General features: G+C 43.4%; 2 protein-coding genes across 5 annotated transcripts; one reads left to right on the forward strand and one right to left on the reverse strand.

The window, feature by feature from the left end:
* Nucleotides 1-61,053: 61,053 nt before the first annotated feature.
* Nucleotides 61,054-91,207, reverse strand: BTBD3 (BTB domain containing 3). 4 transcript variants are annotated; one of them, XM_024110313.3, is made up of 5 exons: nucleotides 90,993-91,204; nucleotides 70,976-71,240; nucleotides 70,347-70,437; nucleotides 69,749-69,867; nucleotides 61,054-65,448 (listed from the first exon to the last, which is right to left on the reverse strand). In XM_024110313.3, the coding sequence occupies exons 2-5, from the start codon at nucleotides 71,116-71,118 to the stop codon at nucleotides 64,416-64,418; spliced, it is 1,386 nt and encodes a 461-aa protein (XP_023966081.1). In that variant the 5' UTR covers nucleotides 71,119-71,240; nucleotides 90,993-91,204; the 3' UTR covers nucleotides 61,054-64,415. The 4 variants fall into 4 exon arrangements, with proteins under 4 accessions (XP_023966081.1, XP_065445828.1, XP_065445829.1 ...); XM_065589756.1 differs by lacking the exon at nucleotides 90,993-91,204 and adding an exon at nucleotides 90,916-90,938; XM_065589757.1 differs by lacking the exon at nucleotides 70,347-70,437 and having other exon boundaries at nucleotides 90,993-91,207.
* Nucleotides 78,580-80,766, forward strand: LOC135982564 (uncharacterized). The gene is made up of 2 exons (XM_065589759.1): nucleotides 78,580-79,515; nucleotides 80,111-80,766. Exons 1-2 carry the CDS (start codon nucleotides 78,972-78,974, stop codon nucleotides 80,611-80,613), a joined length of 1,047 nt encoding a protein of 348 aa, XP_065445831.1. The 5' UTR covers nucleotides 78,580-78,971; the 3' UTR covers nucleotides 80,614-80,766.
* Nucleotides 91,208-144,179: the final 52,972 nt, after the last annotated feature.

Consider the following 144,179-nt stretch of genomic DNA (forward strand, 5'->3'; position numbering starts at 1 on the left):
CCTCAATGAAATATGCAAATTTGGTGACAGTGAAACCTTTCACGGATTTGTGTCAACGTCACTGAGTTGTTTGGACTGAAAAAAAACCACCCCTTTTTTCAAATCTAAATGTTTCAATTTTTTTATTTGAAATGACTTTGTTTCTGTCTCCTTTGAATTTTTTGAAAATGCATGTTAAATATGTTAAAAAATGCTGAGACTCAGAACAGAATGTTTCATTTTGTGTCTAAGGAAACCTTTAGTTTGACCAAAAATTATTATTTTTTTTAAACTTTTTGATTCACCAAAATGTTCAGTAAATGTTGTTTTCTGCTTCAGCTAAACTCACCCTTTTTAAGGTGAATGTGATATTGTATATTCGGAGAGTTATGATGTAGTAAAACAGCCAACGTTAAGGCTGATCCTAAAGCACTTCCTTGTGTAACATGTATGTATAGGACGAGTGTATCTGTGCACCATCACTTGCTGCAGTTGAAGAGGCCCGGTTGTTTAAAGCAATTTTTGGTTAGGTTTTTGCTTCCAGGTTCACATTTGGATTTGGCTTCCGGCAGAAACGAGTTTTGGTCAGCTCGGTTTACTCTTGCAATGGCATTGTCCCTAATAATAATAATAATAATAATAATCACATGAATTAGCACATTCCCATCACTTCCAGAAATTAGAGGGCTGATTGGAGTGGGTGGGAAAAGATGGCTGGGAGAAAGAGGGGGAAAAAGGAAAGTTGATAAAGCAAACAGAGCACCAGCTTCACTCTAACCTTACTTCATGCCACCTTCTATGCTTGGAACGGGCCTCCCACTTTGTCAGCTAAATACACTTCCTGCCCCCCATAAGCCTTCCCAAACACCCCATTTTCCATGGCGCTGTTCCAGAGGCCGTCTCTGGTCCTCATTTCATGGGAACAGCTGAACGGAATAATGTGGTTACCAAATCGTGGTCTCTGGACCTCCAGGGGGCTCTGGAGCACTTGAGAAGAGCTGGACAGAGCTATCTAAGGTCCGTAAATGGCCTTCACCACTACAGTACCTGAGCACCTCACAATCTTTTAATGTATTTACCCTCACCACACTCTTGTGAGGTAGGGCAATGCTATTATCCCCATTGCATGGATAGGGAACTGAGGCAGAGAGAAACTAAGGGCCAGATTTTCAAAGGCATTTAGGGACTTAAGGAAGCAGGTAGCTGCCTAGTGGGATTTTAAGGAGTGTCTAGGTTGCTAAATCCCATTTAAATCAAGGGGCAGTAGGTGCCTAGGCATTTTTGAAAATCTCATTAGGCACCGTCCACATCTATGGGTAGCTAAATACCTTTGCAAATCTGACCCAAAGGGACGTGCTCAAGCTCACAGTGGAAAGCTGTAGGAAAGCCAGGACTTGACCCAGATCTCCTGTGTCTGAGGTGAGTGCCCTAAACACTGCATCAGCCTTCATCTCTAAGTGACATGGGGCCAGATTTTCAGAAGCACCCAGCAGCCCCATTGTGATACGTGCAGTCATCACGCAACATGCAACCAACATTCTGGTCTGACTCCGTTTTGTTCCAGATCATCTACATTCACAAATACTAAGCAATAATAATGCATTTGTTCCTTCAAATGCTTGACTCCTCTGCCCACCTTTCCACTCTCCATATATTTGAGACTGTCACTCGAGCTGCTGACTCTGCTGATCCACTCTCCAGTGCCCATGCTGGGCTGATTCAGCATTAAGAAGGAAGCGCCTCTTCTCAAGAAGGGATGGGAGGTGCTGGTTTGAGTGGTTTTAATCCCCCACCGTTTTCCCTTTTTATCATCCAGAGGCTGGAAGATCACAGAAGAAATAGGCTGCAGCTGTGTTAGGGGGAAAATAAAGCAAGTCACGCTTCAGCAATTTATAGACAGTTTCCCATTAATAAGAGATAATGGAGTGCAGTTCAATAGATCTGGAATTGTAACACTCGCTCTGAAGAATGGGGAAGGGAATTTGACAATAGCTCACTCCTCTCTCAGTAACAGCATCAATGTGGTTTTGTATATCCTACTGGAGGCTGGTTTTAGATGGTTTTAAATGGTTTAACTGTGCAGCACATTAGAAAACGTAGGTGTATAAAGCTATTGGAATGACCCAGTCAGCAATGATTTGTATAACTCCCAACAATGAGGTACAATGCCAGAGTTAATGAATGCGGGGACTGTTTTACCCTGTGATAAATGAAGGGGAGGAGGGTAGCTCCCTTTTATGGACACCCACCCAGCCAGTTAGCTATAAAATCCCTCTTAGTAGCTGTTCTCTACGTGCTTTACCTGTAACGGGTTAAAAAGTATCACTGTTATGCATAGGTAAAAGGAAGGGAGTGGGCACCTGACAAAAAGAGCCAGTGGGAAGGCTAAAACTTTTTAAAATTGAGAAAAAACTTCCCCTCTGTCTGTCTGTCTGTCTATCTGTTGTTCTTGGGAAAAGGCAGACAGGGCTGGAACTATGCTGTAAGAAGCTTGGGGCCAGGTATGAAAAATCATCAGTATCGTACCTAGAAACTACTCATTAGAAACTCATGCAAATAGATCAGGAAATGTCTAGGAAGATGCAATCAGGTTTATCTCCTTTTATTTCTTTATGGCTCGTGGACTCCTCTGTGCTAACCCCAAATTCTTTTGTTTTGCTTGTAACCTTTAAACCGGACCTCAAGAAAGTTATTCTTGGTGCTTAATCCTTGTAAGTGTGTGGGTTTTTTTTTAAATCTAGCAATAGCCTGAATTTCCAGATGTATTTTCTTTCTTTTTGTTTTTAATAAAATTTACCTTTTTTAAGAACAGGATTGGATTTGTTTGTCCTAAGAGGTTTGTACACATGTTGTTTAATTAGCTGGTGGCAACAGCTGATTTCCTTTGTTCTTCTTTCTAAGCTCTTCCCTGGAAAGGGGGGTGAAAGGGCTTGAGGGTACCCCCCAGAAGGAATTCCCAAGTGTTCCTTCCTGGGTTCTCAAAGAGGTTTTGCACTTGGGTGGTGGCAGCATCTACCCATCCAAGATCAGAGAAAAACTGTAACTTTGGGAGTTTAATAAAAGCCTGGAGTGGCCAGTATTAATTTTTAGAATCCTTGTGGGCCCCCACCTTCTGCACTCAAAGACCGGAGTGTGGAATCAGCCTTGACATTCCTATGCATCCACACTCCCCATGTTAATGCCTGCGTTAGGGACTCTAGCCTATGACCACTGGAGCTGGCACCGTGACAAGGGCACTACCTGATCTCGGGTGAGCCAGGGATTGATTTCATCTCCCCTTGTAAAGGTGGCTGGAGACGTGCTGTAAGAGTAGTGCTTGGAGAGGCAAGGTCTTTGGAAAGATTGGGCTCCACAGCCAGGCTCATTGGACTGGGTTGGATTCCAAACTGGAGGGATTTTCTGTTTACGTTCTAATGGTGGCAACTTATTTGACTCTCTCACCCTAAATACTAACTGTTGAGGAGATGATCTTGCAGATGACAGTTCTTCATTGCACCACACAACAGGCAGGCTTCTAACATCATGATGTTACAACGGACCATCATCTGAAGTAGTGCAGTACACCGTAACATAATAGCAACATAGATATTACCATAGCAACCCAGACCATGGTTCATCAAGTCCCCTATCCGGTCTTTAACAGGGACCAGGGCCAGATACTTCAGAAGACAGTGCACGAAGGCGGGAAATTATGGAATAAGAAGCTCATAGGGGAGCATTCTTCTGGACCTGTCAATTAGTGTTGGTTTCTTCCCTCTGTCTTCTCCACATCCTAATGTAACTGTGGATTCTCAATGAATTCTCACTGTTCTCATAGTCTATGTAAGTGTCTAATCCTTTTCTAGATCCTTCTAACCTGTGATATGGTGTTCCCGTGAATTCCACAGCTTAATTATGTATTTTATAATTAATATTTCCTCCCATCAGTTTTCAATATATTGCCTCTCAATCTCATGGGTTGTTTCCTTATTATTGTATTATGAAAAAGGGCAAATAGGATATCGATACATACACCTTTCCTCTATCATTCATGTTTATATACTTCTTCCACGCCCCCTCTGATACATCTGTATTTTCAGTCTCTAATTGTATGGAAGTCTCTCAACTGCCTCTCGGCATGTTAATTGAACTTCTCTGGAGCCCTTCTAAATTTGCGATCCCTTTTTTAGCTAGGGTGACCAGAGCTGCACACACTGTTGTCAGAATTAGATCCCATTCTTTAAGTGTACTGAGGTTGTTTGCTATCTTGGCTGTTGCATATTGAGAATAGCTCTCCCTCCCCCGCAAGCTGTCCACAATGACAACATGAAAATGTTAGAAACAGATTTTTTTTTTTTAATTCTGTCACGCAATAAGGTACTTGCTCAGTGATGAAATTCCAACACATATTAGATTGATAGCAGAAAGTGGTAAGTCTTTTTTAATTCCTTGGCTATTTGCATTAGCTGCTATCAAATCATCTCTTTGTTGATAATCTGTAAGAAAAGGGCCCCAAGGCCCCAAGTTCAGATGTGGATCCAAACTTCTCCAAAGACTGAGAGCATTTGGACTGGAGAGTGGGAGAATGGTGTTGATTATAGAAATGGCTATGAAGCACAGATCCGTAACCTCAGATCTTTGGGTGTTCATATCCATGGGATTTGATTTGGGCTCATCTCCATCGCTACCCAGGTTTCTTTCTAGTTTTAATAAAGAAAGCGCCAACCTGCTGGCTCATGCAGTGTCCAAGAGAATCAATGGAACATACTCGGGCAGCAGGTAAAGAATTGATCATGCGGCTGCTGAGTATTTCGGCACATGTGTCCATTGCTAGCAGGCGTAGATGCTGCAAACAGAGACGCACGTATGGTACAGCATCCAAAAAGGACAGCAAGGTTGTGGCTCAAGCGGCAACACAATTGATTTTAAAAGCAAAGGGCCCCAAGATACATGAAAAATAAAGGGGTGTGTGGGGGAAAAGTGCTGGAGGGTTAGAGGAGTCTGAAAAGAAGTAAACTGAGTACATCCCTGTAGAAAGGGCACCATCCCCTCTCAAGCACCCCCTTTTGGCTAAGTATGGCTCGTCTGTGGCCTGCCTCAGTTTCCCCTTCTCCCCCCAGGAGGTCACCTAAACAGCCTAGTCAAGGAGAGCCAAACAGTAGCACATCTCCTTTAATAAAGCCTTCCAAAGGAAGCACTTGTACAATGTATTAACAGCTCTTACCTCACAGCCCAGCTAAAACTTAAACATCCCAAATCAAAATCTCTAGGTTGCAGGAGCAGCTCCTTCTGCTGTAAGGCCTCCGACTTCTCTACTGCCTGCAATCTTTCCCCTGTTTGTTCAAGGTCTCTTCCTAGTCTCCTCTTCCTAGTTCAGGCTCCCTGGGACCTCCTCTTCCTCCAGGCTTCCTTTCTCTTCAGGAACTTCCCCAACCAAGCTTTGCTAAGCCTTTTATTAGGCCCCGGTGCTCCTTTTAGCTACTTAGATCCTGGCAATGTAGAAGGGCAACAGGAAAGACATAGTAAGTGCATCGAATTTACTTCTGAAACGTCACCCAGAATTTCAAGAGGCACACGACAGACTCTTAAATCACTCTGATGAAAACTAGCTTGCTTAATGAGAGACAAAAGTAAATTACTTAATGATTATTAATCTCATGCACAGATGCAATCACTTCCCAACCGAGATTTTTATTAAAAAAAATCATTTAGATTATTTTGGGAAGACGACAATTCTTCTTCTTGACTTCCCCTCCTCTCTATGTGTTTTAATTTGCATAAACAAGACATTAAAAACGGAGAGAAACACTTTAAAATACAATTACTCCGTCAACAAAACCTGACTTTGCAGAATACAACTGCACCACTGAGATCTTAAAAAAAATAAAATGACTGCACCTCCTCTTTTCTGGTATAAAAAAACCCACGTATTGCTTCTAAAACGATTGCTGTTTAAATTTGTGTTTTAGAATCCTGGAATAATTGAACATGTATAAATATTCTTTTTAGCTGCACTGTGGCAGAAAGTGCAGGAATAAAAAGCCCATACCAGGTACCAACCAAGGTATTTCATTTAACATCTCACCATGTTTAGAAGTCAAAAGCAGACACCTTCCTATTATCCTGCTGTGCTTGTCACTGGGAGCACTTTGTTCCATTAGAAACTTGTTAATTGCTACCTTAGTAACAAAGGAACAACACACTGTGTTGCTACTATTAGAAGTCTGTGTAGATTGCTTGCCCTTGGAAAGGCAGTGGGGATTAATTGACTATATATTCTTAGCAGAAGCAATAAAGATGTGTAATCAGTTGGATGTCGGTATTTATTAATGGAGATCCTTAACACATAAAAAACAGTTAATCAAAAGCTATACCATATGTTGCAACAAAACATGAACTGAGTTACAGGATTCTTGAAGAAAAATCCAGCCTGTGTGTGTCTGTGTGTATCCAACTACTGAAAAACTGGCCTCGGAGACATAAAAAAAACACCAACACCACTGCATGGATTATGTGGCATTATTCTTGTAGCTCATAAGAAAACAGAGATGCAGATTCAAATGTAAACCAGAGAAGAAGCAGCCCATTTTCTCAGAATTGCACTGTGCAGTTACATTTGTTAGACAATAAATAACTCCTCTTTCCACTACCGGTAACACATAAACTGAAAGATTTCCTCATCCATCCTTCCTTCCAAAGCAGAGGCTTCATGCAAATCTCTTTAGGGTTACCTAAAACAGTGTTTTCATACCAATCCCCCAGAACCCGTACTTGATTTCCAAAAGACACAGTGAAGCATCAGATTAAAAAGTGCTAACCCGCCGTTAAAATTAGAGACAGACTGAAATAAATGTGAGTTTTAGTGTGCCAGCTGTATTCGTGTGTAAAGAAAATAAATTAGCCCTATATTTGCCTAACATACATCATCTCTGGAGATCATGCAGCCTTCACCTTGCCAGTGTATACATTTTAGGTAGTTATATAGCTCTAATTTCTGTACACCAAGACCAGAATTTCCAACAACTGGGCCGGGATTTCAATAGAGCTGAGCTTTAAGATTCCGGGGGCTGATTCCTTTGAAAACCAGGCCATTAGTGTCACAACCTGAGCTGATGGCGCTGAGTGCTTTTGGAAACCTGGCCCTTATTTAAGTGTCTAAATGGGAGCGGAGCTCTTCTGAAAATCAGGCCATAGTGATAGGAGTATGGAATCAAACATACAGTGCACAGTGCTTAGGTCCATTAAGTCTTCAGTGCAAAGCAGGCAAATGTAATTGATTCAGCCCCCTCCAGTGGCGTAAAGCCACCATAGTGGCTCCCACGCCACCTCTTCCCCCAAATGCCGCCCACGAAACACCTTGCCCAAAAACACAAGTGCATGAGTGGCTACCAAGCTGAGAGCAGCAAAAAGGAGCTGAAAGCTCAATAGATACCACTTCTTTATGTGTTTTTTATTTAAATAATCATCACCTACTGATGCAGTATCTGAGGAAAGCAACCAATGGTTGTGCACAGACCCTTCCTCTTCTGGATGAGGTTAGAGATGGGCCCAAGCAGCACACCTGTGTTCTAGAACCAAATGCTCTCGAAGCCTGGGGATGAAGGTGGGGTTTCGGAGCTGGAGTTCCCTTTGAGACTAAGGGCTAGTCTACACTACCTGCCCGGATCGGCAGGTAGAAATCGATCTCTCGGGGATCGATTTATCGTGTCTCATCTAGACGGATAAATCGATCCCCAAATCGACGCGCGTATTCCCACCTAGTCAGGAGGAGTAAGCACCATCGACGGGGGAGCCGCGGCAATTGATTTGCTGCCGTCCTCACAGTGGGGTAAGTCGAATAGGATACGTTGAATTCAGCTACGCTATTTGCGTAGCTGAATTTGCGTATCTTAAATTGACCCCCCCCCCCGGGGTAGACCTAGCCTCAAGCTCAGCGTGAGCCAACAAAAGGTGATTGGCATATAGCACCCGGAACAATATCTTTGCTACCAGGGAAATGCTCCCAGCCGTAGACAGAAACCGTTTTCCCTACCTCTGCCCCCTTTTCTTTGTCCAGGTACCACTTCTCAACTGTATCAGACTGTGGTTTTGGTCAGGGCGACCTCTCACCTCAAGCACATTTGGTGCAGTTTTCTTGTCCTTTAATTTCCCAGCAGGGATAATAGTGTTTTATTACCCCAAAATTCAAAACAACTGTATTTTAACCACATTGTCACATAACTAAAATGCAAATGAGGCCTGGTGCATTTGACCATTACCCCTTGTTCACCAGCAGGTGCTGGCAGAGAGCTGCCTCCTCTCTGGAGCCCATGTCCACCTATACTTCTCAAACGACCCTGATCAACTCTCCTCCCTGCTCCCTATTCTCCAGGGCTTCACCTTACACATGTCTGGAGACAGATTTAAGATGGACCAAGAATTAACCTAATAAATATCTTCCCTATTTAAGAAATATGGTCCAGATGCTCTTTCACACACATTGCTAACAGGAGGAAACAATTTCTGTTTTTCGCCTGATGTTAACTCAAATCAGTATAGGGTGATCAGATCACCACACTAAAATATCAGGACACATTGGGGTGCCATCAGCCCCGCCCACAGTCCACCCCCGCTCCTCCCAGGCTCTGCCCCCACTCTGCCCCAGGTCCCGCCCCCTCCCTGCTCGGCCCCCTCCGCCATACCCTTCCTCAACCCCTGGCTTGCTGCATCCCTCCTCAGTCCCCCACCCACCACTCACCTCCCCGCCCGCTTGCTAGCCTGCCCGCTGCTCGTCTTTTCACTCCCCCGCCTGCCACTCACCTCTATGGCGCTGACTTCCCCTATGCCGGGTGGGTGCTTGCCCACCCCCTGCCTTTTCCCACCCTGCACCGCCCTCGCTCCACCCCCATTCTACCCCCTTCCCCTATCCCCTGCCTCTTCGCCACCTCCTCCCCTGAGCGTGCCACATACCCGCTCCTCCCCCCTCACTCCTGGAAAGTGCTAAGCACTGCCAAACAGCAGTTAGGTGGTGGGAAGCACTGGAGGGGGGGAGGAGCGGGGATGCAGCATGCTCGGAGGAGGGGGTAAGAAGGAGGCGAGGAGGGGGGAATTTGGCTGCAATTTTTCCCTGTGGGTGCTCCAGCCCCGGAGGACCCATGGGGTCAGCACCTCCCTCCCGCTCGCCTCCTTACCTGAATATCGGGACAAATGGTGTCCCCATCGTACATTGATCGGGACGCGAGACAAAGGGTTAAATATCGGGACAGTCCCGATTTTATTGGGACATCTGGTCACCCTAAACCAGTAATGAAGTCAGGAGGGTCAGATGGTTTTAAGAGTATGTGGGATTAAACCAGGTTTAGATAACTGAGAAATAAATGCACTGACTTAATTAGCTCTCTTGAAATAAATTATTACACAGTGCTTATTTCCAGCTCTCTTATGAACCCATGAAGAATTCTGGAAACAAGTCTTTATAGTTTTGCCTCCCTATTGCATTTATGATGAATAATGAGGTCTTAATTAATGAGTCCCAGATTTTTGAAGAATGTGGATAGAAATGTCGTATTTGGGAGGGGGGACTCGGAATTGAAAAAAAAAAATCAAGAAAAAGAAGATCCGTTAGCCACAACTATTCATTTTTACTCTATTTCTGTGGAGTTCTAATAGGTGTTTGCCCTTATCTTGAGTACTGAGGTGTGGCCTACAAAGACTACCAGCTGCGTGGTCCCGAGTGGATCATAGCACATCTCTATGGTCTACATAAAGACAAGGGCAGCTGCAATCTGCTCTAGTTTTCATGTAAATTAGGCATGATCTTCAAGCTCGCACAGTCTTACTTGTGCAGTTCCATTCTACGTTACTGACATACATGGAATAGTTTCCTGTTCAGACATTATAAGTCCTGACACATTAGAAGAACCAATTTGCCTTAAAAAGCAGCTGCAAACACAGTGGTTAAACCTTTCACCCAGGTATTCAATATTTCTATACCTCCTGAAGGAGATATCCAGCAATCTCTTTTGTATAAAGGTAGTGGCATTACCATTCTTATTAATTATAAAATCAATTTCTAACCTGACTGTGAAAGCAAAGATTGGAGGGGGTCTTTTTAACATGAGATTAAAATTTACAAAGTCTAATTATTTTGTAAGAGAGTCTCAGACTGGATTTAGATCTGTACATAGTGTGTCTGCATTAACCACATGGGTAACAGATATTTTGTTGTCGCTGATAAAGAACATGTACAGTATGTGCCACTTCATTTGCAAAACGGTGTTATCGTGCCTTCAGATTACACAGCTGGCTGCCTGGTGGTTCCGAGTTCTAAACATGACTCTGCCAGTTACTCCATGTTGGTTTAGTTTCCTCATTTCTAAAATGGGGATGATAATTGGAGCTAGTTGGGAAATTGTTTTTATTTCCGATGAAAGTTTTGGAAAAATATATTTTTTATTTCCGGAGGGCCTGCCTAGATGGCCGTTTAGTGCACGGCAAGCTGGGATGTGACTCTTCAGCACTGCAGTCTACCATGCACTATGTGGGGATATGGGCCCTGCTTCTGTGAACTCAAAGTTTTATAGCATGCTTACATCAGTAGATCAAAGTGCACCACCGAACTTTTCGCAAGTGATAGCAGGTTCCAGACGGCCACTTAGCCTGCAGCAGGCCAGAGTGCTGTCGATTTGCACTACAGTTCGCTGCACACTAAATTACCATATAGACCATGCCCTCAGTTTCATCTACATTTTTCTTTGTTTTGACAGAAACCTGAAAATGTTCAATGAAAACTTGAACATTTATATTTTTGGTTTTCAGTAACTCAGAATTGGAAATTTCAAGTTTAAAACCCAAATGTCTTGTTTTACAATGAAATTCCCCAAATTTGACCAAACCAGAAATTTTTCACAAGGTAAATGTTTTTCCCCCTGAAAAAAGCCATTTTCCTTGGAAAACCTTGACAGAATTATTTTAACTAATTCTAATAAGACGAGCCCCCTGCTTTATAAGCATGTTGTAAATATGAATATGTTACTGTCTGTACAGTGCTTTGAACACAGAAAGCACTGTAGAAGTATTAAAGGTGCCACTTAGTTTATTAATACTGTATAGCTAAAACCTTCAATGCAGTCAAAAAGCCCTCTTTCTGTATATATCTATTGAGGAAAATAATGATACAAGAGCTCATAGCAATTTTATCTACACTAGAGAAATGTACTGTGCTATCCCTATAACTATGGCAGCATATATTATATCCACACTTAGAAATGCTTGAAATGATTTACCAGCCTGCTAAACCTGCTTGGAGCAAAATATGTTTTAGCAGAGCTAAAATACAGATCAAGACTGAGCCTTCTCAGCCTATCCCACGCTAGTGGCAGTCTGAAGATACAGACTACTGGCGGTTGTCACATAATGCACTCGTATCCTTTTGCGATCTCCCAGAATGCATGGCTTCTGGGAGTCATATTGGGAACTGTGGAGAGGTCACTCAGACCAGTGCTTTAGAGCAGTGCTGGTCTTCAGGGCAAACGTGCAAAGCTTCTTAACACGAGTGTGAGTGCTGATCCGCTTGCACTAAAAACAGCAGAATACAACTGGTTTGGTTAGAAATGGTTCCATTTTTTAGGGCGGATGGGGCCTCAGAAGGCCTGGGTAGCTTAATGGCATAGACAGTCGGTCACTTCTAGCTTAGTGTTTTGAATGTGTGTCTTGGTACGAAGGAAGTTTATAAAGACACTAGAGGGAACTGAATGGCCCAGTGGATTGGTTATGGTATATATAGCTTGTTATGGGTTCAAATCCAGCTCAGGTCAGCAGTGACCAAAAATGTTACCATTGGCTTTGCATGGTCCTATGTGGAATGAGTCTGGAGGACCAGATTTTTAAAGGTACGTAGGCACCTAAAGATGCAGATAGTCATCTAGGCACTTTTGAAAATCCCACTAAGCACCTATCTACAACTTTAGGAATCTAAATACCTTTAAAAACCTGGCCCCAAGTGTTTACCCCCCAATGCACCCTGTGTTCTCCTTCTTGACGTTACCGCAAGGACAGCTTGTGCTAAACAAAGATGTTCTTTTGTTCTTCACTTCCCCCATCAGCTCACAAACCAGAGCCTGCTCCGGTGGTGACAGTAGCAGATCTCTATTCTGAACAGCACCCAATGCGCCCTGCATTGCTGTGATGTCTCCAGATACCTTCCACACCCTTACATCCCAATAGCAGCTACCCCACCCCTCTCACTCCACCCAGATCTGGAACCCTTTTTGACAGGTTCAGCAGAGTGTTGAAGCAAAAGGGATGGAGTCTGACTGATCTTTTCTCCCCAGATGGGGTCCGACCCAATAAGGCCCGTTGGCTGAGAAGGGTGGGCAAAGCTTGTGCTGCTCCGTGCTTGTATTATCCCTGTTCTGTGGATAAAATGACGACTTCTCTGTGATGTAAAAATAAAACCTTTCATTATGCTACAGAACAAAGCAATTAGAAAAAGCCCTCCTTGGAGGAACCTTGCTGTTTATTATTAGTATCATCAATGTAGCAAACCAGCTTGTTAACTCAAAGTTCCATGTATAAGCTGCTTTGACATATGCACTTGGCTCTTCTGGAGTTTTGTAATGTTCTTTTTGTACAATTTATTCCTATTTCATTGGGGAGCGGGGGGTGTTTCTATCTAAATTTGCTTTAGGTGCGAAGAAAAAAAATGTGTGAATTTGCTGGTTCTGAACATCTTGTCCTTCTGATTTATACATATCTGTTTGTTCAGCGCAGATGCATTATTAGTAGCAGAGTAATTTTAGCCCTAAAGTGGTGGGGAGGGATGGAGCAAGGCGTTGGTATAAGACATACACAAAAAGGGAGTGCTATGATCGATACTTGGGAAGCTACTAGAGTAATGAATAAAACATTTAATTTGCGAGTACCTGCAGGATGAAGGGGTGATCACTAGCTGCCAGCATGGATTTACCAAGAACAAATCAGGCCAAACCAGCTTGATTTTCTTCTTTGACAGGATAACTGGTTTGGTGGATAGGGGGAATGCAGTGGACATAATAAAGGTGGATTTCAGCAAAGCTTTTGACACAATCCCACGTGATGTACTGATAACGAAGCTGGAGAAATGAAGGCTTGGCAGAGCTACCATTAAGTGGATGCATAATTGGTTAAACAACTACAAACAAAGAGTAACTATTAATGGAGTGATGTCAGGTTGGAGGGAGGTTTCAAGTGGGCTTCCACAGGGATCTGTTCTGGGTCCAGTGTTGTTTAACATCCTTATTAATGACCTGGATGTAGGTATAGAGAGCACACTGATCAAATTTACAGATGACACAAAGGTAGGAAGGTTGCCAACACTCTGGAGGATAGCACTAAAACTGAGAGGGATCCTGATAAATTGGAGAACTGGGCTACAGACAACAAAAGGAAGCTCAACGAAGACCAATGTAAGGTGCAACACTTAGGGGAGAAAAACCAAATGCACCAATACAGAATGGGGGATAACTGGCTTGGCAGCAGCATTGCTGAGAAGGATCTGGGAGTTGTTTTGGATTTCAACCTCTGCATGAGTCAGCAATGCGATGCTGTTGCAAAAAAAAAAGCAAATGCAATTTTATGTTGCATTAATAGAGGCACAGCAAGCAAGTCACGGAAGGTGATAGTATCACTCCACTCAGCGCCGGTTAGGCCTCAGCTGGTGTACTGTGCCCAATTTTGGTCACCAAGTATAAAAAGGACATAGAAACTGGAAAGGATCCAGAGGTGAGCAACAAAGATGATCAAAGGGATGGAATGCAAGTCATGAGAGCAAAGGCTGAAGGAACTGGGTATGTTTAGTTTGGGAAAAAAAGAAGTTGAGGGGGGATATGATAGAGGTCTTCACATACTTGAAAGGCTGCCATAAAAAAGATGGAGAAAAGTTGTTCTCTTTTGCCACAGAAGGCAGGACAAGAGGCAATGGGTTCAAACTACAGCACAGCAGGTTTAGATTAAATCTCAGGAAATGCTTCCTAACTGTAAGAACAGTAGGACAATGGTACAGACGCCTCGGGAGATTGTGGAAGCTTCTTCCCTGGAGGTTTTCAAAAGGAGGCTGGATAGCCATCTGTCTAGGATGGTTTAGACACAACAAACTAGATGGTTTAGACTAGATGACCCTTCTAACACTATGATGTTAACTTACATTGATAACTGAAGTTTTTACAGTGATAACTTTTTGGACAACCCCCCTGTGACAGGTTACTCCCTCACTCCAGGGCACCACCTGATGTAATGGGATACCACTGAGCCCACTTCGAGCCTCTAGCGCACATCCAGGTAGGGCCACTCCCAGCTGCAGAAAGGCACAGACACTGAAATCAGCTCTGCATGGGAAGAATCAGCTAGGGGATTGCCCAGCACTCAAGTGCACAGCCCTTCTGGGGTGCAAACCCCAAATTGTGCTATCTTGCACTGCACAGAGATCTGTACAAAGCAAGCTCATGAAATTTGTCCACTCCCTCAATGTGGAGGAAGATCTGCACAGCTTTTTGCCCCCTCAGTTATGAATTGCACAAACGGGTTTAGAGAAAACAAAAACAAGTTTATTAACTACAAAGGGACAGATTATAAGGGATAGCAAACAGACCAAAGTAGATTACTGAGCAAATAAAGCACACACACAAACTAAACTTAATACACTAAAGAAACTGGCTACAAGTAATACGTTCTTACCCTAAATGTTGTTTAAAGCAGGTCGCAGAGTTTCTTGAAGATAAACTGTTCTTGCTTGCAGTTTAGAACTCCAGATATTCCATTCACAGGCCAGAAACCTTCCAGCCTGGGTCCAGTCCTTTCTTTCCAAAATCAGTCTTTGGTGTTTTCAGCAGTCATCTTGGGGATTCAGTGAAGAACTGACCCTGATTAACTCACTTCCCTGCCTTAAATAGGATTTACATTTGTTGGGAATCCTTTGTTTCCCAGTTTGAGCCCCACCCCCTTTGTGGAAAAATACTAGCAGTCCAAGATGGAGTCCAGTACCAGGTGACATGGTCACATGACCCTGCCATGTCAAAGCAGCCATAAATCCTCAAGAAGACTTCCCAGGAAGCTGGAAGATTAGCATCTTCAAATCCTATTGTTCTCCCTAATGGCCCATTGACTAACCAGCCAGACTGATTGATTGAATTTTGTCTGGTTGGTGTTCCCCAGGTGCAAACACTTTTGTAATTGATACATAGTCCATCTTCCTAACTTTAGATACAAAAATGATACATGCATACAAATAGGATAATCATAGTCAGTACATCATAACTTTTCCAATGATATCTCACATGACCCATCTTACATAAAATACAACTTAGGTATGCCATATTCATATCACAACAATATCTCTATGAAGAATATGGGGCTTAACATCACCCCCCAACACACACACACACACACACACACACACACACACACACACACACACTGTGTTCCCCTCAGGCTATAATTTCTAGATGCTCCATATCCTTGCTGGCTGGGGTTGTTGTAGCATATGGGGCAGATATTTTAGTTTGATCCCTGTTTCATACAGACCTCTGTTCTGCTCTGCGTTACAGGTATTGCTATAAGTTTATATTTTAAAGAGTTCTGAAACATGTATTGCCTATATATAAAATGTTTCAAAGTAGTAGGACTACTCAATTACAGAAAATAAGTTGCAGTTTGTTTTTTTACTCTGGTTAGGTCTGGCCTTGAATGCTATGTACTCTACAGGAGCAGAAAAGCTTAATCCGTGTGGCTCACTGTTATTAGGCTACTAAATCAAATTGTACTGCCATGTTAAACTGTTTGAGACATTTTAGTTTGAGCCCTGTTTCACACAGTCCCCTGCGTGTGTTTCTCTCTCGCGCTCTGGTCTGTATTACAGCTCTGTTTGTACTATCTGAAGTAATAAACAAATCCTGTACCTTCAAGGACCAGAATGTGAATTTGAAGCATGTCACACTAGCTCTGTGGTGACCCAGATGAGGTTCTTCCCCCTATTTGGTCCTGGTCAGCTGTGTGAGAGTCCCTCTGCCGTGCTCTCAAGGCTCTATAGTGGCGTCTCAGGTGACGTTGACCACAGGAATTTGTATTTAATTCAATGGCAGCGTGTATATGCACATTTGCCAGAGATGCCATGGCCCCTTCCCTGTTTTCTATTTCTTCCTGCATCCCCCATCCAAAGTCTTTCCTCACAAACCCTCTCTCTCTTCCACATTCACCTCAGGTCTTCTGTATCCAGTACTTTTCCACCTCCCCCTGTTCTCACTCCCCTAGGTGCTCTGTCCCCACTACAGTCCCTTGCTTTCCCTCCCTTTGGGTGCTCTGTTCCCCCCCCCCCCCATAAACCCTATGTATCCCACTCACCCACCCTGGATTGCCTCCCCACTAGCCTGTTTTCTCCCTTTACTCTGTCCCTTCCATACACACACAAGCCCTTGCCTTCTCCCAGTATTGGTTGCTCTGTTTCCCCCATTCCTTCTTTCATTTGCTTGTTCCATTCCCCCTAACAGGATGCCACCTTCCTCTGAGTGCTGTTTGTCCCTTTCTCCACATAGTCTCTGGCTTTCCAGCCCTCTTTGTGTGCTCTGTTGTGATGGTTGTTCGAAAAGGGTTATGGGTATTTATTGGTTCAGATAAGCACTGAAGCATCTGGCTACCTATCTGAACCAAACACAAACTCTGAGCCTCTTTGAGGCTTGCCCATCAGGTTTTGCTATGTATTTCTGCACTGCTGGGTTAGGGGTGGCATGTATCTATGGTATCTAGGCGTTTCCAGGACACCTATCAATGTACTACTACTTCTGACATACAGGTCAAACAGGAATTTCAGAGACACCCTCTTGTTAACAACCTATCTACAGCATAACCCCACCCTAACATAAGCCCTTCTTGTCTAGCTAGTTCTTACTAGCCTTTTGGCTGGCATTCCATGATAAGAACAAGTAGCAGGTATTCCCCGCTTTAGGAGAGGTATCAAAGTGCAGCTGAGAACTGGGCCTTGTCATTTTGGAGTGTCATGTCTTTGAACATTATATTCAGGAGCATAATGAGCGGATGGTCTGAAATAACGAAATGCCAGCTCCCTGCTTAATGGTCAAGAGATATACACTTATTTTCTCTGGGACAGCTGTTATTTTACACAATGACTTTCTTAGCTGAAGTGAAGATGGGAATGGACAAGTCAATTGTTAGCCCTTGATAGATATGGCTCCTTATGCTTGTGAAAAAAATTGTCCATGTAAACGGTAATAAGTCAGTCATGTGTAGTCAGTAATTTAAAACATGATGAAGACATATGGGGCCCAAGACGTAGCTGGTGTATATCTATGGAGATAAAGCAATGCCACTTTTCACCAGCTGAAGTTCTGGCCCATAATATTTTTGTAAGAGAGTGGGGAGTTTTCCGGCCCCTGGAAAAAAAGACTTTAAAGATTGCCGAGCTGATGTTTGTTAGTATGTTAGTTAGCAGTGATAATCCATAATACACAGCACTAGACAGAGAAAGTAAACTATACCCAACTATATAATAATGTATATAAAGCTGAATTTAGTAGTCAGATAAAATACAGGTAAATTTGGGGTCTACAGATGAAAATTTAAGCTAACTCATCAGAAAAGCTCCTACTAGTGCCATCTATTAGACTATGGAGTAGTCTCCCAAGGGAAGCAGTGGAAACCCATTGAGTCATTGAAGACAGAATGTGACGAAGCTCGGAAAATATACTATAGGGGACCATAAAGTGACTGACCCTAATCCTTGGCAGAGGTCAAAGACTCAACAGCACAACTCATGAAGAAGGTGCAAATGTGGCTTTAAGCCACCTTTGTGTTCCCTTGATTCTGGGGTGGGTGTGCATTAGGCAGGTCCCCTGGCACAAATTAGAGTATCCTAAAGGTTGCTATAAACTATGCCAATTGCCAATGGCTGCAAGAGACCATTTTCAGACGTGGGGATCGCTGAGGCCCAGGTAATCCCCAACCACGCTCCCTATGCTGGCCATTAGGAAGGGCTGATATTAGAGCTGCTACCACAGTGAGGTAATCCTCCTTGGGCTAACTATACCCACTTTAAGGCTGGTTAACAACCACAGTGCAGCTGAGCACTGGGGTCCCTGTGGATTGTTCACAGGCAAATTAAATTGCAGTGTGAATGAAGTTAACTGGCATTGCTGATGGCTGTCTGAACAGCCTGGCCAATGATGGAATGGACATGAAAACTGAACTACCTTACCCTGTCGCCCATAGAGGAAGGCTTCCCAGAACTGAGAGGAAAGCCCATTAGAAGGGAAGTATGGGCAAGCTTGCAATGCCACTGCTCCGGCTACACGTGTCCTACGGACAGAGGACTTCAGTCTCCAAGACTGACAGCCGGGCACTCTTCACAAGCATACACTTGAAATCTTTTTTGTAAGTGTCTGACTAAGAAAAACAAAATAGAGACAAGTAAGAAAAAGCCAAGCTGGGAACTCCATGCTTCACTGGCACTCTTATAGTCTAGAGGGCTAATGCAGATTCCATGCACACTTTGTTAAAACACTCCTGAATTTGGCTGACAAAAATCCCCTGTGCATATGTACAGAATTCAGATTTATAAGAGATCAGACTGCATTGTTGCCATTGTCTTTTAAAGTGCCCCACTGATGATGCCACTCTATACATGTCCAATATGATACGAGCTTTGCTATTTTTTCAGGGTTTTTTTCAAATTTGCATTGCAGCCAGCGTATTTGTGCACAGAACGCTCTCGACTAACGCTGCATGTTGCGGCCGCCTCTATTCCTTGCTGCAACCATTTCTGCGTGAGCCAGAGATGTTAAGTAATAGCTCCAACCCAGGGCTTGTTTACCATGTCTGTAAAGAGCGGAACACTCAAGGGGTCACAAATGAATTTGATAAAGCAGGAAGAGCGTTGGATGCTGGTAAGGGAGTGATGAAAGTGCAGCCCTATCTCTATTGTGTGTGGGTTTTGAAAAAGGCCAAATCTTTTCATAGGGCTTCAACTTAAAATCGTCTGGTCCACACCTAAAAGTAATGCCAGGCTCTCCAAGCGGACATATACACAGCCTGTCGACTGCATTATACCAATAATACATTTCACAAATACGCTTATGTTTTTGCTATGTAATAGAATGTCAGTTGTGTGAAATATTACAAGTTTCAATGCCGTCTAATTGTATTTCAATAGGCACAAGATGTATTTCACTGCACAGTATAGACATTTCATTATATAATATAAATTTACACGCTGTAGTAAATGAATGTGTTCATTATACAGTGTAATTTTTTTCATTGCATAACATTTCCATTATAGGATTCACTGTAATCACTCCACTCTGTTGCAAGCAAATGTCATTTATATGACACGTAAAAATTCACAGGATGCAATTTAAGCGATTTCAGTCTGAAGCATAAACACATGCAAACCACGTAACACAAATAAACTTACTCCAGATGGCTATCCTCATAGCAGATAAAATCAGATTTCTCCATCTTAACAAGCTAAATTCCCAATCCAAATATAGGCCAATCAATGTAGTTTTTGCTGATTAAAATGGCCAGAAAATTAGCATCAATGCAAACATAATAAGTGTAATGAAGTTTTCGTTACTAATAACAGACCAAACATTACATTTTCCGGATGGTTTTCTGACTGAATGTTACCGAGGATCCATAGAGATTCTCACCTGCCTCTCCCAGAAAAGACTTTAACTGTAAATATCTAGAAACAGAATAAAAATTATTGATATAGTAAAACAAATAATCCTAAAAAGCAACTATGCTACATGTTTTATTTGATCCTATACAGTTACAGCTGTCCTGGGTAGTTACAGTACAGTCCAAGAGCATGAACAAACAGCCAAGCTATTTTGTCTCTGTTGATAACCACCTTATTGCTTTCAGCAGCTAGCAAAATTAAACCTTCAAAATAATTCTCATGTGCACTGACTGTAAACTGAATTCAAATTAAACTAATAAATTCCAAGGGACGTGTATATTTAGCCAGAGTTCTGAATAGCTTCTTATTTCCATGAAAACTGTAGTCTGCACACACATATATGGACACACAGTTTACGTCTACCCGTATACATCTTGCATGTGCATTGTCTGTTCCAACATGCATACCAGAAGCAATCACAAACACCTCTCTGCCATTTTCACATAGACGGGTTCTGGCCAGGGGCTGCAGAACCTTATGAGATGTCTATGGTATGTCCATGACCACACATGCCGTCCAGTTTTTCTATTTTAGGCACTATATGGCCCACATCATTGTAGTATCTAAGCACCTCACAATTTTTACTCTATTTATCCTTACCACACCCCTGTGAGGAAGGGTAGTGCTATTATCCCCATTTTACAGATGGGAACTGAGGCCCAGAGTGGCTAAGTGACTTGCCCAAGGTCACGGGACCAACTTTCTTCTCCTTATATTTATCTATAGACTAATTGCTCCCAAGTTGCAATTTGGAACCCGAAGTCAGTCTGTCAGACCGTTTCATTACACTAACGTACTGTTTGAAATTCAGCACTGAAAGTCACACTGTGAAGGGATTGGATTGCTCTGTTTTGCTCAGATAGTGAAGTAATATTAGAATTAAACTGGGCCATCTGGAGAATTATAAAATAAGTTGTAGCCTTGGGCCACCTCCTCCTCCCTGAGAGTACTGGAAAGACTCAAGAGCAAAGTATTGGAAATTACCCCAAAAGTCCGAACAAACACTCAGATATGTCCAAGCTGAATTACATTTGTGAGAGATGCCTTTGGTTATTCTAACAGAAATATGTTCAGACAAGAACTAGTGATCTTTTGAGGGGGAAATAAAAGTTTAGAAATATTTTTCCTGTATATACAGTGCTTTTCTTTTTATTTTAATATGTATATAGTCCATCTCCTGTTTTATAACCCCAGGTGTTTCTTCCACATCCATTGAACGCAGATTTTATGTTAGATTTAAAAATAAAAATGTTAAGTCTTTTCCTCACGTTGGGTCAAATTCAGCTAAATTCAGCTTACATTAAGCAATTCCTATATAAGTTTCTTGGTCAATTTCTAGGATAACGTAACTGGCACTGTAAGGGAAAGTTACCTGCCCAAGGTCATATAGCAAGTCACCAGCAGACCTGGAAATAGCGTCCAGGTCACCTGAGTCTTAGGAGTCTCTTTCTGTGACTTAGGCCTTGGCTACACTTACCCGCTAGTTCGGCGGCTGGCAATCGAACTTCTGGGTTCGACTTATCGTGTCTAGTCTGGACGCGATAAGTCGAACCCGGAAGTGCTCGCCGTCGACTGCGGTACTCCAGCTCGGCGAGAGGAGTACCGCAGAGTCGGCGGGGGAGCCTGCCTGCCGAGTGTGGACCAAGGTAAGTTCGAACTAAGGTACTTCGAACTTCAGCTACGTTATTCACGTAGCTGAAGTTGCGTACCTTAGTTCGAATTAGGGGGGTAGTGTAGACCTGGCCTCAGCCTTGATTGTAAATTATCACTACAATGCCATACTACCCCAATCTAATATAATGCATGAAATACAGTAGCACAATATTTTTGGATACTTTAAAAAATAATAAATTGGTATCATTGGACAGTAATTGCTATGTTATCTGCATTGCAGGTCACTGAGTACTCTGTGTTTGCTGCTAATTAAATTCACTGTGGGAAGCTCCTTACATCTCTGTATGATATGTGTCTGCAAAACTGGATGTTGCCCCTAATTGCTTCTCATAACAAGGTTATAAAACTCACGCTGTTATGCCCAGATACAACAGAGGCCTGACAGCAGTACGTGACCTTATACAACATATGTGTGACTGCACCAGTGGGCTTCAGCACAATGCTGTGTATTAGGGGATAGAGCTGCAGCCTTAACTCTGTACTTCCTTGCTTTTAGCTGGTTAAGTTAGAACTTTAAAGCTACTTAGCTTTTGTTTGAAATTTATCACATCATCTAAATCAGGGGAATGGCCCTTTAAAATTGAGTTATACTTTACTTCATTTACAAATTCTACACAGCATCTATGAGTAATTTACATGCTTGATTTTCAGTCCTGCTTATACACTGCAGACACATTGTCTCAGAAAATTGCACCTGGACAATGACAATATGGGGCTCTTTTTCTGTGTAGACCAAACCCATACACCATGGGTATGTCCAAAGGTTTCAAAGGCCATGGTGCTCTTATTATTATTCATTATATTTATTATGCTAGTGCCAAGGGGTCAGGATTGGGGCCTCATTGTCCCTGGCACTGTACAAACAAGGTAGAAAAATTAATCAGCATTCCTGTAATTAAAAGGTGCCGTTGAACCCTGACTGGCTTACCTTCCCTAAGAAGAACAACAACTCCGAACTCTTAATGCCAAATTTCTGAACTATAAGGCAAATGAACTCATAGATTTTTAAGGCTGGAAGGGACCATTAGAACTTCTAGTCTCACCTCCTGTATAACACAGGTCATTAAATTTCACCCAGTTATGCCTGTATTGAGCCCAATATTTTGTGTTGGACTAAACCATAACTTGCATTTGGCTAAAGCATATCTTCCAGAAAGGCATCCAATCTTGCTTTGATTAGGAGGCTATCCCAATCAAAAGGAGAACACTCTAACCTAAGTGACAGAATGGTTTTGTACCAGTTCTCTGGCAGGGAAATTGTAAAAAGAGGAAATGACTCCTCAGACAACAAAAAAGAACTCAAGGCTCAGAACATTACCTTACTTGATGCTCTATCTGGAACACCTCAAGCTGCCTGGAATGGAAGACCAGAGCCTCAAGAACTACAGAAGTTATTAAATGTTCACTTTCCTGAAGAATGCAGGAAGAGTGGTAACTCAACAGCCACGTTTCATTCCCTACCGGGAGTTTCCAACATTAATTTCAAGTCCCAGATGCCTTGGCTACATTAGAGAAGTTAGTTCCTGAAAAGTTACTGCCAATGGTGCAGCTGCACCAGAGATAGCAGTGTTGCTAATGTAGACAGGAGTCAGATGTTTGTACTACTGTGTCCAGGTTTTTATGGCACGATGGTAAAAATACGTGATTTATGTCTATGCTAGGACCTTAGCACCAGCACAGCTGCACCACTCCTGGTTTTTGTTATAATACAGGAAGTAATTTGTCTAATGTAACTTTATTATAATTATTTATGTTACGGTATCACTCAATGGCACCAGGCAGCTAGATACTGTCGTGCGAGGCACTATATAAACACAAAGATAGATGCCCTCCGTCTCAATGAGCTTATAGTCTAAAAAGGCTGAATGCTGTATGTTCAACTCCATATAAGTATGTGTTTGCCTACTGGCATTTTTAAAAAAAAGGATCTAAGTTATTTATAAAGGATTAACAGGGCTATATGCAAAAAGCTCAACAATTGAGCTTCACGGGGGTTCGTGTCAGCGTTTTCGTTGCTGAAATAATTGCTGTTTGTTATGCACAATCCGTGGTGCCTGTGATTGATCAGAAAATTGTTTCTTCTTCCCAGCTGGATGACTGAATTACTTGTAATAGGGAAATACTGAATAACAATTGGTAAACAGTGAATAATTCACTTCCGGTTCAATTTGGGACTCTTTTGTGAATATTTTAACAAATACTAGCCGTTAACTGAAAAAAAAATCCTTGAATAATGAATACTATGACCCAATGGCCAGTTGCAATTTCAATTTGAGTCAAATATTCATGACTATACTTGCAAATCTGTTTTTCTTCAATATTCGACCAACTCTGCTAGTTTTAAGCAAGCAACAAAACTTTAAATCAAACAACTTTTTGCATGGTTTTGAGTTTTATAGTGAAAGAGTGAAAGCGTGACTCTATTAAAGTCAACAAGAGCTTTGCCATTGACGTCAATGGAGTCAGGATTTCACCCCAGATTTCTCTCAGGTCTTTTAATAGTACATCTCTCTCAAACTAGCACATCTGGGGCCCTGAAACAGAAGCAGCAGTGTTGAAAAGACTCTCTTCACCCTAAATTGGCTTGACTTCTTTTCATTTAGCCAGAGACGCTAGTCTTTTTCAGAATTATTGTAGTAAATTTATCGGATTTAGTCCTGTTACAGGAAACACATATGAACTAAACAGGATGCCAAAAACTTGAAAGAGGATGGTTTGGGTGGTGTATCATTGCCCCTGCTGTGCGGCATAACATTAACAATTTTGATACAGAAAAGGCTTCAAAGTACCTATCGGTGAATAAATAAAAGAAAAAGCAGGAAAACTAATAGAAATCAATGCACAGTGACAAATATAGAAAACATACTGCAGACAGTATGCACCAAATAAACAAAGTTTTATTCTGCACTGATAATGTTTGACCTAACCCTTTATTTAAAACAAAGGAAAAATCAATGGAGGAAACTTTAACCACTCTCCAGAGGAATCACAATATAGACTATGTCTGTCCCCGTCCACAAGCCTCTTCAAAACAGTCAGTATACTCCAGGCCTTTAGAGAGGATTAGAGATAGATCTTGAATTGGTTAGATGTCAAATGTTTGCCCAACAGCATTTCCTCTTCCCTCTTACCCCATAAACTATCCATTTGTTTTTGGCAATACAAAACTAACCAGATTTACAAACAATCCCATCCCTCGCATTTTAATCAGCTCAATAACTGGGTTGGACCGTGTGCCAGGGTTTCTAACAATTAACATGCTAGATCTCCAATTGTTTATTAAGTTTTGTCATTACAGATTTTTAATAGCCGTTTTGTTATACTCAAATATAACTCATCATAAAGTCATATAAACAAATGTGAATGTAAAATAGCACTGGGTTCAGAAAAAAACAAAAAGTGATGTAAATGCTCCTCAAAACAAAATGTCAGGCACCTTCAAGTTGCAGAAATGAGAAATGATATTACCAAACCAATTAAACTCAGCTAACTCCCCTTCTCTGCTCTGGGAAACGTTTGAAGTAGTTAGCAGGGGAAAATATATCTCTGCAGCAGTCAGCTACAAAAGAAAAAAGTTGGATGCCCCAGAAAAGAAAAACATGGGAAAACGATTAAAACGCTGGAAGATTTAGCTAATGAGAACTGGTACTGAAGCACCCTAGGTTTATAAACTGTTGCTAGATGGAAGTGCAACAGCATAGTGATGGAGTGAAAGCAAACGCTTATTTAGTTTGTGTTCAGAAGTCAAAGGGGGAAACAACAAAGTTGATAAACACTTGGTATAACAACAAACAACAAAACGCTATAGAATGGGGTGACATCAATTCGTGCACAAATCCAGCCATTCAGAGGTGTCCACGTTGGATTCTAAAATATAATGCAAATTGTGGAAATAGCACCTGTTGGCTCCATCTACCCTCTTCTTCCTTCTCATCAATATGGTGCTACTCTGATCCCATGCTAAGTCTCCCAGCCATACCAAGTCAAGGAGCTACTTTTAACAGATTGAGGTCCAGAGACAACTGCTGGGCTTGCTGAGGACAGCTCAAGCTGGTTAGGGCGTTAGCTGACAAAAATGGCCTTGGAGGATGATCCAGAGACTTTCATTGTACAGTGGAAGCCGAGGCTGCGTCTCTATGCACTGCTATTACACATGGCCATGAATGTCTAACAGGATAATGGGCCCATGTAGTCTTTACAAGAGACCCGTTCAGATCTTTAATCAGGATGACCAGTTAAGGGAACAGGAAGAGGGAAGTTTTCTGAACTTTGATTCTAGTGTGAGTTCTGGGCTGACTTTTCTCCTCTCCCCTGGTATGAGGGGACAACTCCTTTTCCTACAGGAGACTCTCCTATAGCTGGAAACACATTTGGCGTTTGACGGTTTTTAACTTCTACTCGGTGATGGGACTGTGTTCTTTTTCTGCAGCTGCTTGCTCAGACCTTGATTACTTGTGACCCTGGAGGCATTATTGTCGTCAGGGGAGACTAACTGTACTGTTGATCATACTTTGGATAGGAACCATAAGGAGTCTTGCCCGCAAGCAGCCAGGGAATTGCTTGCCCTTCTGTACACCTTTCAGTTGGCTGATGTACAGAGGGTCTCTCATCCATTCGTCAAGCAGTACTACTGACTGGAGGCTAATTCCAACCAGATTTCAGGGGCTAGATTAGATCATTTACAAGCCTTTCAAAATGAGCGTATGCAAGTTCATTAGAGTCACCAAGACTCCAACTTATTTTGGCCAACCACCATTATACCTCTCCTTCTTCCTGAACATGTTTCCCAGCAGTACTTCAATAAAATGAGGGGGAGGGATAGCCCAGGGTTGTGAGTTCAATCCTTGAGGGGGCCATTTTAAAAAAGGTTTTGGGGGGAGGGATAGCTCAGTGGTTTGAGCATTGGCTGTTAAACCCAGGGTTGTGAGTTCAACCCTTGAGGGGGCAACTTAGGGATCTGGGGCAAAATCAGTTCTTGGTCCTGCTAGTGAAGGCAGGGGGCTGGACTCAACTCAACTCAATGGCCTTTCAAGGTCCCTTCCAGTTCTAGGAGATAGGATATCTCCATTAATTAAATTTATTAAATCAAATTGTTACAGGACTCAATTATACCCAGAGATTTACTTTGTTCCAAGAATCGACATCAGCAGAAACTTTTGTATGAATCTCTGAGATACTTGTGTCTACTAGTAAAGCCCCAGATACTGACTCTTTGCCTTGTGGACTTTGTATTTTGGCACACGCATCATCTTTAACAAAACATGTCATCTTGGAATTCATTTAGGAGTAGGAGCTGCCCCTCAGCTGTAAGTGTCATACAGCAATAGTCGCCGTGATGGAAAAGGGCCTTTTACCACCTAAGTACTAGACACACCTCTCTCTGCTCTGTTAAGATTGTAAGAGGTTAATCTTGTGTATCATTTTCAAAAGTGCTAAAGTGGTTTAGGAACCTACATGCCATTTTCAGAAGTGACTTAGGCACTTAGGAATTTGGAAAAAAAAACAACCTGTGGGACTTAGACTGCTAAGTGCTGATAGTTGGTGAGCACAACACATTTCTTGATTAACCACGTTTTCAATTGGTCAGGCCAAACTGGCTCTTTTAAAATTGCATAAGGAAAAACACGTGGACTGTGAGGGGTGTAACATCCTCGGTGTTAACTGAGACCAGACTGAATAACAATGATGCCTTCCATCAGCTAACTAATAATAGTTCAGTTAAAATGGCGCATTGATAATGCATAATATGAGCTTTGTCACAGTGGTCAATTAATGATACATTTGGGATTTCGACTATGCAGCATTTCCTTGTTACCTAAAGGGAGCGTTTTTAAAGCATTATTATTTCTATATCTCTTCATATGTTTATGTATGAGATTTATAATGTTCTTTTCACTTGTCCCTCCCTGTGAAAGCTGCAAGAGACTTGAATGTCACAGGAGACATGTGATTCTTGGCAGGTTTGGGAAGGATATTAACCCAGGGGTTCATGGAGGGTTGCATCTGTGCTTCTGAGAGGCACACTGCTGGATATGGAAGGGGTGCGGTATGTTTTCTATTGTGTGAGGTTGGTTTTGGATTTGGGAGGAGGTGGGGGTGGAGAGATGGGCAACGGTCCAAGCATTGTGCAATTCTATGTTTGAAGGGTTGTGCCTGGGGGGGCCTCTCTTTACTTTCTCTCCTTCTCTGCAGAAAGGCTACCTGCTGTGAGAGAAAACATAATGGGAATCTGTTACTAGATGAGCTGTTCATATGCTTGCTTTTTACAGCTCCAGTTCCAGACAAAGCCACACACCACCCAAAGGAACATGCCCATCATGATATGTGTGAGTTTTGTGAAAATATTAAATATAGAATATCCAGTGAATTTACAGGGCAGTGGGTGGGAGGGGAACACTCAGGAAAGATGTTGGGTACACGTACGAAAGCTGATCTTCTGTTTTCTCCTCTTTGGGGACTCTTTTCCTTCAATGCTTATTTTCTTGTCTGCTTCCATCCTCATTGCCTCTCTCGTCTTCACTCCTCGCTCTCATTCTCTCTTCGGTTTCTGCCTGACCCTGCCCTCTTAGCAATGTTTCCCTCTAATTGTTCCCTCATCCCCCAACCTTCTTTCTCCCCCTAGGACCTGGACTGTACCAATGAGACACAAGACACACAGTGACACAGTTCAGAATAGACACAGTGCCTCCTGTGAGAGTTGGAGACAGCCCTGCATCTGGATTCAGTGATGCTTTGTCCAGTGGAGCCATTTCAGAGCAGGGCATGCAGAGCTGGCATTAGCATTTTATGGCAGGAGAGCGGAACATTTGCCAACCATTCCCCTTTTTCAAAAATCATCCACTTCTGCCCACCCTCCCATCTCCTTCATTTCAAGACCATGACTCCTGTCCACCATGTTCCCATCTCTTCATGCATTCATGCTGAATGATCAACACATAAATAGCATCGCTGGAGGGCCAGAAATCCAGACATTTGATACAAAAAGTGCAATGATGTAATTTGCATGATTGATTAATTCTTGTTACTAATTATAAATCTTTTCATAGATAATACTGAGGCATTAACTCATCTGCATATGTAACAGGCTTGGGGAAAGCGTGATGCTAATGTTAGGTATGATGCTTCTTTTCCCTTCCTATACTTCAGCTTACCTCTGCTGTGGCACAAACCAGAGTTTAGTCTTTTCAGGCCTGCGATACAGAGTTAATTGTCTGATGAAAGGGGAGTGACACAAAATCGCTAAAAGATAACATTTACTGAATCAATCTCTCTCTCTCCCTAAAACAGTTTACCCTTGAAATCCTTCAGTACAGTGTCAACAGCAAGTCCTGTTTACAGACACTTTCTGAGGCAGGGGTTCCTGACGCTTTAGTACTTGTTACTAGTACAAGTTGAAATGCAAAATATAATTATGTGGATATATACACGGCTCTTTCTCTGAGAGGATTAATCTTTTCGTTCTCCGTGGAATGGGGTCTGATCCCTCTAAGGGGCATGCAAACGCCTTAAAGATGGGAAACAAAGGATACTTCCAGAATTGCTTTCAAACTCCCCTGCAGTCTTTGCAACAACAGTCTGCAAGGTGCACTGCCTGCAGCAAATTCTAGTCATCATCTTCTCCAGTGGGTGAGGGAGCCTGTATCTAATCCAATAAACTGGCAAAGTCGCTGGAACACAATCCTTACAGCACACCCTTCTGCTCCTTACGTGGTTCCAACACTGACTTCTTGGCCCCCACTCCTACTATTTATAACCCTCACCCCCTTTGTGTTCCCATTGGCTCTACTCTCAGAGTGACCCTGTGTGTGTCCTGTCAGGCTGCTTGCCCATAATGGAAGTCTGAAGTAGCATGCCTCATGCCTGCCACACCCAATTCCTGAATGATTCTGACCCAGCCAGCAGAGTCACTCTGCCCAGGTCCAGCAAGTCTGCAGTCTCAGAATCCCCCAAACAAGAAGCTATATCCTTCCCACGCTTTCTTCCCTTATTTCCAACACTAAATGCTTCAAGGCAAGCATGTGGGTTACACCTACATTCTCTCTCCAACGTTTTCCCCCTGTTCCCTCCACCTTCTCTCTGGTTCCTTCCTTGAAACTGCTCCATTTCCCTTGAGCCCCACTCCTCCCCGCCCCCACTACCTGGTCTCCCCTGCTCTTCCCGCCTCATGTCCCCTGTCCCCATGCCTAATCCTGCCTCAAGTTTCCCCCTGCTGCTCCCCCTCATTATTACGCTGCGCTCCCTGACCGTGGAGACCTTGCCTAGGACATGGCCCTTAAACTGTCCCATGCATAGGAGATATAGTTAGAGTGACTGCCCACATATCATCATTCTCCGCCCCACTGCTATCTCTCTATGACTGGAGACTATATTATAGGCTGGGCCTCCATGGTTAGCGTCCTGGATTATACCTTAGGAGTCTCCATGAGTTTAGCGTCCTAGAGTAGTCTCATGGGAATCTAACCAGAGAGTTGCAGCCTACAGCACCTTGTCCCACACACCATCCCTGCTGGCCCCTTGGCAACAGGAGATGGAAGCAGCTGCTTGGCCCATTCGAAGTGGGCCCTGGAATGTCCCTGTCTGTAGGGCCTGGACTGTGTCTGGAGTTGCTGTTGCCTGGCCTTGGAGAAGCCACTCGTGGTGGAGCCAGCAACATGGGCAAGCCCCTCGCACCTGGGACCACATCCAGGCTGGTTACACAGTAATATCAGCAGTGGCCCCCCATGAGGCCACTGCTGAGCAAGACGACCGGCCTCTACGTGGAGAGCCAGAGCCTGCGTGACAGCCCCCTGCCTTGCACCTGGAGTCATTTACAACCCTGATACAGGAAATGTGACTGGGGGACCCTCTGTGTCCCCATATCACTGGCAGCCAGGACAGCCCCCAAGAGCTCCTGGCAGGCAGCAGCTTAGAGCAGTCTTCAGACTTCTCTAATCTGTGTTTGGAGGCCAGCCCAGCTCCATACCAGATGAGGCCCAGGGGGCTGCAAAGGCTACCTAAAGCCACAACTCAGTGGGACCAGAGAATCTGGCTTGCTAATTTTAAAGGGAGAGCAGACATCTGAAAGGCAGAGAATTCAAAGTAAAGTTTTTAAAGCATATGAAACATTGTTTTAAAAAAATATATCCTTTTTTAGCTGGTACCATCCCAGCTTTGTCCGCTCAGCACCCATAACAGCTGGGAGAAGTTTAAATAACGGCAGTGTGGTAATGATACAATTATATCCCGATTTACAAGTGCGATGCAAGAGCAGTCACTGTTCCAAATTTAATATTTTTCTAACACAATTAGTCTGACTGAAGTGAAGCTGCTGAAATCACAAAACAACAGAAAAACAGTGTTTCTTTGGGCAGGGTTTCAACTTTTTAAAAGTCTAAAATGATGTAAAATGTTCTAAAGTAAAATTCACACCTGGACTGACAAACAGCATTCCAGACTGAAACCCCTAAGAGATTCAGCCCCCACAAACAAACAGAAGCACCCCATCATATGCTTAGCCACAGTGCTATCATCGTCAGCAACATGCCTCATTTCCTCAGAGACGTCTCAGCACGCAGTAATTGCCTTGTGATTGGTTTAACTGCTTCTGCTGCAGCATGTGCCATGTGCACGGGGCAGGCTACACACCGCAGCTGCGGCACTGTTTCTTACTATACCTGGAATCATTAATATCTCATTGTAAATGTTCTTTACAAAGCAGTTAATAGAGTTCTGGGCTATGAAATGGTTTCCTAATATTAGGGTGGTGTTGTGCAGATCTAGGGTGGGTGTGTTTTTTGTTCTTTCATCTGTCTGTTTGCAGCTAATATCAGCACAGCTTGCCTTTGGAACTATCTGCTCCATAAATCAGATGGTTATGAAACTGTTATTTCCATGAGGGTTGACATTAACATTTTCTCCATTTATTCTTTACTGATTGTTTTCCCCACTGTACTATGTTGTGAGCTGCTTCCTCTGTTTCATTTTTAAAGCTGTGTTTTAATATCCTTTGGAAAAATGCATGTATTATTTAGCATACTGGAGAGTGAGGAGATGCCAAGTGTGAAACGCTTTGTATTGCAGGAAAACAAATGTTCGGCTGTGTGCAATTATCAGACCCACTTTTAAAGGAAGCATTTCTTTAAAACTGGGATGCATGATGGATTAGGTTATGTCATGGGATACAAACTCAAAGGTCATTACACTGCTGCTCCTTTCTAAAGGTATGCTGCTTATAATACTTAGGAACAGGGGACCAGTTGGTGCTGGAAGAAAAATGTCTGTGGTAAAGCCAGATTCTATCTCTAGCAAAAGATCAGAATTCCATGTTCTGTCATTCTAACTATTCTATTCTATTGAAAGAGAAAGAATAATTCTCCTTTTTGCTGCCTTCTTAGTGCCCAGTTCTAATATTATTTGACGAATAGGCATCAGTTTTCGACCGGGGAGAAGTAATGGGTTAAATTATCACACACTATAATATGTGTTAACATCACAGAAACAAATACACTAAAAAGATTTCTGCTGACCTGTGTTAATAGAAGGGTCACATAGCCAAGCTTCTGGCCCTTTGAAAGAGAGTTTATGTTACATGGTATCATTAATATTTACACGCTGTACTGCCCAGTGAGGATTTATGTCAAAACCTTAATCCTAGGTTATGCCACTTTTAGCCACAACTTTGATTTGATATTATGCTCAATGCCTGCCTAGACAGAAGATGAAAGAAAAGGGGGAAGAAATAGCATTGTATACTTTAGCCAGTCTTACATTTTATTCTCCTGATCAGCTATGTACGCCGTTCTATGGTTTTACTATTTGAACTTGAACTCTGGCTGACCTGTGGCACCTTTAAGACTAACAGAAGTATTGGGAGCATAAGCTTTCGTGGATGCTCTTGCATCTGAAGAAGTGAGGTTCTTACCCACGAAAGCTTATCCTCCCAATACTTCTGTTAGTCTTAAAGGTGCCACAGGACCCTCTGTTGCTTTTTACAGATTCAGACTAACACAGCTACCCCTCTGATATCTGGCTGACCTGTGAGTTTTGAGATTAAAGGAGTTTATCCAGAGTGCATCTAGAAAAGCTATGAAATCAAAGTGTATTAATTAATAGTTATACAAACTCATGCACTATGATTAGCAGTGAATGGAAAAAGTCAAGAAGGATCCCACAGGTTATAAATTAAAGGATGGAGCTGACTAATGCACAAGTCCTGTTGCAAACTTTCACATGTCTATATATTAGGTGTTAACTTCACCCCTTCCATCAACTGTGAGTTAATGTACATTCACAGTCATTTACTATTAGCCGAGCTTCCCTACAAGCTATTGGAAGGGGTTGTTCAAATGAAGAGATCCATGGCTGTCTTGTGATGTCAACAAGTAGATAGAAAATTGTGATCTTTTCCATTACACAAATGGTACCCCCAAAAACTTTATGGAGCTAAATAAGGTAATGACATGTAAATTGAAATAATTGCAGAGAGGCAGAGCTATAAAGGGATGAAGGAAAGGGTAAAAGATGTTCTCAGCTAAGATCTGGAATGGGTTGGAGAGGAGGTGAAGAGATATTGGATGACTATTCTACATGGCAGGAACTGTTGAAGAAAATGCTCTTGCACTCAATTGTGGTGAAAGGCGGCCAATACTGTGTGGGAGAAGAAAATGAGGAAGGCAATAGAAAGGAATAAAGTCTATGAGACAGGCTGGAGTGAGGAATCATAATGAATTGATGTGCAAAACTCGCTCACCTGTAGAGTTTCTATTATGAGGTTAAATCTTACTTTGTGCCCAATTCTCTGCTCCACTGGTCTACATCCCATTGAGGTCAGTGGTGTTTACTCTGAATTGACACCGGTGAGAGAGCAATTTTGGCCCTCTGTTTCCATACTTACCAAGGAAGAGCTGGCAAGAGATCAAGCTTCCATAGCTGACCAAGGCACTAGGTAGCATATAGATTACAACATCATTAGTCGGACGCACTGAACATTAACCTATAACCTACTCAGAACAGATCATCCCCCTTTAAAATCCTTCCGTTGACTCCATGACTCACTGCATCATATTCAGGCTCCTGGTCATCACTTACACAAGCTTCCCACTACATGACAGATTCTTGGTTTGGAGGTTGTGGCCACCCTCCTTTTTCATGGCCAGATGGGAGCGTTGTCCTGCCAAGTTTTTCTGTTGTTCTATGGGTTGTGGTATGGAAAAGGTTGAGAACCACTGTTCCACCTACATTGGTTTCATTTCCTTTACTCCCACACTCCTTCTCCTCAATCTTCCAGGTCTACAACTTTCTTTATTTCTTTCTCCCCCTCACAGCTATGTGCTTTGTACCATGCTGCCCCTGAGATCAGAATGACCTTCCTATTTTCATTCAAACACTCTCTCTCCCCTCTTTCACATCTCCTCTTAAAAGCTCCTTCATAGCCTTAGTAATACCCCCCTCCTCTTTTACTGTTGACTGTAATCTTTTACTGTTGGAGTAATCCCTTTGAATTAAATATTTACTACTCATGGAGTTAATTGCTCTCCAGCATGAGTAAAGGTAGCAGAACTGGGTCCTTGGCATGTAAGCTTTCTAGCACGGCAATGTGTCTCTTTATATGTGAGTAAGCCACTGTGCAAATCTACAGCTCTTGCCACATGACTTATAAACGTATTAGTGAGTTTTAAAGGAAGTGACTAAGGAGATTAGCAAACATTTAACCCTCTATTCCTTCCACCAAAAGCAGCTAGAGGAGATTAAATCGTTTATGGTGGTCATGGTCCACCTTTTCCCTCTAACCTCAACAGGAGGAGAAGGCAGAGGCCACAAACATCCTATTTGCAAGATCAAGAAAGCTTTCTTCTGGGTCCTTTTATTACGCTATTGAAATCAATGCTTCTCTGAGACATCCTTATTATTAGTGTGCTAGGAAGTGCAAGATTTCAATGGCACTGCAGTTTCCATGGTGCATCAGACATTCTAGAACATCGCTAATGGTAAGCTGCAAAGCTAACCGAGAAGTATGATACCCCAACAGAAAAGCCCCAAGATCCTCATGATCTTGAAAATCAGAGGATCCAGGGTTATAACACAGTCACGGGACTATCATGGCATTATTTGAGTTAGTCAAAAATAGTAACAATTTTTCTTGTATGGTCTTGTCAAAAATTCCTCTCCTTTTTCAGTCAAAATTTCAAAAGTTAGACAAAATGCGATGAGTGGAAGCTGTAACATAATCCTGTTATACAGTCAATTTAATTGTAGATATGAGTCCTTCATGCCATTTATGACATCAGAGCAACCAGGTGGGTTTGGCACAAGAAATCACAAGTAAAGCTGTGCGAATAATGGATTTTTCCATTTGTTGAGAATTTCAAAATGTCAGGGGGGAAATAAGTTGGAGTGAATCAAAAACCAACATTTTCAAAATTTCCAGTGAATCAAACATTTTTTTTTAAAGTTTTAGTTTTGGGTTGAATGAAACATTTCATTTCAGTTCCAAATAAAATTAAAGGAAATTTTGAAACAAAATGTCATTTCTAACCCCAAAATTTGAAATGTTTCAAAAATGTTGCCCCAAGACATTTAATTTTTTTTCAGATTTTTTTTCCTAAGTGAACAAGTCAGCTAAATTACCATAAATTCACTAAACGTTGGTGTCACCGAATCTGCACTTTTAATAGAAAGGTTTCAGAGTGGCAGCCGTGTTAGTCTGTATCCGCAAAAAGAAGAACAGGAGTACTTGTGGCACCTTAGAGACTAACAAATTTATTAGAGCATAAGCTTTTGTGGACTACAGCCGAAGAAGTGGGCTGTAGTCCACGAAAGCTTATGCTCTAATAAATTTGTTAGTCTCTAAGGTGCCACAAGTACTCCTGTTCTTCTTTTTTTAAATAGAAAACATTTTTGGCCAAAAAAAAATTTCTTCCCGCTCTAATAGTGAGTTCTGAATTGTTCTGGAAAATATGAACCAATTCAGGCTCAAGATGTTCCAGAGATCATGAACAAGTCTTTCCAAAAAAATAGTAAAGAAATCCCTTTTCCGAATTCTGAAATGCTGCCTTCATTTTTACTTGGCAGCGTGCGTGTATGTGAGGGTTTTCCACTTTCCTTGATGGGCTCTCGGGCTAGTTGAGCATTTACACGTACGTTATATTTTTATTTCTGCAATAAAAGCAGTAACAGCTTTGAATATTAGTAAGATATTATCTACCTGGTTTGCTTGCACTGCATTTAGTAAGGGTGACTCCACCAAACTGCACATAAACCTTAACTAATCTGTAATCTATAAGAGAAAGATTTGTTTGAAAACGGCTTTCTTGGCAGACTTATCTGTTTTCTACCACTTTTTCTTGCCTTCCTCTGTCCCTCTTTCTTTTATAATAAGGAAATTGAAGGCCTTTTTTCGTCTCCTATATTTTGGCCTGATCTTTTTCTTGTTGATGATATAAAAGAACACTGATATAATGCAGTTTTTCATTTTGGCAGGTTTTTTTTAAAACTGGATTCCATCACATGATCTGACTAATGACAAATGGTGCAGCAATTGCACTTGAAATACTAACGTGGAATTTTCTGGCTTCCTGGGGCCTGATGGAGATGCAATGAGAATTAAAAAAAAAAAATTATTGCACAAGAGCAGCAGTGACTGATGCAGGGTCTCCATGCTGAGTTTCTGACCTCAACCGTTTCTACAGTAACTGTGAAATGTATTGTGCTGTCTATTCTCAGACTCACATAGGAAGCCAATTAAATTAAAAGGCTATTCATTTTGTTAGATTTGTCTCCAGGCTGCTTAAATAGAAATGCAAACGATTCCTATTCAGAGAGTTTTCTGCATCGGATAAATTGATATTGTTCTGCTACTATGCGAGTACAGTGTAAGCCAAAATCCAGTCTGCATTGATTCAAAAATGCACCCCCACACCCACCGTTAATTTACAAACTATTGTTTACAGATACCTTTACATTGAACCTATTAAAACGCAACTTGTTTCACATCCTCCAGATAACTATGCTTTCTAGTTATATCAAATGACTAAACATGGTCAGTCATCAGCACTCATGCCTTTTAGGAACCAGCGTAATCAACATAAGGAGACATGGATTTGTAATACAAGGAGGATTTTGTCTCAAGAAAGCTTTGTAAAAAGAACAGCTTTAAGAAGGCCAGTGGTGAGGAAAAGTGTCCCTGTCTTAAAAAAGGCACGGGTGGAGGAGGTTTAGTACTAAAAATAAAATGGAAGTGATTTGGGGGAATAAACCATCAAGCAGGGCAGTTTAAGAGGATATTCATACTTCTGATTAACCATTTCCTTAAACATTTCTCATGACCTCCTGCACAGGGATAAATGAATATCTTAGCAAATGATAGAGACTGAATGGACACATCGCTGTAACACTATTGGCTGTATTTATTTATTTTTAAATTAAGCTTCACGTTATGGTCCCACGTTATTCTTGGCAGGACTGTAACTTCTGATCTGGGGAGATGACCTTCACATTGAAGAGAAGGGGGACAGAACTTTCATACCAGCCTGCAGGATACAAAATCACAGCCTCACACACATCATTTGCAGATTGTTTTTGCACGCTAGCAAGCACAAATTGAAACTTGCCTATCATCTATGGCAGCTCAAATTTTAGGTCTCTTATAATGGTCATGGCACTGAAGGTTTGTTGACAGAGCAGATGCGGGCTTATAATGGTGGTAGCAAGCTTCACTACAGTTTATCTGGACATGGCTGGCAGGATATAATAAACTGAATGAGGTTGAAATGACAGTCATGTCTCCAGGATTATGAAAACCTAGTGCTATTTCCAGGAAAACCTAGCAGTTTAGACAAAACTGACGAACACTTAACTCTCTTTTCTGATAGGTGAAAAACATTCCAGTCCAGGACTGTTCATCTGAATCTCTGAGATCATCAGAAATAAGTTTGAAGACAGGTCTCTGGAAAAGAAACTCATTCCCCTCAAACACAGCCAAGTGCATGTTGTTTATCTCAGTAAAAAAAAATTTTAAAAATGGTTGGCTGAAAGGAAAATTGTAGTGATTAATTATATAATGCAATATCAAATTAACCTTAAAATATTACTACAACTGATAAAGGAATGCAAATTAATGAAGGTCACTTCTATATAGTCTCTTCATAATACATGAACAAGAGGACATTCAACAAAACTGAATGGCAGCAGATTTAACACTGACAAAAGGGCATACTTTTAAAGCCCGTGGAACGCATTGCCACCAGATATTGTTGAGACCAACAGTTTGATAGACCTTCCAAAAAAGAATGGACATTTATATGGATAACAAAACTGCCCAGGGTTAGAGTGGTAGGGATTTATAAAATGGAAGAGATTGAAAGGCACTACTCTAACTAGTAGGCATTAGAAAGAAACTTTCCCTGTAGGCACATTGTACCATAATTGCTGCAATGTGTCTTGAACCTTCCTCTGAAGCAGCTAGCCATGATAGGAGACGGGATACTGGACTAGATGGACCATGGGTCTGATCCAGTCTGGCAGTTCCTATGCCATGTTTCCTCTTGTGCACTGAGACACAATTCTTTCCTCAATTCCCCCTCAGGCAGTGTAGATTCATACTCCTTTACTCGGGGTGTACTTAAAGGCACAATTTCTGTCTGAATGAAGCAGGGCCTAGCAGACCACGCTGTCGACCTGTGACTATCCAAGGCACGGATCCTCAGCAATGCAGAAGCACGTGTTTAAAAATGAAGTGCACCTTTAAAACTCAGTTATTGCCAGAAGAGAAATCCGATACATCTCAAAAAACAAACTTACCGGAGAAAATTCCCTTTGACTGAAAACAGGAGAAAACCAAAGATCCGTTTTCAGCTGTAGTTCTAGAGTTTTTCTCATGATGTGTTAGAGAGATAAAAGAGAGCACAGTCATATGGATAGATAGCTTTACTGGCTTGGTTGTATCCTTAGAGATGGGCTCAAACTATAAGATCCAGATGTGTTCTGGGTCTGACTGTCAAACATCCCGTTCAGATCCAGGGGTTTGGGTCAGTCCATTATAAAACTTGTGGATGTTTGCAAAATATGAAGGCATTTGGAGCCAGGCTTTTTGTTTATGGATCCTCTCTTGTAAATCTAAATACATTAAAACATTAATGATGAAAATTGATTAGACAACACATTTGACCATCAGCCTTTGCTTTATAATCCTCTAGCCCCAGCTGGAATGTTTATGGGGCCTTTTATGACTCAGATACAGCTACTTTGTGGAACCATTTAATCCCATAAAAGTCTTATAATACAGATGTGTGAGTAAAACAACAACAGCTGCTGACTTCTATTTTTGGTGTGCTGCTTTACCCCTCTACCAGCACACTTTCCAGGATGTAACCTAGCTCCTCCCAAAAGTGCTGCTCCCCTGAGGGAAGCGTCATCTGGAGCACATTGGTGTTTCTATCTCTGCAATGTCATTTGAGCATCTTCAGCCTTCCCAATGGCCATGTGGAGGCACAGAACAATAAGGACCTTCATATAGCCACAGATGTTAGAGATGCAAGGGCGTTCCTTATAGCCTTATCATTATGTATTACCTGTATAGCACTGCTCCGTGCTTTGCCAACATGTATGAAAAAGGCCCCAGTCCTGAAGAACTCACACTCTAAGGCCTTCATTGTGGTTTTCATGTTTGTCCTGCGTAAGGAGTGGTGCCCGGCTGCATCACACCTGGGGTCACTCGTGGAAAGACCTTTGCCTCAGAACAGCACAATTCCTTCTCTTCCCACTCCTCTCCCCCTGCCCTTTGCCCCATGAAGACAATAATCCGCTACTGGCCCTCACTAGTAGAAAAATTACTCTTTCACCCCACACTAGCTCAATGCTGACCACAGCCTGTCCCTCCCTGTCCCTCAGGGTTCTGAGAGTGAGCCGTACCTATCTGATTCAGCAATGAGTGGGCACTCCAACGCTTGGTGGTACTTAGTTCTTTGCAAATCTGCCTGCACTGTTGGTGCATTATAGCTGATATAGTTTTTAACAATCTCATTGAATGCTTATGTACAAAGCAGAGGTGGTCAATTGGGAACTGGGACTCACTCACAGTGTAACCTGCCACAAGTTACTTCACCCCTGTTTCTCCAAAGGTAAAGGGAAGATAATAATACTTACCTACATCACAGGGATCTTTCCAGTGTTATGCTGAAAGGTGCTAATGGCTAATATCAAAGGGGTCTTGGATCCAAAGATAATCACAAATCTCAATAAAACCAGTTGCTGTGCCATGCACAGCAATTAAGCTCTTTATGTAGTGAAACAATTGCGCAGACAGTGGAGGCTACCGTCCAAAGCACCAAACTGCATGGCTAGGCCTCAGAAGAGCTAACCCAGGTAGACTAACAGGGGTCTCCCGGGTTGCAAACACAAGGGTATTGGTGGCGCAAAGCCAAAAGGAGGAGGAGTGGGTGGAAGTGGAGAGGCAAGGCTACTTGGGCACAGAATTCACTGGGGTATTTTGGAGCAAGCCAAAATCTGCCTGCTGCTGTTTGTTTCTACTGTGCTCAGGGAAACAGGACTTTGTGCACACTTTTTGTAAACAGACACAGTTTCCCCAAGAATAGACCTGCTTTGAACCTTTGATTGCTCATTCTAATGGAAAACCCCCCGAAAGGCCCTGAATATTGGCCAACTGGTTGGGCCAAGCGGCAACATGAGGCTTAATTAATACAGCCGTTTTAGATTTTCAGGATAAATAAGAACATAAGAGCGACCATACTGGGTCAGACCAATGGTTCATCTAGCCCTGTATCCTGTCTTCTGACAGTGGCCAATGCCAGGTGCTTCAGAGAAGATGAACAAAACAGGCAATCATTGGGTGATCCGTCCCGTCACCCATTCCCAGCTTCTGGCAAACAGAGGCTAAGGACACTTCAGATCATGGTTTTGCTTGTTGTTATTATTATTCAGTCCTTCAGTGAAACACTGGAAAATGCAGAAGCATCATGAGCAAAGTAGGTGACAACATCTCATCAACATGCAAAACCTATTACTATGCAGTACAATCAGAAATGCATCATGTTTGAATGATTCCATTTATATTTATAACCTTTTCTTTCTAGATTGTCCTTCCTTTCTTTTTTTGTTTGCCCTCCATCTCCTCTGCCAGAGAAATATAGCGGGGGGAAGATATAACATGGGGGGGACAGGTAGGGAGAAGAAGGGGGGTCTTTATATTATAGTTTATGTGACTAATCACTGATCAGTGTCTTCTCAGAATTAACATAATTTGAGAGAGGTTCCCACATGGTTAAGCATGAGTCAATGTTTTTATGTATGTTAATCATGTTCAAATTATAATCACCATATTACAACACAACCCAGATAAGTAAATGGATTAAAACATCACCCTCGATTCAGAGAAGTGACAAGCAGCATTGTAGAGGAACCTGAGGCTTTAATTCCCTTCAGTCAATGGGGGTCAGGTGTCAGGTGCATGGATCAGAATGGGAATAAGCACAGTTGTGTGCCAACATTGCGCACACACAACATGCAGTTAGGAACAAAATGGGCAACTGATTGCAATTTGCAAATTGTTGTCTTTTCTTTGTTTGCTTCTGCAGGTGCAATTACCTTTTTTAGCACATGCAGTGGCATGTCTTACCTATAGAACAAAGGCATTGTTTTGATAATTTAATCCATCCACTTATTTCTTTTCCACTTCTAGGATCTGGTGGCTATTCCTTTCACTATATCAAGGAGGCTCGTGTGCTGGCAAGTGACCAGGTGCAGAAGTAGTTAACAAGATGCTCATCAAGAATAGATTGCAGTAAAGACACGGCCGGCTCTAACTTTTTTGCTGCCCCAGGCAAAAAAGAAGAGCGCCGCCCCGCCGTAACACCCCGCCCCCCAGCGCCACGCCGCCCAAACCCCTCCCTCTCCTCAGCACCGGGTCGCCCAAACCCCCCGAGTGCTGTGCCAGCCGACCAAACCCCCGCCCCCCCCCCCCCCGAGTGCCGTGCCAGCCGACCAGCCAAACCTCCGCCCCCCGAGTGCCACACCAGGCAAACCCCTGCCCCCCGAGCGCCGCACTGGGCCAGCCAAACCCCCGCCCGCTCCGAGCGCTGCGCCGCCAAAGCCCCCGCCCCCCCAGCGCTGTGCTGCCGAAACACCCCCCACGCTGCCCGGCTGAAACAAAAAAACAACCCAAAAAAACCCCTCGAGCGCCGCCCCGCCGAACAAAAACACCGCGAGCGCCCCCCGCCACCCCAACACCCCAACATTGGCCACCCCTTCTAGGGTGGTGCCCCAAGCACGTGTTTGGTCGGCTGGTGCCTGGAGCCGGCCCTGAGTAAAGAGAGAGGATGAGCCAAGTCACCCCTAAAATGCTGTTTCTCAACATCCAGCTTTAAGGATCACTTTATTTATAGCTAGAAAAATTACCTGCAGCTGTATTTCTCTGGCGCTAAACCCTTCAGAAACATTGAGCTTTCATTTCATCTGCTCCAAGCAGAGTACTCCCTCTGGATATCCTAAAGAACAGATGCATGATCAGATACATCTGTCACTTAAAGATGATCAGAATGTGGTTACTGGTCACTGACCCACCCAATTTTTTTATTCAATATCTCCTCCAACAGGCACTTGTGAATAATCATCAAATACCACTAGCCTCTTCTACTATGATGCTGATTTGGTTCATTTTTTTTTAATCCTTCACCTGTTCCTGATGTATGCACCTGAGACTGGCTTAGTGGTGTGTGGCATGTAGGGCTGTTCTTTCTAAACAGAAAATTCAAAGACCGTTTGTAATTTGGTTTCAGAGCTGACAATCGTTTCATGATTGTTTCAAGTCTGAAAGCTTTGGCAATGGTTTGAGTCTTTGGTGCTCTGTCAAGCAGCTTTGCTTTTCCCCCCATTGTACAAAACACATTCACAAATCATTCCCTGAGAAATCCTAGGTGATTATTATGAGGGTTATTAAAAAGGTATGAAAGAGCTGAGGTTTAAAGAGTTATTAAAAGCAACTGTACATTTCAATAACAGGAAAAATGCTGCCCAGCTTAATTATCTTATTCCCTTCATCAATGGCCTGACTTCCTTCTTGCAAAGTTCTATATAACTTGTTCCTGATGCCGCAGCATGTCTGCTTTCTGACTGGGTACACTAAAATGTCCACAGGTCGAAAGCTCACGAGCATGGGTATTAGCTAATAACAGAAAGTGCTGCAAAAATCATTGGTGCATCTCTGATCTCTAAAGACGTGCACAGAGGTCGAGGAAGGTGGAGAAGTGCAGGTGCTCCTATGAAAGCTTCCTTGGGATGATTCAAAGGGGAACTCATTTAGACAGCAAGGTGCCATCAACCTTAGAAAAGAGAGACTTAGCATGTAATGTGGTTTCCTTCATTTCAGTTACCTAAGTGAACCTGGGCGTTCAAAGGCATCTCAGCCCCCTGATGGGCTTAAATATTAATATTAATAAGTCAACTACATTGTATATTTGGAAAACAAACTTAGCACCAACTTCTGCCCTGATTGAGACTCAGTGGGGTTTCCCAGGGTATAAGTTAGGGCAGAAAATGGCTCTGTACAGGTTGCTAATTGGCTCCTCTTATTAGCCAATCACTGCACAGTTAACCCAGCTCTTATCTCAGCCCATCTATCATCCCCAGTAAAACCGCTGACCCAGGTTTGATGGTGTTGTAAGCGTGGGCCCCTTGCCTGGCTGGGGCGGCAAGTTACAGCCTCGGCTCTGCTTTAACGTGGACTGGAACTTGGGTGAAATCACTTGAGTGCTGACAGTCCTCCAAAGCCCTTCCCACAATTCCCCCCAAAGCCCTTCCCACAATTCCCCCCAAAGTTCGAGCACAATTGATAGAAAGAATCTGAGAGCATCTGAGCATCTGAGCAAAGAACATTGGGCTATATGTCACCAGACACACCGGGAGAGTGTAGAAATGGTGAGGACACAACAAAATGAGAGAGGCTTTGCAGTGGGGATGTTCACACACAGGATAACTCTGCAGTGAAGACAGAGCCTCAGTCCCTAACCCTACAACACCTTTACTTTATATAGATTCTTTTTGTGCTTGACTTTTCCTTTCTATTTTCCTGATAGCTTCATCTCAATGCACCCTACATCTTGCTATGACAGTGTGACCAGATGTCCTGATTTTATAGGGACAGTCCTGATTTTTTGGTCTTTTTCTTATATAGGCCCCCACCCCAGTCCAGATTTTTCACATTTGCTGTCTGGTCACCCTATGCTATGATACCGTATTTATCTAGCTAGATTTCTGTGGTTTCCTATCGCTGTAATATCATTGTGGCTCATGAACATTAATTAATTTATCCTCAAAGGATCTCTCAGGCTGAGGGAAGTTTTAGCTTCACCATTTTACGGATCAAAGAGTCCAGTGGCACCTTGAAGACTAACAGACGTATAGGAGCATGAGCTTTCGTGGGTGAATACCCACTTCTTCGGATGCATGTAGTGGAAATTTCCAGGGGCAGGTATAAATATGCAAGCAAGAGTGAGTCAGGCTAGAGATAACGAGGTTCGTTCAATCAGGGAGAATGAGGCCCTCTTCTAGCAGTTGAGGTGTGAACACCAAGGGAGGAGAAACTGTTTCTGTAGTTGGATAGCCATTCATAGTCTTTGTTTAATCCTGAGCTGATGGTGTCAAATTTGCATAAGCTGAAGCGCAGCAGTTTCTCTTTGAAGTCTGGTCCTGAAGTTTTTTTGCTGCAGGATGGCTACCTTTAAATCTGCTACTGTGTGTCCAGGGAGGTTGAAGTGTTCTCCTACAGGTTTTTGTATATTGCCATTCTTAATATCTGATTTGTGTCCATTTATCCTTTTACGTAGGGACTGTCCAGTTTGGCCGATGTACATAGCAGAGGGGCATTGCTGGTATATGATGGCATATATAACATTGGTGGACGTGCAGGTGAATGAACCGGTGATGGTGTGGCTGATCTGGTTAGGTCCTGTGATGGTGTTGCTGGTGTAGATATGAACTAACTTTGTTATCTCTAGCTTGACTCACTCTTGCTTGCATATTTATACCTACCCCTAGAAATTTCCACTACATGCATCCGAAGAAGTGGGTATTCACCCACGAAAGCTCATGCTCCTATACGTCTGTTAGTCTATAAGGTGCCACAGGACTCTTTGCTGCTTTTACAGATCCAGACTAACACGGCTACCCCTTCGATACATTTTACGGTTGGGAAACTTGCATCAAGTGACTTGCCTAAGGCCACACAGGAAGTCGGTGGCAGAAGCAGGAATTACACCTACATCTCCTGAGTCCCAATTCAGTGCCTTAACAACATTACCATTCTGTCTGCTGTTTGTATGAACTGACCATCCTTTCACTAGGTGCTTTCAGGATATCATAGCATAGGTATATGATAGTTGTATCATTTTCAGCTACAAGACCAATAATTTCTGGAAGATCATACCGAAGATTCTTTGTATTGTTTAATATTATTTGTACTGTAGAATGAGGTTTGGGGCCTCATTGTCCTATACAAATACATAAGCTGACACTGTCCCTGCTGTGACGAGTTTACAGTCTAAGACAAGATACAACATGTGAGTGTAACTTGTAATAGGTAGAAGGGAGAGGAAGGAGGATAAAGGGTAACAGTAATAAGAAAGTGCCTTTTCAGAGATTAGCTGTCTGCACAGGATTTGCAGAAAGGGAATTTCAAATGTGTGCTCATGAGTATGCATAGCACAGATCTGATTCTAAAGAGTTTTGTCTATCCAATGTGGGGGCAAAAACATATAATATGATCAAAGTGTCCAATCAAAACCTCTCATATTTTAAATCTCTCTCGCTCAAGTTTTAATACAATACTTATCACTGGTATCTAAGCGCTGGACACAACTGAAAGGTGGAAGAAGCAAATCAAAAAAGTAAACGTCTCTCGTGGTCTGACAAGACAGCGGGACTTGTACAATTTGCTACAGTGTTAGTCTCATTTTAATCACAGTTTTTCATTGACTCACAATGAACAGCTCACGGCAAAGCTACAGCGCTTGGATTATTTAAAGAAACTGTCCGGTGAATAACATTGCATAAAATCATGATCTGTTTGTGGATCATTCCCAATCAGTCAAAGCGGTGAAACTCACTAGGAACAGGATCTGATTATTCACCCAGCTCGCAGTGTAACCTTTTTATTTAAAAAAAAACCAACAACCTTAAAATGCTCAAAATGCTGATCACAGTCCAACAGTTTATACAGCCTCCTGCCTTGGTTTTTTTCCCCTTCCTATTTCTAGCCTCTGGTTTTTTAGCAAATAAACCTTTCTGGCTCAGTAATTTAGCAAACCAGTGAAAATTTTACTTGCAATGAGATAACTGCTGCAAGGCATTTCAGTCAGCAGGAATGCCATCCCACAGATTCATGGCTGCAAAAATGCATAAACAGCCGCCATTCCCTACCGACGTGGCTTTTATTGGGGAAGCTGCAGTCCGCCGATGATCTGAAAACTTTGATGAATTGGAGCAAGGAGCAGTGTGAAAACACCGTTGGGCTTCTGGAGCTGCGGAAATAGTTAGACTGCTCATCTGCATCATCGTTATGACAGGGCTGGGAAGGGCTAGATTGTAACTTAGACGATCGGGTGGAGGGGAGGAGCTGTGTCTTTTGGAAACTTAGCGTTTTAGTAACTTTAAATAAAAAATCATTCTGATCCTGAGAAATGTGAAACAACGTTTGAGCGTTTCATGACTTCCAGCTCACGTTTCTGCCGTGTCCCTTTGTTTCTTACCATCTAACAGGATTTGGAGCCTGCACTCTTGCTGTGAATGGCGAACAGCCAATGGGGTGTGAGGGCCCATGGGCCTCAAACCTGACCCTATTGGTCCCCGGGCAGTGTGCAGGCCACACATGCCACCCGGCAGCTCATCTAAGTAACTGGAGAAGAGAACCAGTGAAACTCTAGCTCACGAAGGGCCCTGACCCCAAAGCTCCTGATTGGAGGCAACACCCAGCACCCCCATTGGGCTCTATTTAACACTGGAAGAAGCACAGGCAGTTGTCTGAACTACTAGTGGAATCCCTGGCTGGCTGCTACCATAGACCGCTCCTGCTTCCCTCCCTGCCTCCCCGCCAGCTCCTGTCCTCCTTATGCCAGACCCCCACCTGTTCCCAGGTCCTGCTTTCCTGCCTCACTCCAGGTCCCTGCTCCTAAGCCTTACCCCCGACACAGTCCCCGGTTCTGACCCCTGGCTTGATACCACACTCTAATCATTAGGCATAACTGCTCACACACCCTGGTAATTCCACATGGTCAATCACGTCCTTCTTGCTCTACTGATCATGTTTCTTCTTTTCTTTTTATTTTGCTGTGTCATCTTTAGAATTCATTAAGATGTTATAATGTATTTAGTTTTAAACCTTCTGTGAATTCCTTGCTTGTAAAAGGTACTGGCTTGAACTGCCCTGGATAACACAAGATCCTCTCTCTATATATATCTATAGATATAGATATGTACGTACAGCACTCTTCTGCTCAGTTCCTCCACCTGACTCCCACATTTGGACCCCAGCTCTGTTTCGGAGGGGCCTCTTCTAGGCCTGAGAGGAGAGTCCAGTCTCCATGCTCATTTCATCCTTAAGAATGTAAGAATGGCCATGTTGGATCAGACCAATGGTCCATCACGCCTAGTATCCTGTCTTCTGACAGTGGACAGTGCCCAATGCTTCAGAGGGAATGAAAAGAATAGGGCAGTTATTGAGTAATCTATCCCGTCATCCAGTCTCAGTTTCTGGCAGTCAGAGATTAGGGGACATGGAGCATGGGGTTGTGTCCCTGACCATCTTGGCTAATAGTCATGATGAACCTATCCTCCGTTAACTATCTAATTCTCTCTTGAACCTAGTTCTACTTTTGGCCTTCACAACATCACCTGGTATGAGTTCCACTGGTTGACTGTGTGTTGTGTGCACTACTTCCTTGTGTTTGTTTTAGGACTACTAGTCAAGTAATAGAATTAGGATGGCAGACTTTTATTGTGCCTTAAACTAGTGGGAACTGCTCCGAAATCACCAAATAAATTGCCGAATATGAGACAGTGTCAGCTCTTGATCACTAATGACCTGGGGTGGATTTGAACTCTTGATCTAAGCCTGTATAAATGCTTTTTCAGCCCTCAAGCTCTTCTGGTGCCCTATAGTTTCTATTAAGGCCTATATTATTCTCTGTATTTGTGTGTGAGACAACCTGTAATATAATTAGCTGAAACTTTGCTGTTTGCATGTGATTTGCTTAATTGAAATTACCGTAGATCAAATAGGAGTTTGTCCTTATTTTCTTTCATGTTGTGCACACAAAAACTGTAATCTTTAAATTCCCCTGCCCCCAGCAAATCAATTTTAGAAACTGGTGAAGAAATTCACTTTTGCCTGCTAAATGGTCAGGAATTCAGCAGTTCAGTTTTCAGCAATACTAAAAGCTGCGTATCATAGAAGGAGCAAAAGTCAAATTTTAAACTGATTGTGCTGTGTTATGGTGACTGCTTAGATAGACCATGAATCTTAGACAGCAGCAGTGGCTTTAGAAAGAGACAAAATAATACTGGTATCAGCAAAGTGCTGTTTTCCCTTGCAAGTTGTTTGACAGATTTTTGGTAAATGTTATTCACTTTTGCTTCCTGATTCCAACAGTAGAGAATTGCACAAATATCAGAATTTCTATAATTTTCCTCTTTTTTTATAAATCTGTTTCTTTATACTAATATCAGCATTTGCATTGTCTGCTCATCAGACTCTCCTTGTATTGAATTACCATCTCTATACATGCTGTAGAGAGTGATATACAGTAATAACCCACACTGGGAGCCCCTCCCTTATATAACAATCTTGATTCTATCATCTCTCCCTACAGCAGTGTTGCCCTTTTGTAGGAACTTTTTCCCAGCCTGCTTTTCTGTCAGCTGGCCCTTTAAATTTGGCAGAGGCAAACAACTGCTACCATAAATTGGCCATTTTGCAGCCAGCTCCTGCTTAGTATGGCTCTCTCTTCCAGCTACTTAAACAAGCTCGATTCCTGATCTGTTTTCCTGGTCTTATTCCTAAAGGAGATAATACTTATTCTCAGTATATCACCTATCCACAGAGAACTAAATTCTGCCCTCGGATATCCACCCAACTTACAGAGTTCCCTAGACTATCAGAGGAAGGAATTTGGCCCAGTGTACTATTTATGCCACATGCTAGCCATTAAAATAATCACCAACCCCTATGTTTCATGAACCAGGATATAAATTCCAAGCCATTATAGAAACTGACTTTATGGTGCATTTGCAGAGGCCATTAACTCAGCTAACAGTCCAAGTGTTTGTTATTCCCCACCAGAACTAGAGTGAGATCTTCTGAAACAGGAACTCCACACTCTTCCCTCCTGTAACAGGCCCAGTCCTACTGGGAGATGTATTATAAGCAAAGCCACCTGTGCTCGGCAGAAAGCTTAAATTCTGAGGTTTGATCTCTTCATTGTGTGTAATCCCAGTGCAGCAAACTGTTGATCCTCCAGTAGCTGCAGATAAAATTCAAAAGGTGTTTGCCTTCCGAGGAAAGATGCTCCAGTACTTAGGATACTAGCCTGGGACTCAGAAACTGAGGTTCGTTGCCTGCTCCACCACAGACTTTCTGTGGGCCTCATTTTCCCATTTGTAAAATGGGGATAATACTTTCCTACCTTACAGGGGTGTTGTGAAGTTAAAGATACTATGGGAACGGGGACCACAGAAGAACATTATATCAAATTAAATAAGAAAATGAATCATTCACTAGAGCAACCCCTCTGCAATTTGACTATTACATTCATTTTATTTTACACTCCTGCAAAATTTTAATTTCCAACCTGCTTCAGAATTTTGTATTGAACATGCACAGCTGTCTTATAGAGAAGTTGTCAGGGGGAAGCTGGCATTTCAGTAGCTGGATAGGAGACAGGGTTTGTGAAACCTGCAGAAAAGGTATGGGGAGACAGCTAGGGTCAGTGATTGAAGCTCACTAACTGGATGTTAAAATGATAAGTAGTGAAATGTGGACAGTGAAATTTACTTCATTAGATTTCAGAGTGAACACTCAGTCCTACAGGAAGTGTAAATTACCTTCAGTTATTTCAACTATCGTTCCAAGGTAGCTTCAGACCCAGACTAACCTTGCTGCACGGTTTTGTACGCTGGTCACATTTGGAAGGTTTCCTTTGGAATGGAAATGGAAATGGCCAAGACATACTGTGACTCTGGTAAACCAAATGTCAGCTCTGGCCAAAGCCATAGGTGTTAGCTAAGAACGGACAAACTCATAGCTGCAAATCAAACCAGTTCCCCGTATGTTAGTCTTGTTCAAAATACTGTTAGTCTTATAAGAATGTATTTAGTGCTTAGATTCTATGGAATGCTTGTAAGCTGCTGCATCATTAATTTCAGTTGCAATGCCTGTATTCCATGCTATAAGGAAATATGTAAGTTTTCCTTTCAAAACGTCGGCTCTGAACTTGTGAACCCAGGCACGGGAATCATTCTTCCTGCTCCAGCCATTTAGGATGCCTATCCAGATTAAACAGGCCATGAAGAAACATCACAATACAAAGGATTGGTGAACGGCCCTATCACACCTTGGAAATGCTACATACAAGGGAGCTTGTCTCATAGACTGGAAGGCCAAACAGGGTCACAAGAACATTTGTCCTCTCTTTGCTGTTTGAACTCTCACAGGGACAGAGATACTAAAGTGAAGCCAGAGATCTCCAGGGGCTACCCAGGGGTCCTCCCTGAAAGACATTTCGAATTGACAGATCACTACAACTCTGTCACTCTTAGGATTTAGATTGCAACTCATTTGTGTGTATATGTTTGCATGTTTTGACTTGTAAATAACTCTCTTTTTTCCCCCTAGTTAATAAACCTTTAGATAGTTTATTACAGGACCAGTTATAGGCTTTGTCTTTGGTGTAAGATCTAGGGTACCAATTGATCTGGGGTAAGTGACTGGTCTTGGGACTGGAAGCAACCTGAATATTTTGTGATTTTTGGTGTAAGTGACCATTTATCACTAAGTCCAGTTTACCTGAGTGACAAGATAGACCAGAGAATCTAAGAGGACTGTCTGTGACTCCATGGTAAGACTGTTACAGCGATCCAGGAGTTCACATTTGTCAGTGGCTTAGTGAATTCTAATAATTGAAAATACCACTAGTTTTGGGGGGGGGGGTCTGCCCTGTTTTTTACAGTCTGCCCTGCGCTCAGCACTCACGGTCTTGAGCCACTCCAGATAGCGTAACACACATATGGAGGAAAGAACCGAACAACATAACAAGATACGCATTGGACTGGAGTCCCCAGGACAAGAGGCCAAGGACAACTTAGAAACACATAATAGAAGCAGAACTGAAAGCATCAAAATGACATGAGAAGAAGATAAGACTGGAGCAAAAGACAGCCAAAGATGGAAGGCAATGGGGAAGGCCCTATGTTCCACAGGCATAAGTCAGTAAGTCAAATTTGCAACCCTACAGCTTAGAAACTTAGGGTCAGAAACTGAGATGGTGGAAGCTGGCAAGACCCTGCTCAATGAAACTACTGTGACAGACCCAGACCAGTGGGGTACAGAAGTCTGGTAGAGGACAAATATACTGGTCACTGGATGAGTAGTTTTCTGTTCCCTGAGTGACCAGGGCAGGGGCTGCATTAGAGTAATCAGGAACCTGCTAGAACCAGTTAAGGCGGGCAGGCTAATTAGGACACCTGGAGCCAATTAAGAAGAAGCTGCTAGAATCAATTAAGGCAGGCTAATCAGGGCACCTGGGTTTTAAAAGGAGCTCACTTCAGTTTGTGGTGTGAGTGTGAGGGGCTGGGAGCAAGAGGTACAAGGAGCTGAGTGTGAGAGGGTGTGCTGCTGGAGGACTGAGGAGCACAAGTGTTATCAGATACCAGGAGGAAGGTCCTGTGGTGAGAATAAGGAAGGTGTTTGGAGGAGGCCATGGGGAAGTAGCCCAGGGAGTTGTAGCTGTCATGCAGCTGTTACAGGAGGCACTATAGACAGCTGCAGTTCACAGGGCCCTGGGCTGGAACCCGGAGTAGAGGGTGGGCCTGGGTTCCCCCCAAACCTCCCAATTGACCTGGACTGTGGGTTCTTCCAAAGGGGAAGATCTCTGGCCTGTTCCCCAACCCACATGGTGAATCTCTGAGGCAAGAAAAATCTGCCAATATGCGCAGGACCCACCAAGATAGAGGAGGAACTTTGTCACACTACACAGACTTATATCAGCTGAGGATCTGGTCTGTAATTTTCTTTTAATGGATGCTGGAGATCAGCTCTGTTGCAAAGGTGGATTCTGCAACAAAGTCTGTGGCTCTCACATTTCAGTGCACATGGAACTCTCCTTACTTCAGGGTATAAACTGATCACTAGGTAGATTGGGAAGAAATGTCTTCATGGGATTGTACTGCACAATTGTTCTCCCTACAGTACCACATGTGCAACATGAACAGCTGATAAATACATTCCATACGTGAATGTTCTTTCCACCATGGGTTGGTGGCTCTCTGGAGATCTTTCATTAACAGAGCTATAAATAATGCAAAGGTTCACAAATAGTTAACAACTCGTGCGAGCTTAGATTTGACACCTTTTCCTCAAGATTAAATAGGATACTTGCAGAGATAGACAACTCACCAACTTCAAAGCTTCCTGTCTTAGTTAAAAAGAAACAAATTGCTTCCCCAGTGACTCCTCTGAAGGGAGCAACTGAAGGATAAAACTGTGATATTTGCATTAATTCCTCTTTAAACATAAATCTTAGGAGATTTATTTATTTTTTACATATTTTTGCATTATTTTAAAAACCAGTAATATATTTGCTATGGGGATATTTTTCATTTTGTATTTACTTTTGGGCAGGCCGTTCATTCTTATAAAAAAAAAACCCAACTGAATGTAGGCAGTTAAGGATTACAAAGATTTTAGAAAGGATTTAGGTGGAAATCCACCTTCATTCTGATTTTCAGTAGGGCTAATTTTGAAGGTTTAGTTACATCTACAGTACTGCCAACGTCAAGAGATCAAAAATCATGAGGGTTTTTTTTTTTAAAAAAAGATGATATTGTGTTTCTAGGTCAGTCTCTTGATTTTTGTCCTCTCCCTGCCCATCCAGAGGGTGTGGGCATGTGACAATGAGTGTTGCCCACTCTCTCATGTATCCTGGATAAGGTGATTTTGGCTCCTGCTGCAGGAGCTCATCCCCACATTTGCCCATCTCCTGCCCAGAAATTAATCCAGTCCCCCATCAGTTTTGTCCCCACGCAACCCCCCTCAATTCAGGTCCCCCTCAGTTCAGCCTCCCTAGCCCATTGACCCCGCTGCCCTCTGTTCACCCTCTCAGCAGTCACCCCATCTGCTCAGAACCCACCATCAGTACAGCCCTCCCGCCCCATCAGCACCCACCCTCCTCACTTCAGTCCCCCTGCAGCCCCCAGGCCATAATCCACCATCACCTCTGCTCCTCCTAGGGTTCTTCTCCCTCCCCAAGTCTCAGGGGCAGCGGCTGCAGTGAGGTCCCCTCTTCCACTTCCCAGGCTGGCAGGGGAACCCTGGCCACCTGGACCTGACAGTAATTCCTAAGTAAAACTCAGCCTCACTCATGATCTCAGGATAGAACTCTCAAATATCAGGATTTTTTTCCCCCCGTTTCTTTCAGGCTCAACAGAAAGAGCAATCAAGCTCCTTTATGTAGTCAAGTCAGCTGTAATCAAAGGAGGCTCCCACACAAAGACTAGACAGGTCAGAGTTACGCTGTGTGGACTGATGGGTTTCCCTGGTAACCAACCCAGGGGCTAGGTTATTTGGTTGTGTGTGTTGAAGGAGAAAGCCTTGAGAAGAAGTTGTGAGCATTATCCTGAAAGGAAGCAGAGAGACAGGGCAGCTTGAGCACAGAACTTGCTGGGAAGGCACACTGGGAGATTTTAGTGCAAGGAAACAGGACTTTGTTTGTTCTTTGCATCTAAACAAGATTAAACCAAGAATATGACTCATCCTGAGGGATACAACCCTGCAAGGTCACTTGGGGCAAAGAGGCAACAGTGTCTCTCTCTGGTTGGGATCAAAAACTCCTTCACCTTGTTCCATCCTGAGCACTTGGTGCTTGTGTTCTGATTTGAACGGTGACGGTACCCTCAATGGTAATATTTATCATTATCTACACAGAGCTATGGATGGACCAGCACTCGTCGGTGGTTGCATTGTTGAAGTGCCAGCCCTTCATTTTCTTTAAGACAATCGTAAGACACCAGCTATCAGACAGAAATCAGATCGACTCATGCTGAACGGCTTGATCCTCGCATATATATACCAAGAGGCTGTTAATGTATATTAGGAGCTTTGCATTGTACTCAAAGAAGGTGGCTTGGTAATTGCTGAGTGTGAAGTGTCAGAAAAAAATAATGCCTTGATCACTAAGTAAAAGCCTTGAGTTCTTTATTGTCTTTAAGATTTCCTGTTTAGCCACTTTGAGTCCTACCATGTGCGAATGTTTCCAATATTAACTAGAGAAGAGTGATTTGTAGGCAGGAAATTGGAAACATTACATCAATTTAACTGGGCCATTTAGGGTTAGTGCAAAATGACAGAACAGCAGGAAGTAGTTAAAAGCTTCTCCTCAGCAATCAAAGCCTTGCAATTTTGTGACTTTCCTCCAATCAAGTGCTGTATTGACAAGAAACCATTTCTGATAATGACCTCTCACTCTGGTCTTCTGGGCTAATTTGTTTTTCTAACTAGGGTGCCGGCGCAGAAGCGTGAGGAAAACATCTTTCATGTGTTCGCTCACTTGATGCAGCAAGACAAAGAGAACGGACCTGGTTTATTAAATTCCCCCGCCCCCAACTGTCCAAATCCTTTTTATTTATTTATTTTTAAGTGCCCTTATCTGATCCTAGACATATGATGTTGCTTTTTCTATATATATCTCCCATAAGTGATACACTTAACTCTCTGTACTGGGTCACAGAAAGTAGAGATGGAATAGACTTATGAATTCCTCATTTCTACTTATGCCATTCCCCCCATCTTCCATGCATGGTTGTTCCCGGCTGTATCTTTTTTTTTATTTTAGTTCTCTAGGTATTATTACTACAAGACTGTTTCCCAGATCAACTTACGCTCACGTCAGCATTTCATTCCAAAATTAATTTAATCTGATAAAAAAAAAATCCTGAAAAGTGGATGGTGTTACCGCTGAGCAAGGATGTTGCAGACACACTGTTGTTAAAACAGGGATCCCTTAATATCCACCCCCCTTTCTTTTACCAACAAAGTGAAAACTTTGGATGATGAATGTCTGCGCTAGATTTTCTCTTGGTGGAAGGTGGTAGGTATTTGCTATTAACACCAGTGACGCTGGCATTCAGGATTTCTTCACACACCACATTAATGGAAATCAATATTCACCCCATGATTGCATGACTGAAGCTACAGAATGCATCAGTGCTAAAACCTAGAAAGGGTTAAATAATCCAGTATAATAATCTCTCGTCTGATTATTAAGTTTCAGAGTAGCAGCCATGTTAGTCTGTATCCGCAAAAAGAACAGGAGTACTTGTGGCACCTTAGAGACTAACAAATTTATTAGAGCATAAGCTTTTGTGGACTACAGCCCACTTCTTCGGATGCATATAGAGTGAAACATATATTGAGGAGATATATATACACACATACAGAGAGCATGAACAGGTGGGAGTTGTCTTACCAACTCTGAGAGGCCAATTAAGTAAGAGAAAAAAACTTTTGAAGTGATAATCAAGCTAGCCCAGTACAGACAGTTTGATAAGAAGTGTGAGAATACTTACAAGGGGAGATAGATTCAATGTTTGTAATGGCTCAGCCATTCCCAGTCCTTATTCAATCCTGAGTTGATTGTATCTAGTTTGCATATCAATTCCAGCTCAGCAGTCTCTCGTTGGAGTCTGTTTTTGAAGTTTTTCTGTTGTAAAATAGCCACCCGCAGGTCTGTCATAGAATGACCAGATAGGTTAAAGGGTTCTCCCACTAGTTTTTGAGTATTATGATTCCTAATGTCAGGTTTGTGTCCATAAATTCTTTTGCGGAGAGACTGTCCGGTTTGGCCAAAGAATTAATGGACACAAACCTGACATCAGGAATCATAATACTCAAAAACCAGTGGGAGAACCCTTTAACCTGTCTGATCATTCTATGACAGACCTGCGGGTGGCTATTTTACAACAGAAAAACTTCAAAAACAGACTCCAACGAGAGACTGCTGAGCTGGAATTGATATGCAAACTAGATACAATCAACTCAGGATTGAATAAGGACTGGGAATGGCTGAGCTATTACAAACATTGAATCTATCTCCCCTTGTAAGTATTCTCACACTTGTTATCTAACTGTCTGTACTGGGCTAGCTTGATTATCACTTCAAAAGTTTTTTTTCTCTTACTTAATTGGCCTCTCAGAGTTGGTAAGACAACTCCCACCTGTTCATGCTCTCTGTATGTGTGTATATATACCTCCTCAATAGATGTTTCACTCTATATGCATCCGAAGAAGTGGGCTGTAGTCCACGAACGCTTATGCTCTAATAAATTTGTTAGTCTCTAAGGTGCCACAAGTACGCCTGTTCTTTTTGCTGATTATTAAGCACACCCCAAGCAGCTTTCTAAAGCCACATTTTTCAGGATGTGCCTGGTCATAATACACTGGAGCTGGTGGCATCAGTGCTTAGCGTGACCACAGAGCAAATGCAATGGCCAGGATCTCCCTAGATATTGGACTCTGATGCCCACTGCTAGGCCAGGCTGAGAAATGCAGATGCCATTTGTGTTAATTTAACATCTGTGCCAGGAAGAGCGAATTGTATTATTTCTTGGCTGACAGAGAAGGAAAACAGGAGCCAGCAGCGTGCATGAGACTGTGGCTGCTGAAATTGCCTACTCAAGGTTTGTGCTGCGTCATGTCACTGAGGCCTTCCAGGCCAGGATGCTGTTCCTATTGACTAGGAGAGGAAAGACTGGCCTGGCGTGGAAGACAACAAACCAGCCACCCAGCACCCTCAAAAAAGGACCCAAAGCTGTTCCTGAAGAGCGAGGTGTAGTGCCCTCCCAGGTGGGGGAAGGATTGTTATTTCCCTTGCAATTCTTGGGCCTTCTCAGTGTCCTCATCAGATACTATCCAGGAGAGATACTCAGAGACTGAGTACCATCCTATGGGGTGGCCAGGTTGCGCTTGGCTCTGCAGGGGGGTTTCTTTTTACATTAAAACAAAATCCATCCCTTTGAACTGGGTGAAAGGAAGGTGGTGTCCTACCATTGAACGTCTGAGAGGGAGGAAAGGAATGGTTCCTCCTCAACTGCTACTACATGACCCCTCTCTGCCATCATCTTCAGGGGACCTTGTTCACTGAGGGCCACAGTGGTTGTTTCTGGACAGGGAGGGTGGGTGCTTGGAGTTGCAGTTGTTCCGCCAGCAGCAGCCTGGCAAATTCAGGCTACAGCATCTTTAAAATTATTTCCCAGTAGGCTGAGTCTACCGGGCAACAATCCTGGCAAAAAGACCTGCTCAGTAAATCCACCCCACATGATTTCCAAGAGCTCATTTGCCACATTTTGGGAAGGAGCAGCTAGGAGAGAGAGAGAATATGCTGTTTGGTTTTGCCTCTCAAAATAATCTCCACAACTACAGAGTCCAGGAAGGTCTCTGTGTCCCATCAAGCATGAGAAACAGGGACAAAAATATTCAAATAATGGTCATGCCTTTGTAGTCTTACCTTACGTCAGGTGATTGGCTCCTGAAACGCCTGAACGGCTCCTCTGAAGCCAGTGTTTTGTTTATTGTCTGTAAGTGACAAGTGCTGCCCTTACTGGTAGGATACATTTTTTCTTATTTCTTAGTTTCCTCCTCCTTCCAGCTCTCTGACATTCCTTTCTCTCCAGCACCATATCCTACGCACTAATGTCGTCGGACACAAGCAGTACTGCTGGCACTATATCCCCTGGTCAGAGAGTGCACCAAGTTGTTTCAGGAAGAGAGGAGGAGGAAAAATAAATAAATAAATAAAGCACACATTGGCTCAACCTTGCATGCCAAGGATCCCCGTCCTGCAACCTTGTATCTTTGCAATGTGAGAATTGAACCCCTGAAGAATATCGTTCAACACCCAGATGAACACAAACTAATTTGAACCGCTTAACTGTAATTCCCTTTTTTTTGGGAAAAAAAATCAAAAAACAAAAAACCCACATTCTTTTAATTTACTAGAGTTTGAATTTACAAGGTTTTTTCAAACTTGGGGGAAAATATCCACTCCCAGCCTAAAGCCAAATGTCATCCCAGCAGGAATTTAGTTTACTGCATTGTAAAGTCCTAAAATCAAGGTGCTAGAAAGGAAGGCCCTGATCCTGAAAAGACGCAACTTTAAACACGTGTCACCCTGTTGAACCCATTACGTTTATTCATGGGCTTAACGGTAAAGCATAAGTAAGTCTTTATAGGATCAGGGCCCTTACGCTCTATAAATGTTTTGTCATGGACGGTATTGTAAGAGAGGATCAATTGTGGATCAGTTCCTCAGCTGATGGAAACTGGTTCTAAGGGCGCTACGCTGGTTTTTTTCTTTTTTTTACACCAGCTGAGGATTTGGCCTTGTGCCTAAGTGTACAAAGCTAAATTATTTTGAGGACTGTTGCATCTTTCAAACAAACGGCAAGAACTCTGCATCCAAGTACAGGCCTGGCTCTGTGGAAGTGAGGTGATGAGTAATCCCATAAAATTCACTTCGATAGCAGACATCTCACGTGGTTGGCTGGAGCCTGAGGAAATTAGTCTCATTTGCATAGTAAAATAAATGCGAAAGAGCTCTGTAGGAGATAAGCACTCTAGCCAAAAAAAAAATCCCGACGGAAGCTCCAGAAAAGACATTTACTGATGCAAAGCTTATTTTCTTTGTTTTTACAGTAGTGATACGTTAACAGAGCTGTAAGGGTCCTTTCTCTACCACTGGACTATTCAGGGGAATCTGCCATGCCAGTCTTCTCTGCCTGAGGGGACGATCTGGGAACACAAGGCCTATCTCACGGGTTTCACCCCTACCTTCATTTAGAACTTCTCTTTCTGCTGCTCAAGTCTCTTTACACTCCCCCGTACTGCTGCTGTACCATATATGTGACTTTCAGCCTGCTGCTGAAATTAACCGTGGCATGGTGTGAAGGGACACGCCCTCACGCTGGTATGGAGGAGACTAAAGAGCTTTTCTGGCCTGTTCAGCCCTAAAGAGGTGCACCTGCAAGGCTTGTTCAGCCTGGAGCGGGAGGAGCTTAAAAGAAGAAACTTACCACCGAAAGGGGCAGGGAACAGGAAGAAGGCTGCCCCACTCAGAAACTGCTTGTAAAGGAGGCAGTCCAGCCAAGGAGGAGACAGCCACAGGCTCCCAAAACTGCCCTGACTGGTGGCAAAATAGTATGCCCCAGGAGGAGGGACAGAAGGCAAACCCCACAAAGGGCCAGAGACTCTGACAGACTAAGCCCATAGGGCTAAATCCCCAGGGACTGCCTGAGAGACTGCCCATCTTTCCAGATTCTCCTCTCTTGGCGGGGAGGAGAAGCTAATCCTTTGCTCTGTGTTTGCCTCAGAGTTCCCCAAGTGCTGCCAACTGGGGGAGGGGGCAGAGGGTAGACAATGGGACCCAGGGCGGTGGAGGAGGATCCAGGAAGCCCCTGCCTCCCCCCAGCAGATGGTGGATAAGACAACAGAATAAGGTGTGTCCACCCACTAAGGGGACAAAATACCTTGTCCACAGCAATTCCCTGTGCTGACCTCATCCCCCTCTTCCAAGTTCTAGCTTGTTTAGTCTAAAAGCCAGCCCATGCTATTCTTGAACTGCTGACTCTCCCAGAGTGGTAGCTGAAGCAGCTATGAAGTTTTAAAGTTAGATCTAGCAAAACATAGGATCTCCCGCCAGCCAACTACACTATTGTTGTCTCTAGCAAACAATAAAAAAAGTGAATGTTAAAATATTGTTGTTAAAGGATTAATATAAATGCATTCCTGACACTGTTGACAAATTAAACAGATTTTAAGAGATTCTTTTAAAAGGACTGAACCTTGGACCAAAGTAGCTAAAGCCTTTCTATGTTTTTCCTTCACGTTGAACAGCTCTTTTGAGCATATGAACCTTTGCAATTCAAACATCTTCTAATGTGAAAATTACTATACCCCTGCTATACCTTGTGTGCTATGAATTTGAAGTACGCTTGTAAAAATGTACATAAAGACATATGCAAATATCACTGTGGTTTAGGATAAATTATTTCATGTTAATGTTTGAATTGTTTGCCATATGCCCATGAGGGTTATTTTAAGATTTATTATGGGGTTTCATCCTATGTCCTGTGTTATACAGGGAGTCAGACTAGATGATCACAGTGGTCCCTTTTGGCCTTAGAATCTATGATATTTTGATGGACTTCTAGATAATCAGTGTACAGTGTGAATTTTAAAATATTCTATTCCCTCAGCAATGGTGTGTTCTGGGAGTATTGATGTTAACTGAACACTGTGGGTGAAATCCTGACCTCATTGAAGAAGAGGCAAAACTTCCACTGATTGGGATTTCACATTATGTATTTATAGGGGGAAGTCTTGGGAAAAGCAGATCCATCTTAGGCAGAAACAATGCAAGGAGAGAACACTTCTCTGGGCGAGAGGATAGCTTATTCTCCACACTCATTCAATGCCGAGTCTCAATAGAGAGGCTGAAGGTGCTGGTTTTCTGATGCAGTCAGTTTGTCCAGTTAAAACTGGACTGACACTAATTTATACTTTTTGTAGTTGACGGAGACACATATAAGGTATCTGCGTTAAGTACTGATGCAGTTAGCATAGAACAAGGCATAGACAGACAGTTTTTTATGGTTTTGCATCTCATTGTGCACATCATATGGTATGTGGACTAACAGTAGTAAACGATTTTAGAAAACCCATCACAAGTGACACTACTTGGAATGTTCAGAATGTATTTTAGGATCAAGTTAAGAATTCTCTCTTTTCCATGAGGGTGGACTTCTCCAGTTCTCTTTGAATGTCCCTTTCCTAACCCTCTCTTTAGCTGGTTTGTTATTGGATCCAAAATCCTCAGAATGGATCAAGGAAGGGTAAATTCATCTTCTTTGATGATTTTCTGTGAAGAAATATGATGAACTGATATTCAACTCTGTTGGGAAAGAAATGGTTGAACGAGAAGACTCAAATTTCCAACAGGGAACAACCTCTTTCCACTAAGCCTGCACCATAAATCTTTCTGAATTCTATCAGTGTACCCTGTTCCAGAATCTTAAGGACTGACAGCTCTGGTCGCTTTCAGTACCCGCTGTCTTTCAGAATAAACAGAATGACACACCACCCTCCCCCCAGCTTGGTAATATTAATAGAAAATATTAAAATTCTAGTATACAAGAAATTTCATAAAGCATATAAATGAATTCATTCACTCCATCTCATTAGCTTAATCGTCAATCTTAACAATGTAACTGATTAACATATTCATTGTTCTTCCTTGGTTTTGCCTCAGACTTTTACTTCTTTTGGGTTCAAAAGATCCCAGAATACCCAAGCTTAACAAATACTCCCGCACAATTATCTAGAACAATGGAAAACACTAAAAATAATAGCCAAAATAAGGATTTCACTATTTATTCCACGGATGCTTCAAAAGTACCACAGGAAACAACTGTATAAGAACCAGTTTTATTCATATGTTTAATGTGATTATACACATTCATGTGTCTAACAAGATCTGCACTGTTACATTAAAGATACAGTACAATAACATTCAACATGAGGTACTTCATATTTATATATCTGTCCTTCATAAATAATGCTGTAAGCTTAAGGTCAAGCATAACTGGGTGCTGTGACCTGAAATTAGCAGACTTTATCACAACAATTTAAAAAACAGTTCAGTGCAATAAGTATGTAGAAATTAGAACATTTAAATCCTATTTCAGATATGCTTAAAGCATATTACATTACAATGCCCTGTCTTAGTTCCCCCTACCAGCAAAATCAATATACAAGTAGTAAAGACCGCCATAAAATACCATCTACATAATGTTCTTTTTGCTGAAGTTGTGTTTACGTTCCAGCATGATACATCGGATGCTTTCAAAATATAGATTAACATTTTCAAACTTGGATGCCTAAAGTTAGTTGACCAGATCTAGATCCATATTTAGGCACCTAATTAAGTGGCCTGATGTGCAAAAGTATTTGGCAACAGCAGATTCTATTTACTGCAATGGGCTTGCTGGTGTCGAGCCCCTCTCAAAATCAAGCCACTTATTTAGGTGTCTAAGTTTATTGATCCAAGCTTAAATATTTTGACCATAAGCAACAAGTCTAATTTATACCTGGAACAGATTCAGAGGAATTAAGCAAGAAGCAGAGCTTTCATTCTACTTTGTCAAAAATATTCAAGGGATAACAAGTAAAAAAAAAAAAAGCTGATTTTCTACATATCACAGCTATACATTAATTTGATCCCATAACTATCTGTTCCAGCCAGTCAGTTTAATAGATGCTAAGCCTTTATTTGTAGATAAATTAAAAAGAAAAACACCAAAAAACTAGAGCCAGTCAGAGACTGGCTTATCCATACTAGTAGAGTACACTTTTTGTCCCACTGTGAGGCACATAAGTCTGTTCTAAACGAATCAGTTACTTGCTGTAACATTGTTAAATAGCTGCATTCTGTCACTCTACCCCATAAAAGCATCATTCAGACAGAGCCATTATATCTATGTCAACCATTTCATATACAGTAACTTGGCCAGTCTTTGCTTTAACGTTTATTTTAAATAAATTCACTACTGCTCAGATAATGTCTACAAGTAGTTGACTATTATCCCATGACAATCTTACATTCCTTCGTTGTCTCTTCAATAAATATTTCCCCAATCCATAAAATTATACTGCGTGTATATTTTTGGTTGCTGAGAGATCTAAATATAATTAACTGGAGCTTTAAAAAAAAAGTATCGTCAGTTTTCAAGGGAACATTCTGTCCAGATCTCACTAACAGTCTAGTTTAGGTACATCTGTTATAAAAAGCATTTTCTATATATTCCGAGGGTATTTTATACTTCAGAAAGAATGTATTTGCTCACATATGTAAAATTGTAACCATTACAGGGAATAAAGAACATGGTACTTGCAGAACAGTCTTCCCCTCGCTCTTCTTTTCACCATCCACAGGACAGGGAAGAGACTGGCTTTGGCCTTTGAGTTTTTGATGCCTACTCCAATCCACTTGTCATTACTCCAGAACATGTTTTGGACACTGCAGAAACATACCGGCACTTTGAGATGGCCAGAGGCCAAGATTCCAGCAGTCAAGGAGTAGGTGGAGTAATAAATATTAACTGATAAGTAACCATACGGGAAAAGCGGTTCCATTGTAAAACTGATGATTATATTTAGTGTAGCACACACATTAGTCTTTAGCCTGGCAAAAGAATCATTTGGTCCTCTATTTTAGCTTATAATATGGAAAGCAAACATAACCACTTCAGAGATATTATAAAGGTGAGACAAATTACCTCGGTAGGGTCCTCTTTGTAAGTAAGTTTCACAATCTAGTGATTAAGGAGTTTCTTTTCCAAAGTGTGGACTTTATTTTATTAAGTTTAAATGGTACTTGGATCTTTTAGTTATACTGATTTCCTTCCCTCTTAAACAGCAATGAGTTTGTAGTCCGTTCCTGCCAAAAATACAGACAGGACTACAGAAAGCTTGAAAAGTAATTCAGGGGAAAAAAAAAAAGTTTTTGGACCACACAATCCTCCATTTCACATTTAAATTAAAACTAATTGCAAGAGCTCAGACATACGTTTCCCCTCACTGTATTACACTGTGCTCACTGCCAGACATAGTCCACTCTTGGGAATTTTCTTGCGATCATCTATTTAATTATCTGCTGAGTCAGAGTGTGTGGCAATAATATAATAAAGCTCACATTACAGAGAAGGAATGTGTAACTCAGGATTAGTACACGTTACCGTGCAGTGATGTTTATTTTCATTTTTACAGGGGGGAAAAAATCCCCCTCCAAATGTTCTAGGACTATTTTGGAAAAAGAAATTAACCTATCCTTTGTCTCATGCTAGATATCATCACCCAGCTATTTAGTAGTGGGCCAAATGAGAGCAATTTTAAAAGCATCTCCGTATAACTATTGCAACATTTGGTTAAATGGGCAAATGCTTCGAAGCCACCTACACAGTTTGTGTGTACACAAGTATTTCCCAGTCTTAAGGGAATGAGTCAGAGGAGCTCAAGAGGGTGCTGGTGGGAAAAGCTGTATGAGCCCAGCTCACCCTGGCTGCAAGTATGATCCTGCATCTGTGTATAAAGCAGTGTGCGGCTCCTTGAATGTTGCCTGCCAACCTCCCTCTCTTCTCTTGCAGCCACCCCCAATACAGCGGGCCACATACGGGACTGGCTTGCCTCTATGGGGCTGCGCGTTCACACACAAGCTTCTGTTATCTGCCCCTGTCACTTGGCTCAGCTGTAAGAACTAAAGGGGCCCAGCCTTGTGGAGCCCCTTCCCTGACTCTGAGCAGCATGTAGCCCTCTGGAGAGTTGGGGAGCAAAAAACAAGAGCAAAAAATGAGAAGCAGAGAGAAAAAGACAAGAAGGAAAAAAGAACTGAGACAGAAAGAGAAAATGGACCAAAAGAGGCAGCATCCAGTGTATTGGGGGGCACAATCCATTGGAGATATGAAAGAGGGCGTCCATCTGCTGATCCATTGCAAGTAGGGGCACGCCAACAAGACAGGCTGGGAATCATGGGCGTAGGTATATCTGACTCAAACAAAGCTTTAGAAACTTCCTTGCTCTTAAGAGCTTCCAGTTAAAATTGAATGTTACATTTAAATTTCATCACCAAAGAGGCTACAAGTCCAGCAAGCAGTAACTATCCACAGCTTTTACTTACATATTCTCTGTACTGATCACAGCTGCAGATAAGCTAAGCATCAGTAGGTCTGAACCAGATGTGTACTTCAGGTCAAACTCTTCCTCTGGAAACATTTTTGCTCAGGCATAGAATATGAGTTCTGGAATCTGCCCTCCCTGCACTCCAGTGCCATTAGTACTGTCTGAAGAGCACTGGAATTGAACAGTTACCTTCCCACACTGAACTTCAGTCATTCCTTCTTGTCCAAAATAGCTTAGTTCATTGCCATCCAGTATCACACTAGCTGTATAAAAGGTATCGGGCTCAATCTGCACTGGGTACTCAAACCACACTGGGAAAGTGTTGCTAGATCCATCTGAGAAATACTTGCTCAAGTTCTGGCCTAGGATAACACCTTGGCGTTTAAGTTCGATCTTTGCGCTATATTCTGCCGATCCGCAGCTAGAACCATATAGCCCAAAGCCAGCAATGAAAACTCTCTTATCAACAGCAAACTGGATGCTGTCACACCTACCCCTGTAACGCCACTGGTTGCTGCGATAGGCGCAAGACTGGAAGCGGTGGCAACGCTGGGGGACAAGGCCTTTTCTGGCATTGCTCACGAACTCTAATTCTGGCTTTTTGGCAGCTGTATACCAAAGGAAGATATCATTGGTTTCATTGAGAGTCAGCACCCCGGACTGAGCGGCACCATTTGCAAAGTCATCGAGTGCCATGGTAGGGATGCGAATCAGGTAGAGAGCTTTCCCTAGGACCTTGCGTTTATTTTCTATGCTAACAGGTAAATCTTGCCGTTGACACTCCACTTCAGCCCAGTTAAGCGCAGCTTCGAAAACAACAATTTCTTTGGCATTCAGCGTCTCCCTTCGGAGGATGCTTTCAAGCGTCTGAAAATCAATATCACAGAACCCCTCAGATTTCAAAGCCAGCTCTGCTTGGGCATCAATCACTTCCCAGCAGCGCTGGGTCAGGTCAGGTTCTTCAAATAAGCAGCTCTGGGAGAGCAGCACACAGGCATTCTTTGCACTTAGGCTCGTCTCTAGGAAGTTGACACATGCTCGGGCAAGATGAGGAACGATGTACTTCTTGGCAGCATAAAGAGTGGCCAGCACGTTATCGGCAGCTAAGTCAATTTCATCACAATAGATGTATCTGAAATAAAATACGCACATGTGACACTGCTCTTTGGCAAAAAGACATTGACTGTCAATAACACCTGAAAACTCGAAGAACAGAGCACTCGAATGGTGCAATGCAGTATTAAAACTAAGAAATACTTTCTGGAAAAATCAAATCCTGCTTCAAATTACACGATAAAGAAACTACAGGCCAAATTCATCCATGGGTTAAGCTCATCGAAGTCAATGGGATTACACCAACAATGAATTGGGCCTTTCATTTGGGTCACATGCTACACAAAGAAACTGATACAACTATGAAGTGCTACCACTTCATTCCCATTTTCTTCCAAGTTCAACAACAGTTGCTTTCAATAATGAGATAGAGAACGCACTCTAAACAGTCAATCAACAATTGCAATATGGTAGTGACTCTAATGTATCCATATCCTAGCAAACTTGGGTGAAAAAATTCCAAATAAATGACTTGATGAATGAGATATTTTTCACCCCCAAAAAGGGTTTGTGTCAATCAAGGTTCTTGAAGAAGGGTTGGTTTATATGGCTAAAACAACAGTTAATACTGTCTAGGGCATGAATTTCAAGTGGACATACATTGAACTTCCTTTTCTGGTGAACTATATGGTGACCTTTATTCAGACACATGTGCAAAGAAAAGTGAGTTTTTCAGCAATAACAAACACTTCACATCAGACATGGGTGCCAAGACAAACTGGTTTAAAATCTAGGCTCTCAGAAGTGTAACACTGTCAAAATACATCCAATACCATGCATCATCATGCCATAGGCTCTAAGATTTGCAATCAATTGATGAAACCTCTTAGACTAACTAACCTCAGATTGTAAAGGGAAGGATTTCATATGTTTATTGATGCTACAACATGCTAGCTTCCCCAGAAAAAATGTATTCTCTCACTTTCCTAGGGAAGAAAACTTGTTAAGACCCACTGCCATGTCAAAACAGAAGAGATTCAGCTAAATTCTCATTACGTGATTAAATTCCTGAGGTCCACTACTGTTGGGGAAATAATGAATTTGGCACCTTGTTTTTAATATCTCACACATTAGGTCAAATCTATTCTGGGTAAATGCATTCTGTTAGAAACAATGTTAAACATAAATTTGCCTTTAGAGTGAACAAGGGAGTTATGTTTAAAAATATGCTTGTTGGTTGCGGCTGAGCCACTAAAGGCAAAATTGCATTTCATGCTAATGAAAATGTGTTAAGTTAACTGGTTTTCTAAAAAGATGCATTTTCACAGGATATACAAGGCCTAGGAGAATAAATGATAAAATGAAATTTACTGGATTAGTATCAACCCATATCTCATTATGGCTGTTTTTGTTTTTACTGTAAAGATGTATAAGTCTTGTTTCGTTGTTTGGTTTTCATGAATTAGGATATGGCAGACTCCAACCTGCTTGGGCAGATTTCCAGTTAATGATGGAAAACTAGTAATGTACCACATGTAATGGGGCAGAGAATAACACCAATTATGAGTTCTAGAGAAATTGGGGTCAAATAAAATGAGATATATTTTTCACAGTCATGTGCCTCTAAAAATGCTACGCTAAGTAACGCTTGAAAAATTCTGTTTAGAGTATATAAACTCTGATGCAATGAAACGTAGCAAGTAATGAATATCAATATAGAACTGAATCTTTAGTTCTTGAAGTAAAAAACTAAAGACTACTTGCAGGAGTAAGAATTACTCATGCAAGCATAAATTGCAGGTTTGGGTCCCTAAGGGTCTACATATTTTCTTGTTTTTTCTACCATCATCTCTCCAAATTTGTTCCATTTTATAATTCTCCTCCTCAACCTCCAACTTCTTCTCCCTCTCTGCTTGTTAATACAAAAAAGTAGGGCGGCATCTGTTTTAAATTTAAACAGTACAAAAACTGCGAGTTTAATATTCATGGAAGTGGAGAAGTAATATCACTGGTTTAAAGCAGCCATAGCACAGATAGGCTGTCTGTAGCATTCCACATTTCTCATTCTGTCAATGCATCTCTATCCTGATCTGCAACTGCTGATATTTCAGTCCTGGTCTATTCCTTAGCAAAGTATGTTATAGCTGTACATGTGTGATGCGCACAGGCTGGGATTAGAATGAGACCATGAGTCTAATTTTAATTTATTATTTGAATCCTGGTCTTCAGGGTTAAAGACACTAACTGAGTGTGCCAACTAGGATATGCATTTAGCAACATGTAACTGTTTTGTATTTGTAAAGCTATAGTGAACAGCTAATCAATTTTGCTGGGGGCATAATTACTACATGCCAATAAACAGATACTACTGAAGCTTCTGCATCTAATAATAGGTTTACTGGTGTTTGTCTTCCATGTGTCCACTACAAAATTAACCAACTAAACACTATTAACAACTAATACCCAAATACAGATTAGTGTATATCACATTATAAGAGTTCATGGCTTAGAAGAAAATGAGCATTTCCAACTCTTTCTTTTCTTACAAAAGATTACACTGTATTCCTCTTGATTGTTGAAAAGGGGACCTGGCGAAAAGGGGGTTCAACTAAATGCTCCTCTCATTCCTGTTTGCAGGGATGGGTGCAAATTCTCTTCTACTCTCTTCTTCTTGTAGCCTGAGTGTTTTGGGCCTTCAGTCTCATGCTGCTTCTTGGGAATGTTTTGAACATCAGTAGAGATACTAGAGCACTGCAGATTCAGGGAAATAGCACTGCATCAAGTTCTCATTTGGAAGGTAATCTGCACAACCAAAATAACTAGATTTTTTTTTTAAATGAAAGCTTGGATTCTGAAGAAGTTGATGGCTGAGTCCCCCCACTTTTCAGATAGTTTCCTAATTTACTATTGTCAAGAGAATTAGTCAGGCACTGGATTTTGGTATTAAAGTTCTCGTTTTTCAGGTTTGCCCGACTGTACAAATGTCTTCAAGCAGATTTCAAAATCCATTTGTTCTTTAAATGGCAAGTTTAATGTAGCAGTAATAAAATTATGTAGAACGAGTTGTTGTCCCAATAGAAAAGAAAAATTAAAGTACCTTATATTCGCCCCTTGCAGAGAGAAAGTCTAACTACATCTCACTCTGTAAAGTCAAAGTATTTGCTGTATGAAAAACATGTTTTAAATAGCAATGTGCAAAATGAAGATCTGTAATGTATCTATTCACATGTGGTGGCATATCATAACTTTGTCTCAATTCCATATTAATATTGTTGAGTGACCTTTGATTTTCATGGAAAGGCATCTGTCAACATGCATCCCAAATATTTCTGAGGTTCCTGCTGACAAACTGAAAACTCTGCAGCTGCATGCAACTTTGAACACTAGATCTACCATGCCATTGAAATGTAACAAAGTAATTGTTTGCAATCACAAGCTAATCAAGGCAACCCATGAAATATATTTATAAGGTTGTTAACTAGCAATTTCACTATTGCATGCAACAAAACCAGTAGCATATTAAAAGGGTCTGGATATTGATCTCAATTAAAATGAGAAACAACCGGGTCCAGAAGCAACCAATGACAGTGTTAAATACCAGAGGAAAAAACTCCAAATTATAGAGGTTGCATGATATAATTTCCATTTGAAAATCAAAGTTTATAATCACAGTCCAAGGATAATTCAGCAGGGGAACAATTAGTATTTCATTACATCCTCTTCATCCAGCGAAAAAGCAACCTAGTTCTGAATCAGGTTGGCAGAAAGAAACCAGATATACAGGGAGGGGAATAAGTTCATTTAAACAGCCCTTTTATTTTTAATACTTTCCAAATGCCCAATACTAAATAAAATAAAGAAAGGTTTTACTTTTCAGTGGCTGCATTCAGTAACTCAGGGGTGTTTTGAACAGACAGAACTCTGTACAGTAAGCATACAAAAGAGCTAGAGCACAATGTCAGTGTATGAACCCAGAAATTCCAATTTTTTTACTTTTCACTATACTTTCAAAGTAAAATAGGTTTTTTTGTTAGAGCTGACAATTCTTTTTAGTAACTCCCTTCTTTTGTGTAGCAAGTGTAGTGACAAATCAAATCAATAGGCATTACAATGTGCTCAAAGACCTCCTGTCAGTCATTATTTATAACAACTGCCTACATTAGCCTAACGTTTCCGCGTCTAGAAATAGAGGGTGAGAGAGAAGTTCAGTGAAAATAAGTTTTAAACAATGAATATACAGCGGAAGGCCTATTTTTGAACAATTACTTCATTTCTAGTTTTATGCCTCTGTTTAGACGGATATCCAATATTTGAACTGTGACAGTATTGCTGTGCATATACGGCATAAACAAATACATTTCCAGAAGAATGATGCTTACTTCAGCATAGCGAGAAAAGCGGCAGGCTCAACATCTGGTATACGAATTTCATCTTTGTCCTCAGCAAGCTCTCCGTAAAACATTGCATGGAATACAGAGCTCCCGACAGCTAAGACGTACTGTTGAGAAAGGGAAATCTTATTTCATGCTATAAACTGAAGGCACTGCCAATAAAAACAATGAGGTACAGCCACTATCACTATGAGTATACTAGCTTCATGGGCATAGAAATTAGATACTATTATGTGAGAACGAAGGCAAACTTACTAACAAAATTACACCTTTTCCTACCATTTACCTCGTACAATTATATGTTTTATCTTCAAAGAAACAAGTGAATTTCTAGAAAATCTTCATACCACCAACCATAAAAAGGGACAAAAAAACAGTCTTCCCAATTTTACATAAAGCCTCTTTTATCACAACACAATGTTTAATGGGAAATACAAAGAAAAGTAAAGTATTTCACTGGACAAAGCCATTTCAAAATTTATGTCTGTCACAAAGAATTGGAGTCTCCCACAGTAAGTCACGATGTTACAGTTGAAGTTACTGTTGCTATTCCCACATCTGAACTGATAATGCAGCTGTTGCTTACTTTGTGTCCTGGCAACCGCTGGGTCCCACCTGGTGGCCCAACCACAAAATGAACATCTGCCATCAAGTCATTGTTGAACATCACTGCATTTCTACAGACAGAGGCAATGTGTTAATTTATGTAATCTGGCATCCGATTCTCACCCCAGACCCATGAGATTAAACTTTTTAACAACTTAAAGTAGCATTTCAGTAACAAACCAGCTAAAGAACAAAAGAACAAGCAAAAAAAACAGGTCACACAATTTCTGACCACTTTGCGCATGATCACACACAAATATACTAAGAAAAACAGATCCAAGAAAAACTTTGTGAAAACTTTTCAAAAAGTGAAAATGAAGATCAAGAACATGTATTACTAAAACAACAAACACGTAAGTCTGCATGCAAATACCTATCAGTTTAAAGTACTGCAGCTTACAACAACATTTGTACTACTTCAGGAAAACAGCTGCACTGTCCGGAAAGAGATACTAAAAATTTTCCATTACCAAATACTTGCTTGGGGAAAAGGAGTAGCATGTTTTATTCAATGTGTATAAACGAGAAACTAAATTTAACATAGCAAACCTGTTTTGCTACAATTCAACACTTCATTTAAACATCAAAAATAAATTCTCTTGAACTTACCTCTCTCGGATGGTGGGATAAAGCCCTTGCCAATTGGGGGCAGGGATAGTGTTGTTGTTGTTGAGGTTTTGTTGGTGGTATTGCTGGACAGCAGTTGTATTAGTGTTGGCTGGTTTCTTTCTGGGAAAAATATCAGCAGCCATCTTCTTCTTCTTTTTGGTCTTCAAGGTAATGATTTCATAGCAAACTGGAGGCAACTTGCTGCTGCTGCTGCTGCTACTGTTTCCTTTCTTAGAGCTTTTCTTGGACCTGTTCTTGACTGTCTCTGGAAGCATCAAGAAGAAGGTGAGACATTTCATGTTCTTTCCCTTGTCATCTACCATGAGTATCCTTGTTTGTATAGCTAGATAGCCTAACTAGGTAGGAACATGAAGAAAATTTAAGTGGGAGCCAAGCTGTTAAATAAAAAGCAGCAAAGCTGAGATTTTGCTTCTTTTCCAGCAAGACAAGGTGACCTTTTCAGGGTACTGAATAAGAAACTGGCTTTAAGTTTGATCCAGTATTTGACTTGTTAAATACATCTCCATCATGACTCCCAGTTTTATTTACTTGCAAGCTCTTTTCCAGATTTCCTGAAACTGAATCACCTCAAAGTGCTACGCTGTGCAAAGAGAGTATGCATCTAGCTATCGCACTGGCTTGTTGAATTAGGCTAGCAAGATGTGCCGTAGCACTGCTAGGCTGTTCAGCTGGCTGAACTTGTGTGTTGAATGGATCTGAACAGAGTAGGTATTACAGCCCTGCAGATGGAGTCAGACAGCCAGTGTTCTGAGCCAATAGCTGAAGTCACTGATAACGATTGGACCCAGCAGCACAGTGACACCTATTGTAATGTGCATAGCTCTAATATTAAAGGGAAAGCATTTAATGTGTAGTCTATATAATAAAGGAAATTGCAGAGTTACATCAGGGCAGGACTAGACAGGAATGTATAAATTTCTATGTATCTTTTATATTTTAGTAGTCCTTGATGGTACTCAGATTTTCACAATTATAAGAGCCCACATTAAGTAAAAAGATTAATAGCTTTGTATTTAAATATTTCTATTAGAGACACACTTTCTGAAGTAGTGAATATTCCATGTAGCTCTACTATGTATTTCTGTTGAATTCTCCCAACCCATTATTATAAAAATATAATGGTTAATCAGAGAAGGATATTAATATCAGAACTAAATTAAAGCAAATTGATTTGCAGCATAAAAGAGAAAGATGAAGTTAAACAATGCCTTTTGGTGCAGCGTATACTTTGGTCCAACATGAACAGAGAGGAGGTCACAGCTTTAGCTTTAACTAACTATGTTTTTGCTAAAATAAGAGTCTTTGATACCAGTCCCAAATCACTGAGCAGTACTAATTAAGCCAAGTTACACCAGACACAGTTGCACTGCATCAGAAGAAAACTTCTAGATGTGCAAATCAGATTCAAACAGTGTCCATACATTTAATCAATGTTTCAAAGCTTTAGATGAAAAAACTTTGTCTTATCTAAGGAATCAGTCAAAATCATAGTTTTAGATATGAATAAATGCAGATTTCATTAATAAACACATTCTGAAATAACAGGAGAATTAGATAACTAAGCCAACCAGATTTATTATGAAAGAATTGTACTTTTCAGCCACTGACTTGCTCAACAATTTAAATGTGGAGTTGGGCGGCGTTAGTGTTGAGCTGAGCGTAATAAAAGTTAACAGACATGCCTAAATTGTTCCCCCTCCCCCCCAACAGAAGGACCCCAAAATATCACATTAAGCTATTTATCTTGTAAATGATCCACTACTCAGACAATTTCACAATTTTCTTCAAGATTTTTAGAAAATTAAATCTAGTGAATTTTAGGCCAAACCAAACCAGTTTCCCAAGACAGCTGTGGAAGAAGGAGCCAAAAAATAGGAAGGGAGATCTTGGCCCCATTGTAGTCAATGGAAGTTTTGCCATTGGGTTTCAATGGGGCCCAGATTTTCACTCCAGGTATTAATGAAACCTGGTTACAACCCCACTTCTTGGAGTCATCACCACGGCTCTATAACAAACATGTTCAAGATGTCTTTAATTCCCATTAATTAAAAGAACTAGCTACAGGTTGTTCATAGACTGCACGTTCTCCTTGTCCCACTCTCTTCTCCAAAAGAGTATAGGCTGCATTAATAGACTGGCTCGGTGTTTGCCATAATCCAACAACAGCATTGCATCCTAGCAAAATGGACAGATATGTAGCAAACTCATGGAAGACATCACAGATGCTAAGCCTTTGCTCTCTTCAGTAGGATAACACTACTACTTCACACTTACATAGTGTCTTGCATCTTAAAAGCACTGTACAAACATTGAGAAACAGGTTACGCAACCTCAAATGACAGCTATAGCCTAGCAATATGGTTATAGTCTGTCACAGATGGAAGATTGTCAATAGAAATATTTGTGGGGGGAAGTTGATAGTCTAGGTCATGTTCGTCGTCAATGGAAAAAAATACACTCTGCAGAAATTTCTCACTATAAACCAGATTTAGGAAATTTATAACATAGGATAAGGGGTAGTCACTTTTTTGCAAAATTTGAGGGTTTTTTTTTTTTTTTTAAGAAATGGTTATGAAGATAACCTTCTGGATGTGCAACATTTTCTTCCTAAGTCTCCGTGGGAAAGACATTTCACAGGAATAAGGTTTCAAGCTTTTACAGATACAACTAAATGAATGTTCTAGGAAATATTGCAATGATCTGGTCTTCAATGTACCAGTCTGGCAGAAAGGGGAAGAGAATGGGGAGTCAGAAGATCTACAGAGGAGATTAGGTGTGAAAAAGTCCATTTTATAAAACACTATTCAAATAAACTAAAATTAGGATTTTCATGTGTGTTTTTCCCCAATTAATTTGCCAAAAGTACTCCAGAAGTTATGCCCAGAATTATTTCCAGTAGATTTCGAGTGGCCCTCTCTTGTAACTGTTCATGCATTTCTTAAGAAGAATAGAACAGGCAGATCTGATTAACTCAGTCCTGGAAAAAGAAACATTAAACGCAAACTGGCTGGAGTCAACCATACTTCAAACTTCTGGAAAATATAATGCATGTATAGTAAGTCTAGATACAGTCCTCCGCCACACTTTCTTGGGAAAAGAGGAAGAAGAAAGAGCTGATGTATATTCAGTCTAAATAAATAAAAAAAAAATAAGGCAAAATCCTATTTAACAAGAAGATAATATCTGGATAATAGTAGAAAGCCTTATCACAATATGTAGAAAATATGCCTAAATAAAACTACTTTGACTACTTTCCTGCTGTGCAGCAAAATCCGTCACGCGGTGGCTAGAAGAACTGATGGTACAATAGAGACCAAGAACTATGATAGATTATGGACCTATGACATTTCTTTGTTTTTCCAGCTGCCATAAAACCGATCTTATTTTCCTTAAGTATATAAAAGTCACATGATGGTCACTCCTGTGTGAGATAGGAAACTATAGCAAAGTTATGAATGAGAGTACGTGATCTAGGAACAGGAAAAACTAAAAGATTTCATTTTGGGATTTGCAAACATTGGCTTCCAATGCCAGTGGAACAGAACAATTCCAGTCTGTCCAAGTACAGAAATACAATCTGTGCACAAATTACTAAGGTAAACATCATTAGCATTCTGTATAACACTGACTGTTCTTTCCTGCTTCCAGGGCTGTTTTAATCCGGGTCCTTCTGCAAATTTGTACTTTTCTAGCCCACATACATGTTAGTAACCTCACAATTTGGTATTTTACCATAATTAAAAATACAAGTTATCCCTGAACTGCTCACTATTGAAAGACTAGTCGAGATCATCACAACAAATCAAGAAGCCTGCCTCTGGTGACAACATCAAGCAAACAAACTGATTATCTTCCACACTCTTCTCTGCGGCATCAAAGATGGTTTTCTAATGTTCTATAGCTTTTCTTTCTTCATTAATTCCCTATTTTATATTACCAGGGTGGAACATTTCTGTATTATACAAATACAATAAAAAAAGAAACCATTTGTTCTAAAAACAGATTTATCTTTGTTTCGAGAGCAAAGTATTATAACTAGAAAAAATTTTAAAGTTAAAATATGTAGGAAATTCACACTTAATTCTTCAAGCACAGGTAGGCAAAGTCCAAAACATCAGATGTTAGAAATAAGGAAGAAAATGTTTCAAGACGGAGATATTGTGCATTACACAATTGCCTTACAAACTGTTAAAGGAGAGTTATAAGCCTACAGAAATCAGCTTCTGGTCACAAGTAAAAAAAACTAAAGGCTATTTTAAATTCAAATTTAAGTAATATATGTGCAATGCTTTTTTTAATTAGCTTTTTAAGATTATAAAGTGCCTTGTGATTATTATGAAGGATGCCAGAGGGGCATACTACACTACAAATGTTAATACAACTTTAACTATGTTGGTGCCATTATAATTACATCATTCAAAAGTCTATACATGCTATTGAAAAATTATTTTCAGGGACTGATGGCATTTTTCCCAAAAATCTGTCATGCCATGGTAGCAGAGATAACTAAGATTTCTAAATCACCCTCTCTTATTAGGCTGTAGTTTTATCTCTGTTTTAATGAGCAAGACCCTGAATCAGAAATAAAAACAATATTTCATCAGATTTCTCAGTTCTCTATCACCACAAGATCTTGTTCACGGGAAGATAATTCTAAGTGAGTAGTGAGAAAATTCATACTTCTCTTTTGTAAAGTATCGCCTCATTTGGTGAAGTAATTATTGCTATGCATTATTAAAATTATTTGTTCAAATTCTACATTTCCCTTCAAAGAGAGCATACCCTCATTAAAAGGTAAGTCTCGATATACACCATGAATGACTACTCAACATTAATGCTTAACAAAATCTGTCCACTGCTACTTTTCATACGAATATCTGCTGAATTTAAGCTTTGATTTTAAAACAATGTGTAAAATTTGCCAAAGTACGTAAGTGGTGTAGGATCCTAGAATCCATTGATTTTGTCTGTACTACAGCCTCTACAGCAGCACAGTTATGGTGCTGCAGCTGTGTCACTGTAGTGAAGACACTTCTTACATTGACGGAAGGGTTTTTCCATGGATGCAGTTAACTCACCTCTCCCAGAGGCGGTAGTTAGGTCAACAGAAGAACTCTTCTATCCACCTAGCTGCATATTTATGTTGACCTAACTATGGTGCTCAGGGCACCACATTTTTCACAGTCCTGAATGATGTACCTAGGTTGACCTCATTTTTAAGTGTAGACCAGACTATAGGCTCCTGAATCATGTACCCAATTACCTTTCCCACCCTTTTTATTGTGAAGATCACATTTGAAGATATCACACAATTTCAATCTGGTGTTGCACTGGAGAATTGACTCTGAAGTTGTATTCACAAAGGACCCTCCAGAAAGAGAGGCTACAGGAACAGTAGTCAAGACCTCTGACACCAGCCAGGAATTTGGAGTAAAATAGCAGAGACCATTCCTATCTTAAAACAGTCGAAAAGTTGGGGGAAAGGTAAAGTAGCATAGGAAAGAGTGGCAATTTCAGACCAGACCAATGGTCCATCTAGTGCAGTAGTTCATCTTACGGTGGCCATACTAATAACATGCCTACTGGGAAAAATCCTTCCTAACTCTAGTTAACAGTTGTCTTATGTCCTCAAGTATGAGAACTGATATCCCCTCATAAATGTTATCCTAGCTAGTCTAATTGCAGAAGATATCTTCTCTGAATCCTCCTAAGATCTTTTTTTCAGTAGTAACCTGTTGAACTCACTGCTCAGTGTAACACAAAGCTGTGCTAAAAAATTATCAGTTTTAAATGAGTGGTCTTTGATTTTCCCCATTTTTTGTCCTCTTGTACTTGTACAGAGAGGGTATGTGATATATCTCTGCATGCCACCTGTTACAGGTCTCCTCACTAAACCAGGGTTAATATTTTTAATCTATCCTCATACAAAAGTTTTCCCAAGCCTCTAATATTTTTCACCACCCTTTGCTGGATCCTCTCTCAGATATCCTTTTTGAGATGGAGTGACCAAAACAGAACACAATATTTAAAATGAGGGAATAGCATCAATTTCTATAACAACAGGATATTTTAAGTATCTTTCTTCTGGTTTGATTTCAATCAGATTTTAAATGTGATGCAAGTTAAGGTGAAAAAATGGGTGGCATGTGGGTTTATCAGTTTAATCACATACCTACTAGTCAGAGGCTGATATGAGCCCCCAGTAGGTTCACGGGACATGATGAATCTGGTAGGGATGCTAACACCCAGGTGGAGGAGCAGTCATTGTGACGCAACTCCTCCTGATGTTTTCTATATTAGCTTCTGGCTAGCAGGTTTAAAGTTCTCTAGCTAGTAGTCGCCTACATTTTCAAAGCCCTTCTGTACATATTAAAGAAGACCATTACAAATGGAGGGCTGGATTGTGCAACTGCTGTTGACTTCACTGGGAATTACTCCTATTCAGTGGCTGCATAATCAAGCCCAGAATGTGACATAGCCCTTTTTTTTTTTTTTTTTTTTTTGTAGCTGACAGTACACAGTGGAGCAATTGTTTTACCATTACATTAAGAGCTATGGATCCATTTTAAGTATTATGCTTCGAATCAGACCAAAAAGATGACTACCTACCCACATTGAATCTACAAAGCAAGCCTTGGCTGCTTATTTTAATAGAATTTGCTGCATGAATGTAGTCTGTCTGGACCATAGCTATAATGAGCAACGTTTCTGATGTCACGTGCTACAGGGATGCAGCCCTCCAAGTTGAAATTATTGTTAAAACTAATTAGCCCACAAACATGTTGTTCCATCTGCATGTTGTAAATGGCATGGAATAGCATTAAAAGTTCTACCACTACCAGTGTGCTGATATATATCGTCTACTGCCAGTCAGCCTGGTGAATATAGGTAAGGAATATCCCAAATTCAGTATTTAGAATTTAATCTATAAGCACAAATTTTTTTATTAATGGATCCAAGCAAAAATGAGAATGACTAAAGACTACAGTTAATCTTAGACATAAATTCTTGGATGAGTAAATCTGCAACTAAACAACCTCATGATGAAAATTTACTTCAAGGCCTATAGAAGCCATAAAAAGAGATACAATAATTTAAAATATTTTTTTTGCCCAATATGGAAATTACTAATTCCTATTTATGCATCCCCAGCCCCCTCCGTCACTGGAGTGTTAAGCTTTTGGTCTCATTTAACCTCAAATTTTGCATAGTACCTTGAAAAATTGTAATTTTCCTCCACCAAATCCGTTGGGTCAAAAAGTAAGTTCTCTTCCTTATGATTGTCATTTTTGTTTCTAAAATCAGACCCGACAGCATTCAACCCTTTTTGCAGTAAGTGAGAAACAGATCAACTTTAATTCTATACTGCCTCTTACAAAAATGGATGTATAAAAGAGAGACTGGATGGCTCAGGAAATTGGTAATGAGATACAGAGCTTTTCATCTCTAGGTCACCAATTCTAAATTGACAGAGGTCAGTAGTAATCAAAAGTCATTAGCATTTAATGATTGTTCAGTGCCCTATAAGAAAGGAGCTAGCGATCACAGCCTACTTCAGTAATGCCACCATTAACATTAGCACTCTTTCTAGGCCTGGTCTACACTACGGGTTTAGGTCGACTTTAGCGGCGTTAAACCGAATTAAGCCTGGACACGTCCACACAACGAAGCCCTTTCTTTCGACTTAAAGGGTCCTTTAAACCGGTTTCTTTACACCACCTCTGACGAGGGGATTAGCGATAAAACCGGTCTTTGCGGGTCGGAATTGGGGTAGTGTGGACGGAATTCGACGTTATTGGCCTCCGGGAGCTATCCCACAGTGCTTCATTGTGACCGCTCTGGACAGCACTCTCAACTCAGATGCACTGACCAGGTAGACAGGAAAAGACCCGCGAAGGTTTGAATTTCATTTCCTGTTTGCCCAGCGTGGAGAGCACAGGTGACCCCGCAGAGCTCATCAGCACAGGTAACCGTGATGGAGTCCTCCCAGGATCGCAAAAGAGCTCCAGCATGGACCGAACGGGAGGTACGAGATCTGCTCGCCATATGGGGAGATGAAGCAGTGATAGCTGAACTCCGTAGCAGTAAAAGAAATGGAAAAGTATTAGAAAAGATCTCCAAGGCCATGAAGGACCGAGGCCATAACAGGGACACACAGCAGTGCCGCGTGAAAATTAAGGAGCTACGGCAAGCTTACCACAAAGCCAGAGAAGCAAACGGAAGGTCCGGGGCAGAGCCGCAAACTTGCCGCTACTACGCGGAGCTGCATGCGATCCTAGGGGGTGCAGCCACCACTACCCCAACCGTGTGCTATGACTCTCTCACTGGAGAAACACACAGGGAAGACGGTTCGGGGAACGAGGAGGATGATGACGATGGAGGTACTGTAGGTAGCTCACAGCAGCAAGGAAGCGGAGAAACCGGTTTCCCCAACAGCCAGGATATGTTTGTGACCCTGGACCTGGAACCAGTAACCCCCGAACTCACCCAAGACCCTCAGGGCACACAGGAGACCTCTGGTGAGTGTAACTTTGTAACTATTTGTAAACATTACAAAAAAAAAGCAAGCGTGTTTAATGATTACTTTGCCCTGGCAATCGCGGCCAGTACATCTACTGGAAAAGTCTGTTAACGTGTATGGGGATGGAGCGGAAATCCTCCAGGGACATCTCCAGAAAGCTCTCCTGGTTGAAATGGGGTGATTTTATTAAGGGGACATTCAGAGGCGCCCGTTCCTGCTCTTCTGACCAGAAATGTTCCCCGCTGTTAACCACGCGGTGGGGGGAGGGGTGAAGTGATCATCCCAGAGAATCGTGTGTGTGTGTGGGGCGGGGGGGTTTACTTGTGTTTGTGCCGCATGTTAACCGGGAAACCGCAGCCACTCCTTTTACATTGAAACCCCATTTTAAATGGACAACCCAATTCATCCTTGATATGGGAAATGCGCTGCTGTTTGCAACCTTTCCCGCATGTTAAGAAGGTTAAAAAAGCCAAAACACTGTGGCCTACGATGGCTGCCTGCAAGCCGAAATATGCGACCTTGTAATGAAAGAGTGTACCCATTGTTCTCTAAAATGTGTCTTTTTTAACCACCTCTCCCTTCTCCTCCGCCAGCTGCAAATGTTTCTCCTTCGCAGAGGCTCGTGAACATTAGAAAGAGAAAACGTAGGACGAGGGACGAGATGTTCACGGAGCTGCAGATGTCCGCCCAGGCTGATAGAGCACAGCAGAATGCGTGGAGGCAGTCAATGACGGAGATGAGAAAAGCCCAATATGAACGAGAGGAGAGGTGGCGGGCTGAATCGCGGGAAGAACAGAGCAAGTGGCGGGCTGAAGACGATAGGTGGCGTCAGCTTGCAGACAGACGGCAAGAGGCAATGCTCCGTCTGCTGGAGCATCAAACTGATATGCTCGAGCGTATGGTTGAGTTGCAGGAAAGGCAGCAGGAGCAGAGACCGCCGCTACAGCCCCTGTGTAACCAACAGCCCTCCTCCCCAAGTTCCATAGCCTCCTCACCCAGACGCCCAAGAACACGGTGGGGGGGCCTCCGTCCACCCAGTCACTCCACCCCAGATGATCGCCCAAGCATCAGAAGGCTGGCCTTCAATAAGAGTTAAAGTTTTAAAATGCAGTGTGTCCTTTTCCATCCCTCCTCCCCCACCCATCCCAGGCTACCTTGGCAATTATCCCCCTACCTCTGTAAGGAACTAATAAAGAATGCATGAATGTTAAAAAAAAATGACTTTATTGCCTCTGCAAGCGGGAGGGGAGGGTGGGGTGGGGTGGTTGGTTTACAGGGAAGTAGAGTGAACCGGGTCGGTGGGGGGGGTTTGGAGGGTTCATCAAGGAGAAACAAACAGAAGTTTCACACAGTAGCCTGGCCAGTCACAAAACTCGTTTTCAAAGCTTCTCTGATGCGCACCGCGCCCTGCTGTGCTCCTCTAACCGCCCTGGTGTCTGGCTGCGCGTAATCAGCGGCCAGGCGAGTTGCCTCAACCTCCCACCCCGCCATAAAGGTCTCCCCCTTACTCTCACAGATATTGTGGAGCGCACAGCAAGTAGCAATAACAATGGGGATATTCTTTTCGCTGAGGTCTGAGCGAGTCAGTAAGCTGCGCCAGCGCGCTTTTAAACGTCCAAATGCACATTCCACCACCATTCGGCACTTGCTCAGCCTGTAGTTGAACAGGTCCTGACTCCTGTCCAGGCTGCCTGTGTACGGCTTCATGAGCCATGGCATTAAGGGGTAGGCTGGGTCCCCAAGGATCACGATAGGCATTTCAACATCCCCAATGGTCACTTTCTGGTCCGGGAAGAAAGTCCCTTCCTCCAGCTTTCGAAACAGAGCAGAGTTCCTGAAGACGCGAGCATCATGTACCTTTCCCGGCCATCCCACGTTGATGTTGGTGAAACGTCCCTTGTGATCCACCAGGGCTTGCAGCAGCATTGAAAAGTACCCCTTGCGGTTTATGTAGTCGGTGGCTTGGTGCTCCGGTGACAAGATAGGGATATGGGTTCCGTCTATGGCCCCGCCACAGTTTGGGAATCCCATTTCAGCAAAACCATCCACTATTGACTGCACGTTGCCCAGAGTCACTACCCTTGCTATCACCAGGTCTTTCATTGCCCTGGCAAATTGGATCACAGCAGCCCCCACTGTAGATTTGCCCACTCCAAATTGATTCCCGACTGACCGGTAGCTGTCTGGCGTTGCAAGCTTCCACAGGGCTATCGCCACTCGCTTCTCAACTGTGAGGGCTGCTCTCATCTTGGTATCCTGGCGTTTCAGGGCAGGGGACAGCAAGTCACAAAGTTCCATGAAAGTGCCCTTACGCATGCGAAAGTTTCGCAGCCACTGGGAATCGTCCCATACCTGCAGCACGATGCGGTCCCACCAGTCTGTGCTTGTTTCCCGGGCCCAGAATCGGCGTTCCACGGCATCAACCTGCCCCAGTGACACCATGATTTCCACATTGCTGGTGCCTGTGCCTTGTGAGAGGTCTATGTCCATGTCAATTTCCTCATCACTCTCGTCGCCGCGCTGCAATCGCCTCCTCGCCTGGTCCGGGTTTCGCCTTGGCATGTCCTGGCTCTGCATATACTCCAGGACAATGCGCGTGGTGTTCATAGTGCTCATAATTGCCGCGGTGATCTGAGCGGGCTCCATGATCCCAGTGCTAGCTATGGCGCCTGGTCAGAAAAAAGGCGCGAAAGTAGTATCTGATGGACCAGGAGAAGGAGGGAGGGCGGGAGGGAGGGAGGGCCGAGTGACGACATGGCGTACAGGTACAGGAACAGGGAGAAACACAAACAACTGTCACACAGAATGGTCCCCCCAAAGATTAAAATGAAAACCCTGGGCTTAGCAGGCCATTGATTTCACGGAGGAAGGGGAAGCATATGAATACAGAACAAATCTATTTTTTACATCTTAAGGTGGCAGCCGACGGTGCAGCATGAGTGACAGCCATACCAGTACGACGATGACGGATACCAATCATAAAATACCATCATCTGCCAAAAGGCAAGGGGCTGCTGCTGTGTAGCAATGCAGCCCCACGTCTGCCAGCCCCACGTCCGCCAGCACCCAGCATCGCCCTCGGCCTCTTCTGGGTGCTTAGCAGACAATACTGGGCAATTGGCAGAAAATAGTATATTACGACTGGTAGCCATCATCATCGAAACAGTAGCATGTCTGCCCAGGTGGCCATGATTGACAGCCACACCAATACGATGACGACGGATACCAGTCATAATATACCATCGCCTGGCAAGGGGCTGGTGCAATGCAGCCCTACGGCTGCCAGCCCCATGGCTATCACTCATGCTACACCGTCTACCGCCAAAAGGCAGTTAGCAGCTGCTGCTGTGTAGCAATGCAGTCCCACGTCTGCCAGCACCCAGAGGACATATGGTGACGGTGAGCTCAGCTGAGCTGAGCGGGCTCCATGCTTGCCGTGATATGTTGTCTGCACAGGTAACCCAGGTAAAAAGGCGCGAATCTATTGTCTGCGTTGCTGTGACGAGGGGGGAGGGGCCTGACGACATGTACCCAGAACCGCCCGCGACACTGTTTTGCATCATCCGGGCATTGGGATCTCAACCCAGAATTCAAAGAAAAGGCGCGAACCGCTTCTCGGCTCTCTGAGCTGTGGCGCAAACGTAGTATCTGACGGACTAGGGGAAGGAGGGAGGGGGGCCGAGTGACGACATGGCGTACAGGCACAGGGAATTAAAATCAAGAACGGTGGCTGTGCATCAGGGAGAAACACAAACAACTGTCACACAGAATGTTCCCCCCAAAGATTAAACTGAAAACCCTGGGCTTAGCAGGCCGTTGATTTGACGGAGGGAGGGGGAAGCAAATGAATACAGAGCAAATCTATTTTTTACATCTTAAGACGACGGTGCAGCGTGACTGATAGCCCTCGGCATCTTTCTGGGTGCTTGGCAGCAAATACGGGGCGGCGTATGACGATGGTCTTCAGGCCTATTGCACAATCGGCTGCTCGGGGAAGACTCTGCTAATGTGCGATGACCCGACTTGTAATAGGACGGCTAATAGTCGTAATACACCATTTACTGCCAAAAGGCAAGCCCCACGGCTGCCAGCACCCAGATCGCCGATGAAGGCTACCAGTCTACTGCACCGTCTACCGCCAAAAGGCAGTTAGCAGCTGCTGCTGTGCAGCAATGCAGTCCCACGTCTGCCGACACCCAGAGGACATATGGTGACGGTGAGCTCAGCTGAGCGGGCTCCATGTTGTCTGCACAGGTAACTCAGGTAACCCAGGTAAAGAGGCGCGAATCTATTGTCTGCCGTTGCTGTGACGGGGGAGGGAGGGGCCTGACGACATGTACCCAGAACCGCCCGCGACACTGTTTTGCATCATCCGGGCATTGGGATCTCAACCCAGAATTCAAAGGGGCGGCGGAGACTGCGGGAACTGTGGGATAGCTGTGGGATAGCTACCCATAGTGCAATGCTCTGGAAGTCGACGCTAGCCTTGTACTGTGGACGCGGTCCGCCGACTAGAGCACCTAGAGCATTTTATTGTGTGGACACACACAATCGGCTGTATACAACCGATTTCAATAAAACCGGCTTCTATAAATTCGAACTAATTTCGTAGTGTAGACGTACCCCTAGAGTCTCAGTGGAGAGGCTGAGTACTGAATCTCCATGCAGACTGAACTTCCCTTCTTATCTTAAAGATAGGCGTCGTCAACACAGTTTTATATTGATTTAGCTATTTCAGTTAGGGGTGTGATTTTTTTAACAAAATAGTTACAGGTATATAATTCCAAACAAAGGTGCCTTATACTGATATAGCTTATCCCTTCCCTATGGGAATAGCTACACACCTATAAGGCAGCTTTATATCAACATAATGGTGTCCAGGAGATTGTTCTGCTTTAACTATACTGATATAGCTAAAGTATTGCAATGTTTGCATGTAGACAGATCTGTAGTTTTTAGCCGAGCTAAGGCACACTGGCAGAGAAGATTAAGGAAGCTCACATTACCATTGCCCGCATTGTACCTGTTCTGTGGATGGAAGACATCAACTCCCTGGACTGTCAGTTTGGCAGCCCTTACAATTGGTAAAGAAAAACATAAAGGGAACCTTCAAAAAAGTCCTGTGTTAGGTATTGTAATGTAAATGTAATTGTTCCATCATGGGTAAACGAGATGATGTTAATTTTGTTTTAAACTACAATTCCCTGAACATTACTACAAATAAAAAGTGCAGTTTAAAAATCTAAATCAAATCAGTAACTTGGCAGACTTGTGTTTATAGTGGGAGATTATACCTGGCAGCATTCAGTGAAAGACATTCTAAATGAGTTTAAAAACAGAAAAAATTGGCACCGTCTGTTATTTTCGATGAATTTTAAAAGGACAGAAAGGAAAGCAAACATTAATCCAATCAGAGAAAAAAAGAGCATGTTGCTTCATGGGCATAACAGTCAGTTCACAACTGTTGCACTCAAAGTGTGATGGAAGTTTTTTGTTTTGTTTTACTGACCCTCACTTTTCACAAAAGTGAAGTTCAGGGTCATAAATGGTCAACTGGTGATACTGTAAATATATATATATAGAATACTATATACGCTTTTCATCTGCGGTGATAATTTCTGATCACTGCCAACCTGAGCTGGATCTGAAACATTCCAGTCATTAGAAACCTAAATTTAAATGGCCCTTGGCCATAACACACTGAGCTGAATTAATCTTGGGCATACAGGTGAAAGGCTTTGTATCCTATTACCTGTTCATAATTTTAAAAGCTTGCCTCAAGAGCTTTATGTTATGTGAATTTTTTGCTAATTGAAGTTCAAAATGGGGGTTCCAAAGGTGAGATGAAAATTACGATAAACGGTATTTCCCTTTGAAACTACTATTTTAGAAAGGTACATTTATTTTCCCATGATCTAAACATTTCAGTCACATTTTGCCTAATAGATCAGTCACGCTCCAGTATTTTTATTTCAATACTTTTCCCTCCTTCTCACAATTTAACGGCATGTGCTTCATTTTAATGAATTTTCAAGATAAACAATATAATTAGTTTTCTGAATACACTGTTTCCAACTAAAGATTTTTTTTTTTAAAACCATTTTAGGGGTAGTTGTCCAGCAATGATTACCTAAATGCAGGTTTAATTTCCCCTCCGTGGTAACTCTGCCTAAGAGACCTCTGGAAATTCCATGGACTTTGACTTCATAATGAGACAGAAATGGAAATAATGATGAGCTAGGAAGGAACAAATCCTTGTTTAAACAACTAAATCAAACATGAGCTGTTAAGCTATTTTAAGAGACCATGTGAGGTGAATGGATTTCTGTGTTCGCTTGAAATATTAGAAAGTTTTATCTAGTATGAAAAATCTTTATTTAAATTGTGAAATACTTTCCTCAAGTACAACTTCGTCTGACAGGCCAGCAAGTGTAAGACAAAACAAGTAGTACTAAACATGGAATGTATATTTTGTGCCTGGGTATACTTTTTTAGCACACGTAAGTGAATGGAGCAATTTTACTACAACCCTAATGATAGTAACACACTTTTTTTTTTTTTTTAAGTGATTGATAGTGGCAGTGATTTTATAGCTATTCTAAATCCTTGAATTGCATTATATACAGAGGATTTTACAGAAGTGTTGTACGCTGTACTAAAGATTCACTGGCTTAAATGGTCTCAGGTCCACTGAAATCAACTTGACACTGAAATCTATTGGTCTTTGTGCTTGCGCTGTTAGTTCTACAATTGCAAAGAGTTACTTCAGTAACAATTGTAAAATGCCTAATGTGGCATTATTTATTACTGTGTATTTAATTATGTACACAAAACAGACACCACAATGATAGGCACCTTATACATTTGTTATGAATAATATGTGGCTGCCTACAACTCCACTTTGATGCTGCAGAATAGACTCTGTGCATCCTCCAACATACTATCATGTGGGCTAGGTGAGTCACTGGTTAACTGGTATTCAGCCCACAGAGGAAAGATTTAAAAAGGGGTCCTGCCCCTGAAAACATTACAAACCCAAAGATAAGAGATTCATGGCTACTAGACAGAGAAAAGCAGATGGCCCAGTGGACTGAAAACTTGCTTGGTTTTCATACCCTTGAAGAAAAAGTCATTGGGCCAGAGCGGAAGGCACAAAACTGCCGTCTTAGAGAATGTAATGTTTTCAAACAAAATTACTCAGACTTTTTTTTCACCAGTTGACTGAAATATTGACTGAATATTGGTCCATTGAATGTTCTGACCTGCAAGCCTCCTGAGTTATGCAGCTGTGTAGGCTGCTTCACCTCAGTAGCAACTGCAAAATGTTTGCCAGGGCATTTTGTGACTGCATGAGTGCTCTGTAATTGGAGGATGTGCTCAGTAAGTAATTAAAAACTCTTCTGATTTGAAGGGCAATTCTATCATGCACTGAGGTAGAGGTAGTCCTTCAGAATGTGAAGTAGCCCACACAGATCATTCATGGGTCAGTAGCACCCCCTGTCTCTCCCCCCCCCCCCCCGTTTTAAAAAAATATCGATAGCTTATTGGCTAGCAAGAACACCAGACTCCTTTCTTTTTCTTTTATAATAATTTCCCTAGGCTACAGAGTTCCAGCAAGTGGAGGGTGAAGAAAGGAAGACAGGCCCAAAATACAGAGTTTGAAAAGACTGGAGCCAGGTGTACATTTGCCTAAACTTTTCTCCTCACATTTACAATAGGATGGTTTTGTGGTTAAGGTATTGGATTGGGGGATTCATATCTGGGTTCAATTCTGGGCTTTGCCATGGACTTTGTGAGTGACCATGGGCAAGTCCCTTAATCTCTTTGTACTTCTGTTCCTCATCTGTAAAGTGAGGATAATAATATTTTGTTCTTTCATCTTTACACTTTTAGGGGCACAAATTGTCTCTTACTACGTATTTATTCAATGCCTGCCACAATAGGGCTTCAGTGCCAGTTGGAGCCTCTAGATCAGGTGTAGGCAACCTATGGCACAGGTGCCAAAGGCGGCACACGAGCTGATTTTCAATGGCATTCAGACTGCCCGGGTCCTGGCCACTGGTCCGGGGGGCGGGCTCTGCATTTTAATTTAATTTTAAATGAAGCTTCTTAAACATTTTAAAAACCTTATTTACTTTACATACAACAGTAGTTTAGTTATATAATATATAGACTTATAGAAAGAGACCTTCTAAAAACATTAAAATGTATTACTGGCACGCGAAACCTTAAAGCAGAATGAATAAATGAAGACTCGGCACACCACTTCTGAAAGGTTGCCGACCCCTGCTCTAGATGCGTCTGTAATACAAATAATAATATGTATGTTTGGGGGGGGGGGGGGGGGGATTGGGGGTCAGGAAGGGAGGAGTGTGTGGGGTTGTTATTTTGATCTACCACAGAAAACTAGGTTTTGTCCTGAACAGATCACCTTGCTACAGAACCAGTATTATATTTTTACACGGTTCACAAAACAGAAACAACACGATTTCTCATAAGAACAGAATATGAGCCTGTCACCACTAGATCTCCATCTTTAATTCAACCTAGGTGAGCAGTAATTCCATGTCAACATCATCAATAGCTATTTGGTGAGCTATCGGAAAAGTTGGTTGTCTGCAGGTTTTAATATCCACACGATAAAAATCACCATCATAATTGGTATCTCTGCTGTCAGCCTCAGCAAACAAGCTGAAGAGTCAGAATTACACTCACTTCTGAAGGTGTTTCCTGCAAGTCAGAGTGGAGGCATATTGGAGGAGAAACATGAGAAAACGTAAAGTGCATTTGGCTGTTCTGTACTGCAGAGGCTAAACAGAGGACTTCAACCTCCAAAGCTGTCTATCGCTCATCTTTCCCAAACACTGTGACATTGAATGAATAAAGTTAATAGTTTCAAAACTAAAGAATTCATTTGGAGAATTCATTTCTATAATTAAACCAGAGATGTCATGTTTCAAGACAGAACACACCACTCTTTATAGAAAATAGTAGGACTAGTTCTTGTCTACTTAAAACAACTACCTTGACACAGGTGGTGCGTAATGGAGGCCAGGGGAGGTTAAGCTTCCCCAAACCTTGTGCCGCCAGAGGGGGGGCAATGGTGGATTTGGGGCCTCTGAAAAATCTCCCCCTGCCATGGCCCCAGGGCTGGTGAAGCTCTCGCTCCATGGCCACAGTAGGAACGCTTTTCTGGTCTCTGGACAGCGGGGGTGTGTGTGTGAGAAAAGAGTGTCAGCCAGAAGAGGCAGGCTGAGACAGAGCCTCTCTAAGGAGAAGCTTCACCCACCACCCACGCGCCTTGAGTCTATGAGTCTCAGATTAAAAAAAGATGAAGTGAGGACACATATAGCATTATATACAGTTAGCCCACCAATACCACCTCTCTCTACAAAGTCCTAAATGTTAATGTTTGAGACACAACTGGTAATAAGGTATGGTAAGACTATTAACAGAGCAAAACGGCTCCGCTAGTGTCACTCAGACAGAATACCTCCATATACATAGACAATATTTCTTATTTTGATTTAGACACATTAACAATTAATATTTAAACACACTTAAATATCAACATACATCTCTACCCTGATATAACGCTGTCCTCGGGAGCCAAAAAATCTTACCACGTTATAGGTGAAACCGCGTTATATCGAACTTGCTTTGATCCGCTGGAGTGCGCAGCCCCGCCCCCCCCGGAGCGCTGCTTTACCGTGTTATATCTGAATTCATGTTATATCGGGTTGCGTTATATCAGGGTAGAGGTGTAATATCAATTCAAACACTTCATCATTCCAGAAAAACAGATCTTAATTTGTTCAACTCATCCCCACTCAGAAAACAGCCTGATTGAACAAACAGGCTTTGCAGCCTGTTGTGAAGATCAACAACTTTGAACTCTGTTTCACGAAAAGGGATGGGAAGAAGCAAATTCCAAAGTTACTGGCCCTCAAATTACTAACAACGCCCAGCCCCACACATCTAAGGACTCTTGGCTGACCACAACTTCTGGGGTAGCAGAACAAATGAAGAAAAGTGGTCTTTAAGATAAACAGGATTCAAATCACTTACTACAAACAACATGAAAAATTACTCTAAAATTAACTTTTCTATTAGACTTGTAGATCAGTACCTTGGCTTGCCTTAGATGCACCAGTTGCCTTCGCTGTATTTTTCTTTTAAAAGGAACACAGTCCCGGGTCAAATAGTATTTTAAGTTACTATAGTTAACATCACCATTTTGGAAACGTAACAAATAATATAATATTTGTTTTCCAAATCAAGGGTCTATCCTTACAAACACTTTTGTGCACGGTAACTTTACTCTCCTGAATTTATCTTCAAAAGGACTACCCTCCTGAGCAAAGTTACTTGTGTGTTTGCAGGATCAGGACACAAATTTATACTACTCCCACTTGTTATTTTATTGCAGAGTGATGAGCAAGTTAAAGCCATTTATTTCTTGGTTCATTCATACAGTAGTGTGACAACACCCATCTGAATTCTTGCCTAAAAAGTTGCACAGGTTTAGCTAGACGCAAGTTTTAAACCCATTTAATTAAACTGGGGCAAGCCCATGCACTTTTATTTCAATTTAATAAACTTAAATAAATGTCCCTTCCCCTCCCCTCCGCTGTTTGTACCAGTTTAGCAAAAGTGGTTTAAAAACTGGCACAACTTTCTCACGTAGACAAGGCCTCAGATTCTCCTTTGGGAGCTCCTGTGCCCTCCCATTTCCTTCCACTTTTAAAGAGACCCAAAATACCTCCTGGAACACATTACAAAAATGAGGCATTTAATTTTGGAGTAACGCAATCTATACCTAATCATTTTTTTTCTTATGAGAGACATTGGCAACAAGCTATTTGTTTTTTTTTTAACTGGAATTCATTTGCCCAGGCCCCGCTGTGTGACATCTGAGAACTTCCACAACTCAGATGTGTTTTCATAAACAACCAGCACAAGTTGTGACAACCCCACCACCAACACGTACACCATAAATCCAGTTTTTTGAGCTTTGCAAAGGGAGGTTTTACTTTGCCCTTTGGCAGCACCTTCCGCCCCGCAGGCTCTGAAGTCCTTTCCAAGCATCCAGGAATGAAGCTGCACAACCACAGTCCATAACACAGGGCAAAACTTCACCCAGAACAGAAATTGCTGGGTGCATGCACGGGAAGAGAAGAATGAAGAACCAGAGCCTCCCCAGACCCTTCCCCAGCAAGGAAGCGCCCCCAATAACCCCACCTCCTCCAAATGTCCTTCCTACCCCAGCAACTACCTGGGCCTCAGTCAGCCCCCTCCCCGCAAACAAGACCCCCCCCCGCCCTTTCCCCCTCCCCAGGGCCCAGCTCAGCCTCTTCAGCCCCTTCCCGGCCCCTTCTCACGCACGGCGCATCCCCACCCAGGCGCTGTCCTTGTCCCCCGCGTCGATGCCCGCGGGAGGGAGGGTCGCCGCGCGCCCCCGCTCCCTGCACTGACCTTGCTCTCTCTGCGGGGCGGCAAGTCCCAGGCAGGGGCCAGGGCACCTCGGCACCGGGAACGCGCCCGGCCCGGCGCTCGCTCTTGCGGCGTGCACACGCACGCGGGGCACGGTCACTCGGGCGCGAGCCCGCAGTCAGCCGCTAGCGCGGCGCCGGCCCGCTCTGGGGATGGTGCTGGTGCTGGGTCGGGGGGAGACAGGGATGTGTGCTGGGGGCGGGAGGGGAATCAGTGTTAGGAGGTCAGTGGCGGGGGGAGGGGTCTGAGGCTGAAGAAGGGGGCTGTGGCTTGAGGAGGAGAGGAGGGAGGGTCTGTGGTTGGAGGAGGGAGGGGGGTCTGGCGGGGGAAGAAGGGGGGTGATGTGGGGAGGAGGTGGGGGCTGTGCTGGGGGAGGGAGTCTGGCTTGGGGGAGGAGGAGAGGTGGTGGGTCTGTGGCTGGGAGGAGGAGGGAGGGGGTGATGTGGGGAGGAGGTGGGGGCTGTGCTGGGGGAGGGAGTCTGGCTTGGGGGGGAGGAGGGAGGGTCTGTGGTTGGAGGAGGGAAGGGGGTCTGGCAGGGGAAGGAGGGGGGAGGGGGGCTGTGCTGAGGGAGGGAGTCTGGCTTGGGGGGAGGAGGAGAGGTGGTGGGTCTGTGGCTGGAAGAGGAGGGGGGTCTGGCAGGGGGAGGAGAAGGAGGAGGGGAGTGGAAGTTGGCGGGGGAAGGAGGGAGACTGTGCTGGGGGTAGAGGAGGAGAGGTGGTGGGTCTGTGGCTGGGGGAGAGGAGGGAGGGGGGTCAGTGGTGGGGGAGGGGAAGAAGGAGGGGGATGTGAGTTGGGGGGTCTGTAGGGGGAGGAGGAAGCTCTGTGGCTGGAGGAGGCTAGGGGAGGGGGGCTGTGCTGGGGGAAGGTAAGGTTGTGGCTTGGGGGAAGAATAGGGGAAAGGGGGATGTGGCTGGGGGGGGCAGGGAACAGTGAATGAGTGATGGGAGGGTCCCTGGTCAGCAACGATGCTCTTAAATATGAATATTGTGGGATGTTGCTCCCCAACCCCAGCCATCTGTGCCCCTCTAGATCTGCAGCTCCTCACGGGTTAATGGGGAAAGCAGATGGTTTTGAGGGGTTTATCATTTAATTATACCTGGGATGATAAATGGAAGCATCGTCTGCTCTGTGTGGGTAAGGGACCAAAGTCAGCATTTTTGCATTGGTCAATAGGAAGCAGCACTAATAGAAAAAAGCAGCATCTCGGCATAGAGACAAAGATTGTGCCAGGAAACATGAGAGATTCACTGGGGGGGACACAAAAGTACCCATTGACTTTAGTGGAGCAGAGTTAGGCCAACACCGAGCTTCTTGAAATCCTGTCTGTCAATCTTCCCTATGCCCACCTGCTCAGCTTGAAATTAGTGCATAAAATTTTATCTGTAAGAAACTACAAGAATAACAGAAGTTGAATATCTCCACAATATATGATGGAGCTGACATAGAACAATTTTAAAACTTGGGTACCTATGTGAATCTCCCACTCTGGTCATTCAAATTGGTACTTTAGTGTCTAAAATGGATAGCTAGGGAATTAAGTGTCAGTATGAACACACAAGTGAGAGAATTAAGGCACCTATTTGATCAGAAAGATTAGAGAGACATTAGGTGCTAAAGACTGAAAACTGGGCCTGAGTTTAAATATAGAATCATAGCAATAAAAGGCTGGAAGGGATCTAAGGCAGGACCATGTACATCTGCACCTTCCCCAAGAGATGTTTGTCCAACCTGTTCTTAAAAACCTCCAATGACGGGGATTCCACAACCTCCCTTGGAAGCCTATTCCAGTGTTTAACTGTTCTTATAGTTAGAAAGATTTTCCTAATATCTAATCTAAATCTCCTTTGCTGCAGATTAAGCTCTTTACTTCTTGTCTTGCCTTCAGTGGGCATGCAGAACAATTCATCACAGGCTTGCTCTACACTATAGAGTTAGGTCGATGTAAGGCAGCTTATGTTGACTTAATTATGTCGGTGTACAAACTACAGCCTTGCTTCCGCCAGTGTAGGTGCCCTACTAGAGCAACATAATAACTCCACCTCCATGAGAGGCATAAGGCTTATGCTGATGTAGTTAGGACGATGCAGTGTCTGTGTAGGAACTGTGTTACTTACATGGGCTGTTGGCTGTCATTCTTGTCAATCTGAAGACTCCAGGCTGGCGCTGTGAAACTGATCAGAAAGCTGGGCTGTCCACTGGAGCAGGTGGGGGTGTGATGGGTTCCCCCTGGGGTGCCACCTGGAATTGGGGTACCACTGAGCTCCCCTGACCCATCAGCCTTGGCTCCCTTTTAAACTACCGTTGTGACAAGCTGCCAAGCCCTCTCCAGGCTCCAGCCTGCACTTTCACCAGCACACATACAGGTAGGGACACACCCAGCTGTAGTAAAATGCAGATGCTCTGACCAGCTCCTACATGGGAAGGCTCCAGCTAGGGCACTTCCCAATTCATAAGGCACACACCCCCTCTGGATTGTAAACCCAAAATTATACCATCTTGCACTGCACAGGGAACAGTACAGTGTAAGCTCATGAAATTCGCCCCCTCCCTCAATGTGGAGAGGAATATACAACAGCTTCCTGCTCTGAGCTATGACTCCCATACACTGGTTTTAAATAAAGCAAAAACAAATGTATTAACTACAAACGATAGGTTTTAAGTGATTATAAGGGATAGCAAACAGATCTAAGCAGATTAACTGTCAAACAAAAAACGCAAACTAAGCTTAATATACTACATAGATCAGATATGAATAGCCAATTCTCAACCTAAGTGATACAAGCATGCTGCACTTTTACAGTTTAGAATCCCGAGGTGTTCCATTCACAGGCTAAAAATCCCTTTAGCCTGGATCCAGCACTTCCCCCCAGTTTAGTCTTTGTTCCTCAGGTGTTTCCAGGAGTCTTCTTGGGTGGGGAAATCAGTGAAGAACCATGATGATGTCACTCCCTTGCCTATGCATATGGCGGGAACCTTTTGTTTCAAAGCTTGGTTCCCACGCCAGTCAGTGGAAAATACTGACATCCCAAGAGGGAGTCCAGCACCAGGTAACCTGGTCATGTCCCTGTAGTGCAACAGCAGCCACTACTTGGAGGCTGTCTGTAGCATCCTCAGGAAGGCGCCCCAGGTGGGAGATAAGCTTCTCCTAAGGCCTATTCTCTAGACTGGCTCATTAACTTGAATGGGCCCTTCCCAGCCAGCCATCTAGACTGAGAGCCTTTTGCCTAGTGGGTATTGCCCAGGAATAGCTTCATGTGAAATAGATACATAGTCAATATTCATAACTTCAGATACAAAAATGATACATGCATAGAAATAGGACAGTCGTATTAGCAAATCATAACCTTTCCAATGACAGCTCACATGACTTATCTTGCATTGAATACATCATAACTATGTCATAGTCCTATCATCGTAATATCACTGTGAAGAATATGGGGTGCAGGGTCACGGGGGCTCGAGCGATAGCCCAGCTGCCCCCAAGCGAGCTGCACCCACCTCTCTCAGAGCCTGGCTGCCCCCAGATCCCTGCTCCCAGCCCAGCTGCTGCCCGGGCTCCCCACTCCCAGACAGGCTTATGCCTGGGCTCCCGGTTCCCATAGGGAGCATGGCTGCATGGAGGCTCTCTACTCCCTGCGTGGAGTCCGGCTGCTGCACGCAGGCTTCCAGCTCCCCGCTGGTAGCCCGGCTTCGCCAATGAGCCCCTGTGCATCCAGATCCACCACTGAGCCTCCTGCACCCAGATTGCCCCCCGCAGAATCCTCTCACCCCACACCTGGATCCCCCCAACACTAAGCATGTCCACACTTGGATCCTGCTGGGCTGAGCCTGCCTGCCCACACCTGATGCGTTCGGCACGGAAAGGCAGAGCCTTGGGGTGTTTCTGAGGCAGGCCCGGCCTTTGTGCTAGGTCAGGGTCGGGTGTAGCCTCACTGTAGAGTCCATGTCCCGGGGGCGGGGGCTGTGGGATGATCTCCTACCTCTGTGCAGCCAGTGGCCTGGCCCCACTGCCATGCTAGAGCCTCCGCATTTAAATGCCTTTAAAACTCTGGCCCCAAATGACCTGTCCAAAATCACACAGGAAACCAGTGTACAGTTCCCAGGTCTTTGGAGTCCTAGTCCTGCACCTTACCACAGAAACTCTTTCTCCTTTCTGTTAAGGATTCAGCACCTCCACCCTTTAAAGGCTGAGAGAGGTTTCAGCCCACATATCTGAGCCAGGGACTCTTGCAGGAAAACAAGGAAGACCTGACATTTGTAAAACCAGAACACATGGAGCTTTTTCCTTTATAAAAAACAACCAACCAAGCTTTCTATCTATAACATAAAGAAGCCAAAAAAAAAAAAAGGACAGAATATACCACTTCTTTTTCTTGGCAAGCCATTTTAAGGGGTTGTCCTCTAGATGAGGGAGAATATGTCCATTTTTTGCTTTGCATGATAATATTTGCATGCCTATGATGTATTGTGAGAATAAGTGAATGTTCAAGGATGACACACTGTCTGTTCCTGCCCTGATCAGAGCTTTTAAAATAAAGGAGAAACAGATTTTTGGCTAGTTAGTTCCATTGTGTCAACATTAGGTACCTGGTTCATCTTCGTACTCTGTCCACTACACAACTAAAAATGATGAGTCTCTGACCTATAGAAAACACAAGGAGAAAATCCCTTTAGGAAGATAGTTGTCACTCTTTTGCTTTTATCCTGAGATTAACACCACATTATGTGGAAGAATAAATATCCTTTCCTCCTTAGCCTGAATTTAATAAAGTTATAAAACAAAGGATTCCTGTAAATCCGGTAAATCTTTGCTCATGTGAGTGCTCCTTACCCTTTCTTGTAGTCCCACTGAGTTCAAAAACAAGCAAGCAAACTGACCGATTTTTAAACCAGTATTGGGCACATTAGTGCAAGTAAGAACTTGCATTAGTAAGAGTTTCCAGGATAAGGCCCCACGTTTATTCAATGTCTTTATAGACACTTAAAAGATTGCTGATCATGCTCGTGTATCTAAACACAAGAGAAATTAAAACAGGCTGTTGGCACTTTGTTGAACTACATGGCAAAATCCTTTACTTGAGGAGTCTTTAAGAAGCATTTGTCTCTACAAAGTATTTGAAATTAGATTATTGTGAATATTCATTTACGTACTGGAAGTATGGGTATCTTAGCAATGTGGAATTATGCATCTCTGTGGATAATCAGCGCCTTGTTTTTCCTGATTTAATATTTTATCTATTCAAAAATAAAGTAACATTAAGCAGTAGCAATCATAAGTATAGACCCACACACGTTCTATATCTATTTTGGATCTTTACCAGAAGAATACACATTTTAAATGATTCATTGTAAATGATGATTTAACTGGGACTTGGGAAGCTAACAACATTTTCATTGCTTGAAACAAATTTAAACAGCTTATTTAACTAAATAACCACTGTAATTTTCTGTCTTATTTTCTGATTGAAGTTAAAAGACCCTTTGGTGGCTTTATGTAATTTAGATGGGGAAATAGTGGGATGAGACCCTCTTCTGTAATTTACAGAAAATGATTTCACCACCTGATGTTATGATTACACGGGGGATAAATGTCCTGGTAACACTTTAAATTAAGTTAGCATGTACAAATGTTTGGTTGGTTGGCCTTTTTTTTTTTTAAGGACCCTGTCCTGTAGTCCTTATGTGTGTATGTCCCATTAAAACCATTGGGAGTTTTGTGTGCAGAAGAATGGATGAAAAAAAAATTCCCCACTAAATAACAGGATTAGATGTTTTTTTCATATGGATCTCATCTTGCACTCTTTTCACATGGAAAATTCTCACTGCTATCAGTGGGAGTAATGTGTGTGGAATACCTGCAGAACTGAGGTCTAATACATTCTTAGAAGGCATATTATAATATTTGGCTAAAAACAAGTATAAATCATTGCACAAATTATAGTTTACCTAGCTCAGAGGGAGCTTAACTATGTATGGAAATGCTCTGATATCCTTGGATAAAGGTGATTTACATGATGTAAGTGAAAAGTGTAATTAATCCAGTTTAAAACATGTACATATACATTAATAAATAAAGTGCTTGTCCAAAATGATTTCAAAGTGCTGGTCTGGAATGACTATGATATACAAATTCATGAAAGCCAAGCGTAGCCAGAAAACTGGAGAGCTCAAGAGACTGGTGAATAGACTCTAGTGATACTGTCTTTAGGATACCAGTTCAAAGGCAGTCCTGAGATTCGTGAGCCAAATAGTTGTTAACATTTGAAGAGTGTTTGGTGGCCAAAGAGAAAAGTCATAGACCAGTTCCCAGTAGACGGTGTATCTGCAATACAAAACCACAATTTGCATTCCTGTTGGCCATTTCAACAGAGAGGACACTGAGGCTAAGCTATCCTCTTACCTGTAGAGGTAGACTCTGGGCAGGGTTGAGGCCTATTGGGAAGTTTGTACTGCTGCTGCTTGTACGGTACCTATACTATGAATTAAAGGCAGAAAGTATAAATTAAAAAGATAGCCTAAGGGCCTGAATGGGTCAGGGAGACAGGTAATGGGATACAGAGCCTTTCATTTCTAGGTTTCTGGTTTTAATACTGCCCAGGTCAATACTGACTGAAAGATATCACCATCTGGTGGCCATTTGATGCTCTTTGTGAATGAATTTGGGCTCAGTCCAGTATCTACTGGACAGAAATCCATAGTACAAAAAGACCACCATAATTGGCACTAATTGGAGCCCTTGTTTCATAGACAGCCTGGAGAGTGAACTCTCTCTCACATCTAGCAGTGGTTCTTCCAGGTCAAGGTATCTGAGTGATGTAGTACAGGGAAACTGAAGTCTCTTCACACAATGAGAACTTTTCCAGTGGTTTGGACTTTCTTGTGGCTTATCCAAGTTATGCTACGGATTGGCCTAGCAATTGTGGACAGGGCAAAACTATGTTACAACCAGGTGATAAATCTATGCGTTAGCTTTGGTAGAGACTTGGGCAAAGGAGAGTTTTTTAACCTCACTGTAACACAATTGAGTCCACAAAGAGTCTGTCTGGATTCCAAATAAAACCAAATCTAGGGTTACCATATTTAGTGCCTCCAAAAGGAGGACACTTTAAAGGGGCCCCAGCCCCGCCCCCAGCCCCGCCCCAACCCCGCCCCCTCCCCAAAGTCTCCGCCCCCTCCCCTGCTTCCCGCGAACATTTGAGTCGCGGGAAGCCTGAAGCAGGTAAGGGGGGGTGTGTGTGTGAGGGGGTGTGTGTGTGTGTGTGGGGGGGAGGAGGCGCGGCCCACCCCCGGCACCGCAGGTCCCCAGCCCGTCCCCCGAGCCCCCGGCACCGCAGGTCCCCAGCCCGTCCCCCGAGCCCCCGGCCCGGCCCGGCACCGCCGGCCGAGCTCCCGACCCGGCACCCGAGTCCCCGGCCGGGCCCCCCGAGTCCCCGGCCCGGCCCAGCACCCGGCCCCCCCGAGCACCGCCGGCACCCGGCCCGGCACCCGGCACACGAGCCGCCGGCCGAGCCCCCCGGCCCGGCCCGGCACCGGGCCCCCCCGAGCACCACCGGCACCCGGCCCGGCACCCAAGCCGCCGGCCGAGCCCCCCGGCCCGGTCCGGCACCGGGCCCCCCCAGCACCGCCGGCCGAGCCCCCGGCCCGGCACCCGGCACCCGAGCCGCCGGCTGAGCCGCCCGGCCCCGGGCCCTCCCCCGAGCACCGCCGGCTGAGCCGCCCGGCCCCGGGCCCCCCCCCCCCGAGCACCGCCGGCCGAGCCCCCGGCCCGGCACCCGGCACCCAAGCCGCCGGCCGAGCCGCCCGGCCCCGGGCCCCCCCCCCGGCACCGCCGGCCGAGCCGCCCGGCCCCGGGCCCCCCCCCGAGCACCGCCGGCCGAGCCGCCCGGCCCCGGGCCCCCCCCCCCCCGAGCACCGCCGGCCGAGCCCCCGGCCCGGCACCCGGCACCCGAGCCGCCGGCCGAGCCGCCCGGCCCCGGGCCCCCCCCCCCGGCACCGCCGGCCGAGCCGCCCGGCCCCGGGCCCCCCCCCGAGCACCGCCGGCCGAGCCGCCCGGCCCCGGGCCCCCCCCCCGAGCACCGCCGGCCGAGCCCCCGGCCCGGCACCCGAGCCGCCGGCCGAGCCGCCCGGCCCCAGGCCCCCCCGAGCACCGCCGGCCGAGCCCCCGGCCCGGCACCGCCGGCCAGGCCCCCGAGCCCCCGGCCAGGCACCCGAGCCACTGACCGATTTTCCCGGACATGTCCGGCTTTTTGGGATTTCCCCCTGGACGGGGATTTGGAGTCCAAAAAGCCGGACATGTCCGGGAAAATCCGGACGTATGGTAACCCTACCAAATCAGAGGACTCAGTTGCTACACAGTTCCATTTTGTAGTGTAGATTGGACCATAAACTGTGTTCCATCATCCATTTAAAGTCTTGGGTTGAGCACTTCTTGATATATATATATAGACAGGAATTCAGTATCTGTGATGTTAATCCTGCTCCTTTCAGAAGCCCTAAATTTGCATATAGGTAGATAGCTCTCTGTCTATCTATATGCAAATTTACTGCTTCTGAAAGGAGCGGACATTGAATTCTTGTTTATCTACACACTGTGTACAATATGGTTGGCAGCATAAGTCCCTGTTTACACTGGGTAAACAACTAAGTTTAACAGTGGTAGTTAAATTAAGTTGGTGGTAACACATTTGCAACCCAGATCCATTTATAGTGTGCATTGGGACCATACTCATGTTCCATATCTGGGGTAAACCTGTAATCGGTTTTAGGTTGGTCAGAAAACACTGTTAAGACCTCATCTGTTCTCAGGGGTGAAAGTAGCTTACAGGATTTACCGGTACTGCTGGAGTCCTGAGGGGAGCGTGGCCTCATCCAGAAGAGGCGTGGCCTCAACCGGAAGACGGTGGGCCTCTCAAGATTTAAAGGCCCTGGGGCACCGGCTGTGGCTGGGAGCCGCAGGGCCTTTAAATCAACCCGAGGCTCCCAGCTGCAGAGGTGGCTGGGAGCCCCCGGGGCTCAGGGACAAATTAAAGGGCCCAGGGCTCCGGCCGCTACCAAGCTCCGGGCCTTTTAAATCCCCACTGCAGCTCTGGCTGCCAGAGCTTCAGGGGGGACTCAAAGGGCTCTGGGCTCTCCGCCGCGGCAGGGAACCCAGAGCCCTTTAAATCCCCGCTGCGGAAGCCGGTGCGGTCCGGCACGGCGTACTGGCTCTTGCTGGTACGCTGTACCGTACCGGCCCAGCTTACTTTCACCTCTGCCTGTTCTACAAAATGGAAACATATTGTAACTGTGTCTCCTGACTTGGTTGTAACTGGACTTTAGATGGGACCAGAGGTTATAACCTAGATAGTTCTCAGAATTTAACCACTGTTGTTAAACTGTTTTTGTAGACTATTTATGCCTGCACAGTATAGGTTCCATAGATAAACAGAGGATTTGAGGACAGAACAAATCGTTTCAGAAACACCAGGCAACATTCAAAACTGTATATTAAAAACAGTCTAAATTACCAGCTCCAGTACTTATTTTGTTCTTGGCGTGAGTCTCAGAACCCTGCAGCACTTCAGGTCTAATTTGTTTTTCTAAGACACACTATGTAATTTATTAGATGATAACTGTTTAGCATACTTTTTATTTTAAAGAGCCTCAAAACACCCAGTTTGTTTTAATACCAAAGCATTAAAATGAATGGAAGTATCCTAATGAAACAACACCTCCTAATGGGCCCTGTGCCCCAAGTTGGAGAACACGAGAACTTGGAAAGCTGTCCACGTACAACTGAAAATAATGGAAGGAGATGAGCTTCCAGACAGCTATACCATGCAAATACTGCACTGCTGAGGCTGTGCAAAATTTTGCCCCGGGGGGAGACATGTGGGGGGGGTGAGAGTGGTGGGAAGAAGATTCATTACTTTGTATTCTCCAATATGAAACTCATCCAATTACTACTGGAAAAGGCAAGCGAACTTAACCCTAGTCAAAGCAGCATTAATCTGTGCAATGTGCTTTTTACCACTTTGGAGGGGATAGATGCACATAGGCATTACTCGTGAATAAATGGCAGCACAACAATCCAGGCAGCCATGCTTCTGTGAGGGAGAAGGGGGCATGTGAAAGGGCTGCCATTTTGTGTGGCTGGGGCCAGTGTCCTGTACAGATCTCCTGGCTCACTTAGGTAGTCATAAGGAGTTTTCCAGAGCTTGGAAGCTTATTCACTAACATACTTTTTCTCTCTCTCATTTTAGTATGTTTTTGTGGAAGAGAGTATGATTCAGTCCTTTGTCTACAATGTAACCTACAGTTTTAGATGGAGGGCCTGATGGTTCAAGGTTGGGTGTATGCAGTTACACCCTCCCATATGATAGTGTAATTGTCCATCTAATTTGGATGTGTAAATGGCCAGTTATGCACCCAACTGGCTATTTGTATCTGCAACACAAAAATGTAACCGCTCACACATATTAGGTGGGGATTGCATGGGCACATATTCATGCATACCTAATTTGCTATATCAAATGCTGAGGGCCATGTAACATGCAGTTTGAGTTGTACTGAGTATGTTGTGGTAACAATGGGTGACTACTTTCCACCATGGCACTCTGACAACAAGAAGAAGTGAATCACATGTCCAGTGAGCAAAAAAATTAAAATGTTATCAGACTTTCTTTCTATTTCCAGGAGGATTGCGTATTGCTGTTTGGCAGAGTGTTTGCTTCCCTGCGCTTTTTGCAGAATGATACATTTTTTCTTTGTGTTTGAAACTATTTTAATGTTATAGCTTCTGAGCAGAATGGGTTATTTCCTTGTTGGGAGAGACAGGAGTTGACGCAGACGCAAGATGCTGCCTGCTACTGTAATTTACTCACAAGTACAGTATGTACCAGAACAAGTATAGTAGACAGGAAAAGGAAAGGACAGTGTATGCCCAAATTTAGCATAACATTTTCAGAACTCCAGCATACCAGGGCTGTGTTCAAATTTTCAGTGGTATAAAAGTCATTCGCCATGAATCTCCTGACATTTAGCCAATGCTGCATGCCCATCTCTTCTCCTTAGCTTTTGTAGCTGGTAGGGAGGCGGTTATGAGGTTACAGTGAGGAGTGCTTTTTGGGAGTGCTGAACCTCCATAGCCCCCATTAACTTCAGTTGGAGTGGATTTGAGGACCTGGCTTGCGAACGATTAAAAATATTTTTTCCTTTAGACAGCACAGCACATGCTATTCGGGGCTAGATGTTGCTGCTTTGAGGCACAGGGAAAATAAGAAGAGTCTTATTTTTAGAACATTCACATTAAGACACATCTGTTCTTGCTTGACAAAGACAGTCTCAGGTAATAGGAAGTGATGCTCCCCTCAGAGCTTGAAGAGCTATTGATTTATTTATTTATTTTCCAAGGAAGCTTGCATGCTGGGCAGGTTTTTCCGAGAACTCTGGGGTGTAATTAGGCCATCTTTGCAGGCATCTTCCCATTAGCCATTGTGCTAGCACTGACCTTTTTGTTTTTGTTTTTCCTTTATTTTTTTAAAGCTTCAGTGAATTTTATTCACAGCACAGGCTTCCTGGAAAGGTTGTCATCCTATGTTTAATAGGGGAGGGCAAGACAGAAGGAGAGATTTACTGCAAATGGAAGCCATAACTGGAGCAGTTAGCAAATGAAAGCACAATATAATAATGTCTAGTACTAAAGATAGGAAAAGTTGCCTGCCTGCGACAAACACCTGAGCTGTTGTAAAATTAACCTGTGCAGCTGCTGCTCTCTCTTCTCTGTTTTGTCAGGCAAAGTGAGTGCCACATATGAGCTACCATGCAAGCCCTAGGGGTAAAAGCCAGGTGTTTAGAAATCAACAGCCTTAAACGCAGGCATCCAGACTTGGCCCGACCGAAGGGATATGCATTGGTAACTTTCCCTGATCTCCCGACTGCAAGTGATTTGCACCAAATGGAGCAGTTTGCAGCAGCCGAAGCTGTAAGCCATAATCCTGTGGGGTGCTGGATGCCCCGATGAGGTGCTGAATACCCACAGTTTTATATGGACACCAAGAGGAGCTGAGTACACTCATCATCTCACAGGACTGAGTCCATTATCTTAAACAGAGAGGTGTAGCCCATCAAGGCTACAGGTCCTAGCATGTAAAGCTCTCTCGAACCATGTAACTAGTTGCAGGTCAAACAGTAAAGCTCTTAAGGGCTGTAGTTTTGGCCATCCCTGATCCCGTATACTAAAAGATTTAAGGTCAAACCCACAAGCCAGGAAGTTGCAGCCAAAGATTGTGATTTCCAGCGCCGTGTTTTGGTGCAGATTGGTCTTTTCTTACCCCATTTTTTTGTCTTCTAGCAGGTTGCATAGCAATTCTCACGGATTCAATTGCATTAGTATTAACTGCTCTGGAAAATACAGATACTTGAGTCTGTTACAAGGCAATAATTCATTTGACAGGTTCTGCTGACATTATAAAATGTGAAAGGCAGTTTCATTCAGTAGCATGGAACTATCCCCCAAAGTGAATTACTGCCTGTTCACCTGGACTGGTATATTTGTGACCAGACTACTTTAACATGAAGCAACCCAAACTTGCTTTGAGGAAAAGGCTTGGGATAAAAAGGGACCTTTCAGGAGCGACTATAAATCTTTGTCTCCAGAGATGGTCATTTTTCCTCCTGGCATTTAATGTCTGAACTCGAAGAACATTAACTCCTTTTTGCTCTCTAAAGGTAGGTGATAGGGCCAATGGAGACTGCATAAGCTGTAAGCCAGGATACGGTGTACAACTTCATTGTCAAACAAATGGAGGCACTGGAGGGTCAACCAACATCGGCAGAGCCATCCCTGATGAGGAAGCGTGTCTTTTGTGCTGCACAAGAAGCAAAGGATACAGGACTTGGGTGGAGAATGACCTGCCCTTTATTCTTCATTCCTATCCTTACCATAGAGTTTATGTGGGCAGGGGACAATTTGACCCAGGGATGCTACTCCATGCTCTTACCTAGGTCAACAGACAGCAGCAGCAAGCACAGGGACCCTCCCTGCTTACATGACCCCTATTGCCTTAAACATTAATGGATGTATCCTCACAACACCTGCGTAAGTTAAGGAAATACTCCCATTTCACAGATAGGGAACTGAGGCACTGATCATGCAACATTTACACACATGCTTAAATTTGCTCACCTGACTTGGCTTCAGAGGCACTACCCTTGTGGGTGAAGTTACAAAGCATAAGGCTTTCCAGGATCAGGGTTTAAGTGACTTGCCCAAGGTCACACATAAAGTCGGTGGCAGAACTAGAAACTGAGCATAGGTCTCAAGTCCTGGTTTAGTGTCTTCATTCCAAAACCATCCTTCTTCACCCTGGGAGATACCTGTACACATTGACACATTTGCGTGCACATACAGAGTATACACAGGGCTAGAAGGGTGTTTTTGCTACTACTGAGTTAGGTGGAAAGGTTTTAAAAGGCTCATGATAAACTCACCCTGACTTCACAGCTCTCTCTGGGCCTGCTTCAAAGCCCACTGAAGTCAATGAAAGGCTCCAGTTGACTTCAATGGGTTTGAAGCATCTCCTATGGGAGTCACCTGCAGAACTAGCTAAACATGTTTCCATAAACCCACTCCTGCTTGAGAGCTCAGCCAGGTGCAGAAACAGGCTTCAATAGCCTCAAAGCAAAGGGGGCACAACTCATCAGCTAACCAGGGGCCTGGAGCTTTAATGAAAAGTAACGTGGTGTTTTAGTGGGAAATTAGAAAGGAAGATGATTATTGCATTTTATGACAACACCCCAGGGCAGATCAAGGAGCGGGATGTAAAATGTTTAAGGGAATTGAACTGGCAGTAAGGATGAGCAGTGTGTTAACAGCCGACTTAATTATCATAACTTACAATGGGATCACCCTGCAGTAATTTTCAAGTATCATTCAACTGATCACCATAGGTTTGACCCAGTACTTCTTAAATAAGCTGCCTTCGTCTTCTCTCTCTCTCTCTCTTTAATGACATGCATATATCGTTAGGAGCTGCCAGGAACAACATCTTGAATCTGACATTATTGGAGAGATGTTCAGGGTAAAATCCTATCTGTCATGCTCTTACCCGTGTTGGGTAGGGAGAGTGGGGTGGAGGGAGTAGGGGGCAGCATAGCATGATGGTGGGGGGAGGAGGGAGCTATACATGTATCCCCAAAGCTTCCTGATGCTTCAAAGAGACAAGTGCGCTACAGAGAGGAACAGCTACCCTTCTCCCCCAGCATGTGTTGCTGAGTGCAGCACATGAAAGAGGTCAGACGTCTGACCATGCCCCAAGCTGGCCAACCCCATCCCACCACCTCAGGACTGGGCTGAACATAGCTTCCTTGCATTCTACTGAGTACTGGCTTTTGAATCCTGCCCTACTGCTGCATGGGGGATGGGAGGAAGTGCCATACCTTCCTTTCCTCCACACAAGAGAGGGCAGGCGTTGGCCCTTCGTACGTAATCCTGAGAGAGAGGGACTATTTGGTGTCATTAGTTCGATTTGATAGAATTGCACCAATGTAACAATTTAGTGTAGCAAAAACTCCTAATTAAAAAAAGAGAATGATAGATGATGGGTGGGTTTTAATTTTGTGCACGAATGAGAGAACACCATAATTAAAATCTAGGGTTTGTTCATTGGATGGTCTCTTTTTGTAGCACACCACTCTTAGGTCCCTGAACTTGGCCGGCAGCTCGCCTCGTTGCACTGTGACTGTCTTTCTGCTTAGAATTCCCCTCCCCTTTTCCTGTAGCACTATGTCATTCTTCCACACACAATAGGGCCACCATTTCCTCTAGAAACAAGGCTCCCCCATGATGTGTTATGTCAGGTCCAGGTGGCTCTGTGGGGCTGTTCCTCCAGCACCAGATCATAGACACTCGTCAATTCAATTGGCTCAGAAAGAAAAAGGTGTTGCAGATCAGTTCGGGTGAAATGGAAAGTTTCAGCCCTCATTATGGGGCAAAGAAACACAAAGAGCTAGACACACATGATTTACTCTCTCTCTATATATAGGGATCTTAGCCCAAGTATTACTAGTCTGGGTAGCCAGTTCTGAAGCCTTCTCTTTCCAATCCACTTCCCCTGAGGTTTCTTGTTTCTTCTTCTGCTGCTTTATAGTGAAGCAGGCTCACCTACTGGGTCTACTACCTGCTCTATTCTTCAGACATTCCCACACACTTACACTGCTCTATATCCTTCAAAAAACATAGCCCAGCTCTTTAGTGTCACTCCACTTTCCCGCTACTTTCACTAACCCCTCACAATAAACTCTCATAAATTCTTCACAAAGAACCTGTCTTTCCTGGAAACACTCCCTGCATTCCCACAGCAGGCGATCAACTGTTTCTTTAACCTTACATGTGTTACATCACCCATCTTTGTTTCTATTCAATAAATATAAATTATTCAAACCACAGTCATCTTGCATTCTTTTTGAAAAAATCCTGTTTTCCGGGCCTCACCTTCCCATTTGCTCACCAGCTGCCCCTAGCCTGCAGCAGAGCTAGGCTAATCTGGCTCTGCCAGTCATTAATACCCCCATGGCCATCAGCACGGGTGTATGCATTTGCCTGCTTGTCCATTCCCTAGGTCTTAGGGTGGGATCGAGAAAAGACCAAATGCTACCGTGATTAACAAAATGAAGAAATAAACCAGAAGAAGAATGCACCTCCATTCAGATTTCATTCCTATCATTCACTCGCACGCCCAGACCACACAAAACAGGGAACCCAGAATGGGAAAGAGAGCAGTATCTCTAAGGGGGAAAAAGAAGTAAAGAAGCCAGACATTCTCTTAAAGAGGCAGACCACTCTGGTTACAGCTAGACCAGTGGTTCTCAACCTATTTACCATCGTGGACTGCATATGCAGGTTTCTGTGTGTTATGTTGGCCACATCCACACAATATATACTACCTGTATGGCCTTGAAGATGTCACATGGGCCACACATGTGTGCTGATTGGGCCACAAGCAGCCCATGGGCCACAGGTTGAGAACCACTAATCTAGACAGTAGCTGGGAGGGGTAATTCCCAGATGTGCTAGTGCCTAAAAATGGCAGTGTTGCCATGGTAGCTGGGGCTAACCTACCAACTACAATCCTGCCTGACCTCCGCATACATACTCAGCCTGTGCCACTGTCTGTGTTGCCACCAGCACAGTGCTAACTTTAAGCACTAGCTTGAATAGAGCTAGTGTTTGTCCATCTGCCTGAGCTGGGAATAACACCTCCCATCTGCTGTGTAGACAGAACCATTCTGAGCTTTTTAAACATTGACTGTGATGGAGGGTATTTAAAGATGTATACGTCTTAGATCAAGAGGGCGACTGATTAGAGATCCTAGCGGTATAGAGATGAAATGGACATGTGTCAGACACAATGTTCAGTTTTAAGTGTCAATTTTTTTTCAAAAGGAGACCTTGCTGGTTAAAATATTCCACAGTAATGAATCCAAAGATGCAGATGAAATGGTGTTAGATGATGAAAAGTTAATTAAGTGCTGCTGTAAGTGGGGTTTAAAATGAAATAAATACTATATATTGTAATTTTCATTTCTAGATGTTTAAAGGAAAACTATGGGCTAATGAAGGGCACAGAGGTATAGTAACACCTCACTCTTATATAGTGCTTTACAAAGGAGGTCAGGCTCACTATCCCCATGTTAGAGCTCAATCATATGCGGCTGTCTTCATATCACAGCAGCAAACACGAAAGTAAATGAATACAAAGGGTAACTTAGAACCACAAACTACATGATATGACTCTCTGGTGCAATAACCCCTCCCACCCACCTGGACACTGACATTTCATTATACAACAAACCCCTGGATCCAGATGCTAATTGTTACAAACAGAATCCATGTTAGGCCTGGTCCCCACTAACCCCCCACTTCGGACTAAGGTACGCAAATTCAGCTACGTTAATAATGTAGCTGAATTCGAAGTACCTTAGTCCGAACTTACCGCAGGTCCAGACGCGGCAGGGAGGCTCCCCCATCGATGCCGCGTACTCCTCTCGCCGAGCTGGAGTACCGGCGTCGACGGCGAGCACTTCCGGGATCGATCCCAGAACATCGATTGCCTGCCGCCGGACCCTCCGGTAAGTGAAGACGTACCCTTATGCTATCATGGGAAAAACCATATGGTCTGTTATTTTAAAATTACAGACCATGGACCTTGAATCTCATGGCAGAAATGCATGGATCTTCATCCTAGACATGGACCCCTTGAAATGAGCCTGAACCAAGCCCACATATCCAGATATCCCTGAACATTGTCGGCATTGGGAGCTACACCTGGACATTAGGGTTATCTCTAGTCTGAACTTAAAGCAGAGACTAAGGGACCGTAACTGCTTCCCCTAAAATCAGTGGGAGTTCTGCCAGCATCTTCAGTGGGAGCAGCCATAGACCCAGTGGGAGGAAAGCAGTAGTGCCAACCCCAAGCATTCAAAAATTATGAGCCAGGTCCTCAAAATCACGAAACTCAAAAAATGGACTCACATTCTAGGTTCTTTCTGTTTGTCTTGTGGGTTCCGAGCTTTTAAAGTTCACATCTTCAGGCTTTTCTCTGCAACTGGGATGGCTAGAGACTGACTTTATGTTTATAAATAAATAAAGATATCCTATCTCCTAGAACTGGAAGGGACCTTGAAAGGTCATTGAGTCCAGCCCCTGCCTTGACTAGCAGGACCAAGTACTGATTTTGCCCCAGATCCTTAAGTGGCCCCCTCAAGGATTGAACTCATAACCCTGGGTTTAGCAGACCAATGCTCAAACCACTGAGCTATCCCTCCCCCCATATTTAAATAGAATATTTTCATGAAATCACTTGCCTCCAGGAGCTGAGGCTTGAGGAAAACCACTAAATATTGCCATACTCATAAAACCACAGAAGGTGGCAACACTGGACTCAAATGAGTGTAATAAGTCCCCACAGGGCTGGATTCTTTACCACTAATGTCAACAGGAGTTTTGTCATTGTCTGCTGTGGGAACAGGAGTGGGACAATAATGGACAAGGTCCTGACTAGTAAGGTCTGCATGAACTGATCTTTTATGATAAAGGATATTAATAGGCATCAAGGTAATATGGAAAGCCCAGGTTCTGAAATAAGTCTATTACTTATCTGTTTTTTTTACCAAATGCATGTCAATTTAATAACCCCTTGTGTTTTTGTTCTATCTTTGTACAGCACCTAGCACAATGGGGTCCTGGACCACACCTGTGGCTCCTTGGGATCAATATAATAATGAGAGAAGAAAGCTAGTGAGATGAACATGGGTCCAATCCCGCAACCCCGTCTCTCCCAAGCAGTCCTGACATGGGTAGCCACACTGAAGACAATGAGGCTGGTTGTGTGCGTAAGGATTGCAGGATCAAGTCCCCAGATTGGCTAATCAACCTATTGTCCGAATGGATGAGAATAACAATATTTCAAATAGGCTTTAAAATCTCAGCTGAATAGGCTTGCAAATTTGAACTGTAAATCTTGCTGTTGAGATGCTGTTCCCCAGGAGGAGGATTTCTGTTTCGAACTGCAGGCAAAAATTATTTACAGAAGAGGAAATCAAATTTCTATTGAAAAAATTAGCTGGAAGGAATTGGGTACAGAAGGGTCCTTTTAAAAGGCAATCCTGAGGCTACTGCTCTTTGTTGTAGAGAAACTGTCCCCAGTACGCTCACGCTAGCACTCCAAGAGTCCAAGGTGTCAGAAAAGCGAACGTTTGAAAGAAAAGCAGTGTGAGACGAGTAGTGTGCTTATAAGAAAAAACCTTTGAGTAGCATGGGTCATCAAACAGCCCCTGTGATCAGAGAGCAGAGTGCCGCCAAGCCCTTCCTGATTGACAGAGCTCCTAATAGCCAAGAAAAGAATACAAGATCCCTGCCACAGCAGCTGTCAGAACCATGAGATGGGTGTAGGAGGGAAACATTTTCAGGCTTAATTTCTAATGTTCTCTCTACTTTTTAATGAACACTCATTTAAGGGATTAATGGCTTGATCCAGCTCACGCTGAAATCAATGGGAGTCTTTCTGTTGACTTCAGAGGGAGTTGGATCAGGATGCGAACTGTGTGAGTTGTGCTTAAGAATTAAATATAATAGGGACCTGAGCATACTAGGGACATGAACCTGGAGTTTCTCAGCCTATAGAACTCCCTGGGTATCAGTTGATGGTCTCTGCCACAAGGTTTGTGGGATCAGGCCCCAATATCTCAATAAAAAAATAATATGTTAAGAAACAAAATAAGCCTGTGTATGTGACTTAATGAGATGACTCTATGGTAAAGTCTCTTGATAAGAGGTTAGGGATACTGGTAATTTCAAGCCCCATTATTTCCCCTAAGACCAATAGAAGAGAAACCTTTGTTTAAAAAAATCCAGCGGGATGCTTTCTTTAAAAATAAATACATTAATTAAACAAACATTTTCTCTGTATGTTTTCAAATTAAACACTGCAGCAACATACTTCTGCAGGAAAGCCTGACATTGACTACAGACAGCAACTGCCTGGTTTATTTGAAAGTCCAAGCTGAGAAAACACAAGAAGTAAACAACCCAACAAAATAATGAAAAATCAATCAGAAAATTCTTTTGGTTTTAATAATATAACCTGTTATTTATAACATAGGCCAGGGATTTAAAAATATGATTTTTAGCATGTCAGTGTCCCTTTAAATTATTGAGCTTTCTGTCATTTAATAAAACTGGCATGTTATTGGACCAGAAAGGGAGACAAAATGAGGTAGTTTCAAAGATAGTAGACAAGCTCCTTAGCAGTTTTTATAGGAGCTGTTGTACTAAGGAAATTCATAAGAAAAATAAAATTCTATACTATCCTTGTGAGACAGCTTATAATGCACACAGTACTCCAGTTTAGGAAATAACCATGACATCAAACTCCTATTTTTCTCACGAAGTGTAATTCGGCATAAAATCTTCATGTCAAGATTTTTATACAGTGCTGCGTGAGCTCTTTCTCTATGTCAGTTTCTTCTGTGAATCGGCAGTTCTTCCCTTCTGATACAACTTCCATCTCACGTCTGAGATTTTATCTTTAGTGGATGAAATTCACCCCTCTACAGGAGACCAATACGACGGACTACGGACCACCTTGCCATGTACTGCTTCTCCACCCAGAGGTGACTTTCACCCCAACGTAACACGTGAGTGCACTGTTTATATCTTCGAGCATTCACGGGTTCTGGATTCATCAATGCATTACAATCAAGGTCCTGAACATGCTTCTGCTGAAGTCAATGGGAGCAGAGCCATACCTCCATTTACTTCAATGAAGCGATGACAGTTTACACCAGCTGAAGATCTGCCTCAATGACTTCAGAGGGAGCAGGATTGTCCTCCAAGGCCATAAAGGGGAGTGTCTGATTTCACCTCTAGTCCCTGCCCAGTTCTTTTAAAACCATGACTTGGCATTGAATTTGCTTCAATTGCAAAAAATACATGCACGTTCCCTTGTTTTCAAGGGGCTTATATCCTTAGAGGTGCCATCTACCAAAAATACTCAGCTGGTGTGAGTTGGGCGCAGGCCCACTGAAGCTGTACCAGTTTACACCAGTAGAGAATTTGGCTCAGGCGTTCACAGCTGACCTCCAATGAAGCTACAACAAATAAAACTAACACTGGTTGTCTTTTCTCTGATTTAAAAATCGATTCCCCCCCTCCCCCTGCGAACAGACAGACAAATGGAACCACAGGACCAATATTGTCTCTTCCCAGTCTGTCTGAACTCAGCTGTTGTCTCTCATCTTATACTTAGATTGGGATAGGGGCAGTCTCTTTGTTCTGTGTTTACACAGCACCTAGCATCGTGGGGTCTTGGTCCAGGACTGGGACTCTTAGGCGCTCTGGGAATACAAATAATAATACATTTCTCTTAATCTGATGGCGGGCTAATGGCCTGTCGCCAGCCTGCAAGGCAATGAGTGCGTTTTTATGGAAATAAGTATTTTTAAATTTGTGCGGGCTTCCAGTCAGCACATTATAATATGGGACAGGCAACCATCCGAGAAACTACACTGAAGGACCAATCAAGTGACAAAAAGTTATAGAGGAAAATATGGTATCTGAAGAGAGATGGAGGATAGTTATTTGAGGGGATGGGAAAAATAGGCTTATGCGAAGGGATGTGGTAACAACACTAGAGTTTAGTAGATATTTACAAAGGGAAGAGAGGAGTGAGAAGAAAATGCTAATCATATAAGTCTTGATCCTATAAACCCGTAACTTCATGTTAGTAGCAGACACGCCAAACCCACGAAAAAAACCACAGAAATTGGGCTTGTTTTTGGCTTAATTGACTTGTGAGTTGCTTGTTTGGCTTGTAGCTTGTTGCTTCTTTGTTTTTATTGGCTCCCAGCAAGGGATGGCAAGCAGGGAGAAGGGGTGGGAGAGAGTCAGGGTTGCACAGCGGGCCCACCACAGTCTGCACGCCGGGGGGATCTAGTCACATAGAGTGTTGAGGTTCTTAGGGATTGGCTTGTTTTGGCCTTGTTTTGAAATGGGATTAGCTTGATTTTTGGCTTATTGTGAAAGTCGGGGTGCTTATTTACCATGTGAAAGTTGGCAACTGTGGTTAGTAGCCCCTTTGAAGGCAGTGTTTTTCTACCAACCTGCGGGGGAGGGGGAGGAGAATTTATTACTAGCTCAGAGAAATCATCACTGTCCCTTGAAGATAATGGAGACTACCCCCATGGATAAAGTTGAGCATGTGCTTAAGTATTTGCCGGATTAGAGCTATTGATGAGAGAACAAATACAAGAGGTAAAAGTGAATGAGAAATATAGAGAAAACAGTCAGGTGAAATGCTGCCTTTTGAGATTATGTACAAACACCACCTTTTATATCTTGACTATGGCGTAGCAATGACAGGAAGTGAATCAAGATGTTTTGGTTACATTGCTGGGATTCCATTTCAGGCTAATCTGCATGATGCATATACCATACAGGAATATATATAAAATAAGATCTTCCTGTTATATAAAGTGCCTTCATGTTTATCCAAAAGGACTGAAAAGTGACAGAGCATATCAACTTCAGCAGAGACAAAAGGCCAAATAAGGACACTGGCTCAGATTCTTCATGCAGAATGTTTTGACTATTTTATTATTCAGAAAGAAGTTTGCTAAATTCACACTCTAAGTGGAAAGACGATGGTTGGGGAGGAGAGAAACTTTCCAGACCAGCTAGCCTGATCTCTTTGCATTCCCGTTCCATAAGAGTTTCCACTTCGCTAATGCCCCCAGAAGACTAACTGGCCTAGTTTTGATCACTTCTAATGATGGGGTCTTGTATTACTAACTTATTAGAGGGGGAGTAATAATAGTAATCAGGGCAGTTATATAGCATTTCTAATGATCACACATCACTGTAGCAGCACAGGAATCATTTCCATCAATCACAGCTGATTGATACCTTTGGGTTGGATCACGTCAGCTGTTTATCAGCCACCGCAACGCTACCCTAGGGTGAAGAAGAATATTGTCCAACTGACATTAGGGATGTAGGTAGGCAGAATGTAATTCCCCAAGCTGGAATTTGGACAGGGCAGCAGGATTGAGAGTCCAGTTCCTGCAAGAAGAGCTTTGGGATCTTTAATAAGCAAAAGCAAAATCACTTATTAAAGGCAGCACCGGCAGCAGCAATGTTTCCAGCAGCTGGCAGGACTGCTTCAAAGGGAAGAATCTGCCACATACTGACAACATGAAAGCCACTCCCTGCAGCACACTAAATTTGCCTTAAAGGTCTCCCACCTAAGGACTGACCAACCCCCCACCCTTCTATGATGGAAAAGGAATGTATCCCTAATTGGTACTGCTGCCTCGGTATCAAAAGACTTCATGCGTACATCTCAAGGATAAATTTGAAACTGACTCTTATTCATATAATCAAAATGTCTTTGATGATCACTTCCCATCGCTGCTGTGCAGTACTAGGGATATAAATAGCTGTGTTTTATACAAACTAGACTTGCTAAACAGCATCTTGGTAGTTTCCACTATGACAGGACAGCTCCGTCAGGGATGGCAGTCGTTCTGTTACTGAGTATGAAGGGAATACTGAGTTTAATGATTTGTTTTTGTTTTGAAATCTGCAACAGAGACGTGCTTTGCAATAGCAGGGCAGTCTGGCTCGTCAAGACAGATGTGGATGAATTAGTGGCATGGGCACTAATCTTTCTAGATATTTAGAGTGAGAAGACAGGTTGGCTGTTTTATGACATGATGTAATGTTTCTCCACTGATGAACCAGAGCCAGGCAATGTTAGAAATAAGTTGCAACCTTCTTAGAAGGAAAGAAGACAAATAAGTCTGTAATGAAAATCCTTCTCACTCTTAGGCCACGTAATACATATTGCATTCTATTCATGCATACAGTGAATAAGCCTGATTTACCGTAAGCATGTGATAGTAGGAAAGCTCTAGATGTTTCAGATGCAAGTCAAGTTTGTTTTGTTTAGCAGAGAGATTTTAACTCTTTCAGTGCAGGCAGCCAGTCTTTTGCTGAATGCCTCTCATTAAAGACCACAAACGTACTACTCAATGGAAGTATTAGTAAGAATCTGGCCATCTCAATGGCTGTTGATATGAGCCAACAAAGTTCTGCTCTGGGTAGAACAGAGGATTTCTAAGGCTTTGAGTAGCCTGGATTGGTTTGGTTACCTCCAAATCCCTCCATAGCAATGGATGTCACCATATTGGATGTGTCGTTCCTGCAAGCACTGCCCATTAGAGAGGTTCTGGGACAGGTCACAGGTGGCATTAAGAGAACACTGCTTCTAAAGGCAGGATCTGTATTTCTGGGAATGGTATAAAACCAAAATTCCAATACTAGCATCTGCTAGTAGTGACAGGAGGTAGGTAGTTGGGGCCCGCAGTCCATTGCGAGGTCCAGCCCATAGTTTATAAAGACAACTGCAATAAAAATTAAGCTGTTGTCTAAAGTGGATGACATTTTACTTACCAATATTTTAAACCTGATAGCACTAATGTAAAATCCGTAAGTATGTGATCCTTTTTCTCAGCGAGATCTTGCTATCAAGGGAGTTTGACACACAGACCAAGCACGGAATCTGACATTCAAAGCACTTTTTGTCACCTGGAAGATTTAGAAAAACATTAACATTAATAACAACTGGGCTACAGTTTCATATGTCATCAGGTGAATGCTCTATTTATCTAGTGTTATCCATCATTTCTTGATTAAACCCCTTTCCGCCTAGCAACAAATACGGGAAGCTAAAACATTTGCAGGTTGCTTGAGGATAGAAAGGTGCTGCTGCTGGTTTTGGGAGAAGTGAAAGATGAAAAGGAAATGTGTAAATTATTAACTATGGCCCAGATCTTCCACAGTATTTAAGTGCCTAACTCCCACTGAAATCGATGGGAGTTAGGTGCCAAAATATCTTTGAGGATGTTGACTTAAACCACATACAGCAATTAAAACAGGGCAGTTATCTGGACATTCTGAAATGAATTCATTAAGTAAACACATAGTACCCAGTACTGTCAACCCCAAGAATTCAAAAATCATGAGTCAGGTCTCTAACGATCATGAGACTGGCTTAAAAATAATGCGATTGAAAAAAAATAAATGTGGTGTTCTTTTTAGCTGGCATTTGAAACTTTATGGTACATTGGGATCACATTTTCAAGCTTTTCTTCACAACTATGAGGCCTGGAAACTTACCTATTTTTTAAAATGAAAGCTGAGATCCTCATGTAACCCCATGACCCCAGGAGCGTAGGCTTTAAGGAAAATACCAAATATCACAGTCTCATTCTAAAATTGCAAGAGTTTAAAACACTGCATTCACTCTGAAATTATCTAATGTGTAAAAAACTTGCCCCTGTGGTTTTTCCAGTAGACTCTTTGGCCATTAATATTAGGGAGGTGTCAGCAATAGCTCCATAGTTATGGCTGTGCTAAGATTTGCACTTAAAGAGTAGTATTTGTCTGTTTCACAATTTTATTACTCAATATAATTTCCAGATTTGGCACAATTAAATTTTGTTCATCACTTTCTGGCTGTAACACATTATTATGTTTCCAGAATAAACATTTAAAAGTAATATTCATTATTATTGTCAGCAGCATTCTTTTTTAAAATGTCACTAACATCACCTGTCTTCCGTTTCTGTAGCTGGCTGAGGAACAGTGGAAAGAAAAAGTCCCCAAAGATTCTACAAACAACTTTCACACCAGTTGCTGGGGACTAGGTTTCAGGGAAGCCTTCACCAGTGTCACACCAGAATAATCCAATGTATGGGGCATATTATGCTTCCATAGCCAAATAGGAATCATGTCCCCAGGCTGATATCATTTCTCTTCTAGATTAAGGAGAATAACATAGAAGAACAAAGGTGAGAGAGCACAGAGTGTGCTGCTCCACAGTCTGCACTGAGCTATGATAACAAAATGGCTGCTGAACTCCGTTCTTAGAACTTTAAAGCTGCAATACTCAGAAAACAAAAGGCATCACAGTTTCATAACTAGACACCCCAGAGTGCAAAAGATACATTGACTCCAAGTTGCTCATCATTCTACTTCCATGAAAGAAGAGCTCATCTGGAGCCCATGTTAAGTCCTCGAGGAGAAGGAGAAGGAGCACAAATTCACTCTTAAAAGAGAAGTGTTGGTGTGGGGGAACCCACATGAGACAGTGAACATGGGTAAGAGAAGAAAGCCTAACTCCCCCTTCAAAAGTCACAGAAATGGCTGAGCTCAGGCTAGGAGGGAAAATTCTGTTCTTGGGGCAACTCACCTCAAAAAAAGATCAAGGTGGGAGAGGCAAACCCCTGGGTACAACACTTACATAGAAACAAGACATATGGCTATTCATATATAGCAAGTCATGTAGGGCTTTGTAGAGAGAATTACACCCAGAAATGAATAGGAAGACAATGCAATTCCTGGAGATGAGTCATGCTTCTTATTGTTAATACCATCTGGGAGGCAGGCTTCCCTCTTCAACACCAGTTGTTTGTTTCTAAGTGGCTTCCGGTGTAGCCTCCTGTAGAGTATATTGCAGAGACCGAGGCCTGGTCTACACTACAGAGTTAGGTCGATGTAAGGTAGCTTATGTCAACCTATCTCTGCCAGTGTCTACACTACAATGTTGCTCCCACCAATGTAGGTGTAGACACTGACAGAGTTAGGGTAATAACTCCACCTCCACAAGAGATGTAGCGCTTAGGTCAATGTAGTTAGGGCAATGCAGTGTCCGTGTAGACACTGCGTGACTTACATTGCCTGTTGGCTGTCTGCCCCATGTGGGGCTGACAGCTGGAGGTCCCCGGCCCTGGCACTGACAGTCAGCCAGGCACTGGGCTCACAGTGGGAGCTCCCCCCACACCCTGGCACCGACAGCCTGACTTGTGAGCCCCGGGGCGGGGGGCTTCAGATGTGAGCCCCACGCACAGGACTGACAGCCAGAGCGGAGACAAAATGTGAAATAATAGCAGCCATGAAACTGACAAGAATGTCAATTTCACTGCTGGTAGGCTCCCTGCTGTGAAATTGAGCCCTGTGCTGACACTGGAGCTGCCAGCCCAGGGGTGGGGGGAGCTCCCAGCTGTGAGCCCCATGTGAATGTCAGTGCCCCACACTCCAGCTGTCAGTGCGCCACAATGCCCCACTTCCGTCAGTGCAAGAGCTCCTGGTGAGGACACACACCACTGGCAGAAGTGTGGACACCAACAGCTGATTTAATTGCTGCAGTGGCTGTAGATCAACCTACCTTAAGTCAAACTAATTTTGTAGTTTAGACAAGCCCTGATTTAAAACTATGCCCCTGATCATAAAATCGTAGAATCTTAGGGTTAGAAGGGATCACAAGGGTCTTCTAGTCTAATCCCCTGCCAAGATGTCACCTGGGACCCCAGAAGTAGACAGGAGTCCAGACATGCTCCCCAGTTACAAACTTCTTGGGCAAAAGATGGGCCACTCCCCTCAACTACAGGGGCGGAAACTAGCCCTGTTATAGACTTAAGTTCCTTCAAGCCTTCAGCAGCAGTTCTGTCTTGTCCTGATTGAACCTCACCATATCCCAGTCTCAACTACTGTAGGGAATGGAGAAAACCCAGATACTGCACTGAAATAATAGCAGAATGTCAATTTCACTGCTGGTAGGCTCCCTGCTGTGAAACTGAGCCCTGTGTCTGTTGGAAAATATAATAGAGCTGGGTGTCACCCGAGTGAGCAAGCCATAATCCAAAGAGCTATACTATCTTCCCTATAGGCCCCACATATACAGTGAATGGGAGGGAGGAAACCACAGGGTCTTGCCAATCACTATATAAGAGATCCCTTCCAGAAGAAAAGCAATTGTCTCAAGCTACCATGCAGGACCTCTCCGAGAGGAAAGAATGGAATACCATAAAGCAGTCAAAGCAGCGCTGCCTACCCTGCTAGTGTCCATGGGGCGGTAATCTTCCCCATATTTTGTTTGTCTCCTTTGCTTCTGTATATGTGTCCTAAAAAACCCGTAGAAATTAGATGGCTAAAATCTAGCCTTGCAAGTCCATCCTCTGGCCAGTGCAGGATTGCTCCCTGCAATACACCTCCTAAAGCTCTAATTGTAAATGTCCCAGGACATGGCACTTCCACCACTTTCCTTGAGAGACTATTGCACTTTGTTTGATCACATTATCTGGAAGTTTTTCTTGGTATTCAGCCTAAATTGGAACCATTTACCACGGTGTGTGTGTGTGTGTGTGTATTCTCCATCACTGACAATTTAAAAATCAAGACTGGATACTTTTTCTAGAAGCTCTGCTCTAGGAATTATTTTGGGAAGTTCTCTGGCCTGTGTTATACCGGAGGGCAGACTAGATGATCACAATGGTCCCTTCTGAGCTTGGGATTTATGAATCACTATGTGCCTTTTTTTTTCATTTCATCCCATTACTCCTAACTTTCTTTTGTAGGCAAGAAGGCACCAAATGCAGTTTTACAACAGACTCAAGTAGAGACAGTGTCTTGTGTAAAACCCAGAAATAAAAAAACCCGCAATGAACTTGTCCGTGGCCCAGTATGTTCATTAGCTAATTCCCCACACATTATGTAGATTTGCGGACTTATGTAAGTACACAAGTATTTCCTCACCAGCTTTTTATCAACAGCCAATTTTACAAGGTCTTCAGTGCTGCCAAATTGTCCAAACCTCTCTTCTTTATTTTCCTTCTTATAGAGAGAGTGTAAAAAGCAGCTGTTTGCTGAGCCATTTAAGTCAGCATTGTTGCTATCCTCTTTTTGCTTATTATTGGTTCTAATTTCTCTCTCCTTTTCCCAATGTTTTATTTGTTAAAAAAGCCTTTCTGGATCCTCTTATCGATTTTGACTGCACAATCACATCATTTTTTCACTTCTCTTACCCTTTCAACACAGCATTAAATTACAGTCTGTGTTGCTTTGGTTAGTTGCCTCTCGCTTTCTCAGTTCCAGGAAGGGGTTTTAGTAAACCTCAGGTCTCCGATCAGCCTCTTATTGGCCCCATCTTGCTCCTTGCATTCTTTTCCCAGGGAATTGAAGACGGTTCTCTCCAGGGTCTCTTCTTTCCTTGCTGTTGGCACTGCACTCAGGCAGAGAAGTATTTTACAGATGGAACCAGCTGCAGTGGGGAACTGCTGAATGGGGGAGGGGGTCCGAGGCAATTTCCCTCTGCACCTTGATCGAGCTGTCTAAGTATTTCTACAGCCATCACCACTGTAGTATCTGAGCACCTCCCAGATGGATTTTACCCACATAGCACCTGGTGAGGCATGGAAGTATATTTATGATCTTCATTTTTACGGCTGCGTAGCTGAGCTACAGTCACAATAAGTGACTTTCCCAAGGTCCCACAGGGAATCTGTGGCAGAGATGGAAATCTCCCGAGTCCTACTCTAGAATCTTAAGCACAAGCCCATCCTCCTTCCCATGTAAAGTGCTTCTGCACCCGAAGGTGGCATTGTCTGCTGTCCGCATAGGTTGACCCAACTCATAAGGCTCCCATGCAAACATATGTAGAAAAGGTGCAAATATTAGTCCCAACCAGTACCAAGAGCTGGCTTGAGCATTGCGTGCAACTGACCCAAAGAGCAGGAGTGAGCATATGTCTTATGTCTTTTGATGGTTGGGGGATTTTATTTTTTAAAGGTATGTGTATTATGTGGGCAGTTCACTTGTACGCGGGGGAGTATCTCCACTGCACGCTAAGCCTGGGTTCCAACTCAGATTTGAGCACAAGCCCCCCTTCCATCCACACGCAAATCAGTCTGACTCAGCTCAGCAAGCACTCAGGGTCTGTTTACACTGCAAAGACGCAGACCCGGGTTCATGCTATGGCTAAGGGGAGATATGATTGAGGTCTATAAAATCATGACTGGTGTAGAGAAAGCAGATAAGGAAGTGTTGTTTACTACTTCTCGTAACACAAGAACTAGGGGGTCACCAAATGAAATTAATAGGCAGCAGGTTTAAAACCAATAAAAGAAAGTATTTCTTCACACAACGCAGTCAACCTGTGGAACTCCTTGCCAGAGGATGTTGTGAAGGCCAAGGCCATAACAGGGTTCTAAAAAGAATTAGATAAATTCATGGAGGATAGGTCCATCAATGGCTATTAGCCAGGATGGGCAGAGATGGTGTCCCTAACCTCTGTTTGCCAGAAGCTGGGAATGAACGACATGGGCTGGATCACTTGATGATTACTTGTTCTGTTCATTCCCTCTGGGGCACCTGGCATTGGCCACTGTTGGAAGATAGGATACTGGGCTAGATGGACCTTTGGTCTGACCCAGTAGGGCCATTCTTATGTTCTTATGTTTCCATTAGGGATCACTCACAATGTGCTTTCTCTGACAATCTGAACTGATCTCTCAGAACAAAATGGCCCCTGAAATCTCCACATAGGGAGAGTGTAGTATCCTCCCGACAAGATAAACTCTCTATTATGAACAGGAACGATGTACAGAAATGAGGCAACAAAGCTGTCTTACTACTCTATGTAGCTGCAGTCTGTGACTGCCCTGTCTTGGGCTTCTTTGTTCCTACCTCAGCAGGAAGCATCCCGGGAAACCAAAGGCTGCACCTCCAGTGTACAGGTAGTGCGGCAGCTCTATACTTCCCGCAGAACTTACTCCATAGCACTAAGACTGCTTAGGACTTGTAAGCATGCAGTAGGTGAAAACAAAAGGATCACCGTTCCATAGCTACCTGTATTGTTTCTGATCATTTAAAATCTTTTAGGCATGAGTGGTCGGTTATTTTTTCATGACTAGTATTAAAGTGCATGAGGGTAATTTAAAACAGAGTGAGCATCCAAGGGGATAATACAGTGCTGGGGAAAACAATAACCTAATGACTGATTTCTCACCCCAAGAGATCTCGCCTTGAATGGCGCTGTTCTGTTGATGTCAGCCCAAATCAGTCAGGATTAGCATGCTCCAGTGCTGTGCTAGATGTTACATTTAATGCTGTATTATGAGGGGGAGTGAAGGGACCAGCCTGGATTTCTTTCTTCAAGCGTGGCCATGTTTCTGTTCTGCTTCCTCCGCCTCTTTCCCCCGAGGCCCCACCCATGCTCACTCCTTTCTCCCCTGCCCCGCTGCCCTGACACTGGAAAAGCTCTGTGCCCCCACCTCAGTGGGGAGCGAGAGCTCCTCCAGCTCTGGGGCTGTGGTGGGGGTGGACGATTTTTCAGGGGACCCCAAATCCGCCACTGCCCTACCCCAGCAGCATGAGGTTTGGGGAGGCTTAGCCTCCCCTAGCCTTCATTACGTGCCACCCATGAGGCTGGATCATGCCCAGGGAGTTCCAACAACCTCCTCCCACTCACTCAGCAAAGCAGACTTGGTTACGTGCTTGGCTATGGTGTTGTTTTATGGGCTGGAATTCCAAATTCTCAGCAGCTGCTTCGGGGCTTCAGACACCTGGTTGTTCTCAGTCTGAAATGATGGGCCTGAAATAACATTACACAGCTCTGGGACTCCTCACATCCTCACAGCAGGATTTTCCAGAGGCTGCACCATGCAATCCTATTTGGCAAGCAGGGCTTCCTGTACTGTGCCATCTTCGTACAGGATGCCATAAAGCAGGAGCTGAGTAAGTAGGATTGGATAAACAGTAGGAGTTTGAGCAAGAGCTCTCAACTCATTGCTCTTCTCCTAACCGGCTCTCGTGGGCACGTACTCCATGGGTGCCATCTCCCCGCATAAGGCATTTGATCACGTGCACTGGGGAAATCCAGAGGTGTTTCTGGGAATGTATTTCTGTGCCTTACTATGTGTTAAACTATGCATTTCTGTGCCATAACATGTTTGAATTTCTTTTAAGTTTAACCTGAACTCTGCATTTCTTGGGTTTGTAATGCTCAGGTTTTGGGATAACATCTCTGAAACGTTTTTTACCCAGAGGCGCCTCTGAACCTTAACTCCATCTTTGGCTACCCCTTGGAGCTGGGGGTGTGATTCTCAATGCGCACAGACACACTCAGGCTGGCTCTCCTCGAGCTGGCGTGCTAAAAACAGCATAACCACAGCAGCAAGCCACGGCACAGGCTCACCACTCTGTGTAGGTACCCACAGGGTCTGGGCAGGCTTGTACGCACGGTGGCTAGCCCATGCTGCTGTTCATGGCTGCCCACGCTACAGTGCTAGCTGCAGCATGCTAGCTCGCTGAGAGATACAGGACTATGTCCACTCAAGCTGGGAATCACACCCTGCTCGAAGGGCAGATGCAGCCTTCATGTAGCTTGTCTAGGAATATAGATATACATGCATCGTTGGTATATTATATGTATGATAGAGGTATAATCGCACCGTGTATTCTGTTTATGAACAAGCGGTGGGCCTGTATTTCAGTCTAAAAGAGAAACCTTTAGGGCACATTAGTAAATAGGATATGGAATGGATTACTACTGTAATTGTCAAATTTGCTTCAGGTTAAGAGGAAAATTTGCAGCTAGAACTGGATTTTGCAGCTTCTGGAGCAAGCAGGTGCATGTAGGATGTTGGCTTGTTTATCTGCCACAAGCAAAGTCACTACTCATGTACGTCCTCTTAAATGTAAAGCAACTGATATACTGCCATTGCCTAGGCTTTTAGCCCCACAGAGCCAGAATTCCAGGCCTCTGGCTTCCTAGTTTGGCACATCAGTTTGTAAGCAATAACCTCTAAGATACATGGTGACTGTCTGAGGTGGATATGTGGCCACGAAGATTAGGTTGACCCTTCCGAATTCATTTCACTTGTGATGGAAGGAGGATTTAAATTCGTGCCTCCAGAAAAGAAGGCAAATGAGTTATCTCAATGCCATCTAGCATGCCTACCTTCAGGAAATACTGTCTTGCTTTTTATGTTGTAATTTCATAATTCAGCGCTGGTAGAGTTTCTAAATGACAATAAAAGGAAGCAAATTACCATGTGTGCATGGACTGATTTCATCCCCATAACACAGGGGCTATTATTGTTCATAATACTAATGGGGGTGGTGATGATATTACATTAGCCCCTAAAGAAACCAGTTGAGATCAGGGCTCCCCTGTGCTAGGCACTGTACATACATAGTGTAAGAGACAGACCATGCCCCGAAGAGTTTACAGTCTAAGTAGACAAGAGAAAGTGTGGTGGGAAAGGATTATCTCCATTTTACAGATGGTGAATTAAGGCACAGAACAAAGTCACATAGCAAGTCCCATGGCAGATTCGTCACCTGAATCTGGATCTCCTGAATACAAGACTCTCTCTAGCGACACAGTGAGTCCTGCTTTTAACATCATATAATACAGGGAAATCCATCTCTGCAATTATAAAGGAAAAGATGGCTTGGTCTGTTGATGCAAAAAATAAAAATAAAAAGTCCCAATTATTAATTGGGAAAGTGGACATTTTATCTCTGTCTTGACAGGTTTTGCCTTATCTTTTAACATTCTTTCTTCTGCATCATCAAATTAAATACCAAATGTGATTTATTGACAGTAGCTGGGCAACCGCTAGCCCTTGTAAATCATGCCCCTGTGCTCAATGCAGTCAGACCTGTGTGGTTCAGTTGGCTACTGGATTCAAATATACATATCTCTGACAACCTCTTAAGCACAGTGTGAATGCCAAATAACTTCAATTAATCCCCCCATGGCTTTGTGCTACTGTAAAACAGGCTGCAGCAGAGAAGCAAAGCCACACGTTACATGGATAGATGAGTTTTTACAACATAAAGGAAGGAGAGATTAAATAACCTGTTTTTTTTTTTCCTTCTATGGAATATAATAGAAGTATGGAGTGGTTACCGAGATACTAATCTTCGCAATAAAACTGTTCCAAGATATGAAGTCAAAGGAGGAGGGTTTGAATAATCGTGTGTTAAACACAAAGAATGACTACATGGAAAATGTCTCAGGCTGATCAAGGTTACGTGATGCCGCTGTCTTATAGCAGAAGAAACAGCAATTTGGTTTCATTACTGTCCTTCCTCCCTCCCCCTTCCTTTCCTTTTGGCTACAATTCTTTGCTACTGTAGCTTCCTTTGAGACTTGTCCATTTGTGAATACCAGGATGAAGTTTTTGACCCGGAGGGTTTAAATTCTGCAGGCTAGAGGCAGTATTCTCCAGCTCTAGATCTACTAACATACCTTGGATTCATAGATTATTATTATTTATAGCTAGAAGAGACTATTACATTCATTTAATATGAACATCATAGAAGCCAAACAATTTTCCCTCAGTGATTCCAGCATCAAGCTCAATAACTCAGTGGTTCCCAACCTTTTTTTTTTTTCTTCTGCCGCATCACACCTTGATACCTTTCATTATTTTGAGGGCACACCACCAGATTGTCTCCAAATGAGCTCATGAATGTTCACGAGCCAATCCCGAACGCGGCTAGTAGGATTAAAATCAAAACAACCCTGGCAGCTAACGTTAGATCGCAGTCTGTCTTTTGCGCCGGAATTAACATTTTCAACAGCGGACGCTAACATTACAGCTAAATATAAGAACTCTGGACTAGAGCATGCTCAGTGGAGAAGGTGACATGCACTTGAGGATAATATTTTGGGATGACAAGCAATTAATAATTAATAGTTTCTTCTCATTCCCAAAATAGTCTTCCCAAGGGTGTGTAACTTGCTCCGCAGCTTTTACATGCAATGTAATTAAGTCAGTCCCACTCGGCGTATTGCACACCTCAAGAGATCAAAAAATAAATGAGTCAGATCCCCAACAAATCAGAAGATTGGCCCCCCAAACATGTGGTTGTTTACAAAGAGATTGTATTGTTTTTTAGTCTGTCGAATGATTGGTGAACAGCCCCTGCCCATCCCCAGAGAGAGCGTGTGTTAGTGCTGCCCATGCTCCCAAATGTATTGGGTATGAGGATTTTGGCTCTAGATCTAAACACCCCAAACGTTGCAGCGTTCAATATTCAACCCAGAGCCTCACCCACATTTCATATCGTAGCCTTTACCATTTATAATGAACTTCAGCTCTGACCACGCCAATTTTGTATTAAAACTCTACCTCTAGATCAAACTGCAGCTCATCTCCATCTCTCATTCAGAACATGAAAGAAATCAGTAAACCAGGACTGTATTTTCAGCTCTCTGTGGCTGGCTCATGGGAGGCAGGCAGGCAAGTAAACAGGGATTCTCTTTTGCAGTGCAAATGCAACTGCCTCTGTGGGCCTGGGCCAAAGCCCATTGAAGTCAATGGAAAAACTCCCATGCACTCAATGGGCTTTGGGATTGGATCCTACGCATGGAAAAACGCTGCTGTCAAAATTGGACATCAGGACTGCAGCTTCACCAGCACTTGCACCGCTTGTGAGACACATTTACAAGCCCGTTTGGCGGGTGGAAAAACATACCTGAGAATTGCCTTTGTGTCCATCCGTGCAAACACACATGCAAAAGCCTTGGAGAATCAGGAAAAGGATTCACAGCTTCTCTGCCTCCCAGTAACAATTGCACTCTTCATGCCACGGGGCTCGCAAAGATCTACACACATGCTACACAATACGGTGTCCCTTGGGAAGAGAGCCCTAATCAATGGGCACTCTGAAATTACATTGATGCTTGAGAACTTAATGGAACAGAGTTAAGAGGAATACATTAAATTGGATCCCTGTGCAGTCCCTTAACAAAGCTAGGAAAACTTGGTGTAATAAAAAATAAAATACAGGGTGGGGGAGTGGGGGAGCTATTCTCACAGCTGCTTTAGCAAAGCCAAGGACAAATTAGAGAGCAAAACAAACAAATCTCTTCCAGTTTGTACAGTAAAGAATCCTTGAAACAATCAGCTAAAACTACAAAAAGGCATTGAGAATATTTAGAAAACCCAAAGTCTGGAAAGAATTACAGATCACAAAGGACTGAAAGAAATCCACCATTTAATGAGGCCATCACTGCACACAGAATTCAGTAGATAAAATGCAATTGCCTCCTATTCATTTTACCAGAGTCTCAAAGAAAAAATATTAACTTTACAACGGATAATAGCCTAAAATTAGCTCCTTTCTGAGCAGAATTCAGACAGTGGCAAAGCTGTCTACATTGGAATTTTTTCAGTGACAAGGTTACGCAAGGGAAAAAGCAAAGTTGAGCCTAAAAAGCCCCAAAATCTGTCAAAGTCAAACACAGTTTTAGGAGATATGTGGGGATGAGTTTGATAACTGAATAAATGAAAACTAAACAGGCATAACAGACTGCATGAGGGACATTTTCAGTGTCTGAAAGGAATGGATCTCTTAGACAACGGAATGCATGCCGTATCATTATAAACCTTGCTTGTTTCCTTCATAAAACTAGGGCCCAAAATACTTAGTAGTACTGAGCATAGCTCAGGGCAGGGCCGGCTCTACTGTTTTTGCCACCCCAAGCAGTGCGCCGAATTGCTGGGGCAGACGGCGGGAGCAGTCCGTGCGCCGTTAGGGCACCACGCGCGTTTCCGCGGTGGTGGCAATTCGGCGGCAGCTTCTGTCTTCAGCCGGAAGACAGAAGCCACCGAATTGCCTCCGCGGGCAGCTGAACATAGAAGCTGCCGCCAAATTGCCGCCGCTGCAGAAATGTGCGTGCCGCCCTAACGGCACACGGACTGCCCCTGCTGTCCGCGGCGGCAATTCGGCGCGCTGCTTGGAGCGGCAAAAACACATGGACTGCCGCCCCTTGCAGATTGCCGCCCCAAGCACCTGCTAGGAATGCTGGTGCCTGGAGCCGGCCCTGGCTCAGAGGCGGCTCCAGGCACCAGTGCACCAAGCATGTGCCTGGGGCGGCAAGCCGCGGGGAGTGGCCTGCCGGTCGCCATGAGGGCGGTAGTCAGGGAGCCTTCGGCGGCATGCCTGCAGGAGGTCCGCCGGTCCCACGGCTTCGGCGGCAATTCGGCAATTTAATAACCGAAGGCTGCCTCACTGCCATGCTTGGGACGGCAAAATACATAGATAGTGCTTGCTTGCTTCTGCAAGTAGTTCCACTGAAATTCATATAGTATGGAACTAGGTCACTGAGGAAATATCTGTCTGCATTGCGCAAAAAAAAATAACTTAATGATTAAATTACATCTTACAATGACCCAAACGACTAGCAGTTTCAGGGGAGTTTGGGGTGTGCAAGGAAAGCCCTATTTATAAAGGGCCATCCATATGATCAGCACTGTAAAGGCAAATAACTGCAGTCTGAAGAGGCATACAGTTTAAGGGAGTGATGTACAACTGCTTGCCACCCAGGACGCTGCTTCCTACTCTGGGTGGTCCCAAATAAATTACTAAGATGATTAATTGCTTACAAGGGGTTTCTTGGACTCTCCACTGAAATGTATGGTATTGATTAAGTTAGACTGGAAACTGAACTAGATGGACCACTACTCTGACTTGGGCTGGCAGTCCTAGCGTTTATAACCTCTTCAGACTTCCCATTTAAAATTATAACAAGAAATATAGAGGGAAAGAACTCAGATTAACCCACCCAAATCTCCCAAGTCAGTCTGCCATCAGTCCTTGCTGGGGAGAGCAGAAGAACTGAAATTAGAGTTTTTAGGTCAGCCGTGACACTTCAAAAACATTAAGGATCTTTTTTCTAAAAGTTGAAAAGCTTTTTTTTTTTTTTAATTTTAAACTGCAGTAGCTAACACATGCCAAATCTGGTATCTATTTTATCTTTCCATAGCATTAACCCCAAGCCTCTTCTCTCCACCGTCAGAGAATTTTCTAGCAGAGGATTACGTATGAGAAATTTATAGGCAGATCGGTTAGTTTAGGGTTGACCCAAACTGGAGTTGTAATGGAAATCTAACTTCCTTCAGAATTATGGGGAGACTAAATCTATGTTCAAGAAAAGTGATGGAATTTCCTGTATTTTTCTAAACTGTGTGAACATTGAGGGGAAATACTTCTAATTTGATGTGGGTGACAGTAGGAAATATTAAGAAATGGGTATTAAGAAAACTGCTGCCTGTATACTTAGAGAAGGAAGAGGATGCTTTGCATCTGAAAATTTTTCTACCTGCAACCTTGGCTGGAAATAGTTAAATATCCTGGTTCTGAGTGAAAGCTGTGGATATTGTGGCAGCACAAGGATTTCTGCCTCCACTTATTTATTCTAATGTGTTTATTTTTTTTCTTTGCAGAGTGGCAGTTGCACATTGCACAAAATGTAGCAACAGATTTTACAACTATTTTTTTTCCATTGCTAGTTTTCATAGGGTCCAGGTGCTAATTGTCGGTGGCTTTGATTTTATTTTTCCTTCTCACAATTTAACCCTTTTTCGTATGGGCTGTACTTCTAGTGGTGCTACTTTATAAATGCACCCTTCATATAAGCAGCTGACAAAGGGTTATTAAATGATTGACTGATGCGATCAGCATGTTATGGATGTCACAGAGTGACACTGCTCCTTTAATGGGGAGCAGGACCAGTGCCCTTGTGACTCATCAGCTCACTCCACTTGGGTTTTAAGAGAGCACATCTGGGCCATATACATGGGAGAGAGTGGTGAGTCGGGGGGGGGACCTCAGAGCACAGACTGGACTGGAGGAGCAAAGAAAGGGGCAGGCAAGAGCTGCCTGGGAGAGAGTCTTCAGAGAGTAGAAAGCAGAAAAAAACCTCCTTGTGAAGAATGTTCTAGGAGGCCAGCAGGAGATAGTTGTTGATGGTCCTGAGCTGGAGAGCTCTGTGCTGGGAGGCTGAAAAGGAGCTGAGCCATTGAACTATGTCTTGGGCTGAAGGCATGAGACTCATTACTCTCCCTGGGAAAGTCCGGAGGCGGCGGGGGTCTGGAACGGGGCAGAAAGGAACTGGAATCCGCGTGCTGGTGGTCTCCTGGGTGAGGAGCTGGGGAAATTGCGGTGCATTTCTGTGCCTTACTTTAGGAGTTGGAGAAGCCATGCAGGTTCCATGAACTATGGTGTGTGAACCTGAATACATTCTGCTCAAAGATGGAATTTTGAGCGGACACTGGGAGAGACTGTAGTAGGTGTGTTTTAATGCCTGGGCTGAGGGGAGACTGAGGCAGGTGTGTCTTTGTGCTGTGGCCTGCCACAGGAGGGTGCACATCAATAGCAAGTGTTAAATGGTCAGAAGCAACTGATTGACCCGTTTGGCTCTCGAACAATTGAATAACCATTTATGAAAGCCTTAGTTGATCCTTTACTAATCCTTGACAAATGAGTTATAAATATATCCTTCATCTAAAGCATTAGTAAACCAAAAAACAGATCACCAATTCCTGGGTCAGGCAACCCCCCTTTTGTCCGTAGTGATAGAAGCAAGGCAAACAAAGTCTTCACAATATGGTTTAGCACGGCAGTCAGAGCATCTTTTTTTAAACAACCCTCCCCCTCCCTCCCTCTCCCCCCCCCCCCACACACTTTTCCCACGATCACTTGCTAAGGAGCTAGCTCCAATTTATACTACAGCAGCAGCCCTGCTCTGCTTCGCTGTACAGCTGTTAGAGCCACTCAGCCTGAACGTGAGTGTGCAAATCTTTGTAAGATGTGGCTCTTTTGTATGCCGCCGGAATTGAATTGGGTACAGGCTGGAACGCAGCCCAGCTTTACGATCATAGCTTGTGTTAAAGTCAAAGTGATTTTGGGGTGTCATGTAGCTGCTGCCTGGCTGTCATCACGCATCCTTGTGGCTTAGCCTGACATAGTGATCAAACGCTGGGAGGTTCTGTTTTATGCATTAAACCTAAAACTCTCTAAGCCAATAAAATCGCCTTCCCCGTGTGTTTTGCTTCTGTTTCTCTGCAACAGCATTATTGTAAAAGGCAAGAGTTTGGCCAGCGTTAACGCTGGAATGCCAGATTCCAGTCTCTGTTGTATGACTGAATAGCACTGTCTGCGGCCATTAATAATCATTCCAATGCAATAATGTTGCTCTTATTGCTGAGGAAGGATTTGTATTTCACGATGGCTCTTGACAACTTCATTATAGGGGAATCCACCGCAGAGTAGGAGCTTGAGGACACAGGAGTGAAGTGATCTCTGAAGCATATAAAATACATGACTCTGAAAATAAAGGGGGTACAGCCTGGTATCTGATGTGGGCCTCACTCCAGCTCCTTATGGGCAGGTGCACACAGCACAAAATCCTTGATCTCTATTGGTGGAGAGAGGCCAAGGGTTGACTCTGCAGAATGGACTCTCCCTGGTTCACCCATAGAGGTTGCACATGGGTGGGTGGCTTGGGGAAGTGCCAATTGCTTGTACTCTTCTATGGAGACAGAAAAGAGGTTTGGTCGCAAGCAGCCAACCTGGCAATTTTTTACAGGAATAAAGTGCAATCAAAATAATAGGGTGGGGGGAGGGGGAGACCTGAAAAAACAAAGACTAAAAGGAGGAGGATTGGTGAAGATAATCCTGGCACAATACCTACCAGAGTGAGGTGTTTAGAAACAGATGGCTGTTCTGGAACATCTCAGGAGAGGCAGGGCCGGCTCTGGCTGCCTCAAGCAAAAAAAAACCAACGGGGCGGCCAGAACGGCAAAGCAAAAAAAAAACCTGTGGCGCGGCCGGAGCAGGGGTGCAGGGGGACTGGCGGGGGGGGGGGAGAGGGAGTGGGCGGGAGAGAGAGAGAAGGGGGCGGCCAAGGCTACAGCAGGCCCCTCCTGCTGCGCCGCCTCCTGCCGCCTGCCGCGAGGGCTCTGCTCCGGTCGGCGGAGAGGGAAGGAAGAGGACTGCCCTGCAGGGCGCTCTGGTTCGCCGCGCCGCCGCCCCCTACAGGGCGGCCGGGGCGGAACAAAACCAGAAAAAAAAAAGAAAAAAAAAGCGGCCGTGCCGCCCTAGGATTGGGCAGAATGCCGCCTCGAACAGTCTGCCGCCCCAAGCACCAGCTTGCTCAGCTGGTGCCTGGAGCCGGCCCTGAGGAGAGGACAGGCAAATATGATTAAACCGCCTTTGAGCGTTCCCTGTTTCACAGTCCAAACAGGGACTAGGGTTGCCAATTTTCTACTCACACAAAACTGAACACCCAAGCCCCACCCCTTCCCTGAGGCCCCACCCCCACCCCTGCCCCTTCCCCAAGGCCCCACCCCCCACTCACTACATTCCCCCTCCCTCGGTTGCTCACTCTCCCCCACCCTCACTCACTTTCACTGGGCTCGGGGTTGGGGTGCAGGAAGGTTCCCAGCCAATGGGAGTGCAGAGCCAGTGCTCGAGCAGCGCGTGGAGCCTGCTGGCCCCCCTGCCTAGGAGCCGTACCTGCTGTCCGCTTCCGGGGCACAGCACGGTGCCAGGACAGGTAGGGACTAGCCTGATTTAGCCCCAGAGCACTGCCAACCGGACTTTTAATGGCCTGGTCGGCGGTGCTGACTGGAGCCACCAGGGTTCCTTTTCAAGGTCAAAAACTGGACACCTGGCAACCCTACTGAAATTGCCACCCGAGCAACTAGAGTAATTTATGGGCTGTTCTGAGTTATGCTGGCTGCAGCAGTTTAACAAGGACCTCAGGGGGTCATTGAGGATTGGGTGGAGCTCTGGGCACCCTAGCCCAGCCCCTCCTCACTCCGGCCATACTCCCCACAAGTGTAGGGAATCAGGTGGCATAAAATTTGCTACGCTGACTCCAAGATTCTCCTGTATTGAGCTATTTGCGGGATCTGGGCCATACTTTAAAGTAAAAGGGATTTATGCTTCTAAGGTATTTTTGAAAAACCCCATCCTTGGAGCCTAACTATCCATTTATGTAACAAACCCCCCCACCAATAAAATTTCCTGTGTGTGTGTGTGTGTGTGTGTGTGTGTGTACACAATGCACTACATAGTGACTGCTAAAACTGGCCTTTTCATGACAGGATCAGTCTTACCTGATTTATGCAATAACAGGACGATGGTTTGTGGCCTGCAATGTGCGGGACATCAGGCTAGATGATCATGATTGTCCCTTCTGGCCTTAATTTTTTTTTTCTTTACTGACAAATAGCATTTTAATTACAACTGCACTCATAAATAATCAGTGCAAAAACTGACTAATGCAATGTTGAGCTTGCATAATTCATTTTAGCAAATAGGTTGAGTCGGCTCACTTTTGCTACTGCCTTTGTTTGGCTGGAAGAGTTTTCTGCAGTGGAGCAGCACCACGGTCAAGGCTTTGGATTTACACTGGAGAAATAAAGAAACTAAACTTCTAACCAAAAAGCTTAGAGTTGGCAGCAAGCAGCAAAAATTGTGGTGAAACCCTAAATTAAGTGCTGGCAATTTTCTTCGGTCTTTGATGTTAAGACAGTTAGTTACTTTCTGGAGGATTTTGCTGTGTGTGTTGAGACAGTTGCATCTTCTTCATGCTAGTTATCTCGGCAGCCCTCTGATAGAAACAGGATCTGTGACTCTTGTGTTAGACAGAAAGGGTGTGCTGTCTCCCCTCCCACCCCTTCCCCCCTCCCCCAGTGCAATTGTGTAAAGAGACAGGCACTTGAATTCAAGGTGCTGTAGCTATGGGCCAGTGAAGTCAATGGCAAAACTAGCCCAAACTAGTTTTATGGGAACGGTGTTGTGTGTGACAGGACTCTTCCTATCCCACCTTATTACTAGAGGATCGTGAACCCAGCCAGACAAAACGAAATATAAACATTTTTTAATTTGTTCTTGCATTTTTTTATGGTCAAATTCCCAGGCTGCCTTTGATTGCCCTGTTTTGCTTATAGGTCGCTGCCATGTTAGAGATGCTACACAGTAGCAGTGATTAATTACACTCATTACCATCAAGGTCTGAGTAGCTTCTATTTAATTTGATTATGAGATATTCTTTATCCTGAATGTTGTGTAGCCCATGAACTTGTGATTTGTCAAGGAAATGGCTTATTAAAATATTAGGGGCCTGATCCTGTTCCCCCTGAAGGGCATGGGACATTTGGTGGGAATAGGATTGGGAGCTAAGATACTACTTTTAAATTGGGATCACCACTTTTTAGCCCAGGTTGTGGGAAGTAGCTAACCTATTTAGATAACAGGCTCATATATGCAGCCTTTCTGGACTCGAGTAATTTAATGTGCAATGCATTATGCACTTACACACCAAAAAATCTTATTGAGACTTTTTAATACAGAGTAAGTAAAGAATTGATAGCTCTGGTTGGAAGCAGGCAACTGTGAACAGGCCCCAGGCCAGTTTCCCCGCACAGCTCCGACAATGTGCGTGAATTCTGACCTCCTGGAACACTGCTCCTATTCTGGCCAGCTCCTTAGCAATTTACCTTCTCAGGCAGTAGCCCATTCTGTCAAACTGGGTTCAGGAATCAAACCCAACTTCATAGATGTAAAAATCCAGTTCACAATCCATCTATAGATCCACAGTGCTTTATCTGTATTTTGTATTGTGGTGGTATCTAGAAAGCTGGACCTCGTGGTGCTAGGCTCTACACAAAGATATAGCAAAGATGGTCCCCAACAGAGCTTACAGTCTAAATTACCTGTGACTTTAATCCCAGATTCTTTATATAGATTAATGGAAGGAATTTTTTAGGCAGAAATGTGTAACTGAGGGTTCTCCCATACTATCTAAGCACCTAATGCCACATCTGCACCCTGGCCCTTCCAATTTGGGATTAATAGATCCCCAAAAGAGAACATGTATTGACCCAAAGATGTTTATTTTTCCTCTTTAGCACAACTAGGTCTTCTAGCCTATCCTGACACAAGCTTAAATGAAGGACACTTCAGGAGCTAAAAAATGTTTTACCCAGTAGATGGAATAACTGAGATCCAATAACCAGCTCAGACAGGGACTATAAGAAGATGACTGTATAACTGAGATGGCCATACGAACTAGCTCCTATCTGGATCTTTTCTCCTGCATCTTCACTAGACTTTCAGAACAGGCTTGGAAGGAAGTCACTCCACTTTACCAGGATTTAGACACTCTCCGTCCCTGAAGCCTCCACAGCTAAACCAACTCCCTTAGGTTAACACATCCTCTATATGCCAGGCTCCCTCTAGCAATTCCTGTCTACCTTAGTCAAGCTTAATAGCCAGCGTACATTTAATGGTACAGGGAATACTACAAATGCTGTGGTAACATTGTAAATACTTGCATCTGAAGAAGTGAGGTTCTTACCCACGAAAGCTTATGCTCCCAATACTTCTGTTAGTCTCAAAGGTACCACAGGACCCTCTGTTGCCTTTTACAGATTCAGACTAACACAGCTACCCCTCTGATACATTGTAAATACAATTGCAAACAATTAGCGGTGACCACCGCACGCATCTTCCCAGGCCACTCGGTTACATGCTTAGAAGGAAATCTCTGTTTCTTGCACACACCCTTCCCCACGCTGCTCTCATCTCTCCAGGTCGCTTTGAAGTTTGGTTCTGTCACCTCTAAATGCGGTGTCAGTGCAACACCAGTTCAGGAGGTGTTTAGCGAAGTTGGTTTTTGGCTGAATCCTTAGCACCAAAGAAATACAGGACAGAGGCATGCTGTGGCAGTGCCAAGTGCAGAGAGGAGGCGGGCCCGGGGGTTAAGAATACTCTGGAAACCCCAAAATAGTATTGGCCTGGGATACAACTACTGAAGCAGCAAGCATGAAGGCTGACAGAGGCTTCACCACTGACCAAAGCAGCACTGCAGGCCGCCTTGAGGTGTTGCTCAGCCAGCTATTGGAGAACCAGAGCTCCAGCTGTCTCTTTAACACTGCTGTATAGAGTTCGTCACTTACCATTTAACACTTCTCAAACTGGCAACAAAACAAGGTTAAAAAGACACCATACAAAATGTTCTCTTTTTTTATTGGGTTGTTGTCGATGATGCACATTGTAGATTCAACTATACCTACAACCACAAAGGCAACCTTTGCTCTGTGACCTTGATAAATTGCTGAAGATGTCAGCTACGCAGTCAAAAGGGATTTCTGATTTCTCCAAACAAAATAAGAGAAGGTTAACTACACAAGAGGGGGAGAGATTTTCACTCTACAATAATAATTAATCTTGGAAGGACTGTCTTCTCAAATAGAGCAGCTGGCAGCAATACATGGAATAAAAATGATACACAGGCATTCTGGTCCTCTGGCCTTATTGAAAATGAATCCATGTGGCACACACACAAATCATCAGATGTGGCATGGAAGTTATCAGCTAGAGAAAGAATGTTTGTTCCTGGCAAGTATGGCAGAGTACTGGAATCTTTCCCTTCTGGAAGCAGGCACAGCGAGCTGAGATATGCATGGACGATATGCCTCTTGGGGGCACCTTTCCTCCAACAGGGAGGTGTGTCTATAATAGAGAGCTGCACATTGTCAATTAAAAAGCTAATTTCAGTTACCCACTTTGCTGCAAGGAAGTGGCTTCTGATTAATTGAATGAATCCACAGCTGCCCATGTTGTCACCCTGGTAATCCATTGTTCAGAGCAGTTTCTCCTTTGAATAGCTCTTGGCACTAGCAGTGAAAGGATGGTAAGTTTTTAAGATGCATGGAAAACATTTCTGGACGTCTCATCTTTATGAACAAATACATCTAGATGAGCACACAACCATCATTTCTGTAATCCAGAGGGTAAATTTCCCTGTTGATGGGGATGTGACAGAGAGGTGGAATCTTTTCATATAGAATATATTGTGAAAGGATTTTCAACCTATATTTAGTAGGAGAGATTGTAAAGCAGGAACTTACCACAGTCTATGCAGGGGAAAAGAGGGTTCCTTTTCTATTGACCATGTCTATGGTATGTCTACACTACCTGCCGGATTGGCGGGCAGCGATCGATCCAGCAAGGATCAATTTATCATGTCTAGTCTAGACACGATAAATTGATCCCCGAGCGCTCTCCTGTCGACGTCTGTACTCCATTCCCATGAGAGGCGCAGGCAGAGTCGACGGGGGAGCGGCAGCAGTTGACTCACCGTGGTGAAGACACCACGGTAAGTTGATCTAAGTACGTCGACTTCAGCTATGTTATTCACATAGCTGAAGCTGAGTAACTTAAATTGACCCTCCCCCCCAGTGTAGACCAGGGCTACATTTCAATCCATGTTCTCCTCTCCTTTCTAGAAACTCATAAAGCCAGATTCTCCTTTGTTCTTTGCCTTGTGGAGTCATCTACACCTGTGCAAAGTGATTGTGTGCAATGGTGGCAAAACACTGCCAAATCACTGCTTAGTGTCTTTCACCCTCATTGAGTAAATGGCTACTCAGGTGCAAGTATATAGTGTAGTTGTAGCCGTGTCAGTTCCAGGATATTTGAGAGATCAGGTAGGTGAGGTGAGGTAATATCTTTTATTGGACCAACTTCTGTTGGTGAGAAAGACAAGCTTTCCCTACATCTGCCTCCCAGACCCTCTGCTACCATGACTGGCAGAAACCCCACACTGGTTTGCTAGCTATGTTCTCCCTAACTTATTCCCCTAATAATGCTGTTGCTGTGATCTCGAAAAGGGTGGCGCCAATAACTTTAATGCTGCTCTCATATAAAGTCAAGGTGTTTGTCATTCCCAGATCAGTGGCGGTTCCTTTCCGTCTCCCCTGTTCTGCCTGGCTGCACCAGCTTTTTGCACATAGGACACTGCTGCATCTTTGTTGTGGAGAGCCTGCTCCAGAGGCGTCGCTTAGTTAAGTGAGTCCCAGTTATGTAGCAAGGAGCTATAAGCTGTTTACCTCCATGCCCCATAAGCCCTCCCATTTTAGTCAAGAATGAGGCAGCTGCCACTCCCTGACTCACTTTCCCTCACTGAGGTTGGTTTCCTCAGCTTCCCAGACACTGGTTTGTGCTGGAGATATGGCTTAGCACAACAAACATAACCCTTCCAGGGTACCAAAAGTCCAAACTAAAAAGTCCCAACCAAGCAAAAACATCTGTCTGCTCTTCAGGGCTTCTCTTCAGCTCACCCTCTGGGCCTTGCTGCCAGTGCTGTTCTGGGCTCTGTACCTCATGTCCTTCCCAGCTCTGGTATAGAGCCTTGGAGGGCCCTTTTCCTTGCAGCTCATGGTCTTTCAGCAGAGCCAGCTTGCCTGCAGTTTCACCCTTTCTGTGAGCTCACTTTCAGTCCTTTTTATAAGGCCCAGGTCCATTAATTTTTCACCTGACCCTCCTTAGTCCTGCCCCTTCAGGTTGGAAAGCAACTAATTAATTATGGCACAGGTGTGGCTGACCTCATCTCCCCTTAAAGGGACCAGTCACCCTGTGACATCTGTGTCTAGGGGAACTTTCTTCCTAATCCCATGAGTGGGTGCTTGATGCCTCATAGCTCGAGGGCTTATATGCATTCTAATTTCCCCTACCTAATGTAACTGGATGTTCTCGTTATCCATATAATTGTCTAATAGTCTTTTAAAATCCTGCTAAGCTCTTGTCCTGAATGGGGTCATAGAAGTGAGTGTCACAGGTTAATTATGTAGTTATGTATGAAGTATTACCTGTCAGTCTTAAATCTGTTGTCTTTCCAGTCCATTAGCTGCCCTCTTCTTGTATTGATTAGGAGTGCCTGAACCTGCCTTCTCTGTACAGTCATGATTTTAGATACCTCTATCATGTCCCCCTTTTATTCTTCTTCTCCCTAAACTAACACGAGCTTTCACCTTTTCTCCTTGTATGGAGACATTTCTAATCCTCTTGTTGCCTGTCACTGGACCCTCTGCATTTCTGGGTGGGGACCGGAACTCAAGGCAGTGTTTCAGGCTGAGGCCAAAGCATCACTCTCTAAAATGGAGTTATACTATTACAACCCCACATTTTATATCCCCTCACTTTGTTCTGTTTGACCATCTCTGGGGATGGAACATGTTGTTTTTTTCCCTGAGCAGTTACAGTTACTTTAGAGCAAAGCTGTGTGCTTGAATAGTCAAATTATTCTTTCCAATATTCTTTACGTTGCATCTTGCATTTGCCAACACGGACGTATCTGCCATCGTGCTCCCAATTCATTTAGCTCGGTTAGGGGCTCCCAAAAGATTTTCAGTCTTCTCTCAGCTTGAGCAAGGGAAAATACTTGCAACCTGAAAATGTTGCCACTTTCTGGCATCTGTCCCTTTGTTATTATGAACAGAATTTGAGGCATCCTACTTAATCTTGCTGGGTTGAAATCTCACCCTTTATATGTACTCTGCTTTCTGCCTCTCAGCCAGTTTCTAATCCATGACAGTAATTTTTACCTCTCACCCCATGACTACTTAGCTTCCCAAATAACCTCTTGTGAGGGATTTTGTCAAAGGATTTCTATAAATCCCAATAAATTATAGCAGCCAGTTCTCCGTTATCCCCTGTCTTCTTGACACGTTCAAAAAATCCTAGATTAGGTCATTTTAGTCATGTGAAAAATGGTCAATTTTATACACTCAATGACAGCTCTGCATTTGGGAACCTGGGGTGCTGACCATTATAGGAAAATGAGAAAACTGAGTGAAATTCTTCCTCATCCCACTTCTGCGTGCCATTCACAGTTATTAATTTAACAGATTAGTTCTTCCAGCTGACGGAGCAGGGTGAGACGTTTGTCCCATGGACCTGTTGGCGTCTGTCAATAGTCAGATGTCACAGGTGGTGCAGAGGGTTTTATAGGAACCCCCTGGGTCGGATATATGCATAAGAGTTCACAAAGGTGTCATATGATGTCTCTGCCAAGAGCCAGTGGCACACTAGTCAGCCTAATAATTGCAAAATGTACGTATGGATAATATCTAAGGAGTTATGTATCTAAATTGCAAATTACGTTAAGGTTTTGGAGTTAGGGCAGGTCACCAGGAGGTGATATATTTCACAAATGTTCCTTTCAGGTAACAGATGCCTATCTCCTGGTCTGGCCACTTGTGCATTGTGTGTTGTATGCCTCACACTCTATGCCTGTTTGCGTACTGAGCTAGTTGCAAAAATTTGCCAAATCGACAAGAAAGGAAATATACCTGATGAAACAAGCAGCAGGGACAAAAGATGGGACCAAGGCTAAAGACAAAGGATGGGACTGGTATAAATCAGGGAGGGGGCAAAGAAACACACAGGCTCCTTCATCGAGGAGGCAAGCTGACAGCATGTCTGTCTCATAACGGGGAGGCCACAGCCAAACCCGATTGTAAAGTGCTGCAAGGATTTGGGGTCAGCAATGCTTTGTGAGAGATGAGAGTACCTTGTTAATTAAGTCCAGGATTTAGAATGCGTGTTCTGATTTTATTTTATATTACTTGTTTCCAATACTTCTACTTGCGACTACTCAAATCTCTGTGCGTTGTTAAATAAACCTATACTTGATTTCATTGCAAACATATCTAAGTGGAGCAGTGATCTGAGATGGAATTGGTAAACTGGGGGGGGGGGGTACTACTGATTTGGAGGCAGCAAATCTGTGAATATTGTGAGTGGCCAGTGGATCAGGGACTGGAGTTGCTCAGAGATGCTCAGAGAACTTGAGAGCTGGGCTGTGCCAATCGCTAAGCTGTAAAGAAAGAACAGGACCTGGCCAGGTGTGGGGCAGCTTGTGTTGCCTGTAGCTGGTGGAATTGGGAAGCTGATCCCTGGACGGGCACAGACATTGCTTCGTCATGCTAAGGGCAGGTGGTACCGAGATGCTTCACAACCATTTGTAACCCCCAGGAAGCATCACATGGGGACTGATGCTCCAGTGCCCCAGGCCTCTACTGAACATGTGCAGGTTCTGATAGGGAGCTCCAAAGCGGCTGCAGGACTCCATTAAACAAAATGCCTGACAGCCACTGCTGGAGGAACAAAGGTGAGCTGCCAGAGTGCCCTTAATTATTCTGCACGTGTGCAAGAAAGTTGGTTTCCAGTGACCCTCCTAAACGTGTGAGCTGGAACCTCCGTGGCCCTCAATTATTTCAAGCTTCCTGTTCCATGGTAACATGGAACAGGTAAGTGTCCTTCAATGACATTTCAATGTCAGAACGCATACAACAGGCTCACTTCCTGAAAGATATGAAAATGAATTCTAAGCTTGCTAAAAGGCTTTCTGCTGCTGTGTGTTTTTGTTTTTGTTTTGTGTCTTAAATGAGCAATACGACCTTGAGAAAACAGCTTTGTAGTTTAAGGAAATAGGAACAGCTGTTCAGGGGCTTTTTTGTATTGCAAAAATGTATGGATTGAATATTTAGACCGTGTTCTCTGGAGGAACACTTCTGAATAAAAATGATTCACACACATCCACAGAAAGCTCTGTGGGTTCCTCTGTACTGGCAGCCCCTATACTCCGCTGCAGCCGTTGTGTGTCTGGGGCGGGCGTTTTTAAAATCCCATCATCACTCCTCGGTTTTATTTTGAAGCTACATAGTGAGTTTCTGATTGAAATTAGGGGAGTGGAATGACCCTGGTTGGCGCTGCAATGTGAGAGAGACGAGGTAATAAAGGCTGAATGGGTAGTTAAAGCCCACCCCGCCTGCTTCCTCATTCTATTCTTCCATCTAATCTCTCCTCTTTGACGACAGATAGGGCATCCCTCAGGTAGGGTTCAACCCTGCAAAACTCCAAGACTTCCTTTGAGCTACTGAGCTCCCTTAAAAAAAGAACAGGAGTACTTGTGGCACCTTACAGACGAACCCATTTATTTGAGCATAACAAATAAACGTGTTGGTCTCTAAGGTGCCGCAAGTACTCCTGCTCTTTTTGCGGATACAGACTAACACGGCTGCTACTCTAAAACCTGAGCTCCCTTAACTCTCACTCACTTTATTAGAAGGGAGGTGCTGAGAACTGTCAACAGTACTGGCCCTAATACTGTGTGTGTTGATGGCTTCACTTGTCAGCTGATTGCAGGAGAAAAACAGCTGCTATAAGTTTTCAGTGGAGATCATAATGGGGATCTTTGCTTACTGGATCTTTGCTCACTGATTTCTAGACTTTAGAAAAGAAGTTCATAGATTCGAAGGCCAGAAGGGACCTCTGTGATCATCTTCTAGTCTAGTGGCTCTCAACCTTTCCAGACTACTGTGCCCCTTTCAGGAGTCTGATGTATCTTGCATAGCCCCAAGAGTCACCTCGCTTAAAAACTACTGGCTTACAAAATCGGATGTAAAAATACAAAAGTGTCACAGCCACACTATTGCTGAAAAATGGCTTATGTTCTCCTTTTTACCATATAATTATAAAATAAATCGATTGGAATATAAATATTGTACTTATATTTCAGTGTGTAGTATATAGAGCAGTATAAACAAATCATTGTCTGCATGAAATTCTAGTTTGTACTGAGTTCGCTAGTGTTTTTTTATGCAGCCTGTTGTAAAACTAGACAAATATCTAGATGAATTGATGTACCCCTTGGAAGACCTCTGTGTACCCCCAGGGGTGCCTGCATCCCTAGTTGAGAACCACTGGACTAGTCTGACCTCCTGTATAACTCAGGCCATAGAACTTCCCCCAAAATAATTCCTAGAGCAGATCTTTTAGAAAACTATCCAATCGTTATTTCAAAATTGTCAGCGATGGAGATTCCACCACAACACTTGGTAAATTGTTCCAATGATTAACTATCCTCACTGTTAAAAATGTATTGCTTCTTTCCAGTCTGAATTTGTCTAGCTTCAACTACCAGCCATTGGATTGTGTTATAGAATCACAGGACTAGAAGGGACCTCGAGAGTCCCCTGCACTCATGGCAGGACAAAGTATTATCTAGACCATCCCTGAGAGATGTTTGCCTACCCTGCTCTCAAAAATCTCCAATGAGGGAGATTTCACAACCTCCCTAGGCAATTTATTCAAGTGATTAGCTACCCTGAGAGTTAGGAAGTTTTTCCTTATTTCCAACCTAAATTTATACCTTTCTCTGCTAAATTAAACATTTGTTCCCCATGTTGGTACTTATAGACTGTAATCAAGACACCTTTTAACCTTTTCTTTGTTAAGCTAAACAGATTGAGCTGGTTGAATCTATCATTATAAGGCAGGTTTTCCAATCCTTTAATCGTTCTTGTGGCTCTTCTCTGAACCCTCTCCTATTTATCAACATCCTTCTTGAACCGGGGACACCAGAACTGGACACAGCATTCCAGCAGTAGTCACACCAGTGCCAAATACAGAGATAAAATAACCTCTCTACACCTACTCGAGATTCCCCTGTGTCGGCATCCCAGGATCGCATTAGCTCTTTCGGCCGCGGAGTCAGGCTAGCAGCTCATGTTTAGCTGATTATCCACCAGCACCATCAAATCTTTTTCAGAGCCATTGTTTCCCAGGATAGAGTCTCCCATCCTATAAGCATGGCCTTCGTTGCTTGTTCCTAGATGCATATGTTTACATTTGGCCTATTAAAATGCATGTTGTTTGCTTGCACTCAGGTCACCAAGTGATCTAGATCCCCCTGAATCAGTGACCTGTCCTCTTCATTATTTAACACTCCTCCAATTTTTGTGTCATCTGCAAACTTCAGCAGTGATTTTATGTTTTCTTCCAGGTCATTATCATCGAGAATATTGAAAAATTCCAAGGATGTTTTAGTCCTGGCAGCATGAGACCTTCAGCATATGTCACTCCAACTGAAGTGTCCCATGATCACCCAGTTTTCCCTACACATTCTAGAGAGGTGCATAAGGAGGTGGTCAGCATGTTCATTATCATTCAAAACGATACAGGAATGGATACTGTGGTTTTCTTCTGTTTTAGCACTGCCAGTCACTGTGCCTCCTCACACCATACTTCAAGTAGTCCCAGGCCTGTGCTGATTTCTTAGCGTTTAATTGCTATAGGTATGCTAAATACTATATTACAAAAGTATTATAAACGGGGAAGAAGAAACTCTCACAACTTTCCTGTAGAACTGATATAGGGCATGGCTCTGATCCTACTACAGCTAACTAGCATGGTCCAGTACACTGTTCCAAGATTTTGCAAAGTCATTTATGGCTCTCATGACCATAGTTACCAATAGAGTCTATCCTCATCTATCTATCCTGGGAGGGAGGTTTTAGCCTTATTTTAAGGGGGGGGGGACTGAACACCAATTAAGTGACTTACTTAAAGCCCCACAAGAAGTCTGTGGTGGTGGGACTTCAACGCAAGTCTCCAGAATGCCACTCTATACTCGTAATCCTAAGGCCTCCTTCCATCCCAGCTAATGGGATAGCTGCTAACCCTGTGAGTTGGATCACTGCCTCTTTAAGTCAAGTCCCAAAGGATGCAGAAAAATACTCCTGCAGGGGGCCCGTACTCAGGGGGCCAGCACAATCAAAGGGGAGCTTCCTTCCTCCCAAGCTCCAAAATGAGCAACAGTCCTTACTGGGAGCTAGTTCAGTTTTCCTCAGTGGAAACCAGAGGGTTTCCTAGTTCCTCTCTTCTTTCCAGTCCTGGCAAGGTTCAGGAGTTTCCTGGGTTAAGAGGAGACCAGAGAGCCCCTTGCCTCCTTTCTCAAGAATCCCTCTGTTTCCCAGAAGGCACACGCTGCTGCTTTTTATGGCTTCCTTCACATCCTAGCAGCCCAACAAGCCACAACTATCACCTTTTCTATGCAGGGCTGGCAGCTCCAGCTGTCTTGACTGGTGTATTCCTCTGTGTCCATTAATGGGTTGAACCCCTTCATAACCCTTCCAGGGACCAGACCTATACACCCACCACACCTTATAATATTGAAGCTAGAGATGGGCTCAAGCCACAAAATGGTTTTTCCCAAAGTTCAGGGGTGTTTAGATTTGGGGGTGGGAGTGGGGACCGGTGCAAGGGTCCAAGCTAACTAGAAAGAATACACCCCACTTCTAAAAACCTCCTCTGCATTCCTAAAGAGTTTTTAAAATCAGATTTTCTGGTTGGT

This window comes from Chrysemys picta, chromosome 3 (genome assembly GCF_011386835.1).
Source record: "Chrysemys picta bellii isolate R12L10 chromosome 3, ASM1138683v2, whole genome shotgun sequence".
Classification (NCBI taxonomy): domain Eukaryota; kingdom Metazoa; phylum Chordata; order Testudines; family Emydidae; genus Chrysemys; species Chrysemys picta.

Excerpts from the sequence above, each read along its gene's own strand:
- BTBD3 (XM_005287400.4), bottom strand. The coding sequence starts at position 71,298 with ATGGTAGATGACAAGGGAAAGAACATGAAATGTCTCACCTTCTTCTTG. Across the intron at positions 69,868-70,346 it reads AGCGGTTGCCAGGACACAAA|TACGTCTTAGCTGTCGGGAG; the intron begins GTAAGCAACAGC and ends CTTTCTCAACAG. Across the intron at positions 65,449-69,748 it reads GCTTTTCTCGCTATGCTGAA|ATACATCTATTGTGATGAAA; the intron begins GTAAGCATCATT and ends ATTTTATTTCAG.
- LOC135982564 (XM_065589759.1), top strand. The coding sequence starts at position 78,972 with ATGGAGTCCTCCCAGGATCGCAAAAGAGCTCCAGCATGGACCGAACGG. Across the intron at positions 79,516-80,110 it reads GGGCACACAGGAGACCTCTG|CTGCAAATGTTTCTCCTTCG; the intron begins GTGAGTGTAACT and ends CTCCTCCGCCAG.